This window comes from Anomaloglossus baeobatrachus, chromosome 4 (assembly GCF_048569485.1).
Source record: "Anomaloglossus baeobatrachus isolate aAnoBae1 chromosome 4, aAnoBae1.hap1, whole genome shotgun sequence".
Taxonomy (NCBI): Eukaryota; Metazoa; Chordata; class Amphibia; order Anura; family Aromobatidae; genus Anomaloglossus; species Anomaloglossus baeobatrachus.
The window spans coordinates 678,437,349-678,581,527 of record NC_134356.1 but is presented as its reverse complement, the minus strand read 5'-3'; the positions used below and the strand labels follow the sequence as shown (position 1 = coordinate 678,581,527).

General features: G+C 48.7%; 1 long non-coding RNA gene and 4 other non-coding genes across 6 annotated transcripts; all 5 read right to left on the bottom strand.

The window, feature by feature from the left end:
* Positions 1-1,021: 1,021 nt before the first annotated feature.
* On the bottom strand, positions 1,022-1,092 carry TRNAG-GCC (transfer RNA glycine (anticodon GCC)). Its single transcript has one exon. It is a non-coding gene; the product is annotated as a tRNA-Gly (tRNA).
* A 31,195-nt stretch (positions 1,093-32,287) lies between these two features.
* LOC142302117 (uncharacterized) lies at positions 32,288-108,348 on the bottom strand. Of its 2 annotated transcripts, none has more exons than XR_012752933.1 (3): positions 108,269-108,348; positions 44,374-44,505; positions 32,288-32,404 (listed from the first exon to the last, which is right to left on the bottom strand). It is a non-coding gene; the product is annotated as an uncharacterized LOC142302117 (long non-coding RNA). The 2 variants fall into 2 exon arrangements; XR_012752934.1 differs by lacking the exon at positions 108,269-108,348 and adding an exon at positions 56,432-56,507.
* TRNAG-GCC (transfer RNA glycine (anticodon GCC)) lies at positions 65,031-65,101 on the bottom strand. Its single transcript has one exon. It is a non-coding gene; the product is annotated as a tRNA-Gly (tRNA).
* On the bottom strand, positions 72,990-73,060 carry TRNAG-GCC (transfer RNA glycine (anticodon GCC)). The gene has a single exon. It is a non-coding gene; the product is annotated as a tRNA-Gly (tRNA).
* Positions 108,349-130,454: 22,106 nt separating the features above from the next.
* On the bottom strand, positions 130,455-130,525 carry TRNAG-GCC (transfer RNA glycine (anticodon GCC)). Its single transcript has one exon. It is a non-coding gene; the product is annotated as a tRNA-Gly (tRNA).
* Between the last annotated feature and the right edge of the window lie 13,654 nt (positions 130,526-144,179).

Here is a 144,179-nt window from a genome sequence, read left to right as displayed (position 1 = left end):
TTGTTGCACCTATTAGATGTGACAATCCCGGGCAGCTGCAAGCTGCTATTTCTAGGCTGGGGGTGGCCCAAAAAGCTTGGGTCTCCCCAACCTGAGAATACCAGTCCCCATCTGTTGGGCTTTATCATGGTTGGGTATCAAAATTGGGGAGGACTGCACGCTGATTTTTTAAAATTATTTATTTAAATAATTAAAATTTTACAAAAAGCTGCATGTGGTTTTTCCTATTTTGATACACAGCTAAGAAAAGTGCATGGCTGGGGGCTGCAGCCTCTAGCCGTATGCTTTACCTGTCCTGATATCAAAATATGGGGGAGACCCTATGCCAAATGTTTTATTTATTTATTTTTACACCATGATAGTGATCCGCAGACAGCCCCTGTGATTGGTTGCAGTCAGATGCGTTACCAGCCTGTGTGACTGCAACTAATTAGAGATGCCAGGACGGTCTTTGGGTGGGGAAAGTAGTGGATATGCAGTGAAGGTAATGAGCAACCCCGGAAGTGAATGAGCTGCAGCGGGAGCAGTTACAGTCACGCCGGAGTTTGAAGCACTTGCTCTATTTTTTTGTTATTTCCTGAGTCCTGGAACTGAATCCCTGAATCCCTGGCCCGGCACTCGGGTAAGCTTGAAGCCGTGTGGACCCAGACTTTTGCAGTCCGGGTATGCCCATCACTAGTTAGATGAATCTTTCCCTACTTTTACACAGTACACAACATGACAAAGTCTCCTACTGCAAAATATAAGTCCTCATGCAGCTAAGACAGAAAAATAATAAAAAATATTGATTTTGTAAAACGAGAAGGGAAAATGAAATAAAACAAAAAGGAAAAATTTGGCCATCGCTTCGTAGAGGAAAGATACCGTAAGAACAGTACACCTAGATTATGATGATACAGTAACTGATGATAGCTGAATTAATAAGGAAAGCTAAAAAAGAGATAATTAAATAATATTTGCTTTTGTCCTGATTATGTGTTAAGTTTAAAAAGTTTAAAAAGAAAAAAGGAAAAAGCCTTCTTGCATTGGCCGGGAATCGAACCCGGGCCTCCCGCGTGGCAGGCGAGAATTCTACCACTGAACCACCAATGCCTGAAGTACTGATGGGTGGTTTCTTTAAGAACTAAAAAAAAGAGCAAATAGTTCCAGAGCAGCACACACTGTAAGGTGGGCTCCACTCCTGAGCTCCTCCCCCCATCCCCCTTTCCCCGTCACCCATTGCTGAGGAGTCAGTTTTCCTATATACCAGATGATATTCTGCACTGACCTTTCCACATCTACAGCAGAGTTACAGTATAAAAGAATTGACTCGTTGTGTGATGTTACACTGGGTTCTTCAAGAAAGAAACAAGAAAACTGAAATATGTGCATTATATTAAGGATTTCAAAGCAAAAGCTGCATTTTCACCTTCATCTGTCTAATGAGGCCCGAGAACTAACTTGGTCTGTCTGATGGGTCCAGGAGAGTAAATGTGAGAAGTTTTACCATACAAAATAAAGTAGTTATATTCTTGTACATAGGAGCAGTATTATAGTAGTTATATTCTTCTACATAGGGGCAGTATTATAGTAGTTATATTCTTGTACATAGGGGCAGTATTATAGTAGTTATATTCTTGTACATAGGGGCAGTATTATAGTAGTTATATTCTTGTACATAGGGGCAGTATTATAGTAGTTATATTCTTGTATATAGCGGCAGTATTATAGTAGTTATATTCTTGTACATAGGGGCAGTATTATAGTAGTTATATTCTTGTACAAAGGGGCAGTATTATAGTAGCTATATTCTTGTACATAGGGGCAGTATTATAGTAGTTATATTCTTGTACATAGGAGCAGTATTATAGCAGTTATATTCTTGTACATAGGGGCAGTATTATAGCAGTTATATTCTTGTACATAGCGGGCAGTATTATAGCAGTTATATTCTTGTACATAGGGGCAGTATTATAGTAGTTATATTCTTGTATATAGGGGGCAGTATTATAGTAGTTATATTCTTGTACATAGGAGCAGTATTATAGTAGTTATATTCTTGTGCATAGGGACAGTATTATAGTAGTTATATCCTTGTACATAGGGGGCAGTATTATAGCAGTTATATTCTTGTACATAGGGACAGTATTATAGTAGTTATATTCTTGTACATACAGTTAGGTCCAGAAATATTTGGACAGTGACACAAGTTTTGATATTTTAGCTGTTTACAAAAACATGTTCAGAAATACAATTATATATATAATATGGGCTGAAAGTGCACACTCCCAGCTGCAATATGAGAGTTTTCACATCCAAATCAGAGAAAGGGTTTAGGAATCATAGCTCTGTAATGCATAGCCTCCTCTTTTTCAAGGGACCAAAAGTAATTGGACAAGGGACTCTAAGGGCTGCAATTAACTCTGAAGGCGTCTCCCTCGTTAACCTGTAAACAATGAAGTAGTTAAAAGGTCTGGGGTTGATTGCAGGTGTGTGGTTTTGCATTTGGAAGCTGTTGCTGTGACCAGACAACATGCGGTCTAAGGAACTCTCAATTGAGGTGAAGCAGAACATCCTGAGGCTGAAAAAAAAGAAAAAATCCATCAGAGAGATAGCAGACATGCTTGGAGTAGCAAAATCAACAGTTGGGTACATTCTGAGAAAAAAGGAATTGACTGGTGAGCTTGGGAACTCAAAAAGGCCTGGGCGTCCACGGATGACAACAGTGGTGGATGATCGCCGCATACTTTCTTTGGTGAAGAAGAACCCGTTCACAACATCAACTGAAGTCCAGAACACTCTCAGTGAAGTAGGTGTATCTGTCTCTAAGTCAACAGTAAAGAGAAGACTCCATGAAAGTAAATACAAAGGGTTCACATCTAGATGCAAACCATTCATCAATTCCAAAAATAGACAGGCCAGAGTTACATTTGCTGAAAAACACCTCATGAAGCCAGCTCAGTTCTGGAAAAGTATTCCATGGACAGATGAGACAAAGATCAACCTGTACCAGAATGATGGGAAGAAAAAAGTGTGGAGAAGAAAGGGAACGGCACATAATCCAAGGCACACCACATCCTCTGTAAAACATGGTGGAGGCAACGTGATGGCATGGGCATGCATGGCTTTCAATGGCACTGGGTCACTTGTGTTTATTGATGACATAACAGCAGACAAGAGTAGCCGGATGAATTCTGAAGTGTACCGGGATATACTTTCAGCCCAGATTCAGTCAAAGTTGATCGGACGGCGCTTCATAGTACAGATGGACAATGACCCCAAGCATACAGCCAAAGCTACCCAGGAGTTCATGAGTGCAAAAAAGTGGAACATTCTGCAATGGCCAAGTCAATCACCAGATCTTAACCCAATTGAGCATGCATTTCACTTGCTCAAATCCAGACTTAAGACGGAAAGACCCACAAACAAGCAAGACCTGAAGGCTGCGGCTGTAAAGGCCTGGCAAAGCATTAAGAAGGAGGAAACCCAGCGTTTGGTGATGTCCATGGGTTCCAGACTTAAGGCAGTGATTGCCTCCAAAGGATTCGCAACAAAATATTGAAAATAAAAATATTTTGTTTGGGTTTGGTTTATTTGTCCAATTACTTTTGACCTCCTAAAATGTGGAGTGTTTGTAAAGAAATGTGACAATTCCTACAATTTCTATCAGATATTTTTGTTCAAACCTTCAAATTAAACGTTACAATCTGCACTTGAATTCTGTTGTAGAGATTTCATTTCAAATCCAATGTGGTGGCATGCAGAGCCCAACTCGCCAAAATTGTGTCACTGTCCAAATATTTCTGGACCTAACTGTAGGAGCAGTATTATAGTAGATATATTCTTGTACATAGGGGCAGTATTATAGTAGTTATATTCTTGTACATAGGGGCAGTATTATAGTAGTTATATTCTTGTACATAGGGGGCAGTATTATAGTAGTTATATTCTTGTACATAGGAGCAGTATTATAGTAGTTATATTCTTGTACATAGGAGCAGTATTATAGTAGTTATATTATTGTACATAGGGGGCAGTATTATAGTAGTTATATTCTTGTACATAGGGGCAGTATTATAGTAGTTATATTCTTGTACATAGGAGCAGCATTATAGTAGTTATATTTTTGTGCATAGGGGGCAGTATTACAGTAGTTATATTCAAAATGGGCAGGAGGGTAGAATGCAGAGGTGGTGGGACTTGCTTGGCATTAGTGGGACACTAAGTTACTATAGCAGACACTTTGTGGATGCCACTAAGTTTCAGCACTGTTTGCTATCAAAATAGCGTGGCAAAAGTGGGCAGGTGGGTACAGTAACTTTGTATTCCAGACACTTTTAGGATGGCAGAAAAAGTGTCAGCTCTTTGGGCAAATAAAATAGCGTTCCAAAAAATGCAGGTGGGTACAGTGCCCGGGTTTTGTGGGTCAGTTGACAGGAAAGGAAAACTAAGTTACTATTCCAGACACTTTTAGGATGGCAGCAAAAGTGTCAGCTCTTTGGGCAAATAAAATTGTGTGGCAAAAGTGGGCAGGTGGGTACAGTGGCCGGGTTCTCTGGGTCAGTGGACAGGAAAGAAAGCCTCACTTTCTATCCCTCCTAATGGTGAAATGCAGTAAGGAATTCCCTGAGCTTGGGTACACAGACGCTGTTATCTGAAGCTGTATACAGCGCTTCCACGTACCTGACTTTCACCTATGGCTCTGAGCACCTGGAAATCAGCCCCAAAAAAGGGCTGAAAAAAACTGCAGTCCCTAATCTGTAGAGCGCTGTGTGTAGAGCATACACAGCAGGAGCGGCGCCAGGAGTGTGACTGTCACCCACACGCAGAAAGCAGATAATGGCGGCACGTGATGGAAAATGGCCGTATTTATAAGGCAAGGACATGTGACATTCACAGCCTATCACACATGCCCTTGCTTGTCTGGCAAAAAGTTCACTTAGCTGTGTGTGTGTCTGTGATTGGCTGACATCCTGGCCCGCCCCACTGCACGCGCGCTTAGGAAAAAATAAAAAATGGCGATCGGCATTCTCTCTGAAGCACAGATCTAAACTGCGCCCCCCCCCCCCCCCGCACACTATACGCTGAAATTTGATAATAGTGCGAATCACAGTGACTCACACTATTACAGTGAAAAGCCAGCTAGTAACTAGCTAGGCTTTTTGCTGATCGAACCGTTCTCGAACGTAACTCGAGCTATCGAGCTTTTAGCAAAAAGCTCGCGTTCGAGTTCGATCTCGAGCACCCCTCAAAATCACTTGAACATGAAATTGGCGAACCTCGGACATCGAACATCGCTCAACTCTACTAAGGACTTTAGATCCTTCACTAAGGACATTGGAATCTTCACTGAGGACATTAGAGTCTTCACTAAGGACATTAGAACCTTCACTAAGTACAATAGAACCTTCACTATGGACATTAGAACTGTCACTAAGGATATTAGAACCTTTACTAAGTACATTAGAACTTTCACTAAGGACATTACAACCTTCATTAAGGACATTAGAACCTTCATTAAGGACATTAGAACCTTCATTAAGGACATTAGAACCTTCACTAAGAACATTACTTCTCCAATGAGGACCCTCTGTGTCTGGAAGATGAAGAGTTGAGTATTTCCGATAGTCTAGTGTGAAATTAACAAGAAACCTCAAATTATGGAGATAGTTTCACCTTTTTATTGTGATGTGTAGCGTGGTCTCGGGAAAGCCTCTTCCATTATTTTGGTGTTTCCAACTCAACACTTTGATGGACACTTTGATGTCCCCATGTCCTCCTAGGGTCTAGATGAAGTCATTTAAAGTGTTCTACTGAAAGTTCAAGAATGGAGTACATGGGGATACATTGTCCTATAAGAGGCTTACCTGGGTATCCAATCTCATTAGACGCCTTTTGAACGCATTGACTTTTTACTTTATTTCAATTTATCCAGAACACAATATATGCAAAGTGCATCTATTGTCCATTTAGCTTATGGCCAAAGGAATTCTCATTCTGGGCTGTTTAGGGTAAAACAAGAACAGAACAAAACAAGTCACTGTAGACACAGTCCTCAAAGAGAAGGTTTCCATTAACTGAGCCACAGACAATGTTGACAATGAGGCATTTTATTGTAATTGTTGCTTGAGATGCTTGAACTGAAATGTTCTGTACATTGGTATCTGTACAAAAACATCCTGAAATAAGTGTGGAATCTTTTGAAGACCTCTGGGGAACTGAAAGACACCAAAGTCTCAAAACAAGTGTTGTGAGACACCAAAAAGGAGGAGAACTTGGAGCTCACAAACTTTGCCTTTTCCGAGAAAACTCTTCTTTATGGCTCGTACTGGCAACCATATTTGTCGTCTGAGTGTGATCCAAAAAAACAACAGATCATACTCAGTCCAATGTTATTCTGTGGGGCCTTATACAAGACCGATTTTTTTTCCATGGACTGAGTCTCTCCTAGGAACAAATTGCAGCATGCTTGAATCGTTTTCATAAATCAGATCGCATTCGTCCATGAGAATCAGTCAGTCTGTGAAAAAATTAAATTAGACCGTACTCGGATTTGAGTGTGGTCTGATTTTCATGGACTGACACGATGGAGAACATAAATCATTTTTTTCACATTCGGGAAAATCAGATCACACTTTGCTCACATTCGGATGAAAACAAAAGGTCGTCTGCACCTAACCTTAGTAATAGTGATGAGTGAAAGCTAAAATACTCGAGTGCTTGGTACTCAAATTGAGCACATTGGATGCTCGGACGGGCGTGACTCTAGTACTGAGTAAATGGAATTCAGTGGAGAACTTGAACATTTTTCCAGAAGAACCTAATTGGAGGACTGGGGAGGCAGGAAAATCACTGAAATATATAGAAACAGCATGGGGAAGAAACCTGGATGCATTTGACTCCCATGTCACTGCTGGGGACTAAATAAATAAATATTAAAAAAAAAAAAACAACAAAAAACAATAATTTGAGCTTTGCCCTATTTTTGATAAACAGCTAAGGTAAAGCAGATAGCAGGAGGCTGATACTATCAGGCCGTATAGGTCCATGATTATTTGGCCCCTTCCAATCTAAAAATAGCAGCTCACAGTCACCACAAAACTGGCAAATCACAATAGATAAGACAATTTTGGAGCTTTGCCCAGCTCCTCTCGATTGTCCTGGTGCGATGGCAATCAAGGTAATATTTTGGGGGATGATGTCAGCTGTGTCAGGTCAGCTGGCATCAAGCCCAGGGGTTAGAGCATAAAGACTCCCCCACATTATCCCTTATTCACCAATTTATTATCAAAAGTGTTCCCATAATTCTCCTCCATTGTAGTTCACGTTGCCCGGATGCAGCTCTGGCGACTGTGAATAGCAATAAATTGCAGCCATTCACAGGCGCCGGGTAGCAAAGACAACTCTCGTCAGTGCTGCCGGATCAATGCTGCACTCAGCGAGATCCAGCGATGCAAATAGTTTTATTAGACTCTTGAGAAAGTAAGCTGGAGAGTTGGCCAAAACACTATTAACTTTATTTTTCCTCAACTTAGTAAAACATCTTGTAGGAAAGGCATTAAATGAGTGTCAAACTGGTCCAAAAGCATGATGACCTCCAATGGGCCAAGGCTCCAACACAATATTGAGCTGTAAAGGTCTCATAGACAATACAATAACACCATTCGGAAATGTTTTTGGATCCAATGATGGTATTATACAGAATATGTGTAAGGATAACAAAGCTCACAATGGATAAAACTGGAAGTCCAAGTATTTTGAATAATAAGAGGGTGGACGGAGCTTCACAATATTTTCTCTGATGGCCGTAGACACCCTGGCAACACTCAAGAAGGTGTCTCTGTGTCTTGATAATGGAGCACTTAAACATATTCAGCCCTGATCCCTGGGGAGATTACATTGACTCACATTTTTGTCAAAGCATTGATGAGACCTGTTCTAGATTTTTTTTTGGGACCATTTGCTTAAATTATCCTTACTCCCTCTTCTGTGTACCTGCCAAATCCAATTAAAGTGCTATTACTATGTAGATGAGCTCTGTGTGTATTATCTGCAAAGCATGGGTGGAATGTCCCTAAACTTGGGTATACTCCTCACAATGAGATGTTGTTGGAAAAAAACACAAGGAAGGAGGGAAGGAAAACTGATAGGATGTCCTCAAACTAACTTAACACTAGAAGTCCAAGAAATTTCGAGCTCCATAGGTTTCCAATAGTAGAAATGTTAAATGACCCCTCTCTGGGACTTCTAGTGTTTAAGGAGATAGGAAAATGAATTGTCTTACAGAAGCTTCAACACCATCCATAATATTAGAGGACCACACAGAATTCACTTTGTTTATACACAAAAATTAAAGTAAGGATAAGTTTTGGACAAAAGAAGTTCAGATAAGATATTTCCATTGTGCCTCTTGAGAATACATACGAGAAAGTTGCGCAAAGTCAATAGAAAATATGAGCGAATCTATTGAAATTCAATTTGGCCGATCCGCTAAAATTTGATTAGAAAATTTGGTTCTCATCAAATTTAGTTACTGTGAATCAGGGATGTTTTATTATTCTAGAAGGTTTATTAAGACCTCAGAGCATAATAAACAAAGGATTAAAAGCAAAATTAAAGAGTCCTCGCCTCTCCCTGACTCTGAGATGTCTACCTGTGCAGCTCTTCCTCACTCTATTTTAGGCTTCAGGCTTCCACATCGGTTCGATATTCCTTGTCCTGGCTTCCTTGAACCCTCCACCTTTGACAATGCCTTACGTAACTTCAGTATGTTTGGGGCTTTTTCAAGCAGTCAGGGCCAAAGTTGCCAGAACGCAGTAGACCATAGAATGGCTGGACAGATTAGAGTCATAGTGAGATGAGTATACTTATATATTATTAAACTTATACATTTTCAACCCCTTACAAGCCCTTTAAAATCCAGCAAAATCGGAGCCGGATGGCTGTCATTTTGTCAAATTTGAGAAAAGTAAATCTCTCAAGATTCAGATTCACCTAAAACAAAAAATTGAGTTAAATACAGTGGAACCTTGCTTAACGAGAACAATCCGTTCTGGGACTGTGCTTGTTAATCAAGGTACTCGTTCAGCAAAGCAAGATTTCCCATAGGAAATCATTGCAATGCTGACGATCCGTTCCACAACTTCTAAAATGTCCCATCCTGGTCCCCTATTCTATCATTCCACAATTGCACAAACACCCAAGCATGCACGCCCACGCACATATTATGCTCACCTTACCTTCCGTTCCATCACCGGTCTCCTAGGACTTGCTGTTCTCTGGTACGGGGCCAGAGCGCTGACGTCAAAGGCAGAGCCACTTGCCTCTGATTGGCTAGCGCTCTGCCTTTCATTAGCGATGACAGGAAGTTCCTCCCTCGTCGCTATGGATGCAGATACACAGCGTGGACTGGAGCGGAGCGGCGCACTACAGGACCCAGGAGGCCGGCGATGAAACGAAAGGTAAACATATTATGTTATATTATATGCTCACCTTACCTTCCGTTCCATCGCAGGCCTCCTGGGTCTTGTAGTTCGCCGCGAGGACGTTGCGATGTACCCGGGAACTACAAGAACCATGAGACCGGCGGTGGAACGGAAGGTAAGGTGAGCATAATACTGTATGTGCGTGCATGCGTGTATGTTTGTGTGTGTTTGTGCGTACATGTGTGTGTTTGTGTGGACTGCAAGTGCGGGTCAGAGTGTGGTGGATGGACGAAACCGGAAGTGTGTGCGGTGAGAATTTCGCTCGCACAGCAAAGCTTTCTCGTAAACCGGGTTACAAATTTACAGAAAGCTTTGTTTGTTAAGCAAAATTCTCGTTAAGAGGGTTACTCGTTATGCGAGGTACCACTGTACTAAAAAAAATTATTAATTTTTTAGTCATGATAAACTTATTTCTTCATAGTAATATGTCTTTTAGGAAAGATCATAAGAACGCTATAGATATTATTTATAATAAATGTCATGATTCATGTTTATCTCTGCTGTTGCAGAGTTGTCATTTGGTGCCTGTTCAGGTGGTCGATGTTTTCTGGAGCGTGGCCAGTGGGAGGAGCCTATCCCTTTGTGCCTCATTTCCAGGATCACGGGACCTTATCATGGTGTCATTTCCATCACATCGGTGCCAGTTATAGTTCTACTCTGCAGTGTGTTCGCTGGTCCTCGTTCGTTTGCCTGATCCTGCCCGTCAACCTTGTCTGCCCTCCCTGACTCTCAGCCTCCTTATTTCGTCCATCCTCCCTGACTCCCGTCCTCCTGATTGTGGCCGTATTACCTGACTCCCATCTTCCCTATCTGGCCCCTTCTCTGTTGTTCCTTCTCTGTGTTCCCCCACTACTACCCACTCTCCCGACGCCCGACCTCAGCTTGTTACTTACTCCGGTATAGTTTCTATCCGGTCTCTGACGATACCTCTCAGCTTCTGACCTGACTCTCCCTTGACCCTGACTCCGCCTCCTCCCTGATACTGCGTGATCTCCTGGCTCTGACTTTGGCTTGCACAACTTTCCCCAACGGATCCACAGATGTAGCTAGTGACACCTAGTGGATTCATCACCACCTTGCGTATACCAGGAGTTCTGGCTCCCCCTGCTGGTATATTACAGTAAATCTATTTTTAATGGAGAACTTCAGTTCTGAATTTCTGTTCAGTGATTGCTCAAGTCCACTCTTTACATTGAGATGATGAAGTCTCTCTCTGGAGCTGTCATTGAAGTACATTCTTTTTTGACCAACTGACTTCTCTTGACTGTGATGCTAATGACACGCCCACGCTTACTCGTTACCAGGCCACGGTTCTTCTCCTGGGTTGCCGCAGTGCCCTTGTCCGATTCTGTGACCTCAGTGGTGTCAATAAAGCTGAGGATGGGGATGATGGGAGTAGTTTGTTATGCCACCTGTGGTGTGTGGCCAATATTAGCTGCTGCGGAACTTCTTCTCTGGGGCAGATGGTGACGCAGATCGGTGTTACAGCTCTCCACAGGTAGAGCTAGGCCCCAGGGAGGATGATGGTGGTAGTAGTCGTCTATGGCAGAAGGGGGCAAAGGTGCGAGCGCCGGCAGTTGTGGGACGACATAGAGAGTGCAGTTCAAGTTCTTTTACTCACTGTAAACACGCTGCCGTTGGAGTGCCGGGCTACGCTGTGATGGGCTTAAGCTGATCCCTGATACTTTAGAGGTCAAGGCCAGTGTATCCTTCTGTACATCATCTTTCGATGGCTTCCCTCCACCACAGCTCCTAGGCCGTGGAACGGGTCATGGGTTCCTTCTGCACTCTCCGCGAACCCTGGGATCCCTCTTCTTGCCTAAGAACCTGGGTCGAGCCTCCATCTCCACACCACGGGCCCTGAACTCTCTGTGTCCTTGCTTACTTGTTCCTGAGTCCGACCTCACTCCGATGCTGTTTGGTGCTCATTGCTTGAGTACTCACTCCTGGTCCTGGGACAAATTCCTCAAGTCGCCCGTCCCCAGGACCTCTGGAGCTCTGCTCCTTCCTTCTCTCTCCTGGGGACTGTCACTTCCTGACTAAAGGAAAAACTCCAGCATCCATGTCTTTGTAAAAATAAAACTTCGCCTTTATTTTAACAAAATTTAAAATTCCATAAAAAAGTCCAGCAATCAACAAGAAAGACGCGTTTCGAACACTGGAGCGTTCTTAATCATCTGCCTCTTCCTGTCGGTCTGTGTGAAACTGAAACTCAGTGTCAGATGTCCCCCTGTGGAAGCCCCGCCTCCCGGGTTGCTAAACTAGTGGGCAAGAGGTCCTATACCTCATGATGGCCACCCCAGCAACTACCCTAGCCCAGTCCCAGTGGAAGAGCTCCCGTGTTATGTGTTGAATGAGTGTTTTGGTGGTGGTCACCGGTGACGACCTCCTCCATATCCGAGAAGAATATTGCACCTTGGGTGAGGTGCAGTACCCTGTGCTGCCTGTAGCCGCAGGGGCGCCACACTAGTCACTACACAGACAAATCAAGAGACAGAATAGACAAATGTTCAAGGGTTAGGTAGCAAGAGAGTATGTAAAGGTTAAGGGAATAGACAGAGAAAAATGACAGGTCATGGTCCGGGGTCAGAATACGCAATAAGCACCACTGAACAGAAGGGTAAGACTGGTAGTGTTCTGAGACTGACTGCTCAGCTAGGTAGCTGGGCAATCAGACCAAACAGAGTACACCTAGAAAAGCCAGAATCTTCAAGTCTCAGACTGGATGGCTGAGCTGTCACTGAAAATATAAAAAGGCTGAGCTACACTAGATGGGACAACTGAGATGTCAATCAGCAAACTGACAGCTTGTGGGGATGGCGCAGGGCAGTAGTCACGTCCGAGGGGCACCTTGGCAGTCCTCTTTCTTTAGTCCATGTCCCAGCCACTTACAAAAAGCAAGGGGAGATGGATGGGTCATAGTGATGTTCTCTGGGTGTGTGGTCCTTGTGTGTGCAAGCCATGCCTGTGTTTTGGCACTCGTGCTGACCAGACACAAATAATGATTTTATTTGCAACAGACTTTTACTCAACATTGCGCACAATACTTCCAACACATCGTCATGGTGGGCACAATACTTCAACAAGTCTTTTACAATACATTCATTTTTAAAAACCTCTTCACGACCCATGACGTACTGGGTACATCATGGATCGTGTGAGGTTAATCACTGCGGGCTGCCGTGAGCTGTCCGTGGCGATCCACGCACATATCAGCTGATTTCAGTAGCTGACGTGTGCCTGCCAGGCGCGAGTGGAATCACATTCCACCCACGCCTATTAACTTCTTACATCTCGCTGTCAAATTCTGACAGCGAGATGTATCAGTGCACTGCCATAAGGATAACTTACCCACCCCCATAAGGATAACTTACCCACCCCCATCGTAAGTCATGTGATGTGATCACATGACTTCCGGTGTTTGCATGGTAGCACATGTGATGACTCCTGTAGCTATCATGAGACACTTTCTCCCACTGCCGGGAGACTGCCGTGTGTCAGAGTAAAGCAGCTTTTCTCCAGATCTCAGCTGTGTAGCTGTGATCTGGAGAAATGGAAGAGCGATCAGACTGCTGATCATTATAGTCCCCTAGGGGACCTACGGTAGTAAAATAAAAAAAAAAAAGTTGAAAAAGACGTTTTAAAAAATGTAAAAAAAACAAACTAAAAGTTCAAATCACTACCCATTTGTCCCATTGAAAACTAAAGGGTTAAAAAAATTAAAAATATACACATATTTAGTATTGCCGCGTTCTGAAACGCCTGATCTAGCAAAATATAAAATCAATTAATCCGATTAGTAAACAGCGTAGCGGCAAAAAAATTCTGAATGGCAAAATTACATTTTTGGTGGCGGCAAATTTTACGCAAAATGCAATAACAGGCGATAAAAACGTAGCATCTGCACAAAAATGGTACCATTAAAAATGTCAGCTCAAGATGCAAAAAATAAGTCATCAATGAAATATAGATCCCGAAAATTGAGAACAATTCGAGTTTCAGAAAATGGCGCAAAAAGTTTGCCACTTTTTTTGGACAAACGTGTGAATTTTTTTTAATCCCTTAGATAAAAGTAAACCTATACATGTTTGGTGTCTACAAACTCACACCGACCTGAGACATCACACCAACAGATCAGTTTTATCATAGAGTGACTACAGTGAATAAAATATCCCAAAAACTATTGTGCGATCACATTTTTTTGCAGTTTTTCTGCACTTGAAATTTTTTTGCTGTTTTACAATACACCCTATGGTAAAACTTATGGTTTCATTTAAAAGTACAACTCGTCCCGCAAAAAACAAGCCCTCATATGGCAAGATTGTCGGAATAGTAAAAACGTTACGATCACGGAAGAAATGGAGGAAAAAAAACAAAACGGAAAAACGGAAAATCGCCTGGGGGTGAAGGGGTTAAGGCACAGTTTTTACTGTCCATCATTCCTTGGCCATCTTTCCTGGTACTACTGTTGCTATTTGTATGTCCTCCTCCTTACTGCCTGGCACAAAGGTTTCACACAAAAAAGTCATAGAGTTCTGCATGGCCATGGTCATGGTTCTGTATAACAGTTGGAAAAAGTTTGTCTACTGCATTCGCCATGCCCAACTGTTCACCCAGGTCTATGCCAAGCTTTCACTTGAAGACTAGTACCGTTGGAGTCAGTCCAATGACTGGGGAACCACTCTAGAGTTCGGGCCTGGTACTCACGACTTTGGAACGGAGATGACTCTCAACATGTCCCCAATTAGAGTACTTCCCGCATGCTCTGTTCCCGGTTTGACTCTGAGGGTCACATTACGAATGCCACAAATACCCACTTCCTTCAGCCTGAGGTATTTGATGGGCTTGCACATTTCTTCTTGCTACACTACCCACTATTACAGCGTTCTAACTACTTCTCCTCAACTGACTAGACTCTAATTGTGTCAGGCTGTGTCCTGCAGCTGGTTCCGCCCCCTGTGGGTGACCCACAGAACTTAACTTTTCCCTGCCCAAAGGGTGCTTTACATGCTGCGACATCGTTAGTGACGCACATCCGATGCCATTAGCGACATCGCAGCATGTGACACCAATGAGCGACGATCAACGAGTGCAAAAATGTGAAAAACCGTTGCTCGTTGACACGTCGTTCATTTCATTAATATCGTTGCTACTGCAGGTACAATGTTGTTCGCCGTTCCTGCGGCACCACACATCGCTATGTGTGACACCGCAGGAATGATGAACATCTCCTTACCTGCATCCACCAGCACTGAGGAAGGAAGGAGGTGGGCGGCATGTTCCGGCCGCTCATCTCCGCCCCTCCTCTGCTATTGGACGGCTGCCGTGTGATGTCGCTGTGACACAGCAAGAACCGCCCCCTTAGAAAGGAGGTGGATCGCCGGCCAGAGCGACGTTGCAGGGAAGGTAAGTCCATGTGACGGATGTAAGCAATGTTGTGCGCCACGGGCAGCGATTTGCCCGTGTCGCACAACCAACAAGGGCGGGTACACTCGCTAGCGATATCGGTACCAATATCGCAGCGTGTAAAGCACCCTTAAGTCCTCCTGTCACTAGGCAGAACCTATTCTCTTTACCAGGGAGCAATACTTAACGCGGCCACTAGCTGGCCACACATTCTTTTTGCATAAACACATTGCATACATAAACACAGTTCACATTATTATAATTCAATGACGATCTTTGTCTTCAGGGAAGTGGCAGACAGGCCGAGCACCCTCTTACAAACGCAACACACCCGGAATACGCAGTACAGGTCACCTACTGCGTCCAAGACACACAAAAGGAATCGTGACATTGACAACTAGACCATGTATCACATGCATGCAAAAGACAAAAAGATTATGGGTCACATCCAGGATACTTGGTACTTTGATGACCATCTTATGTTCTTGGAGTCTGGGTACCACCAGAGCAGAGGTGGGCTCTATTTTAGAAGTAATTAAGATTTATAATTAACATTAAAATCAACTTCATATTTGAAGTCTTTGTTCTGAAAGTTACTTTAGGCCAGGGTTGAGAAACTTTTTTTCTGCCAAGGGCCATTTGGATATTTCTACCATCATTCAGGGGCTGCACAAAATTATCAACTTGAAAATGACTGCGATATTTGATCAATTAATTACCTCCTACTGTGGGGGATGGAGCTATTTGTCTTCGGTGCGGCTGTGAAATTAGGTGATATTGATCATGTTGCGTCTCACAACTGCTTTTCCGAGTTTGTCTCGACCTGGAGCGCAGTCAACTGTTTGTGATAATAAATTTAGTAAATCCCATACATCACAGGAGAGGCAAGCACATATACATCACATAGGAGACAATGGGACTGCTGAATATATATTGTAGGAGGGGCTGGGGGCATATACAACACAAAAAGAGCTATGGGCATATACACCACAGAAGGGGCTGCTGGCACATACATCACAGGAGGAGCTGTGGGCAAATACACCACAGGAGCGGCTCGGGCATATACTTCACAGGACAGGCTAGGGCCTATACATCACAGAAGACGCTGGGAGCATACTGGAGGGGCTTCTGGGGTATACATCACAAGAGGGGCTAGAGAATATACAAATCACAGAAGGGGGTGGAACATATACATCACAGGTGGGGCTGGGGCATATACATCACATGAAGGGCTGGGGTATATACATCACATGAAGGGCTGGGGGCATATACATCAGAGGAGGGGCTGGGGCATACATGCCACAGGAGAGGCTGGGAGCATATACATCACAGGAGATGCTAGGTCATATACATCACAGGAGGAGCTGAGGCACAGATATCACTGGGAGGCATAGAAATCACTGACAGGCACAGACATCACTCAAGGGTATAAACATCACTGGAAGGCATAAACATGGCTAGGAGACATAGATAGCACTGGGGGTATGGACAGGACTGGAAGGCATGAACAGCACTGTGGTAGGCGCACAGCACTGGGAGGGAACACAGCACCGGGAGGGTGCACAGCACTGGTGGAGGCACACACCACTGAGCGGCACACTGCACTGGAGAGGGCACTTAGATCTAGGGAGGGCACACAGCACTGGGAGGCATACAAAGCACTGCGGGGTGTGAGACTGTCACTCCTTTTCTGCATAGCACGATCACACCATACACAAAATACAACTGCACGCTGCCACTGACCATAATGAGGACCTAATGGCTCAGTGTATGGGCACTCAGTGTTCAATAATGAATGCTGCATGCACACATAGGGGTTTAAAGAGCCAGCAGCCAGCAAAGTACGGCTGCCACCCATGCACTGCGGTCCCCGAGAATCATCCCGAGGGCCGTAGAAAGGGTAAGTAGTTATATTTTTGTACATAGGAGGCAGTATTATAGTAGTTATATTCTTGTACATAGGAAGCAGTATTATAGTAGTTATATTCTTGTAAAAAAGGGGCAGTATTATACTAAATATATTCTTAGACATAGGAGCAATATTATAATAGTTATATTCTTGTACATAGGGGCAGTATTATAGTAAGTATATTCTTGCATAGGAGCAGTATTATAGTAGTTATATTTTTGTACATATGGGGCAGTATTATAGTAGTTATATTCTTGTATATAGGAGCAGTAGTGTAGTACTTATATTCTTGTACATAGGGGGCAGTATTATAATAGTTATATTCTTGTACATAGGAGCTGTATTATAGTAGTTATATTCTTGCATATAGGGCAGTATTATAGTAGTTATATTCTTGTACATAGGGGCAGTATTATGGTAGTTATATTCTTCTACATAAAGGGCAGTATTATAATAGTTATATTCTTGTACATTGGAGCAGTATTATAGTAGTTATATTCTTGTACATTGGAACAGTATTATAGTAGTTATATTCTTGTACATAGGGGCAGTATTATAGTAGTTATATTCTTGTACATAGGGGGCAGTATTATAGTAGTTATATTCTTGTACATAGGGGCAGTATTATAGTAGTTATATTCTTGTACATAGGGGCAGTATTATAGTAATTATATTCTTCTACATACAGGCAGTATTATAGTAGTTATATTATTGTACATAGGGGACAGTATTATAGTACTTATATTCTTGTACATAGGGGGCAGTATTATAGTAGTTATATTCTTGTACATAGGAGCAGTATTATGGTAGCTATATTCTTGTACATAGGAGCAGTATTATAGCAGTTATATTGTTGTACATAGGGGGCAGTATTATAGTAGTTATATTCTTGTACATAGAAGCAGTATTATAGTAGTTATATTCTTGTATATAGGGGGCAGTATTATAGTAGCTATATTCTTGTACATAGGGGGCAGTATTATAGTAGTTATATTCTTGTACATAGGGTCAGTATCATAGTAATTATATTCTTCTACATACAGGCAGTATTATAGTAGTTATATTCTTGTACATAGGGGACAGTATTATAGTAGTTATATTCTTGTACATAGGAGCAGTATTATAGTAGTTATATTCTTGTATATAGGGGGCAGTATTATAGTAGCTATATTCTTGTACATAGGGGGCAGTATTATAGTAGTTATACCCTTGTACATAGGGGCAGTATTAAAGTCATTATACTCTTATACATATGGGCAGTATTATAGTCGTTATATTCTTGTACATGGGGGGCAGTATTATAGTCGCTATACTCTTGTACATATGGGCAGTATTATAGTCGTTATACTTTTGTACATAGGGGGCAGTATTATAGTAGTTATATTCTTGTACATAGGGGGCAGTATTATAGTAGTTATATTCTTGTACATAGGGGCAGTATTATAGTAGTTATATTCTTGTACATAGGGGCAGTATTATAGTAGTTATATTCTTGTACATAGGGGGCAGTATTATAGTAGTTATATTCTTGTACATAGGGGTCAGTATTATAGTAGTTATATTCTTGTACATAGAGGGCAGTATTATAGTAGTTATATTCTTGTACATAGGGGCAGTATTATAGTAGTTATATTCTTGTACATAGGGGCAGTATTATAGTAGTTATATTCTTGTATATAGGGGGCAGTATTATAGTAGTTATATTCTTGTACATAGAGGGCAGTATTATAGTAGTTATATTCTTGTACATAGGGGGCAATATTATAGTTGTTTTATTCTTGTACATTGGGGCAGTATTATACAGTAATAGTGTCGCGGGCGGAGGGGCCGCGCTCGCTACGCTCGGGTCCGGGGCTTCTGCTGCTGCTCGGTGGCTCGAGCTGTGGGCCGGACCCGGGGACTCGGGCAGCGCTCCTCGTCCACGAGTGAAAAGGGGGTGGTTTGTTTAGGGAGATAGTTCGTGACGCCACCCACGGGTCATGGTGATTATTAGCACCACCGCTGCTGATGACGTGGATCCCGGGAAGGATGGTAGGGAGTAGCTAGGATGTTGTCCCCTCCGTGGGTAGGGGTTGGTGGTCCCGGGGCCCGGTTTTGATACGGGGAGGCTGGATGGTTGGGGGTGCAGGGTTGCAGGGACATCGCAGCGCAGTGCCGGACGGCACTGGTGTACTCACTCAGACAGTCAATGACAGAGTCTCTGGTAAACCAAATGGATGGATGGACGGGTCCCGCAGTCGGCTGCAGTGGTTTGTGCTCTCCGGCTGATGGTGGCTGTCTTTCCCTGCACCTGTTAGAATGTTCTGACTCCTGGGTAGTCCGCTCCCCGGCGTATGGGTGCCGTAGGAGCCCGTTTTGCCTGCAGGCGCTGGCTCTTGGATCTCTAGCCTATGGCGGTGGCTGTATATCCTCGCGGTGTGGACTGTTGCTTTCTGTCGGGTCTTGATTGTTGGGAAACCCCTGGGGTTCCTGTCACACTCGGATTTGACTATTGTCGGCGGCTCCAAGCCTGGTCGGGGTCCGATGGCCCTGCCTGTGTGCTTAGCTTCACTCCGCTCCCCGGTTCAGTACCGGCGGGCCAACGCCCGACCCCGGTCCTACGGCTCTGCAGAGATTCACTAACTCATGCAGACGGCCACCACCGTCTGCCAACCTTGCTGTTTGTGTCTGGGCCCCTACCCAGAAACTGACAGTTTCGTGTCCTCTCACTGTCACTGTCTACATGAATCTCTCTGTTTTCCCGCCTCCAGACCTGTGAACTCCTCGGTGGGTGGGGCCAACCACCTGGCTCCGCCCCACCTGGTGTGGAGATCAGACCCTGGAGGGAGGCAACAAGGGTTTTTGTTTGACTGTTGTTACTGTCTAGGGAAGTGGGTGTGTATGGTGTTATGTCTGTGACTACCTGGCTAGTCCAGGGCGTCACAATAGTGAGTGAGGTTGTAGGAAAATGTGACGGGGTCCTTCTCTCATATCACACAATCAACAGAGCGAGAGATGGATGAACAATCCAAAGCATATTTATTCCATCCAATCCAGAATGATCATCAAATAATCCCCCACACAGAGGGTAAAATAGTCCAGTAATGGGATCAATGTCCCAGGCATGATTCACAATCCTCCAGTAGTTCTTTTCCAGACAAATGGGGGTTTCTCAATGGCTCTCTGGGGTGCATCTGTCGCGGGCGGAGGAGGGGACGCTGCGCACTGCTGCGGCCTCTGCTGCTCGGTGGCTCGAGCGATGGGCCGGAACCCGGGAACTCGAGCGGCGCTCCTCGCCCGTGAGTGAAAAGGGGATTGGTTTTGGGGATTTATTGTCCGTGACGCCACCCACGGTTGTGGTGATTGTGTGGACACCACCGCTGCTCTGTATGGGGATCCCGGGAGCGGTGACAGGGAGCAGCTTTGTTTTTATTTCTCCCCTCCGTGGGTAGGGGGTTGGTTGTCCCGGGGCCCGGTGATGGGGTAGGGGTGGATGACAGGCCGGGTGCGGGGCCTGGTGAGGTGCAGGGTCGCGGGGGCAGCGCTGTGCCGTACGGCACGGTGGTACTCACTCAGCCTGAGACGTTCACACAGTTCTCGGTAAAACACACGGCTGGAAAGACGGTTCCCACGGACAGCTGCTGTTGCTTTTCCCCGGTAGTTAACGGTGACTGTCTCTTTCCCTGCACCTTGTGAAATGTTGGTAGCGATGGATTCCCACCGGTAACTCGCTCCCTGACTTGGATATGGGCCGGAGGAGCCCCTCTTTGCCCGCAGGCGCTGGCCCTGAGAAACTGGTGCCTTGGCGGTAGCGGTGTCTCTCTCATACGGTTGGACTGTTGCCTTCAATCGGGACTTAGTTGTTTGGAGACCCGGAGGTCCCCTTCACTGACGGATTTGGCAAATTCACAGCGACTCCTAGCCTTGCCGGGATTCGAAAGGCCCCTGCCAATGGTGCTGGCTTCTCTTTGTATACCGGTCTGGTACCGCCTGGTCACCACCCGTCCACGGTCCTTTCGGCAACCTCCGATCAGCCTCCACTGCAGACGGTCACCGCCGTCTGCTAACCTTGCTGTCTCAGTCCAGGGCACACACCCGGACTAACTTCAGGCTTTCAAACTGTCACTTTTTCTCTTTCCACTTCAATTCCTCTCACTTGCTCCTCTACCACTCTACTCTAACTTCAGCTTCAGCTCCAACTCGTCTGCCTGGTTTTCCCGCCTCCAGGACTGTGTACTCCTCGGTGGGCGGAGCCAACCGCCTGGCCCACCCCCTGGTGTGGACATCAGCCCCTGGAGGAAGGCAACAAGGATTTCAGGTTTAGCTTAGGTGTACCTAACCGGGGTGTAGGGTGTGGTGATGTCATTACCTGTGACCCCTGGCTTGCCCAGGGCGTCACACATCCTTCTCCCCCCCCAGAGGATCAATCCTTCTCCCTTGTCCTTCCCAGCCTGACTGACCAATTCTTCAGGTAAGCAGAGAGTTTAGGTGGATCGCAGGCCCCCCTCCCGCAGACCTAGGGTCAGGAACACTACAGGGGGTGATTACCTACAGACAATACAATGTATACACAAGCAATGCAGAGAATGGACAGTGAACCATGCCTAAAATACGAACCTACACAACATGATACACAACCCCCCATATTCCAACATCACATAAAGCTTTTATTTAGATCTTCTGGTTCTGCAAGTCACTAACACCCTAATGTCCTCCATCCTTTCTGTTACACAGAATATTTGTACAGATCTGATGTCATTTCAGTATCACACTGTTGGGCTTAGATATCGCAGAGCAGAGGCATTATGCAGACAGCTCTGTAGCTACAGATGTGGAATGTGAGCTGAGGACGTGGCGCTTGTATTTTACATGTTTATCCCTCTACATTTTCTTTCTCCCCCCAGTAAAGTTTGGTTTCATACTGGAGGGAGGGTGAATGGGCCGAGCTTCCTGAAATATTGCTGTTCCTTATATAAAGGCAAATAAACTGAGAAAACTGAGAAAGCTACAACTTTGTTGGATGTCGGATGAAAGTGGAGTATTCCATGCTCGAGTCATGCCCATCCAAGCATTCAACTGCTCATTATGAGTACCGAGCACCCGAGCATGATAGTGCCCGTTCATTACTAGTTACTAGCACCGAGCACCCAAGCATGGTAGTGCCCGCTCATTACTAGTTACTAGCACCGAGCACCCAAGCATGGTGGTGCCCATTCATTACTAGTTACTAGCACCGAGCACCCAAGCATGGTAGTGCTCACTCATCACTATCTATAAGTACCGAGCACCCGAGCATGGTAGTGCCCGCTCATCACTAGTTACTAGCACCAAGCACCCAAGCATGGTAGTGGCCGCTCATCACTAGTTACTAGCACCGAGCACCCGAGTATGGTAGTGCCCGCTCATCACTAGTTACTAGTACTGAGCACCCAAGCATAGTAATGCCTGCTCATCACTAGTTACAAGTACAGAGCACCTGAGCATGGTAGTGCCCGCTCATCACTAGTTACCAGTACTGAGCACCTGAGCATGGTAGTGCTCGCTCATCACTAGTTACTCGTACTGAGCACCCGAGCATGGTAGTGCCCGCTCATCACTAGTTACCAGTACAGAGCACCCGAGCATGGTAGTGCCCGCTCATCACTAGTTACCAGTACTGAGCACCCGAGCATGGTAGTGCCCGCTCATCACTAGTTACCAGTACCGAGCACCTGAGCATGGTAGTGCTCGCTCATCACTAGTTACTCGTACTGAGCACCCGAGCATGGTAGTGCCCGCTCATCACTAGTTACCAGTACTGAGCACCCGAGCATGGTAGTGCTCGCTCATCACTAGTTACTCGTACTGAGCACCCGAGCATGATAGTGCTCGCTCATCACTAGTTACAAGTATCGAGCACCCGAGCATGGTAGTGCTTGCTCAGCACTAGTTACTCGTATTGAGCACCTGTTATGTCCTGAATTGTGGATACACTGGATTGTGCACCAGACTCCCCTGGAGGAGCAACAAAGAGCTAACCCCTGTACAGGGACTGTCTGGTCACCCCACCAGAGGGCCTAAATGCACAGTAGCCGGAACACAGGAGGTCCAAAGTCCAAGTCCACTTATGGAGTGCAAGAGTCCAAAGGATCCGTAACGCAGAGGGACGACTGGGACCAGGTTCAGGTGCCACGTAGGAATAGCAGATGGGGTCCAGGTCCAGTGAGACTTGCAGGCTGAAGCACCAGGTATCGTCGGGAACCGGTGACGGTTGCAGGCAGACGAGAAATGGCAGTATCCTCAGTACAGAGTCACCGGACACTTCCTGGAAGAACCAAGTCAGGACCAGCGGACGGACTCTGTGGACGAGACAGTGTTAGTAATAAGACCAAGCACACGGGGACCTGAGCACCTAGCTTAGAGAACACGTTGATCAGGCGCCGCCCACATGAAAAGGGAAGTCTTATATACCCTGTCCCTGTAACATGTCATATCCTGTTTCAGGAGTGCTGGGCCTATAAGACTAGGTGAGTGGATGCGTCCCCGCCCTAAACACATGCATGTGCCTAAGAATAAGAGTCGGACACAAGAGACCAGGGACAGGACGCCGGAGAGCGGGAGCGGCAAGCCGGGACTGTTGGGACTGGATCAGTGGGTAAGGAGCAGTGCCGTGATGGTGAGACCGGATCAGTGGGTAAGGAGCGGTGTCATGATGGTGAGACTGGATCAGTGGGTAAGGAGCGGTGTCGTGACACCGGGAGTGTGACAGTACGCCCCCCTTTACGCCCCCCCCCCCTCCGCGCAAAGTACCCCCGGGGTACCCCGGACCGGGCCTCCGGGCCGAAAATCAGCCCATCAACAGGGAAGGACCGCCGACCCCGCACCCTCCTCTTGGCCACTACACCTCTTACCGGACACCCCTTGTCAGCAGCAACGGGGAGAGGAAGGGTACCAGCAGCAGGAGAGAGGGAACCAAGGACCACCGGCTCAATCATCGCGGTCTGGACACAAGACGGACAGGCAGAGATAAAGGAGGCAGCATCCTGACGGAGAGACGGCCACCAATGGGCCCGACCAATAACGCTCAGGGTGTCCTCCCGACTGGCGTGGTCAGTCACTTCCGAAGAATGCCCCCACTGGAGGACCTAGAGTCTGTCGAACTCCGCAACGAAGGATTTCCCAGGAGGAACCTGCGCCAGGGGGAACGTAGTCACCGGAACAACTTCATGAGGACCAGCGCCGGACTGAGTTGTCTCATCTTCTGGATCCTGGGGCATAAAAGACTCTAGTGCCAAAGACCGTGGAACAAAGCTGGGTTGCGTCGTCTCTTCTTCTTGTTCTCGCAGAAAGAATGACTCCAGTGCCAAAGACCGTGGAACGACGCTGGACTGCGTTGTCTCTTCCTGTTCTTGCGGCAAGAAAGACTCCGGTGCCAGAGACTGAGGAACGGGCCGCAGACAGTTGTCGTGGCACAACGGGCCCCAATGAGTGATCGCGCCAGAGCGCCAACTGACAACAGGATCATGGAGTCGCAACCAGGGCAGACCCAGCAGGAGCGCATGGGCCATTCTTGGGATTACATATAGAGCAATCGTCTCGGTGTGCAGAGCGCCAACACAGAGTCTCACGGGTTTGGTTATAAACAAGACAGGTTCGTGTAAAGGTCTTCTGTCCACGGAGGCGAACCTGAGGGGTTGAGCGAGTGGGATGACAGGTATCCGATGTCGGTCCACAATAGCCTGTTGGATGAAATTGCCCGCTGCCCCCGAATCATTGTAAGCTTCTGCCGTGAACCGGGTCTTCTCGGTTGTCACCTGGACAGACTGTAACTGGGACTGAGGGGGTTCCGGTACCAAGGGTGGCGGTTCCCACCAACCCTTGGACTTGGGGTCTTCCTGGTCTCTCAGGGCAAGAGCGGAGCAGGTGTGTACCATCTCCAAAGTAGAAACACAGGCCTTTAGCGAGCCGTTCTGCTCGGCGTTGCTCGGATTGTCTTAGTCGGTCTACTTGCATAGGTTCGGGAGTAGAATCTCGGGATGGCGGTGGCGGGGAAACGGTAGACCTCTGCAGAATGGAGGTGTGACGGATTGGTCGCCTCTCCCGAGATACTTCCATGGATCGTTCCAGAAAACGCAGATCAATCCGGGTAGCTAGAGATATCAGAGCATCCGAGGTACAAGGAACGTCGCGACCGGCTAATTCATCCTTGATGCGGCCAGGGAGGCCCTCCCAAAAGGCCGCCGTCAATGCCTCGTTGTTCCCTCCTAGTTCAGAAGCAAGCGTACGGAATTGAACGGAATACTGGCCCACCGTTAGGGATCCTTGGCGAAGCCGGAGTAGCGAAGAGGTAACCGCGGTGGTACGTCCTGGTTCATCGAAGGTGCTACGAAAGACCAGAAGAAATTCCGAGATGTCGGTAGTCACTGGGTCCTCATTCTCCCACAAAGGATTTATCCAGGCAAATGCTTCGCCTTCCAGGTGGGACATCACAAAAGCCACCTTTGCTCGGTCAGAGGCAAAGAGGTGTGGAAGCAACTCGAAATGTAGCGAACATTGGTTCAGAAAACCTCTACAGGTCTTGGGGTCCCCAGCATAACGAGGCCGAGCAGCAAGGCGATGTTTCGACTCTGAGGATGAACAGGAGGCGGATGCAGTGGCAATTTGCATTGCTGAAGACATGGCTGCGGTCTGTAAGGCAAACAAACGGTGGTCCACAGACATCAGGAACTTCAGTATGCGGGTTAGGGTCTCACGCTGTCGCACCAGTTCCTGGCTTAGGTCAGCCAGCTCAGACGTTTGTGCTCCGGTGGAATCCATGACCTGATCAATCTGTTATGTCCTGGATTGTGGATACACTGGACCGTGCACCGGACTCCCCTGGAGGAGCAACCAAGAGATAACCCCTGTACAGGGACTGTCTGGTCACCCCACCAGAGGGCCTAAATGCACGGTAGCCGGAACACAGGAGGTCCAAAGTCCAAGTCCACTTAAGGAGTGCAAGAGTCCAAAGGGATCCGTAAGGCAGAGGGACGACTGGGACCAGGTTCAGGTACCACGTAGGAATAGCAGACGGGGTCCAGGTCCAGTGAGACTTGCAGGCTGAAGAACCAGGTATGGTCGGGAATCAGTGACGGGTGCAGGCAGACGAGAGATGGTAGTATCCTCAGTACACAGTCACTGGACACTTCCTGGAAGAACCAAGTCAGGACCAGCGGACGGACTCTGCGGACGAGACAGTGTTAGTAACAAGACCAAGCACAAGGGGACCTGAGCACCTAGCTTAGAGAACACGTTGATCAGGCACCGCCCACATGAAAAGGGAAGTCTTAGGGTAAGTTCACACAGTGCGTTTTTCGCTGCGTTTTTGCGCAGTTTTCGGGTGCGTTTTTGCTCAGAAAACTGCATGACTTTGCTTCCCCAGCAAAGTCTATGAGCTTTTATTTTTGCTGTCTGCACACAGCGTTTTTTTTCAGCTGCGTTTTTGTGGTGCCACAAAAACGCAGCATGTCAATTATTACCGCGTTTTTCACTGCGCTTTTCATCCATTGAGTGCAATGGGATGTTGAAAGACGCAATGAGAAACGCAAATAGCTGCGTTTTGGTGCGTTTTGGTACGTTTCTAAGACCAAAAACGCAGCTATAAACGCAGGAGGTGGGTAGTAAAGTGACATGTACAGGAAGAGGATTCCTTCTGTCAGTAAACACAGAAGCGTGAATACTCCCGGTACCGTCACCGCCGCTTCCACCTCCCGTCCTCTGTATGTATGCTGCCGTGCGGCGCCATGTCTGGGCGGGAGGTGGAAGCGGCTGCGAAAACAAAAGTGAACAGTAGAAAAAAAAAAAAAGTTATACTCACCTGTCTGCAGCCTCCCGGTGCCATGCCCGCTCCCAGATCCTCCTACCGGTATCGCCGCTCCGGGTGTGTGCAGTCTCCCCGGGTACGTATGCCTGCAGGATGCAGGACCTGGCGATGGATCACCTGATGCAGTCACCTGACGCATCAGCTGATCGTAAGTCTCGGGCTGACGCCGGCGCCCAGCCGGTTACCAGCGGATGCGTCAGGAGACTTCATCCCTGATTACCGGCAGCTGCTGCAGCGATCGGACAGGATCGGACAGGATCAGAGTCTCATCCCATCGCTCCAGGAGCTGCCGGTAATCAGCACATAGGTGAGTAATTTTTTTTTTTTTTTTTTTTGCACCGATGCATCTGCTGATTGTATAATCGGCTTTTATACAATCAGCTGATGTGTGATGTGCTTCAGCCCCTAGAACCTGACACATCATCTGATCGGTATGCCTTCCTGCAAACCGATCAGATGATATTGGATCCGGATTGGACGGCGCAGGACCCTTGACCCAGGATTACTGCGGAGGGGGGTTCTTTATTTCAATAAAGATGGAGTCACTAATTGTGTTGTGTTTTATTTCTAATAAAAATATTTTTCTGTGTTGTGTTTTTTTTTTATCTTTACTAGAAATTCATGGTGGCCATGTCTAATATTGGCGTGATACCATGAATTTCGGGCTTAGGGCCAGCTATACAGCTAGCCCTAACCCCATTATTACCCAGCGAGCCACCTGGCATCAGGGCAGCTGGAAGAGTTGGATACAGCGCCAGAAGATGGCGCTTCTATGAAAGCGCCATTTTCTGGGGTGGCTGCGGGACTGCAATTCACAGCGGGGGTGCCCAGAAAGCATGGGCACCCTGCACTGTGGATTCCAATCCCCAGCTGCCTAGTTGTACCCGGCTGGACTCAAAAATTTGGCGAAGCTCACGTCATTTTTTTTTTTTTAATTATTTCATGAAATTCATGAAATAATTAAAAAAAAAAGGGCTTCCCTATATTTTTGGTTCCCAGCCGGGTACAAATAGGCAGCTGGGGGTTGGGGGCAGCCCGTACCTGCCTGCTGTACCCGGCTAGCATACAAAAATATGGCCGTCATTTTTTTTGTTTGGGGGGGCAAAGAAATCCTGCATACAGTCCTGGAAGGAGGATGCTGAGCCTTGTAGTTCGACAGCTGCTGTCTGCTCTCCTGCATACACTATTGGATGGAGGATGCTGAGCCTTGTAGTTCGACAGCTGTTGTCTGCTCTCCTGCATACACTATTGGATGGAGGATGCTGAGCCTTGTAGTTCTGCAGCTGCTGTCTGCTCTCCTGCATACACTATTGGATGGAGTATGCTGAGCCTTGTAGTTCTGCAGCTGTCTGCTCTTCTGCATACACTAGTGGAGAATGAAGAACACATTGAAGAAGGAAATGACATCAGACCTTTTTTTTTGTTCACTGATAAAAAACGCATAAAGACGCAGTGAGCCAAAACGCAGCAAAACGCAGCAAAAAACCGCACCAAATCGCGGCAAAACGCGTGAGTTTTTTGCCGCGTTTTTTTGACACGGGTGCGTTTTTGTGTGGTTTTTGCTGCAAAAAACGCACAAAAACGCAGCGTCAAAAAAACGCAGTGTGTGAACCTAGCCTTATATACCCTGTCCCTGTAACATGTCATATCCTGCTTCAGGAGTGCTGGGCCTATAAGACTAGGTGAGTGGACGCGGCCCCGCCCTATACACATGCATGTGCCTAAGAATCAGAGTCGGACACAAGAGACCAGGGACAGGACGCCGGAGAGCACGAGCGGGAGCGGCAGCCGTGACCAGTGGGCACGTGGACTGGAGTGAGTAAGGAGCGGTGCCGTGATGGTGAGACCGGATCAGTGGGTAAGGAGCGGTGCCGTGACACCGGGAGCGTTACAGCACCCGAGCATGGTAGTGCTCGCTCATCACTAGTTACGAGTATCGGGCATGGTAGTGCTCACTCATCACTAGTTACGAGTACTGAGCATGGTAGTGCCCGCTCATCGCTAGTTACGAGTACTGAGCACCTGAGCATGGTAGTGCTCACTCATCACTGGTTACGAGTACTGAGCACCTGAGCATGGTAGTGCCCGCTCATGACTAGTTATGAGTACTGAGCACCTGAGCATAGTAGTGCTCACTCATCACTAGTTATGAGTATCGAGCACCCGAACATGGTAGTGCTCGCTCATCACTAGTTACGATTATCGAGCACCCGAGCATGGTAGTGCTCGTGTGAAGCCCCACAGGTGTTGTGTCGGTGCATTATCTTCAGGGACTCCACGTAGATGGAACAGTCTGGTCACAGGTAGGGAACCTTCTTTTAGGATTGTCGTGACGCCACTCTCGGTATTGCGGTCAGGGTGACCGCTACTGCAGATTAAGGGGTGCCTGGGGCTGATGGCGGATGCAGTCAGTTGTAGTGGCCTCCCGAGCAAGCACCAGGACCCTGTGTAGGTGTGTGGAACCACAGGTCGCAGAATGACTCAGGCACAGTCCAGACAGTCTTTCATGGTTTTTACTCACTGTAGATGGCAGGGTGAGTAACCCGGGCATAGCTGGGATGAACCAGGCTGGAACCAGGTATCCTTCCGGCTGGCTGATGAGAGTGACTACCAACTCGCCTTCCTTAGCCCTGTGTTTTTGTGGTGACCCCGACTTGAAGTCCCTACGGGGGTCACCCAGGGAAGTTGCTGCTGCCTATTCTCCCCTCGTTTCGGCCCGCTTGCTTGTAGCCTGGACCATGTCACTCCGGCTGCTTGCCTCCTGTGAACTATGGACCCTCTCTTTGCTACGTGGCTGCGGACTCTGTGGTGGTATGGTGTGGGTTTGGAGTGCCCCCACTGGCAGGTTTGGCAGAAGAAAGGTGAATCTATCTCTGCACTGGGACCTGTTATCCCTGCGGGCCTGGTACCTCCCTGGCAGTCTCCTTACTCTGCCACCCCTTTGCTCTCTCTAGCCTTGGGTGGATTTCGGGGGGCACTACCAGGTGACCGATCTCCCCCGTCGGTAGTCACTGCGCGGACGCTGTTAGACTGCAACAGCTCCAGGGTCTGCTCCTCACGTCTGCTCTCCCTGAGCTGCACACTAAACTGGCTCACTACTTCCTCCTCTCTTGTTCTTGCCTACACAACCTAGCAACCAGGCTCTCTACCACACCCCTTGAGTGGACATGGAGGCCACGTCGCCCCTCCTGGAATCTCTCAGGGGTCCTCCCAAAGGTAGATGTGTGAGACCTGATTACTATGCGCCTGTGTAGTCACACCTCGGTCAGCCTTCTGGATCACCTGTATTGTACTGCCCCCAGCATGGGCGCAGTACTCAGTGGTGCCTGACCAGGTCAGGGGCGCCACACTCGCTCATCACTAGTTACAACTACAGAGCACCTGAGCATGGTAGTGCCCGCTCATCACTAGTTACAAGTACCGAGCACCCGAGCATGGTAGTGCCTGCTCATCACTAGTTACCAGTACCAAGCACCCGTGCATGGCAGTGCCCGCTCATCACTAGAGACTTTGCTTTTATAATTTTTTTCTTTGTACATTTACACTAAGGGTGGCTTTGCACGTTGCAACATCGAACGTGCGATGTCGGTGGGGTCAAATCGAAAGTGACGCATATCCGGCGTCACTTTCGACAACATTGTGTGTAAATCCTAGATGATACGATTAACGAGTGCAAAAGTGTTGTTATCGTATTGTGACGCCCTGGGCAAGCCAGGGGTCACAGGTCATCACACCACCACACCCTACACCCCAGTTAGGAACATCACAGCTAACCAAAATCCTTGTTGCCTTCCTCCAGGGGCTGATGTTCACACCAGGGGGTGGGCCAGGCGGTTGGCTCCGCCCACCGAGGAGTACGCAGCCCTGGAGGCGGGAAGAACCTAGCAGTCAGCTCAGGGGGAGCTTGAGTGAGGAAGGAGTAAACAGTGAAGTGAAAGTGGAGTATTAGTGAAGCAAAGAAGAAAAGAGTAAAAGTGAGAGTAGAAGAGCCTGAAGTTGGTCCAGCTGTGTGCAGGACAAAGTCAGCAAGGTCAGCAACGGCGGTGATTGTCCGGAGGGGTGACCGTTTGGAAGTTCCTGGAAGGACCGCGGACGGGTGGTGGCCCGGCGGTCTGGAGCAGTGTACAAAGGACAGTCAGCACCAGGGCAGGGGCCTCTCGGACCCCGGCAAGGCTAGGAGTCGCCAAAATTTGCCAAATCCGTCAGTGAAGGGGACGTCTGTCTCCCAACAACCAAGTCCTGATTGAAGGCAACAGCCCAACCATTACAGTAGAGACACCGCCACCGCCAGGGCACCAGTTTCTAAGGGCCAGCGCCTGCGGGCAAAGAGTAGAGCTCCTCCGGTCCAGCTTGAAGCCGGGGAGCGGGTTACCGGTGGGAACCCATCGAGACCATCAACAACATTAGGTGCAGGAAAAGGGACATCACCGTCACCTACTGGGGAAAGCAAGTGCAGCCGTCCGTGGGAACCGTCTTTCCAGCCGTGTGTTTTACCGAGAACTGTGTCAACGTCTCAGGCTGAGTGAGTACCACAGTGTCGCAAGGCACAGCGCTGCCCCCGCGTCCCTGCACCCACCAAGCCCTGCATCACCCACCTAATCACTGGGCCCCGGGATCACCAACCCCTACCCACGGAGGGGCAACACAACAACTGGCTGCTCCATACCATCCTTCCCATACAATAGACAATAGACTATATCCCAAAACCCAATCCCCTTTCACTCACGGGCGAGGAGCGCCGCTCGAGAACCCCCGGGATCCGGCCCACCGCTCGAGCCACCACTGAGCGGCAGCAGCCGGACCCGAGCAGAGGGTTGAGCGCAGTGCTGACACCCTCCTCCTCGCCCGCGACAGTATCATCGGTGCAGGCTCCGACTTTTTCATAATTACGCTGCCGTGGCAGGTACGATGCTGTTCCTCGTTCCTGCGGCAGCACACATCACTGTGTATGAAGCCGCAGGAGCGAGAAACATCACCTTACCTGCCGGCGGCGGCTATACGGAAGGAAGGAGGTGGGCGGGATGTTTACATCCTGCTTATCTCCACCCCTCCGCCGCTATTGGCCACCTGCCGTGTGACGTCGCTATGACGCTGCACGACCTGCGCCCTTAGGAAGGAGGCGGGTCGCCAGCCAGAGCGACGGTCGCAGGACAGGTGAGCGCATGTGAAGCTGGCGTAGCGATAATTTTCGCTACGCCAGCTATCACAAGATATCGTACCTGCGACAGGGGCGGGGACTATCGCGTGCGACATCGCAGCATCGGCTTGCGATGTCGCAACGTGCAAAGCCCGCCTAACTCTTTGAAGAAACTCAGCAGGAGGTTGTTCCAAACATTTTGGAGAACTGACTCCAGATATGTGAATAAAACTTGTGCGTATAGTTCTGTATCTTGATTCCAGACAGACGGGATGATGGGAGATCAAGTCTCTGCAGGGGCCGGATCATCACCTCCAAGACTGCTCATTTTTAATGACATTGGTTGGATGTTTGGGGTCTTTGTGTGGCTACAGAATAAAATTGCAGCCAAACAGACACCTCCCTGATGGTCTTGTATGATGGATATGTTCCTCGCTGCATTTTTCAGATTGAAGACACCAAGAAATGGGCAATGTTGAGGACCGTAGACACAATTGTTGTCAAAGGAAATTTAATGTAGCAGATGAAAGACACATTTTGTTATTTCCCTTCTAAATTGGAAGATTTCCAGCAGTGCCGTCAACTCAGAAATGCAAGCAACCAATTCGACCAGCTGCGCCCATCTACTATTCGGAGACGTCTAGCCAGAAGTGGTCTTCATGATAGAACTGCGGGCAAAAGAAACAGAGAAGATCAAGCAATTCAACTATGCACTAAAACATAGAACTGGGTGCAAAACAATGGCAGCAGGTGCTTTGGACTGAGGAGTCAAAATGTGAAATATTTGGCTACGACAGAAGGTAGATTGATTGCTGTAGGGCTGGAGAGTAGCCGGCTGAGGCTTAATTTCAGCAAATGGAGATGATTTTAAGTTAAGATTAATGGATTAAAGGTGTTATCAATGCTCAATGCTAAGGGGTACTTTGCACACTACGACATCGCAGGTGCGATGTCGGTGGGGTCAAATTGAAAGTGACGCACATCCGGCGTCGCTGTCGACATCGGAGTGTGTAAATCGTTTTTGATACGATTAACGAGCGCAAAAGCGTCGAAATCGTATCATTGGTGTAGCGTCGGTCATTTCCATAATTTCGGAAGGACCGATGTTACGATGTTGTTCCTCGTTCCTGCAGCAGCACACATCGCTGTGTGAGAAGCCGCAGGAGCGAGGAACATCTCCTTCTTGCGTCCCGGCTGCAATGAGAAAGGAAGGAGGTGGGCGGGATGTTTACGTCCCGCTCATCTCCGCCCCTCCGCTTCTATTGGCCGCCTGCCGTGTGATGTCGCTGTGATGCCGCACGACACGCCCCCTTAGAAAGGAGGTGGGTCGCCGGCCAGAGCGACGTCGCAGGGCAGGTAAGTGCATGTGAAGCTGCCGTAGCGATAATGTTCACTACGGCAGCTATCACAATGATATCGCAGCTGCGACGGGGGCAGGGACTATCGCACTCGGCATCGCTATCATCGGCTTGCGATGTCATAGTGTGCAAAGTACCCCTAAAAAATACCGGCAGACACTGATTCATCATGCAAGACCATCAGATAAGTGAATAAGCAGCATCAATTTATTCTGTAGCCGGAAACCACCCCAAACATCCAGCCAATGTCATCAAGAATTATACTGGTCAACACATAAAAATCATCAGCAAAGGTAATATGTCTGTTGTATGACTTTGATGTGCTGATTCCAAAAATCTGCTTAGTTTTGCTTTACCACATAAAGTTTCTGAGATGGGAGCATTTTTGTTATTACGTTATTTTTGCATTTTCAATGTATGTGGTTTTTCTTTTGTTATTCCCATTTCTTTGCTTGTCTAACTTAATTGTGAATTTTCTTACAAGGACAACATCAGTAAAGTATTTAGGCTATTTGCGCACTCTGCGTTTTTTGTGACCACAAAGATGCAGCGTTTTTGGTTCCAAAAATACGCACAAAAATGCAACCGCGGTAAAAACGCATAAAAAATCCCATGCGTTTTTGTGTGTTTGATGCGTTTTTCTTGCTGCGTTTATTTCCATTCAATTCAATGGGTGAAAAGCGTGTGACGCCCTGGGCAAGCCAGGGGTCACAGGTCATCACACCACCACACCCTACACCCCAGTTAGGAACACTCAAGGCTACCAAAATCCTTGTTGCCTTCCTCCAGGGGCTGATGTTCACACCAGGGGGTGGGCCAGGCAGTTGGCTCCGCCCACCGAGGAGTACACAGCCCTGGAGGCGGGAAGAACCAGGCAGAACAGAGTTTAGCTCAGGCAGAGCTGGAGTGAGGAACAGAGTCCAGCTAGGGAAGTGAAAGTAGAAGGAAGTGGTAGAGGAGCTAAAGAGAGAAGCTGAAGAAAAGGGAAAGTAACAGTTAAGACAGCCTGAAGCTGGTCCGGGTGTGTGCCCCGGACTGAGAGACAGCAAGGTCAGCAGACGGCGGTGACTGTCTGCAGGGGTGACTGCTTGGAGGTTGCTGGAAGGACCGCGGACGGGTGGTGACCCGGCGGTACCGGAGCGGTATACGAAGAGCAGTCAGCACCAGTGGCAGGGGCCTTTCGGATCCCGGCAAGGCTAGGAGTCGCCGTGAATTTGCCAAATCCGTTAGTGAAGGGGACCTCTGGGTCTCCCAACAAGCAAGTCCCGATTGAAGGCAACAGTCCAACCGTTACAGAGAGACACCGCCACCGCCAGGGCACCAGTTTCTCAGGGCCAGCGCCTGCGGGCAAAGTAGGGCTCCTCCGGCCCATATCCAAGCCGGGGAGCGGGTTACCGATGGGAACCCATCGAAACCATCATCATCTTAGGTGCAGGAAAAAGGGACCGTCACCGTCAACTACTGGGGAAAGCAAGTGCAGCCGTCCGTGGGAACCGTCTTTCCAGCCGTGTGTTTTACCGAGAACTGTGTCATCGTCTCAGGCTGAGTGAGTACCACAGTGTCGCAAGGCACAGCGCTACCCCCGCGTCCCTGCGCCCACCAAGCCCTGCATCACCCACCTAATCACTGGGCCCCGGGATCACCAACCCCTACCCACGGAGGGGCAACACAACAACTGGCTGCTCCATACCATCCTTCCCGGGATCCCCATACAGAGCAGCGGTGGTGTCAACAAATCACCACAACCGTGGGTGGCGTCACGGACAATAACCAATCCCCACACCCAAAATCCCCTTTCACTCACGGGCGAGGAGCACCGCTAGAGTCCCCGGGATCCGGCCCATCGCTCGAGCCACCGAGCAGCAGCAGGCCACAGCAGCCGCGCCAGCCGGACCCGAGCAGCAGTGGGAGAGCGCGGCGTCCCCTCCTCCGCCCGCGACAACTTGGCGTCACGAACAGGATCTTACCGCTCTGCCGTTGGGTAGAGGTGCGCCTTGTGACCGCCGGAGGTATCCGGCTGAAAAATTTAAGAAGTCGCCATCTTTGGCGCGAAAAGTTCCCGCTCGAGCGTCTTCTCGAGTAGCAGAGGCGCGAAGGCCAAAACCCCGCCCCGATAGAGGAGGGGCCGGAAAGAAGCTAAGGGGGACGCGATGGCGGCTGGCTGCATGTGAGAGCAGCTATAAAAGCAGGGACGCCAGAACTCTGCAGACATCTTGTTCCTGGGAAAAGCCGCCAGCAGCATGTGGATGCCGTCCCGCGACACCGTAGCCCCCGCGCCTGGAACCGCGGCGTGGGTGGAGATCCGGACCGGGCAGCTCTACCAACGGCTGCAGGTCAGGATGCAGCTCCTCATGGAGGAGTGGGAGACCGACATGGCGGACGTTATAGCAACCGTGCGGAGACGCGAGGAGGAAGCGGAGGAAGGGAGGGTGAGTGACCCATGCCCCGATGCCCTTGAAGGGCCGGTCATCGCGGCTGCGGGACCTGGTCCAAGCCCTCTTCCCCCGCTGCCTCCCTCGCCACCCGTCTCGAAAGCCGTGACCCCGCCACTAGGCCCGCTACCACCGCAACCGGTAGCAATACCCAGCATCCCCGCCCAGGCGGGCCGACCTGTAGCCGGAGCCCGTAGTCGACCGGAGGTGTTGCCCTGGAAGGCTCCGAAAACCGTACCGGAGGCGTCTCCAAAAAAAGTCCCGGAGCTGATGAACCGTTCCGAGCCGGAGGCCCAGCTGCGGAAAGCCCCTGTGCCCATCCCCCACACCTCGGCTGAGGTAGCGCCGGGTTGTCGCTGCAAGGCGGCGCCCAAGGCCAAGACGCCACGGGACTTGCCGCCCAGATCCCTGACAGTGGGCAACGTCCAGAATGTCCCGCGGGGCCCGACCCGTGTGCCGGAGCTCGCAGCAGCGCCGTATTGGGACAGGGAGCCGGTACCGCTGGGCCTGGAGATCGGTGAGAGAGAGAGGAAGAAGGCGGAACTGGTGGCCCGAGCAATTAGAGAGAAGGAGAGCCTCCGTCAAGCAACGTTCCGTGTCCGGGGCCCGCTGTACGAAGGGCAGGTGAGGCGGTTTGATGTCCGCCGGGGCTATGGGTTTATATATGAACCGGGCCTGGAGGCCGAAGTGTTTGTAGCCCGGCGGGATGTGAATGCCCACCTGCTTGAGGAGCATCCCGGCCGTAACCTAATGCCGGGCGACATTGTGCAGTACACCCGGCACTGTGGGGAGAGGGGGTGGTTTGCGCTGGACGCTAAGCTAAGGGGCAGCCAGGATTCCCGAGTGAGCACCGCGCCCCCTCCCTCCAGTGATGTTGAGGACCCGGAGTAAGGGCAGCGGATGCCCGCTGCAGCCGTCCCCGTTGGGACCACCAGTCAGCATGTTTACAAGTTTGTTTGAAAGTTGGAAAATGATAAAAGAAAATGATTACCGGAGCTTTACCTGATTTACCGTGATTGAGGAAACCGGACGTTGCCGGCACCGTTGTCCCCGTGGGGACCGTTTAAAAAGTATGCATGGAGGACTTTCCATGGACAAGCCCGTGAACTTGCAGGGCAACAACAGACGTTAGTGGCTTGTAAATAAGTTGTTTTACCGTTACTGTTTCCACATTACCGCCTCCGGAGAGGCAGATTGGAGGGAGGGCCCTCAGCAGAGCAGGCTGGGGCCCAGCCACCACAGGAACCGGTGGCTACCCTCTGGAGGGGAAGGACAGATCCCGCTCGGGTGACTTGGTGCTGGACTGGCGTAAAGGGGTGCTGCTTGGGCTTTAGGGGCAGCATCAGGGCCAGGTTACTTGGGTGGGAGAGAACGGAGACCGTAACCGTAAACCGTTTTGCAACGTTTAAGAAATGTGCCTCCTGTTGTGGGATGATGTTATAATTTATATTATGTTACCGTTTACCTTTTTACATATTTTTCAGAAAATAAAACCGGTGTTGGACGGGCAGCCCGCGGACGGTCTGCATTTTGCTAAGGGGGAATGTGACGCCCTGGGCAAGCCAGGGGTCACAGGTCATCACACCACCACACCCTACACCCCAGTTATGAACACTCAAGGCTACCAAAATCCTTGTTGCCTTCCTCCAGGGGCTGATGTTCACACCAGGGGGTGGGCCAGGTGGTTGGCTCCGCCCACCGAGGAGTACACAGCCCTGGAGGCGGGAAGAACCAGGCAGAACAGAGTTTAGCTCAGGCAGAGCTGGAGTGAGGAACAGAGTCCAGCTAGGGAAGTGAAAGTAGAAGGAAGTGGTAGAGGAGCTAAAGAGAGAAGCTGAAGAAAAGGGAAAGTAACAGTTAAGACAGCCTGAAGCTGGTCCGGGTGTGTGCCCCGGACTGAGAGACAGCAAGGTCAGCAGACGGCGGTGGCTGTCTGCAGGGGTGACTGCTTGGAGGTTGCTGGAAGGACCGCGGACGGGTGGTGACCCGGCGGTACCGGAGCGGTATACGAAGAGCAGTCAGCACCAGTGGCAGGGGCCTTTCGGATCCCGGCAAGGCTAGGAGTCGCCGTGAATTTGCCAAATCCGTTAGTGAAGGGGACCTCTGGGTCTCCCAACAAGCAAGTCCCGATTGAAGGCAACAGTCCAACCGTTACAGAGAGACACCGCCACCGCCAGGGCACCAGTTTCTCAGGGCCAGCGCCTGCGGGCAAAGTAGGGCTCCTCTGGCCCATATCCAAGCCGGGGAGCGGGTTACCGGTGGGAACCCATCGAAACCATCATCATCTTAGGTGCAGGAAAAAGGGACCGTCACCGTCAACTACTGGGGAAAGCAAGTGCAGCCGTCCGTGGGAACTGTCTTTCCAGCCGTGTGTTTTACCAAGAACTGTGTCATCGTCTCAGGCTGAGTGAGTACCACAGTGTCGCAAGGCACAGCGCTGCCCCCGCGTCCCTGCGCCCACCAAGCCCTGCATCACCCACCTAATCACTGGGCCCCGGGATCACCATCCCCTACCCACGGAGGGGCAACACAACAACTGGCTGCTCCATACCATCCTTCCCGGGATCCCCATACAGAGCAGCGGTGGTGTCAACAAATCACCACAACCGTGGGTGGCGTCACGGACAATAACCAATCCCCACACCAAAAATCCCCTTTCACTCACGGGCGAGCAGTGCCGCTAGAGTCCCCGGGATCCGGCCCATCGCTTGAGCCACCAAGCAGCAGCAGGCCGCAGCAGCCGCGGCAGCCGGACCCGAGCAGCAGTGGGAGAGCGCGGCGTCCCCTCCTCCGCCCGCGACAAGCGCAGGGAAAAACACAAAAAGAATTGACATGTTGCATCTTTGTGGTCACCACAAAAACGCAGCAAAAAAAACTGCACTGTTCGGACAGCAAAAATGAAATCTCATAGACTTTGCCGGGGAAGGAGATTCATGCAGTTTTTAGAGCAAAAACGCACCCGAAAAACGTGGCAAAAAACGCAGCGTGCGCACATAGCCTTAGGGAGTTTTATGGGAAGGAGAATTGACAGTGCAGTCAGCCAATGACTGATTCTCGGAAAGTCACATGTTATGGGGAGGAGTTAACTGTTATGAGGCGTTAAGATTTGAGTCAGTCAGAAAAGGATGATGATGGCAGCAAGGACTGGTATGTGTGACTCTGACAGGAGACAGGTCTCTACAGGTATCTGAGCCCTACTGTAGGGAGATAGAAGGGAAGGCAACGGACAGCCGCCATTGTGAGAGGATTTTCACTGCATTTCTGTGAGGGAAAGCCACCTCAGAGGGAAGAAAACAGCTCAGCCACTGAAGTGTAACTGAGTGAGGGTCACCACAGATAGAGAACCTGAAAGCAGCCAATATCACACTGAGAAACTGCCTGTCTGCAAGTGCTCATCTGTAAGGCCTAAGCCACACGAGTGGAGTGCGATAAAACATCGTATTCCACTCGGACCAATTCTAGCTTGTGTGTCAGCACACATGAGCGATTATTTTCTCAGTCCTAATCGGACCGAGAAAACAATCGCAGCATGCTGCGATTGTAATGCGAGACTCTTTTCTCTCCCACCCATACAAGTGATTGGGGCAAGAGAAAAATCGCACTGCACTCGCAGTACACCGGTGTACCGTGCGTGCAGAGCGAGAATCGCAATAGCCGGCTACGGAGGAGAGAGGGAGAGAAATCCCTCCCGTCCACAGCGCCGGCCCGCCCCTCAGCAGCTCTGACCCACCCCTCCTGAGAGTCGGCCCACCCCCTGCAGATACTAGCATGACACTTGGCTCCTGCTGTGCTGCCAGCGCGAGCTGAGTGTCATGCGAGCATCGCAGTAGTGCCCCTTGTGGCCCCAGCCTAAGGAATAGGCTAATCCGTTTACCTCACACCTGTATCTACCAGATTACCTCCAGTAAAATCACTTTTATATACTAGCTGCTTCTGTCATCTCCGAGGAAATATCTACATAGAGTCGGTCGGCTCATCGCATTTTGTTTTTAGTTTCTCAAGACCATTGAACTGAACTTACTCTACTGTATGATCTGATTTAAAGGAGAAAAATTCCCGAACATGTATCAATCATCCAAACAGATTCTGCTATGTTTGTGGTGCTTTTACACCAAAAGACCAAAATATGTTCAATCAATCATGATATTAAAAAGATGTAGCAGATGTACTTTAAGGGGCACTTTGCACACTACGACACATGTGCAGCACACATCACTGTGTGTGAAGCCGCAGGAGCGAGGAACATCTCCTACCTGCGTCCTGCGGCTCACGCTGGCTATGCGGAAGGAAGGAGGTGAGCGGGATGTTTACATCTCCGCCCCTCCGCATCTATTGGCCGCCTGCCATGTGACGTCACTATGACGCCGCATGACCCGCCCCCTTAATAAGGAGGCGTTTTGCCGACCAGAGCGACGTCGCAGGGCAGGTAAGTGCATGTGAAGCTGGCGTAGCGATAATGTTCGCTACGCCAGCTATCACCATGATATCGCAGCTGCGGCAGGGTCGGGGACTATCGCGCTCGGCATCGCAAGCATCGGCTTGCGATGTCGTAGTGTGCAAAGTGCCCCTAAGTGTCCACTTGGGGATCAAAACAAAAGCTGGGTCCCTCATGTGATATGCTCAATTTGTTCAAATGGTCTTCGTGACTGGTTGAATATGAGGGGAGTGGCTAGGCCATTTGCTGTTGCCATGATTTGGAGAGAACCCAAAAATCATAGTGATGACTGCTACTTTTGTTTTGTCAAACTGAAGGGCTTTTCTACAAAGAACAAAAATACGATTAATTACTCTGAACTTGAATCTGCATTTAGGCCAGTTCCACATGATGGTACCTTGCCAGTTCCTGTACCACCATTGTCTGGATTGGATGAAAATGAATTAGAATATGAAGACTATGGAGCTGAAGCTACTGGCGAAGACATGGCAACCTCAAGTCAAGATGAGTATGTACCTGATGAAGCAGCCGAGCAGCCAAAATGCTTTACTCAATATGAATTTAATGATCTCATCAGAGACCTTTCATTGTCAAAAGATAAAGCTGAACTTCTTGCATCTAGGTTGAAACAGAAGCATCTTCTTAATGATGATGTCAAAGTGTGTTATTACCGAAAAAGAAGTAACACTTCAACACAATGTTTCACAGTTGATGGACCAATGGTCTACTGTAACAATGTAAATGGCCTCTTTGAAGAACTGAATCAAGAATATCTTGTTGTAGATTGGTGATTGTTTATTGACTCATCCCAGAGAAGTTTGAAAGCAGTGTTGCTTCACAATGGAAATATTAAACCATCAATCCCTATTCCTCACTCATGTCATCCAAAGGAAAGTTATGAAAATCTGTCAGTTGTTTTGGATGCTATACAATATAAGCATCCTCAATTAATATCTGTGGAGATTTGAAGGTGATTTGTCGGCTAATGGGAATGCAAGGAGGTTTCACAAAATCTTGCTTCTTTTTGTGTTTATGGGACAGTAAAAATACAGTAGAGCATTATGTTCGTCATGATTGGGAACAGAGAAATATCTATGCTCCAGGTAGAGACAATGCTCAGCATAATCCTTTAGTTTCTCCAACAAAAATCTTTCTTTCTCCACTACATATAAAGTTGGGATTGATTAAAAATTTGTGAAAGCCAAAGACAAATTCACAGGTGTTCCAGTACATTTCACAGAAATTCTCCAGCATTTCACCAGCAAAACTGAACGAAGGGGGATTTTTTTGGTCCTCAGATCAGAGAGCTTATGAGTGATGATGTGTTTGAAGGAACTTGAAATGACACGGAATTGAGATCTTGGAAAAGCTTCAAGTGGATCTGTGAAAAAGTCTTAAGCCTGCTTTACACCATACGATCCAGCATACGATATCGTAAGCGATCATACCCGCCCCCATCATATGTGCGGCATGTTCAATTTGTTTAACGTGTCGCACAAACGAATAACCCCCCCGTCACACGTACTTACCCGTCCATACGACCTCGATGTGGGCGGCGAACAGCCACTTCATGGAGTGGGAGGGCCGTTTGGCGTCACATCGACGTCACGCGGCAGCCGGCCAATAGAAGCGGAGGGGCGGAGATGAGCGGGACGTAAACTTCCCGTCTAACCCCTTCCTTCCGCATTGCCGGCGGGAGCCGCAGGACGTAGGTAAGATCTGTTCATCATTCCCGGGGTGTTACACACTGCGATGTGTGCTACCCCGGGTACGATGAACAACCTGACGTTCAATTTTTAGGAAATGAACTACGTGCATGCGATGAACGTTTTAACGTTCAATCGCAATCGCACGTAGCTGTTACATGCTACAATGTAACTTACGATGCCGGATGTGCGTCACTTACGACGTGACCCCGCCGACACATCGTAAGATATATTGTAGCGTGTAAAGTGCCGTTTAGGAAAAAATAAATCTGCAGAATATGTTGAAGGTGTTGAGTAACTGATAAATGCATCCAGTGTCTTGGATGTCGCATGTCTCTGAAAATGCACTTTTTGCGTCACATTTAAATTTCTTCCCTCAAAATCTTGGGGATGTAAACGATGAACAAGGCGAGCGGTTTCACCAGGACATTAAAGTCATGGAACAATGACTCAATGATGGCAGATACTGCTGGATGTTATATATAGGGACATCCCTGAAAAATCGCATCATCGACAGTCTAATGTCAATACTTTTGATTTCTGCTCATATTTTGGTTTCTATTTTGCATATGAAATTATTTTGGTTCAATTAAACTGTTTTCTAAGGTGAAGCATTTTTTTGTGATATGTAGATTACTGTTTTCTTAATGTCACCAGTATATTTCCTATACCTTATAATAATGACGCTGCTTCATGGAAACGTCCTACAGAAAAACTATATACATGAAATCAGGACAAAACGATGATTCCGAAAAGTACAAAGTCACCTGCGATGATTGCTGCCCCCACATCAGCAGCTGGTCTGCTCGGATCCGGACTTGCGGTGGCTGGAGGGGCGTCCGTACCCAGGCGTCATGCAGCCACTCAAATAAAGATTGTCTTTACAAGGGTTTGTGTAGTTAAAGTTCGTGACGCCACCCGTGGTGTGTGGTAAGGTGGAGTACCACCGTTGCCATTTCGGGAGTATCCAGGGTGATGACGGGGGCAGCCAGGTGTTGCGACCCTCCACAGGTAGGGGGGATGCCCCAGGACGCGGTGATGGAGGTGGGAAGTGCCGTTGGGGGTGAAAGGATCAATTGCATACTCACTCAGTCCATAAAGCTGACACCGACAACTTAATAAACCAAAGTTCTGGACACTGATGCCGCCGAGGGAAGCTAGTTTGGGTCCCGTTCTCACTGGTGTTGCCTGTTGATCTGTGACCTTTCCCTTGGCACTGAGTTCTCTGCTGGTTGGTTTCTGTAGTGTAAAACTAGTCGGGTCCTGCTCCCCAGTGTGGCTAACTGTGGAAGCTTGCTCTCAAGGTTCACGCTGGGGATTTCCTGGACTGTTTTAGTGGAAAGTCCTATCCCCCTCGTTGCACTAGTACCCCGATTTTGGAGCAGGTGGAGAGCCGATCTTGAAGGCTCCATTCTCGTCAGGTGCATTGTCAGGTTGCCTGAAACTACTCCCTGACCTTGGGTCCACGTACCCCGCCATGACCTGGTCCCAGACCGGTGATGGTACAAGGCCGCCGGATGTCCTCCTCGACAGTTCCATGCCCCTTATCACGATCCCCTGGACCGGGGGTCGAGCTCCTACTAGGCCCAGACCACCGTCTGCCATCTAGTACTTTCAAGGAGCCCAGCTCTTGACCTCCTCTCTCCTTCACTTCCAACACTTCACTGACTTGCTCCTGACACTCCTGACCTCCCCTTACCAACCCCCCAAGTGGGCGACCCTATTCCACTCAGGCCGTCCACTGGTGTGTCTGGTGGGTGTGGTGCAGAGTGTTCCTAGGATTTTGATTGGCTGGTTTTGGCAACACCATATATTGGGGACCCGTAACCAAGGAGGAGGTGGATATTGCACAGAAGGAAAGATTGCGCAATACCCTGTGACGACCTGATTGGTCAGAGCGTCACATTTACAAAAAATATTTTTTTGTAGACCTGTGAAAATTATCTTTTTATCTTTCTTACCATGAAGTACGGTAACTCTCCAGATTCCCCATAATTGTACACAATTATTTTAAAATAGAAAACTTTATTGATAACATTTAATTTCTAATAATCAATTAAAAACAGGGGAAAATGGGGGTTAATCTGATTTTTTCAAAAATTGCCTTATGGAATAATCTTGCACTATAATATTTCTCTATGAGTATTTCTGATTGAGAATTAATCGTATTGGATGTTACCTTGGGATCATGTGTTCTTCTCGGTGGCTTTTTCCCTGTTTTTAATTGATTATTGGAAATTAAATGTTATCAATAAAGTTTTCTATTTTAAAATAATTGTATACGCTTTCAATTTATATCTAACCAGATTAAGTGGTTGGGTTTGTTGGTATCTGCATAGCTTGAAGTGTGTGTCGTTTAACAAGGACAATTGATATATAAATCCCCCATAATTGTGGCTAGTAGTGTCAATGGAGAGAGCAGAATTTGGAAATTGTAATCCAACATGACCGATCCTTTTCTCAACTGACATTGGCCTTGTCAAAAAAGTCATAAGGACTCCAAATGCATTAGAAGGCTTTCTGGTTCTGCTGAAAATAGCTCAAAGAAAAAGGACATCAATTCCGAAAAAAATTACAAAAAAAGAAACGGCCATTATCAATACTAGGTTATATTACCAATATACTAGGATGATGCAGGAGCCGCCATAATAAAGGTGGGGGCAGCAAAGGGGCAAAATACTGATGAAACAACCACTCATAACCTACCAAATCCACGGAGCGGGCGGCTGTGTATTATTTGTGACCAGTTTTGCATTTCCTTCGTACGATTTTATAATAATTCCATATGATCATGGTAGTTCACGACCAAATTTACCAGTCTGGTCTCCAGTAAGGAACCTGTGGTCAAAAGGAAGATTAAAATTTTAGCATTTTTTTAATTATTATTTTTTCAGTATAAATAATAGAAGTGAAGTTGTTGGAGTTTTTTAATTGTAGCCTATATAAATATTATTCATTCCCACATAAATGCACATTATTATTCTATACGCCTTCAATAATGATGGTGCTCGCCACTGCTTGGTACTTAGTCGAGCATCGGGGTGCTCGGTTATTTGTGGTGCTCAGCCAAGTATCACTGGATCTTGGATGTGTCCATCATGAAACATCAAACACTGAATGTTGGGAGCCGGCACCTCAGTGTGAGCCGCTCGCAGTCTCTGAATTACTCTCAATGGGGTTAAAAAGAATGTTTTCGGAAGTGGTGTGTAAAAAAATATAACCTACCTTCCTTCCCCTGGAAATGCTCTGGTTATAGCTGACTGTATGTGGACAGAGAGCTGAACTGCCCAATCACTGACTTCCATTATACTAATTTCTCGAGTTGAGCCCTTTCAGAGCGCCTGATCTGCTCAACTCGAGCAAAAAGCACTCAAGCATCGTTACGATCACTGCACTGCTCCCCCATCACTAGTCTCCACTTTTGTGAAGAAGATTAGACAAGGAGGTGTGCTCGAAAGTGTGGAAGTGTGTAGAGGCGACGATAGAATCATAAAGCAGCGCCACACTTCTGTTCCTCACCCGCATAGGTGGTGGTGTGAAAACACAGAAACAAGGCTTTAGGTGACCGGTTCAACCAGTGGCGTAGCTTGAGGCTCCTGGGCCCCTATGTAGTGGCAGACATGTGGCAGCAGGGGTAGCGATACTCGCTCTGTCATGGAGCTACCGCTGCTGCCACATGTCTGCCATTGGATTGAATAGGGCAGTATAAAGCGATGATTTCCACCGCTACTGTCATATGCATGATATTTGAATTGAGTCCAGAGATGTGTATCATCTATTAAGAATGCCACATAGGTAACTTCCCTGAGGAATCTCATGATGAAACGCGTCGGAAGAAATATACGGCAATTTTTAGGTACCGAGAAATGATTTATTGGACCCTAATACGTTACTAAAGGCCGCTTTACACACTACAAAATATCTTACGATGTGTCGGCGGGGTCACGTCGTAAGTGCCGCACATCCGGCATTGTAAGGTACATTGTAGAGTGTAACAGGTATGTGCGATTGCGATTGAACGTTAAAACGTTCATTGCATGCACGTCGTTCATTTCTCATGAATTGAACGTCAGATTGTTCATCGTACCCGGGGTAGCACACATCGCAGTGTGTGACACCCCAGGAACGATGAACAGATCTTACCTGCGTCCTGCTGCTCCCGGCAGGCAATGCGGAAGGAAGGAGGTGGGCGGGATGTTTACGTCCCGCTCATCTCCGCCCCTCCGCTTCTATTGGCCAGCTGCCATTTGACGTCGATGTGACGCCGAATGTCCCTCCCACTCCAGGAAGTGGACGTTCGCCGCCCACATCGAGGTCGTATTGACGGGTAAGTACGTGTGACAGGGGTTACTCGTTTGTGCGGCACATTCAACAAATGTGCCGCACATACGATGGGGGCGTTTACGATCGCATACGATATCGTATGCGAAATCGTAACGTGTAAAGCAGGCTTTAGAGAGTGACTTCTGGAAATCGGGTGAGACTGTTCCAATTTTTTCATAAGAGAATTAATTGTAATCCGTGAATGAACTGATTGGAGTCTTGATACTGTCCCTTAATATAAAATTGTTTTGAGGTAAAAGGACTAAGGTTGATAATTTACATGCAGATATTTGGTTTTAAATCACAGAGGTCAGGTTGCTACCTTTTAATCTAATATTAAAAGTTATGTTTTAAGAAATTTGTTATTCTCTAGAATTCACAATTTTGCTATTTTGGGGTAAAGAGAATACCGTACATTTTTATTTTTTTCCCCCTTCTGTTAGACTATGTAGTAAAACTGATGTCTTTGCAGAGGCGCAAGGAGCGCTCACACTTCCAATCATTTGCCTTTGCATCTTTAAGACAAGAATACAAATTATCCATTGAGACACGTATTTGGTTGTTAGCGGAGCAACAGGAGCCACATCTGATCTCTAAACAAGACCGTATAATCTTAGGCCTGTTTAAAGAAATCAGGAAGGTTTATGGGGGAGATGTGAATTCTCTGCAATTTTCAGGGTACTGAGAGAGTAAATGGACCTAATAGAGAAGGAGATTCGTAGAAACCTATTTAAAGGAAAGCATATTGGATCCCTAAGCTGGAGGTGTGCCGCTCCCGTGCCAGCAGCCGGGATGCTCGGATCCGAATCCGTAGTGTGGCTCGAGGAATTCTACCAGATCCGGGGGTCGCGCAGACACTCCGAATAAAAGGGAACGTATTTGTATGGGATTTGCCGTAAACTGTCTGTGACGCCACCCACGGTGTGTGGTGAAATGTGTCACCACTGCTGCTAATGTGGGTTGCCCGGGGGCGATGGGGTGGCAGCTGGATGTGTCACGGGTTGCGGGGCGCTGCGCTCGCTAACGCTCGGGTTGGCGCTGCTGCTGCTCTGTGGTACGAACGGTGGGCCGGATCCGGGGACCCAAGCGGCGCTCCTCGCCCGTGAGTGAAGAGGGGGTGGTTTGTTTGGGGATTTAGTCCATGACGCCACCCGCGGGTTGTGGTGAAGATGGGCACCACCGCTGCTGGTGACGGGGATCACGGGAGCGATGGTAGGGAGCAGCTGGGATGTTGTTATACCCCTCCGTGGGTAGGGGTTGGTGGTCCCGGGGCCCGGTGGTGTGACGGGGAGGCAGGGTTGGTGAGGTGCAAGGTTGCAGGGACAGCACGGCGCGGTGCCGGATGGCACTGGTGTACTCACTCAGCAACAGATGCACAAAGTCTCCAGTAAACCAAACGGCTGGATGGACGGGTCCCACAGCCGGCTGCAGTGTCTCTCCCTGGACAGGTGATGGTGGCTGTCTTTCCCTGCACCTTTGTGTACTGAGTTGACTACGATGGGTTCCCAACGGTAGTCCGCTCCCCGGTGTATAGATGCCGGAGGAGCCCGTTTTGCCCATAGGCGCTGGCCCTTGGGTCTCTAGCCTGTGGCGGTGGCTGTATACCCACACGGTGCGGACGGTTGCCTTCTCATGGGACTTGGGTAGTTAGGAAACCCCTGGGGTTCCTGTCACACTCGGATTTGACCGTTGTAGGCGGCTCCAAGCCTAGTCGGGGTACGATGGCCCTGCCTGTGTGCTTAACTTCACTCAGCTCCCCGGTTCGGTACCGGTGGGCCACTGCCCAACCCCGGTCGTACGGTTCCGCAGAGATCCGTCACTCCTGCAGAAGGCCACCACCATCTGCCAACCTTGCTGTCAGTGCCTGGGCTCCAACCCAGACACTCGCGGTTCGTGACCTCTCTCTTTCACCTCTCAAACTGATCTCTCTCCACTCCTAAACTGATCCGACTGCTTTTCCCGCCTCCAGGCCTGTGAACTCCTCGGTGGGTGGGGCCAACTGCCTGGCTCCACCCCACCTGGTGTGGACATCAGACCCTGGAGGGAGGCAACAAGGGTTTTGTGTCTGACTAATGTAACTGTCTGGGGGGTGGGGGTGTGTGTGTGTTTTGTCTGTGGCTACCTGGCTAGTCCAGGGCGCCACAGATGTTAACCCCTCTGTGGGTAGGGATGGATGCCCCGGGGCCCAGTGTCTCTATGCTGAGGATGGTCCACACTATCCTCTCCTATAAAATATTACCACCGCACTGTTCCCCCTTGTATACTATAACCACTACACTGTCTGCCCTATTGTGTACTGTGACCGTCACACTATCCCCTTATGAACTAAAAAGCCACACTGTCCTCCCTTATGTATTATACTCCACACACTTTTCTGTCTCAATTATTATGTATGACACACATTGTCCCTACACCATGCTTTCCCCCATTCTCTCCCCACTGAACACCTCATACTGGCTCTCTTCATTCGGAGTGCCAAATGCTGCCTCTTTTCCATACTGAGCCCCACACACTGCTCTTGTTCCATACTGAGCCCCCTACAATACCCCTCTCCATTATAAGCCCTTTGCATTGAGTCTTTCCATACTGTGCCCCCCATGCTGAATCTTTTCCTTGCTGAGCACCACATGCTGGCCTTTTTCCATTCTGAGCACCACACACTGTCCTCGTTCCATACTGAGCCCCCCTTATTACTGATCTCCATACTGAGCCTCACATACTGCCCCTTTTCATACTGAGCTCTACATACTAGTGTGACGCCCTGGCAAAGCCCGGTTGTCACAGAAAGAGTTAATCCTCCTTGGTAATCTGATCTCACACCGGTGCAGCAGGACTAACCACAGCCCCCAGTGTAAGAGAAAAGCAGAGCAGAGGGGAGGGGCTGGAGCAGAGTGTTTGGAGAGACAGAGAGAAGAGAAGTCTGGAGTTGTAGCTCCCAGGCTGAAAGTGAAGCGTGCTCCGAGAGGGCCGGGACAGGCCGTAGTGAGGAAGGGGCCAGAGGTAGCCGGAGCAGGGTAGTGGCCCCTCGGTACCTAGGGTGACCCGGATCACTACAGGGGAGTGGATTCCCCGTTCCCGGCTGAGGAGAAAGAGGAAGAGAGTGGAGAGAAAGGCACCTGCTGCAGGGAAAGAACAACAGGAGCTGCTGCACCGTGTGTGGGACACTAACACCCCCGTACCGAAGGCTGCGGACACCGGCAATTCCTAGTTACCAGTGACTCTGTGTGAACTACTTGTGAGTACGCCCGTGCCCTCAGGCACCGCACCGCAGCACTGCGCCCTGCTCCCTGCTTACCCCATCACCGGGCCCCGGGACAGCCAACCCCCTGCCCACGGAGGGGAGAAATAACATCTAGCTGCTCCATACCATCGCTCCCGGGATCCCCGTCCAGAGCAGCGGTGGTGTTCCAACCTCACCACAACCATGGGTGGCGTCACGAACAATCTCCCTTACCAAATCCCCTTTTACTGTGGAGCCTGGGATCACAGACCGGGTCACGCCACCGTGATACTCACAGAAGTGACTCTGTGGCCCGGATCTGAGTACTCCCTGGTCCCCGGGCGACACAGTAGTCTAGAGTAATAGTCCTCCTAACTCCCAGTCTATAGTAGTAGCCACATAAAGAGGAGGAGGGGAGGAGAGAAGATCCAGCACCGACGTAATAAAAAAATTCTTTATTCAAAATTCATAAAAAAGGTAGTTCCAACCAAGTGCAGAATATATTTACGCTTGACGTTTTTCGGAGAAAGTAGACTCCTTATTCATAAGCAACATAATCAAAATGAGTAGCCAAGGGGATATATATACCTATACACACCTCATCTGAGCCGGATCTACATACAGAACCATCAAAATAGTGCTCACTTTATATATCAAAGAGATAAAACATTCAAAAATATTAGAAATACAAACATACAGAAATCAATATTAGATAAACCACATTTTCATTTTAATATATATACAATGAATTAAAGAGGTGATTTAGTTCTCCTAAATAGCGTGCATTTGTGACGCCCTGGTAAAACCAGGCAGTCACACAGTATAGGCCGCTGCATAACACCATCCCACACAGGGTTACATCTAGCCAACCAAACCCTAGTCACTCCCCCCAGGGTAGGAAAGGCACACCAGTGGACGGGACCAGGCGGATGGTGAACGCCCACCAAGGGGTCTGGAGAACCCGGGGCGGGAAAAGCAGTAGTTGGAAGTTGTAGTTCGGGGGGAAAGGTGTCAGTCCAGTGGAGTGGAGGAGTTGAGAGGAGGAAGTTCAGTGAAAGCCAGAGAGGAAAGGCGTCGGGGTTGGAGCCCCGGCGTGCTGGCTACTTGGCAAACGGTGGTCCGTTTTTGTCAGGAGACGGGAAGACAGCTGCCGGAGATCCGAGGTGGACTGGGACAGGGTAGGAGCCCGCCGGAACCGTCACCAGAGAACCGACCCAGAAACCGTGCACAGAGGGGGTACCTGGACCCTGAAGCAATGCCCTGAACCAACGGCTTTGTTAATTTACCAGTTGAGGACAGGATTATAGGTCCTGTCTCACCCAAAGTCCCAAAAGAGCAGACCAGCAGCCCACCTCGGGGGATAGGGCATCCGCCAGGGTCCCTTTAGATCCCACGGGTCAGCGTCTGCAGGCAAGGCTCCCACCCGTAGTTCTGGGAGCGGACTTCCGTGTTCCACACCGGGAAGTCCAAAGAGAACTAAAACCGTGCAGAGGAAAGTGACACAGACCATCACCCCGGGTGAGGGACCAGAATACGCCCGGCCGCGGCGGCCGGCCACTGGCACCTTGGTTTACCGCTAGACTTGTGTGATTTCTTTGACTGTGAGTACACTAACATCCCCCAGTCCGACTGGGCACGCCGGCCCCTGCAGCCACCATCCTCAGCACGACAACACTGGGCCCCGGGGCATCCATCCCTACCCACGGAGGGTTAAAACAACTAGCTGCCATCCCAACACCCTGGGTGCTCCCTAACAGCAGCGGTGGTACCCCATCTTACCACACGCCATGGGTGGCATCACGGACAATATAGAAAATTCCATATACAACCAATTTCCCTTTTTATTTGAAGTGTCCGCAAGACCTCCGGGTCCGGAGATCCCTCGAGCCACACCGCGGATCCCGATCCGAGCAGCCCGGCTGCCGGCATGGGGGCGGCACATATTTTTAACATTTCACTACATTATCTGGCATGTGATGTGTGTGACATGGCCAGACATATCCTGTGTCATTTATAAAGGAGGGACTCTGAACCTCAAAAAGCAGACAATGCAAGAACTGGCAGAATTGAGAAGGAAGAGGAATTCTGACACACCCTGTATTACATAAACATAGACATAAAGGAGGGACTCATACATTCTTTTAAAATTCTGTATTGTGACTGCTACACTCATAAAGGCTCCTATCCCTTACTATGACCATTTTACGGACATTTTTCAGCACAGAAGTTCTGGTTTTTATTAACTTGTATGGGGTTCAGCATGCGGGGTCAAATCCAGTTTCCAAACCAAACTTTTTTCTAATGTCCAAAATCGAACATCTACGGGTCTGGTGATCTCTAGTAGTGGACCAATTCTCGAAAATGGCCTACTTTACTTGACTCATCTACCATCTGCAAGCCAGGTCACTGAGAAGTTCGTCTAGCACATCTTCCATCTTCACATTGTTTCCAACAGAGGCAACGTATTCACAAGCAAGTGCTGGAGAGCTACTTGCAAACTTTTGAATGTTTCTATGGACTTCTTGTATGCTTACTATACCCAGTCCTTTGGTCAGGTGGAGCAGGTCAACAAGATGCTGTCTAATTTTCTGCCGCACTTTACGAACATACACCATGACAACTAGGTAAAACTATAGGCGCCATGGGCAAAGTTTTCATATATTAACCATGTAAGCGAAGATTCAGCAAATTGTCCATTTTACATCGATTATGGACAACAGTATAATGTGACTATTACAGTGTCAACCTCATCGAGCACCCCTGTGGCTGATGGTACAGATCCTCTGCGTCGTCATGGGGTGGCTTGGACCTGTTCCATTGCCCCGAGGCATACAGGAAGGAGCATAGGAGGGTGGCAGGGAGGACGGAGGTTTAGGAAAGTTTTTAAGGCAATCATGATGCCACCTGTGGTATGCGGTCAGGGATGGGGGTCGCCGCTGCAGTGTCTCTCACCGGGGCAGATATTAGGTGCAGCCGGGATGGTGTCGCTCCCCACAGGCAGAGCGGGATTACCACGGGGAGGATGACGGGGATAGTGGTAGTCCCCAATGGCGCCGCAGCGCTGGGCGATGACGCCGATTTAAAGGAGAGGCAGAAACAGGGGCTGCGGTTTCAGGTCTTTTTACTCGCAAGTCTTTTATGCACTGGCCAGGGTACCGTTCTCTGCCAGCCGATCCCAGATCCGTGAAAGGTCAAGTCCAGTGTATGTGTCAGCCTGTGAGCCCTTTACTCCTTTGATGCGCTAAATATCAGACCCCCATGGGGTGAAGCACTGGAGGTTCCCGGTGTCAGTAAAGTGTCCCGTTCTGTATGCTGATAGTGCGGTTCCGTTATGGGGCCGGTTCTCAACCCCGGATCCTATATTCTATTTGCTGCAGACTCGTGGGACAGGTCCAGTGACTATTCTAGTCGTTCCCCGCGACCCTTGCAGAGTTGGTAGACAACTTGAAGTATGCCTGCCCTAGGATTCTGTATCCCGACAGTTCCAGTCCTGTGGAAGCAGCTGCCCTGCTTCACCCCAGAGACTGTGTTGAACACCCTGGCCACAGAGCTGCGCGCGGCATGTCCGCTCTGCTCTGTGTCTGAAGCTGAACTCACTGTTGTCATGGTGTTGTGTGTTCTGAGCTGTTGCTCTCAGCCGCTGCCACCGGCTGGTTCACTACTCTCACTAGGTCAACCTGCTCTTCCCACTGTGCTCCACACTCCCCCTGGTGGTTGCTTCTCCCTGACTCTAAGTCCCCAGTCTAGTGGATCTGGGGAGCCCTTGGTGCAGTTGCGTCCTGTAAACCCACCGCTGTAGTGACCCCCTACTGTGATCCGACCCTGGCCCGGTCCCCATTAGGGAGGGCAACTCACTGTTTCTGTATGGTGGTGGAAACCGGCATCAACCTTCACTGAACCTGGAATAAGTACTACACCCTAATGGGGGTGCAGTACCCTGTGGTGCCAGAAGCCTCAGGGGCGCCACACATACTGTATATATAAAGTCTATGTGGGGACTCACCCTGTATACAGTGTGTCCACTCATATCCTGTCCACCGCCATTACCTTGAGAACGGCTATAGGAATAGAAGTTGTGTCTAGGTAGAGTAAAGTATCCATGTGCTATGCAATGAAACCACCTATAGCACCACCTGGTGGAAAACACCGGAGTTAGCATTTTTATCTCGAAAACGGAACGAGATAGAGAAAACAAGTGAATTACAATTTGTAAGGCATCATCAATTCAATACGAATCGATACCTTGCATACAGAAATCACCATGTATCTTAGCAACATCCAGGTGTGAGGTCGTTATGATCCACAGAGAAGCCTCGATGGTAAAGAATTAGATGATGCAGTCATGGAAACGATGGTCCCAAACGGTGATTGTGCAGTAACTGTGGCCTGACAAGGTTACTATGCATACCTAAACTATCTTCAGGCCCTACCTCAGTCTCAAATATTCTGGCGCCAAACTGATGTGAGGTGCGTGCACGGTTACCCACTGCAATGGCGCCGTGGGCCTTACTTATCTTACCGACGCGGGTCTGCTCTGGACAATATGTCTGAAGTACACAATCAGATGAGAGATCTCTCCAACAGATGAGCAATACTGTTTGTAACTATGGCTTGTCTCCTTGACAAGGTCCTATCAAATTCACGACAGCGTCCTTTTAGCAATCTTCTCCCATCTGGTAAGGATTCGGATACAGTCACGGTCTGCTCTGCTCTGTCACAGCTCTGGTCAAGATGAAAGATTTCTTCTTGCAAATATTATCTCTTCGCTCTTCTGCACATCCTCTGTCTCTGAGTTCATTCACTGCCAACTGCCAACCACTTTCAAGATGGCCACCGCTCTACTTCCTGTGATGTACTTTTTTATTAGCCTGTAGCTCCGCCCCCATCTGAGCTCCCTATTGCAGTCTTTCATCTGTGCTGAGAAACAGCGGCCTCTTGTGGTTGAATAATGACACTTTTGTCCCTAATAAAGTATTATCACATCATTATCATTATCACATCACAGACACATACCCCAAGCGACTTGCAGCTGTAATCCCAGCAAAAGGTGGCACTACAAAGTATTAACTTAAGGGGGATGAATAATATTGCACGTCCCAATTTTCAGTTATTTATTTTTTTAAAAAGTTTAAAATAAGCAACACATTTCGTTCAACTTCACAATAATTGTGTCCCACTTGTTGTTGATTCTTCACCAGAACATTAACATTTTTATCTTTATGTTTGAAGTCTGAAAAGTGGGAAAAGGTTGAAAAATTCAAAGGGTCCAAATACTTTCGCAAGGCACTGTATATATATATTCACAGTAAACATTTTACTCACCATCCCCGGCTCCCACATCACACGTCGTCCTCTCTGAGCAGCGATGCAATTCAGCTGAATGTGCACCTTCCGACACACATCCAGCTGAAGCAAAGCAGGGACTGGGGCGAGCCCTACCACCCCCCACCGATTGTCCTGCTCCTGTCTGCAGCTTAATGAGCACTTACCGGCTTTCCCTGTCAGCTTCTGCGTCCTTGCCACCTCCGCGGCTCTGCCTTGCTTGCCTGCAGCAGTGCGATGGAGTCTCTGATTGATGACCTCATCATACTGCTGCACACTGGGCCACGGGATGACGCGCTGGCACCCTGCTCTGCCGCACTGATTCTGCCTCCAGGACATGGTTAATTTGCATGTAATGCCCTTGAAGCACTTCGCCTGCAACTTAGCGATGTGTTCTAGCCAAAGTGACACCGCTGGACCCCCTCATATATGGTTATGACAGGGGCCCAGTCAAGAGGGGGTCCCAGGGCTCAATAAAGCTAAGTAATTACCCCAAGCTCTGGCATGGACCCCTTCTTCACCGGACCCCATACACCAATCATGGTTGTCATGCCCTGATGGCGGCCCTGTGCACAGAAGCTATGAAATGATGAGGTGAGTATCATTTTTTCTAGAGCAGTACATTTTGTTATGCTTTGTTATGCTTTTGGTTCTGGAGGGATAACAAAGTATAACAGGAAATATTCTATTTTAATGTAATAGTTTCGATGTACATTGAATTTCCTGGCCAAATTTATGTGGACTGCACAATTGAATTTTGGTCAGATTTGCACATCACTGGGCATGAGAGAAGAAATTTACCCATCAGGTATGATGTGTAAAACAGGTAACAAGTAAATATCATCTCCGATAAGGACTCCCTGTGTCCGGGAGATGAGGAGTTGAGTTTTTCCCATGGTGATGTGTGAAATTAACAAGGAACCTCAAATTATGGAGATAGTGTCACCTCTTTATTGTGATGTGAAGTGTGTTCCTGGGAAAGACACACTTCTCCAGCTCTCGAGAGTCTACAATACTTTTATTGCCTCTAACACTTTCAATGAGACTTCGATGTCCCCGTGTCCTCCTGAGGTTACTCTACCAGAAGACAATAGTTGTGTTCCCCTGAAATATTACAAAGTTATAAGAGGGAATTCCCTCTCATTCGATGTCTTCGAAATGCACTGACATGTAATTCTGGTTTTCTGTTTCAAAAACAAATTTTAATAACAGGTGTTGTGTTTGTTTTGCTCGTGGCCAAGCAAGGTAACAATTTACCCAAGAGATGAATTTGGCAATCAAAGTCTTTAGATCTGGGGAAAATATAGGACAGCTCTCAGATGCCGTCCAAGTGTTCTCCGTTTTTCATGGACTGATAGAGAGTAGAAGCTTGGGAAACATTTTTTTTCTCTGAATAATCTCTGATGAAACTCTAATCAAAACACTGAAGAAACTCGGACTGATTTTCTCGTAAGAAAAAATCACTGACGTACATGGGAAAAAGTACAAGGTACGAAGAAAAGCACAAAACCGAGACTTAACTAGGAAGAAAGGTGAAAAGAATTACATTTGATGAGAGGTTTATAAAGGGACATGATTAACTTGAGCAAAAAAGTGTATGTAGGCCATCGACCATCCATATTGAAACCTTCCTTCAGAAGGTTAACACTTGATGTCATAAGCTACAGAATCAAAGATGTCTGTCCTCTTTCTGATGCCTCCTATTGGGAAAATGCCAAAATTCAGAGTCAATGGAAACTCCAACTAGAAGGCCTTCTTCACCAGACAGAAGACTGGGGGAGAATAGGCCTCACATTCTTAGGATAAGTCAGATAGGATGGAGAAATGAAAAAGATTAGTAATTAGATAGCATTTTATTAACCCTGTCTTGTAGGAGTGGAAATATAAAGCAAAACTTACCTTGCATTGGCTGGTAATCAGACCCGGGCCTCCCGCGTGGCAGTTGAGAATTCTACCACCGAACCACCAATTTATGTCTTGACCGATATTAGGCCTCTAAAACATACATCTAAAGGGGTTGCTTTAGCCCTAGACCTGTCCTGCAGACATGGCTCTTTGCTTTCTATTTTCAGATGTAATCATGTAATCACATCTTTCAGACATGAATACATTTAATGTGAGCACATTTGAGCACTGTGCCGCTGAAACTGACGCAGAGCAGCAAATTAGCTTCCACCATCCCCGGCCTCTGTGTGCAGCAGCATGATGACATCAATACTCTGTGACCTCATCACACTGATGCTGGCACAGACGCACAAAGGCAGCTGAGACTGCGAGGGTGAAAGTAAGCGTTACATCAAAGAACAAAAGATCAAATTCCTTATTGTGGATAAAGGAGGTTACTTTGAGGGCACATAATGGATGGATGTTTGTGAAAGGGGTCACAGTTTTGCCTGTGCAGGTTACTGTGTGTGTGTATTTTGGAGAGGAGAGTGTGTGTGTGTGTGTGTGTGTGGGGTGGATATTTTACAGAGGTGCAGTGTGGAGGGGATATTATGGAGAGGGACATTGTGGAGGGAATATTACGGAGAGGTGGACTGTGTGTGGAGAATATTTTGTGCAGGAAGCACAGCAATTATTTATACAGGGGCACAGTATGGGAGATACTTTTATTTCTGGAGCGGTGTAATGATACTCCTAATGTTTAAGGGCACCATTTCAAGAAATGCTGCTGAAGATGGAGAGGAGGGAAGATGGAGATAACCTGTAGCCATGAATTTCATAGTGGCATGGAGGGAAAAGGGATGAGAATGACTCCAATCAGAGAAGATATCATCTATAAGGTACATGGATGTTAATTTTTATTTCTGAACTTTTCTGCTTGGTGATTTAGTCATGTACTGACAGTGGTTCTGGTGCTGCATTCATATACTGATAATGTTTTTGTGACTGCATTCATGCACTTATGGTGGGTCTGGCACTGTATTCATGTACTGACTAGGTTCTGATGCTGCATTCATGTACTGACAGTGGTTCTGGCCTGGTGTTCATGCACTGATGGTTGTTCTGACATTGCATTCCTGTGCTGATGGTGGTTCTGATGCTGTATTCCTGTATTGATGGTGTTTCTGACACTGCATTCTAGTACTGATGGAGATTCTGACACTGCATTCTTGTACTGACGGTGGTTCTGATGCTTCATTCATAACGTATGGTGTATCTAACACTATATTAATGTACTGACAGTGGTTCTGGCTGTGTATTCATCTACTAACGTTGGTTCTGGTGCTGCATCCGTGTACTAATGTTTGTTCTGATGCTGCATTCACCAAACATTCCCTGTGAAAAGTGGTGATGTCACTCAGTTCACTGGAGTTCACAGCCTTGAGCGCCCACAGTACCAACTGTGATTGCCGCTGAACTTACTGCTGGATTTCTGGACTGTCAGATTGCGTGACATGGCAGCAGAGTAGTCTGGCAATCCGGCAGCCAGTCACAGCTGGTAATTCCCATGGTACCATCGTAACCACCGTTGTACTCACTACCAGATTTCCATGTCAATCAGTGAATATTCATGTAGTTCAATGAGCAGGCCCTGAAAAAAGTCTGACTGCTGTATTATCTGTGGGGAAACACAGTATGTATATAACTGTCCTGTTCTTACCCCCATTGTCCATCCATTTGCTGCTTCCTAGCCCTTGCCACGACCATTTTACAGCGATTCTTTAGTACTGAAATTTGGGTCCCTATTGACTTTTATGGGGTCAAGTTCAGGTGAAGTCTGATCCCCAAACTGAATTTTTTTTTTCCAAGTATGGCCGAACCCAGCAAACTCGAAGATCCACAGCTGATCAATAGTCTTGTGTTCTTTTAGCTCATAGCCAAGGAAGGTAACAATTTATCCAAAAGATTTCTGTCTCTTTACAGGGCATTAGTGCGGCCTTGGGGCTCATTCACGTCATGCACGAGTGCTATAAGCATTAATAACACTGATCTCCATGATAATCTATGGGGGTTGTTCACGCGTCTGTGATTGCTTGTAGACTGAGCAGATTGCACAAAATCACAGAGACGCGTCCAATGTAGGTGCCAATAAAATTTGGCAGTGAAAGTCTATAGATCTGGGGAAAAAATAGGATTCAGATGCCGTCCAAGTGTTGTCCGTTTTTGCCAGAATTCAGAGTCAATGAAAATTCCAACTAGACAGCCGTCTTCACCCAGGGCAGTGGATTTCAGTCAGAGGAAAGTGTTGTAGAAGAAGACAGAAGACTGGGGGGAGAAGGCGCCTCATGTTCTCACGATAAACCTTAAAGGATGGAAACATGAAAAATGTTCTGGTGTTCACGGGAGGAACTTGCTTAACACCTTCTCCCCGGGCCTTAAAACACTCTTCTGACCAGACGATTTTTTACAATTCTGATTAGTGTCAATTTATAAAGTTATAACTCTGGAACACTTCAATGGATCCCGGTGATTCTGACATTGTTTTTTTGACATATTGTAATTCATGATGGTTGTAAATTTAGGCAGATATTTTTTGTGTTTATGTGTAAAAAAACCTGTAAATTTGTCAAAAAATTTGCAATTTTCAAACTTTGACATTTTATGCCTATAAATCTGAAAGTTATATCACAAAAACTAGTTAATAAATAACATTTCCCACATGTCCACTTTACATCAGCGCAATATTTGAAACATAATTTTTTTGTTAGGAAGTTAGAAGTGTTCAAAGTTCATCAGCAATTTCTCATTTTTCCAACAAAATTTACAAAATCATTTTTATTAGGGACTAGAGCTGATCGAACTCCCCAAAAACCAGGACCGACAGATCACTGCCAGATTTTAAAAAGACTCCGATCCGCTCCAGAATCCGGTGCCCATATAAGTAAATGGAGACTGGAATCTGAAGATTAAAAACGTTTGTCGAGGGGCTGGGAAGTAGGAGCAAGCGCGGTGTACTCATCGAGGTTGTGTCATGGTGGCAAAACTCCTTCCAGGTCACGCTTTGCCCTTCCGGAGCTGACATTGTAATATTCACTACTTTGCCCGCCCACCGGTGCGTGTAATTGGTTGCAGTTAGACATGCCCCCAGCCTGAGTGTCAGCGTGTCAGCTGACTGCACCCAATCACAGGCGGCAGTATGGCCGGTGGGCGGGGAAAGCAGTGTATCCCTCGCAAGTGTGACTCTATTTTTTTTTATTCAAACAAATAGTCAAAAAAAAAACCAACATGCAGTTCTCCCCAATTTTCATCCCCAGCCATGATAACGCCGGCTGGGGGCTGGTATTCTCAGCCCCCTGCCGCCCAGTTTTGACGCATCTATTAGATGTGACAATACTGGTGCGATAAAGGCCCTTCCCGTTGGCCTGATGCATTGCCAATTGGGGTAATAAGGGGTTAGTAGCAGCGCTCAGCTGCTACAAAGCCCTAGGTTTGTGATGGGACAGGCATCATAAGCCTGTAAGTGAATATAATTAATCACACACACAGAGAAAAATCCTTTATTTGGAATAAAGTACAAAACACACACCCTCCTTAACCACTTTATTAACCCCCAACACCCTGCAGTTCTGGTGTAATCCACATGAGGTCCCACGACAACACATCTAGCTCTGCTACATCTCACAGCAGGGCTCGGAAGGGAAGGAGCACCATTTGAATTTTTGAAAGCAAAATTAGCTGGCATAATTAGTGGACTCCATGTCACATTTGGAGACCCCCTGAGGTGTCTAAACAGTATAGTTCCCCACAAATAAACCCATTTTGGAAACTAGACCTTTGAAGCAATTTATTTAGATGTTTGGTGAGCACCTTGAACCTTTGGGGGCTTCACAAAATTTTATAACGTTGAGATGTGAAAATAAAAAAATACATTTTTACCACAAAATTGTTACTTCAACCAGGTACCTTTTTTCACAAGAGTATCAGGAAAAAATGCACCATAAAATTTACTGTGCAGTTTCTCCTGAGTACGCCGATATCTCATATGTAGTGGAAATCAACTGTTTGGGTGCACGGCAGGGCTCGGAAGGGAAGAAGAGTCATTTGACTGCAAATTGGCTCGAATCATTAACAGACGCCATGTTGTGTTTGTAAAGCCTCTGGTGTACCTAAACAGATGAGCTCCACCATATGTGACCCCATTTTGGAAACCCCTCAAGGAATTTTTCTAGCTGTTTGGTGAGCACCTGGAACCCTCGGGAGCTTCACAGAATTTTAGAACGTTGAGCTGTAAAAATGAAAAACTACATTTTTAACCTCAAAAATGTTGTTTTAAAGCCAGATTTTTCAAATTCACTAGGGTAATGGGAGATACTAAACCATACAATTTGTTGTAAACTTTCTCCTGAGTATGCCAGTACCCCATATGTGGTCAAAAACTACTTTTGATGTGTAGTACAAAGAGATGAAGGGAAGGAGTGCCATATTAAAGTGCAGATTTAGTTGGAATAGTGTCCAGGTGCCATGTCACATTGGCAGAGCCCCTGAAGTGCCAGAACAGCAGAAAGCCCCCACAAGTGACCCCATTCTATAAACAGCACACCTCAATGAATTCAGCCAGTGGTGCAGTGAGCATATTGACACTACAAGTGTTTCACAAAATGTTATACTATTGGGCGGTGAACAAAAAATAATTACATTTTTACCACTAAAATGTTGTTTTAACCCCAGATTTCTAATTTTCACAAGGGAAATAGGTACAAAAGGTCTCATAATGTGTTGCACAATTTCTCCTGAATGTGGCAATACCCTAGATGTGACTGTACAGTACTGTTTGGCTGCACTGCAGGGCTCAAGAGAGAAGGAGCGCCATTTGATTTTTCATTACAGTGAATTTTTTGTTGGGAATTTTGTTTGAATCAAGTTTTTCAGAGATTTCGGGTCCGTGCCCATGATCCATGGATTCAATGTGTCTTCCCACGTGGAGACGCAAGTGTTCTCCACAGGAGACCGCAGCTGTCTATGCCCAATATCAGGGTTTGTGGTGCTGTTGACTTTCTCTGTTTTCTCAGCTAAGGACACTTGCATCTCGGCAGCATAAATTGACATGCTGCATCTATGGAATTTGCACCGCATGTTAGTTTATGCTATGGAGAAGAGAAGCACAGTGGGCATGGGATTTCTGTAGATTCATCCACTGTGCTTGTACTGCACAATGCAGTGGTTTGGATGCAGCGAAAACACGATGTGTCCAAAACGCTGCTCTTTCTGATTGTGGACACACAGTCTTAGGCCCCATTCACACGTCCGTGAAACACGTGCGTGTTTTTTCCGTTTCCGTATATACCGGAGACATGGACAAACATGCACCAATGTTAATCTATCTTTGAGGTCACACGTGCGTTATTTCATCATGTCCGTGTGTGCGTGTCCGTGATCCGTATGTGTTTCCGTGTTGAACGGAAGCATGTCCGTTTTCTGCACGGAGCACGCACACATGGACCCAATGAAAGTCTATGGGTATGTGCGCACACGTTAGTAAACACGTATGCATCTCCCTATGGTCCGTGTCCGTTTGGTGTTTTTTTCTAGCGATGTCGGTCATTCTTTCTATTTCTGTGTATGTCGGTCGGTCTCTCTATGTCTCTGTCTCTCTCTCTGTCTTGTCTGTCCCTCTCTCTGTCCATGTCGGTCAGTTTCCCCCCTCTCTCATACTCACCGATCCCCGATCACCGGAGCGGCGCTGCACAGCTGTAAAATAAACTCAGGCGGCTTTTACCATTTTGAAAAAGCCGGCCGCTCATTAATCAATCTCGTATTCCCTGCTTTCCCCGCCCACCGGCGCCTATGATTGGTTGCAGTGAGACATGCCCCCACGCTGAGTGACAGCTGTCTCACTGCAACCAATCACAGCAGCTGGTGGGCGGGTCTATACTGTGCAGACAAAAAAATAAATAAATAATTTTAAAAAAATGACGTGCGGTCCCCCCCATTTTGATAACAGCCAGGGTAAAGCCACACGGCTGAAGGCTGGTATTCTCAGGATGGGGAGCACCACGTTATCGGGAGCCCCCCAGCCTAACAATATCAGCCAGCAGCCACCCAGAATTGCCGCATCCATTAGATGCGATAGTTTTGGGACTCTACCCGGCTCTTCCCAATGTGCCCTGGTGCACTGGCAATCGGGGTAATAAGGAGTTATTGGCAGCCCATAGCTGCCAATAAGTCCTAGATTAAGCATTGCAGGCGTCTATGAGACACCCCCAATGATAAATCTGTAAGTTACAGTAAATAAACACACACAGTGAAAAAATCCTTTATTTGAAATAATAAACACTACAAAAAACCCGTGTTCACCAATTTATTAAGCCCCAAAAACCCCTCCAGATCTGGCGTAATCCACAGAGGTCCCTCGTCGCTTCCAGCTCTGCTACATGAAGGTGACAGAACCTGCAGAAGACACCGCCGCTCCTGACAGCTCCACGCAGAAACTGAGGTGAGTAGCGCGATCAGCTGAGCTGTCATTGAGGTTACTCGCGGCCACCGCAGGATCCTCCAACTGTGACAGCTAGTCGCCCGAGTGACAGCGATGAAGTCACAGGTGAGTTGCGGTCACGAGTGGAGGATCCAGGTAGCCACAGGTAACCTGAGTGACAGCAGCACTAATCGCGCTGCTCAATTTAGTCACTCAGGAGATTAGCGGTCACCGGTGAATCCTTCACGGGTGACCGCTAATCAGTACGCGACACAGACAGAGCCGCGGTATGACAATGAAGTCGGGTGAAGTTCACCCGAGTTCATTCTCAGCGCGCGACTTTGCTGTCAGCGGGTATGTATCAACGACATGTTACATCACACATGGACATTTCACACGGACACACGGCTTGCATACGCAGTTCAAACAGATGCCACACAGACCTTAAAAACGGACACAAAAACGGGACACGGACCCGAAGAACGGCCCGTAACACACGTGCGTGTATTTTGATGGACGTGTGAAGGGGGCCTTACACATAATCCTGGTGTAAATGCTCAGCGTAGAGCACAGGATAAATAGGAGCCACGCTGTACCCCGATCTTTGAGAGCCAGAATTAATTTAATTGCACTTGAAAAATTGGCTTTATTTCTTTAATAAGTTAATTGCGCTTGAAAAATTGGCTTTATTTATTTATTTTTTACACCATTCACCTTGCGGTATAGTTGATTATGCTGCTTTATTCCTCATGTCAGTACGATTACATTGATACCAGATTTATATCGTTTTTGGTTTGGCGACTATCACACTAAAAACACTTTTTACAAAATAAAGATTTTTCGCATCATGGAATTTTGAATGCTATAGAGTTTTTATTTTTTTGCCAACCAAATCATGTGAGGTCTAATTTTCTCAGGGATGAGTTGGACTTTTTATTGGTTCCATTTTTTGCCACATAATAATTTTTGATCACTCTCTATTCCACTTTTTGTTAGATGGAAACAAAATGAAACGGCAACTCATGAATTTTTGTTTGTTTCTTTTTTACACCGTTCACCGAGCTGTAAAAGTGATGAAGCTTTATTCTGCAGGTCGGTATGATTACAGTGAACCACATTTATATAACTTATGTTTTGCTTCTTTTACACCATAAAAACTTTTGTGTTCTGCGAGCTTTAACTTTTTTAATTTTATGATGATGGAGTTGTTTGGAAGTTTGTTTCTGTGGGACAAGATGATGTTTTCAGAGGTACCATTTTTATTTATACTATATATGACTTTTTGATCGCGTTTTATTACACTTTTTTGGTCAGCCACTTTAAGACAGTTTTTGCTACTTTTTTATTTTTATTTTTTACTGTGTTCATTAAAGGGATTAACTTGCAAAACATTTTTATAGTGCGAGTTGTTACGGCCGCGGTAATACCAAATATGTCTATTTTTTTTGCTTCATTTTTTTACATGGATACACATATTTATTGGAATCATTTTTTGTTGCTTATTTTCCTTAAAAAGTTTTTAATACTTTTAACCTTTGTTTTTTAATTTTATTTTTTACTTAGTCCTTTTATACGATACTTTCAGTGATCTGATCACTGATATAATTCACTGCGGTGGATTATAAGTGTAGTAGCTGCAGCAGCAATAGCTCAGCCACTTTGCCTCACACACAATGCACACAGCATGGTCTGTGAGGCGATTTCTAGCTGAGTGACCCAGGGCCGTCATGGTGACGAGCCAGGGTTGCCATGGCAGTGATAGGGTCCCTGTAATCGCATTACAGGAATCCGAGTACCAGGGAGAGGAAAGTGACTCCTCTCCCTGCCATCTGATCACATTGATCGCAGCATTTGAGGGGTTAATCTGCCAGGAGCGGAACGGGGACCACTCCTGGCAGTGAGTGCCGGGTCCAGGCTGTAAGATCAGCCAGTGACCAGGCAGTGATCGTGGAGGTACAGTGCAGGAACATTAGTTGTTAAGTGACCTAAAAATATGACGTACCAGTATGTCATAGGTCATGAAGGGGTTAAAATAGCCTCTGTTATAGTAGCAAAAAGTGATTACTAATTAAAAGGGATTTTATTAAACCTGTCCTATAAATGAAAATTATTTTCCTTAAAACTGTGGGGAAAAACAGATCTTGCATTGGCCGGGAATCGAACCCGGGCCTCCCGCGTGGCAGGCAAGAATTCTACCACTGAACCACCAATGCTTGATGATGCTATTGTTATCAGGCCTGGAAAACATACATCCTGCAGGCCACCAAAGGGTTTGCTGTAACCTCTAAACATGTCTTGCAGACTCCGTACCCTGTTTTCTATGTTCAAATGTATTTGGTTTCAGATGTGAATACACTGAGCACTGTGCCACTGGGACTGGAGCAGAGGAGCTCACACTATCCCCTGTGTGCAGCAGCGTGATGAGGTCAGTACTCTGTGACCTCATCACACTGCTGCTGGCACAGACGCAAAGAGGCGGCAGAGATGGCGTGGGCAAAAGTAAGTGGTTCCTCAAGGAGCCGAAGATTAAATGCCTTACCATGGATGAGGGGATGAGGGGGGATACTGAGGGTCAATTGTTAAAGGGGGCACAGTTTTGCCTGTGGTGGTTACTGTGTATGCATGCAGCTTGTGGGGTACTGTGTGTGTGTACTTTTTAAAGGGGGACCCTGTGTGTGGGGGGGATAGTATTTTACAGATTGTCAGTGTGGGGGGAATATTATGGAGAGGGGTAGTATACTGTCAGGTCCTCACCAGAGTCTGCTGATGCGACTTCTGTTTTGGTCACCAGGCGCTGCCGTATTCCCACCATGGACTGTACTGGTGATATGAGAGGAGTCGGTGCCAGTGACTCTGATGGGCGCAGGCTGCGCTCATCCACTAAGCTGGGTTTCCCTGGGACCTGCAGTACCACTGGCTGACTGTAGGTGGTGTGTGTCTTCCAGCTGAAGTTACCACCATTCAGCTACAGCCAAAAGGAAGACACCTCACCCTGCTAATCCCCCCTCCTGTCTGCTGGTCGCTGCCAGAGTTTTGTATTCCTGCTTGTGTCTGGTTCCAGCTCTGTTCTGACTATTGATCCTTGTCTTTTGACCCCTGCCTGCTCTCTGACTACTCTCCTGCCTGCCGTTTTTGTATCTCGCTGCCATTCTGGTTTTGACCTCTGCCTGATTTCCTGACTACATTCTTGTCTCCCAATTTTGTCCCTTTTCTGTATCTCCTGGTTTAACCCTGCTTGACTACTACTCTTCTTGGGATTGCAGCCTTCCACAGGTAACGATCTCCAGGGCCCTCTAATAATTCCAAATCCTTGTATAGGGGTTAAACGATTTCAGGGTTCTCGGGATCCTGCTTAGTGAGCGGCTTTCCTCTAGCCTGTCCGTGGCAACCATCCTGAGACTGTAGTTCCAGGCAGGCGTCACATATGTGTTGTGCTAGAAGCACATCTCTTATTTGTTCAGGGGTACAGTATGGCAGATATTTTATTTCTGGGGCAGTATAATGATACTTTTATTTTTAAAGGCAGCAACCATGTCGGTAAATACTGCTAAAGATGGAGAAGACGGAGACAAGTTGTGCAAATGAATTTCATAATGGCATCTGTGCTAAATGGAAACAAAAGGATGAGAATGACTCCAATCAGAGAAGATGTCATCTATAATGTACCTGGATGTAAATGTTTATCATTTTTCCAGTGTCTCATCAGTACTATGGTTCCTTTATGGTCCACAGTCTGATGATGACTAATAGCCCCCAGCATCTCCTTACCATTGTTAAAGGCATACTAGGAGCTGTCATACAAAACAATTATACATGGGGCTGACCTGACATTACAATTGATTGCTGTACTAAGCTTAGTGATTTGGTCATGTACTGACAGTAGTTCTGGCGCTGCACTCTTGTATGGATGGTGGTTCTGGAACTTCATTCATGTACTGATGGTGGTTCTGCAGTTGCATTCTTGTACTGGTGGTGGTTCTGACGCTGTGTTCATGTGCTGATGGTGGTTCTGATGTTGCATTCATGTACTAGTGTAGTTTTGGTACTGTATTCATGTACTGACAGTGCTTCTGGTGTTGCATTCTTGCACTAACGGTGGTTCTGACGCTGTATTTATGTACTGACTGTGGTTCTGGCACTGCATTCATGTACTAACGGTGGTTGTTGCTCTGCAGTCATGTACTAACAGTAGTTCTGATGCTGCTTTCATGTACAACAGTGGTTTTGGCGCTGCGTTCATGTGCGGATCATGGTTCTGACTTTGTAGACATGTAGCATTCCAAAACATACTTCATAGCTATGTTAATACTTAAAAGTTAGAATTTTGAGAATATGAGGATGATTTGGTTAGACCCTGTTCCAAAAACTCAGTGTAAGGGCGGCTTTGCACGTTGCAACATCGCACTTGCGATGTCGGTGGGGTCAAATCGAAAGTGACGCACATCCGGCGTCACTTTCGACATCGTTGTGTGTAAATCCTAGATGATACGATTAACGAGCGCAAAAGCGTCGTTATCGTATCATCGTCGCAGGCTCCGACTTTTTCATAATTACCCTGCCGCGACAGGTACGATGTTGTTCCTCGTTCCTGCGCCAGCACACATCGCTGTGTGTAAAGCCGCAGGAGCGAGGAACATCTCCTTACCTGCCGCCGGCGGCTATACAGAAGGAAGGAGGTGGGCAGGATGTTTACATCCTGCTCATCTCCGCCCCTCCGCCGCTATTGGCCGCCTGCCGTGTGACGTCGCTATGACGCTGCACGACCCGCCCCTTTAGGAAGGAGGCGGGTCGCCGGCCAGAGCGACTGTCGCAGGGCAGGTGAGTGCATGTGAAGCTGGCGTAGTGATAATTTTCGCTACGCCAGCTATCACAAGATATCGTACCTGCGACGGGGGCAGGGACAATCACGTGCGACATCGCAGCATCGGCTTGCGATGTCGCAACGTGCAAAGCCCGCCTAAGTTAGTGTTTTGTCACACTTTTTTTTTGAGCAGAAACTGAGCATATTCTCTCCAAATTCTCCTCAAATACTCAAAACGTGGTTCAGGTGCTGTATTATTGTACTGATGGTGATTCTGGTGATGTATTAATAGAAGTATCCCTTTAAAATTTTGCGGCTCTTGGGATTGATTCAGTTTGGAAATGCAAACCTTATAACCAAGAAATGCTGTGCACCCCTAACTTAAATAAATTAGCGACGAATGTTGAAAAGTCATGTTATGAATGTCATGAAAGAACTAAGTGACATGGAGAATGTGTTGAAAGAACTGAGTAGAACCTAAAGGGCTAGAAAATAAGAAAATAGAAAGGACATGTAGATTTCCCAGGGGCTTCCACCACCTTTGAGACCTAATGGGACTCCACAGCAGACCCTCACTGGTGACCTTTCTTTAAAAGAACAATGCATTCTCAGTTTAACCAAATATACATTTTGTATGGCCACCATAATAGAATTTTTGGCTCAAAGTCCCATAGACTTGAGTGGACCCTATGCTCTAATAAAGGGTCAGTCATTAGTGTGATATCAGGGGCTGCCAGAATTTTTGCCCAAGGATCTCCATTAATTCCAGCTTCATGGCTTATCGATAGAAGCCCAGACTCTTGGTCTTTTGCCCTGGTAACAATGCAACATTCACACTCAGCAAATCACAACCCTTCAATGGGGCCAAGTTGGATGATGAATGACTAGAACACGCATCACGTAATATTTTTTTTTGTTTTATATGTGCATCCTTCATTTATTTATTTTTTATTAACTGTTGTTCTTGGCTGCCAAAGTCAAAGTCGAATGTTGAGCAGTCGGAGTCTTATTTTTCTTTTTTAACCTTTTTTTTTATTCATTTTTTGTTTTATTTTTCCTTTAAGTAAATTCACTGTTTTCCATAGATTTCAGATCGGTTTTCACTTTACAGTGGAGGATGTGAAATAAATTAAAATTGGAAAGTGGAGGGTTATTGTAGACTCCTGTGTGCTGTGGAAATCAATGAAAAATGATGATGTGACAGAACTGTGAGTCGCTTCATGTACTTTGCACATCCAGGAATGTGAAATTACTGACTGAAAACAAAAGGGAACCTGTCACCAGATTTGGGGCCTATAAGCTGCGGCCACCACCACTGGGCTCTTATATACAGCATTCTAACATGCTGTATATAAGAGCCCATGTTGCTGTGAAGAACATAAAAAAACACTTTATAATACTCACCTAGGAGGTCATTCTGGTGGAGACTGGTCAGATGGGTGGTGCCATTCTCCGGGACCGACGACTCCTCTTTTGGCCGAAAGAGGAGGCGCCGGTCCTGGAGAACAGTGCCACCCAGTTGATCAGTCTGCACCGGAATGACCTCCTAGGTTAGTATTATAAAGTGTTTTTTATGTTCTACACAGCGGCCTGGGCTCTTATATGCAGCATGTTAGAAGACTCTGTGTGCAGCACTATGATGAAGTCAGTACTCTGTGACCTCATCACACTGTTGCTGGCACAGACAGCAGAGACAGCGCATGCAAAAGTAAGTGCTCCATCAAGGAACCGAAGATCAAAAGCCCTTTTGTGGCTGAAAGGGGTGTCTGTGAGGGCACATAATGAAGGGACAATTGTGAAAGGGAGCTCAGTTTTACCTGTGTGGGGTACTGTGCATGCGTGCTGCCTGTGGGGGGTACTGTGTATGTGTACTTTGGAAGGGAAGACTGTGTGTGTGGATATTTTACAGAGTGTCAGTGTGGATGGGATATTATGGAGAGGGGCAGTGTGTGGAGGATATTTTGTGCAGGACGCACAGCAATTATATATTCAGGGGTACAGTATGGGAGATATTTTATTTCTGTGGCAGCATAATGATACTTTAATATTTAAAGGCACCATGTCAGGAAATGCTGCTGAAGATGGAGAAGAGGGAAGATGGAAAGGGGCTGTGACCATGAATTTCATAATGGAATCTGTACTACCTGGAGGCAAAAGGGATGAGACTCAAATCAGAGAATGTCATCTATAAGGTACCTGAATGTAAATGTTTATTTGCCATTTTTCCTGTGTCTCATCAATACTATGGTTCTTGCATGCTCTGCAGTCTGATGATGACTGATAACTCCCAGCATATGCTTACCATTATTAACCCCTTAACGACCGCGGGCCGTAAAATTACGTCCTAAATGACATAATCTTACTGCCCGCGGTCCTCCGGCGGCAGCATGCCGCGATCGGCACACATCTCAGCTGATTTTCACAGCTGAGATGTGTGCCTGCTAGGCACGAGCAGAATCGTTATCTGCTCGTGCCGATTAACCCCTTATAATGGCGCTGTCAATACATGACAGCGCCATTATAAGCGCAATCGCGGTAAAGTTTTACTTACCGCCGAAACCGGAAGTCACGTGACGCGATCACGTGACTCCCGATAGTTGTCATGGTAGTACAGGGTCATGTGATGACTCCTGTACTACACATGAATTGGTTTCACTTTCGCTGTGCCCGGGGCACAGCAAAAGAGAAAGACAGCGTATCTGCTGTTTACAGCCTTCCAGCTGTGATCAGCAGATACTGCAGAGCGATCGGAATGCTGATCGCAATAGCCCCCTAGGGGGACTAGTAAAATAAAAAAAAAAAGTAAAAAAATAAGTTTTAAAAAATTAAAAAAAAACAAAAAAACCTAAAAGTTCAAATCACCCCCCATTCGCCCCATTGAAAATTAAACGGTTAAAAAAATAAAAAATATACACACATTTGGTATCGCCGCGTTCAGAAACGCCCGATCTATCAAAATATAAAATCAATTAATCTGATCAGTAAACGGCGTAGCGGCAAAAAAATTCCAAACGCCAAAACGACGTTTTTTTGTCGCCACAACTTTTGCGCAAAATGCAATAAGAGGCGATCAAAACGTAGCATCTGCGCAAAAATGGTACCGTTAAAAACGTCAGCTCGAGACGCAAAAAATAAGCCGTCATTGAGCCTAAGATCCCGAAAAATGAGAACGCTACGGGTCACGGAATATGGCGTAAAACGTGCGCCACTTTTTTCGGACAAACTTCCGATTTTTTTTTAACCCCTTATATAAAAGTAAACCTATACATGTTTGGTGTCTACGAACTCGCACTGACCTGAGGCATCACACCCACACATCAGTTTTACCATATAGTGAACACAGTGAATAAAATATCTCAAAAATCATAGTGCTATCGCACTTTTTTTGCAATTTTTCAGCATTTGGAATTTTTTTGCCATTTTCTAGTACACAATATGGTAAAACTGATGGTTTCATTTAAAAGTACAGCTCGTTCCGCAAAAAATGAGCCCTCACATGACCATATTGACTGAAAAATAAAAAAGTTACGTCTCTCAGAAAAAGAATGGCGAAAAAAAAAAACGGAAAGCGAAAAATCGGCCGGTCGTGAAAGGGTTAAAGGCATACAATTATACATGGGGCTGACCTGACATTACAATTGATCGCTGTACTAAGCTTAGTCATTTCATCATGTACTGATGGTGGTTCTGGTGCTGCATTCTTGTACTGACGGTGGTTCTAGTACTGCATTCATGTACTGACTGTGGTTCTGGAGTTGAATTCATGTACTGATGGTGGTCCTAGAGATGCAGTCTTGTACTGGAGGTTGTTCTGACACTGCATTCATGTTCTGACGCTGCATTCATGTACTGACAGTGGTTCTTGCTCTGCATTCATGTGCTAATAGTAGTTCTGATGCTGCTTTCATGTACAAACAGTTGTTTTGGCACTGCATTCATGTACGGACAGTGGTTCTGATCTTGTAGTCATGTGGCATTGCAAAACGTACTTCAAGGCTATGATAAAACCTAAAAGTCCATAAACTTTAGAGTTTTGAGATTATGAGGATGATTTGGTTAGACTCTGCTCTAAGAACACAGTTTAAGTTAGTGTATGGTCACACTTATTTTTTTGGAGCAGAAACAGCATAATCTCTTCAAATCCTCCTCAAATACTCAAAATGTGGTTCTAGCGATGTATTAATGTGCTGATGGTGGTTCTGGTGATGTATTTATATAAGCATCCCTTTATATTTTTGTGGCACTTGGGATTGGTTCAGTTTGTCAATACAAACCTTGGACCAAAAAGATGTTGTGCACCCCTGACAAACAAATAAGTGATGGATGTTGAAAAGTCATGCTATGGATGTCATGAAATAACTAAGAGACATAAAGAATGGGTTAAAAGGACTGAGTAGAACCTAAAGGGCCAGAAAATAGAAAAGAAATGTAGATTTCTCAGGGTCTTCCACCACCTTTGAGACCTAATGGGTTTCCACAGCAGATCCTCAGTGGTGACCTTTCTGTAAAAGCACAATGCACTCTCAGTTTAACCAAATATACATTTTGAATGGCCACCATAAGGGAATTTTTGGCTCATAGTCCCATAAACTTGAGTGGACACAGCCCTATGCTCTAATAAAAGGTCAGTCATTAGGGTGATATCAGGGGCAGACAGAATTTTTGCCCAAGGATCTCCATTAACCCCAGCTTCATGGCTTATCGATAGAAGCCCAGACTCTTGGTCTTATGTCCTTTCACACTCAACAAATCATAACCCTTCAATGGAGCCAAATTGGATGATATATGATTAGTACGCGAATCTCACCCCTTTAAAAATTTGAAATGTAATCATTTCTTTCTTTGATAGGTACATTCTTCATTTATTTATTTTTTTACTAAATGTTGTTCTTGGCTGCCAAAGTCAAAGTTGAATATTGACGAGTCAAAGTCTGATTTATGGGGTTTTTTAATCTTTTTTTATTCATTTTTTTTATTTTATTATTCAATTTTAGTTCCTTTGCATAAATTCAGTGTTTTCCATAGATTTCAGATCGATTTTCACTTTACAGTGAAATTACTTAAAATTGTAAAGTGAAGGGTTACTGCAGACCCCTGTGTGTCATGGAAAGCAATGGAAAATGATGATGTAGCAGAACTGTGAGCCGCTTCATGTACTTTGTGCATCCAGGAATGTGAATTTACTGACTTAACCGTTATTACATATTATGGAAACTATGGCTAGGAAATAAAAATAATAGTTTATGGTAACAGTCAATTATATTACGATAAGTAATATCTTTTATAAAAAAAAAAAGTGTTGCATTGGCCGGGAATCGAACCCGGGCCTCCCGCGTGGCAGGCGAGAATTCTACCACTGAACCACCAATGCTTGACTTTTCACTCTCTTGCTATTATTCTAAATAAACGCAGACTGTTCAAAAAAACATGTTCTTGATATAACATCATAAAAAGAGTCAAATAAAATAATGCCAGATACTACTGTAAATTAAGTACTAATTTTCCAATAATTTCCTCTATAAGAAGCCGGATTATAGCAGGAAATTCTTCTATTATAGTAGTTATATTCTTGTTCATAGGGGCAGTATTAGAGTAGTAATATTCTTGTTTATAGGGGCAGTATTGTGGTAGTTATATTCTTGTACATAGGGGCAGTATGATATAGTTATATTCTTGTATATAGGGGGCAGTATTATAGTAGTTCTATTCTTGTACATAGGGGCAGTATTATAGTAGATATATTCTTGTACATAGGGGCAGTATTATAGTAGTTATATTCCTGTACATAGGGGCAGAATTATAGTAGTTATATTCTTGTACATAGGGGCAGTATTATATAGTTATATTCTTGTACATAGGGGCAGTATTATAGTAGTTATATTCTTGTACATAGGGGCAGAATTATAGTAGTTATATTCTTGTACATAGGGGCAGTATTATAGTAGTTATATTCTTGCACTCCGGGGCAGTATTATAGTAGTTATATTCTTGGACATAGGGGGCAGTATTATAGTAATTATTTTCTTGTACATAGGGGGCAGTATTGAGGCGCCCCTGGGCTTCAGTCGCCACAGGGTATTGCATCTCAATTAGGGTACGTTGCTCATTCCGGGTAAGAAGAGGTTAATCACTGGTGTTTTTCACTTACACAACATCCAGTGAGTCAGACAGTTACACAATTCAGGAAGCCAGACAGAGAGGGAAATTCCCAGTTGCTGGAACAAACACTGGTGAGTCACCAGAAAGGTGGGGGCTGCACTGAGGGAGTAGGAACACACAAACAGTTTCATTTTAGAATAGTCTGAGACTCTGAAGAACACGGTCGTAGGAGAGAGTACTTCAGAGATTCTCCTGCTAGAACCGGGCAGACTGGAAAAGGGCGAGAGGCAACCGGTGGAGCTAGTGAGACATAGGAGAACATGGTAGCTGGAGGTCGAGCCAAACCGTTCCCACAGTGCTGGTGCTAGACAGGGTGCAGAGCCCTAGGGTGGGACATATTCCACATTGGACCACCAGAATCTGCAGCAGATGGGGATTCCAAGTCCCATCGCCCACTACCCATTTTCCCGGAGCACAGTGACACATAGGGTATGGGGTCAAGATCACGGTCAGGTCCCATGACGAATCTGCGCCACCTGAATACGAGATGGGACACTTTACAAGAACACCGGGGTCCCCAAGTTGCTTCAAGCCACATAGAACCACAAGTAAGCACAGAGGAGGAGGGTATCACACTCCATAGACACCGGTGATTGCTTCTGATTTACCCGGGACTGGCTGGAGCTCATCACAGCGGAGTGCGGCACCACTGGGGCATCTTACGAACTGTGAGTAAAAAGAACTTTGAACCACAGCCCCGTTGTCGTCCTTGTCATTGCCGGTGCCGGTGCCCCGCGCTTCGGCGCCACCAGCCCTCATTTCTCTGGGGCTCGCTCCACCTGTGGGGAGCGATACCATGTGTGCTGTAATTACAGTCTGCCATGGAGGACAGCAACAGCAGCGGCAGCTAATCCTTGGCTGCATACCGCAGGTGGCGTCACGACAAACATCAAACATCCACCTCATCATTCCCCTTTTATTATGGACACCTTAATAAATAAAATAAATAAATCTTTATTTTATATAGCGCTAACCTATTTCTCAGCACTTTTGTGGCGCCCTGGACAAGCCAGGATGTCACAGGTACTACAACAACACACCCCACACCCCGGTTAGGGACACCGAAGTCAAACAAAAATCCTTGTTGCCTCCCTCCAGGGGCTGATGTCCACACCAGGGGGTGGAACCAGGCTGTTGGCCCCACCCACCGAGGAGTTCACAGTCCTGGAGGCAGGAAAAGGAAGTGAGGGGAGAGGAGTTTTTGAGTTTGAGGAGGAGAGTGAAGTGGTAGTAGAGGAGACTGACCGTGTCCGGGTGCGTGGCCCGTGCACATACAGCAAGGTTGGCAGACGGTGGTGACCGTCTGCAGGAGAGGCTGATTGAGGTGAACCGTAAGGACCGGGGACGGGCGGTGGCCCGCCGGTACTGGATCGGGGCAGCGAAGAGAAGCCAGCACCATTCGGCAGGGCTACGGACCCCGACCAGGCTAGGAGTCACCGTAAAACCGGTCAAATCCGTTAGCGAAGGGAACCTCCAGGGTTTCCCAGCAGTCAAGACCCGATTGAAGGCAACAGCTCAAACCGTGAGGGGAAATACAGTCACCGCCAAGGCTACAGTTCCCAGGGCCAGAGCCTGCGGGCAAAAGGGGCTCCCTCAGCATCCATCCAAGCTGGGGAGCGGGTTACCGGTGGGAAGCCATTGGAACCGTGAACATAACACAGGTGCAGGGAAAGGCAGTCACCACCAACCTGCCGGGAGAACAACCGCAGTCGTCTGTGAGACCCATCCATCCAGCTGTTTGTTTTACCGGAGACTTTGCATTCATCATTGGCTGAGTGAGTACCACTGTGCCGTGCGGCACCGCGCTGTCCCCGCACCTCACCAGGCCCCCTAACCCGCCTGCCATCCCTCCCTCACCGGGTCCCAGGACAACCAACCCCCCTACCCACGGAGGGGAGAAAACAACATCCAAGCTGCTCCCGGGATCCCTGTCCAGAGCAGCGGTGGTGCCACAACCTCACCACAACTGTGGGTGGCGTCACGGACAATATCCCTAAACCAAACCACCCCCTTTCACTCACGGGCGAGGAGTGTCGCTCGAGTCCCCGGGATCCGGCCCACCGCTCGAGCCACCGAGCAGCAGCAGCCGGACCCGAGCGGTGGGTGAGCGCAGCGTTCCCTCCCCGCGACACTTTACATACATGAGGAACACTGTCCCCATTGGGGCTCACAATCTAAATTCCCTATCTGTATGTCTTTGGAGTGTGGAAGGAAACTGGAGAACTCAGAGGAAACCCACGCAAACACGGGGAGAACATACAAACTCCTTGCAGATGGTGTCCTTGGTGGGATTTGAACCCAGGACCCCAGTGCTGTAAGACTGCAGTGCTAGCCACTGAGCCACAGTGCCGCCCAAACCTCGGGGTATGAAGCCGGGCAGGGCCATCCGTGACATCCCCGGAACCGACATCACTGGCCTGGCTGCTAGTAAGGTTAACCCCCTGCCCCCTAGGTGCCACAGTATTATAGTAGTGTATTCTTGTACATAGGAGCAGTATTATAGTAGTTATATTCTTGTACATAGGGGACAGTATTATAGTAGTTATATTCTTGTATATAGGGGCAGTATTATAGTAGCTATATTCTTGTACATAGGTAGGAATTATAGTAGTGATATTCACGTCCATAGGGGGCAGTATTATAATAGCTTTATAGCAGTTCTAATTTTGTACATAGGAAACATGATGTTACCTCTGACAGCGACACCTTCAGTTTCAATCAGTGCTCTGTACAGATTAGTGCTGTTGCTGCGTTACCATTTTTGCTATTGCATGTATCCTACCCAACATTTCTAGCTGATCCTATATATTTACAGTGTTTTTAATCATTTTGAAAAAATGCATCATAATACACAAAAAAATAGCACTGACACTGGTCATGGAATTCCAAGAGAAGGAAAAAAAAACATATCAAGGCTAAAAATTCATATTTGATGGCAGCATCACATGCAATGTTAGCACCAGCCGTGCTGTCAATACTACCATGTGCATGTCATAATTGCCCTCCTTTTCTCCTTGAATGCATATTAGTTTGTGCCGCGGGCGGAGGAGGGGACGCTGCGCTCACCCACTGCTCGGGTCCGGCTGCTGCTGCGGCTGCTGCTCGGTGGTGGCTCGAGCGGTAGGCCGGATCCCGGGGACTCGAGCGAACGTTCCTCGCCCGTGAGTGAAAGGGGGTGGTTTGGGTATTTAGGGATATTGTCCGTGACGCCACCCACGGTTGTGGTGAGGTTGTGACACCACCGCTGCTCTGGACGGGTATCCCGGGAGCGATGACAGGGAGCAGCTTGGATGTTGGTTCTTTCCTCCTTGGGTAGGGGGTTGGTTGTCCTGGGGCCCGATGAGGGGTAGGGATGGATGGCAGGGGGGCTACGGGGCCTGGTGAGGTGCAGGGTCGCGGGGGCAGTGCTGTGCCACACAGCACGGTGGTACTCACTCAGCCAATGACGAATGCAAAGTCTCCGGTAAAACAAACGGCTGGATGGACGGGTCCCACAGACGGCTGCGGTGTTTCTCCTCCCGGCAGGTTGATGGTGACTGCCTTTCCCTGCACCTGTGTTTTGTGTACGGTTCCAATGGGTTCCCACCGGTAACCCGCTCCCCAGCTTTGATGGGTGCTGAAGGAGCCCCTTTTGCCCGCAGGCTCTGGCCCTGGGAACTGTAGCCTTGGCGGTGACTGTGTTTCCCTCTACGGTTTGAGCTGTTGCCTTCAATCGGGTCTTGGCTGCTGGGAAACCCCGGAGGTTCCCTTCGCTAACGGATTTGACCAGTTTTACGGCGACTCCTAGCCTGGTTGGGGTCCGTAAGCCCTGCCAGATGGTGCTGGCTTCTCTTTGGTCACCGGTCCGGTACCGCCGGGCCACCGCCCATCCACGGTCCTTACGGCTCACTCTAATCGGCCTCTCCTGCAGACGGTCACCACCGTCTGCCAACCTTGCTGTTCCGTCCGGGCCACATACCCGGACGCTGTCAGTCTGCTCCTTTACCACTTCACTCTTCACTTCCCTAACTGAACTGCCACTGTTTTCCCGCCTCCAGGACTGTGAACTCCTCAGTGGGCGGGACCAACCGCCTGGCCCACCCCCTGGTGTGGACATCAACCTCTGGAGGAAGGGAACAAGGATCTGTGTTTGGCCTCGGTGTGCCTAACCGGGGCATGGGGTGCGTTGGCGCAGCACCTGTGATGCCCTGGCTTGTCCAGGGCGCCACATTCCCCCTTAGTAAAATGCAGACCGTCCGCGGGCTGCCCGTCCATCACCGGTTTTATTTTCACAAACTGAAAAAGATAAAACGGTAAACATACATAACAAGCATTTTTTCAATCTTCCCACATCGGGAGGTACATTACTTAAACGTTGCTAACGGTAACTGCTTCTGCTCTCTCCCACCCAAGCAACTTGGCCGTGATGCTGCCCCTAAGCAAATGGGCAGCACCCCTTGACCCCAGTCCAGCACCAAGTTGCCCGAGCCGGTTCTGTCTCTTTTAGGGGACCCACGTCCATGGGAAACCCCTGAACCCCCGGAGGATCGCCACCGGTTGCGGTAGTGGCGGCCTGGGCCATCTCTTTCCTCCAGGCCCATCCTCCAAATCAGCCTCTCCGGAGGCGGTAACGGTATAAGCCAACAAAACATTTTTATTTACAGACCACAAGTTCGTGGTTGCCCTGCAAGTTCTCGGGCTTGTCCGTAGCAGTTTCTACGCACGGTTTGCAAACAGTCCCCATGGGGACAACAGTTGCCGGCAACAACCGGTTCAAATCAAGTTAGTCAATCAGGTAACATCTTCGGCTTATTCTTTCTTATCATTTTCAACTTTCAAACGGTACTTTGGTGGTCCCAACGGGGACAACTTGCAGCGGGGCTCCGCTGCCATCACTCTGACTCCTCGGTGTCAGCTGGGGGAGGGGGCTCGGTAGATACTCGGGCCTTTTGACTGCCCCTCAGCTTCGCATCCAACGCAAACCACCCCCTCTCCCCGCAGTGCCGGGTGTACTGCACCAAGTCTCCCGGCATCAGGTTGTGGCCCGGGTGATCCTCTGGCAAATGGGCATTGACGTCCCGTCGGGCCACAAAAACTTCGGCCTCCAGGCCCGGCTCATAGATAAAACCATAGCCCCGACGGACGTCAAACCTCCTCACTTGTCCTTCATAGAGCGGGCCCCGGACACGGAAGGTCGCTTGGCGGAGGCTTTCTTTTTCCCGAATCGTGCGGGCCACCAGCTTCGCCTTCTTTCTCTCCCTCTCGGCAATCTCCGGGCCCAGCGGTGTCGGCTCCCTGTCCCAATACGGGGCTGCTGCGAGCCCCGGCACATGGGTCGGGCCCCGCGAGACCTTCTGGACACTGCCCACCACTGGCAATCTGGATAAAAAAGGTCACGCGGTGACTTGGCCTGGGGTGCTGCCTTGCAGCGGCAACCCGGCGCAACCTCAGCCGAGGTGTGGGGGATGGGCGCAGGGGTCCTCTTCCCCTGGGCCTCCTGCACGGAGCGGCCTGTCGGCACCGGCTCAGGGGAAGTCTCCGGAGGTACCTCCGGTTCAGGCTTCGGCACCTTCCACGGGAGCAGTTCCGATCGGTCACGGCCTCCGGCTGCAGGCTGGTCCGCCTGGGCGGATGGGCTGGGTACCGCTAACGGTGATGGTGGTAGCGGGCCTAGTGGCGGGGTAGTAGCAGCCAACATGGGTAGTGGGGGAGGTAGCAGGGCGAGCGGGCATGGACCGGGTCCCTCGGCCGCGATGACCGACCCACTAGGGGTACAGGGGCATGGGTCACCTACCCTCCCTTCCAAAACTCCCTCCTCCTCGCGTCTCCGTCCGGTCGCCACCACCTCCGCCATGTCGGCCTCCCACTCCTCCAAGAGGAGTTGCATCTTGACCTGCAGCCGCTGCTGGAGCTGGGTGGTCCGGACCTCCACCCACGCCGCGGTTCCAGGCCCGGGGGCTACGGTGCTGCGGGACGGCATGTACATCGCTCCGGCGGCCTCTTCCAGGAACCAACAACAAGATGGCCGCAGGGTCCTGGCGTCCCTGCTTTTATAGCCGCGGGCTACATGCGGCCAGACGCCATCAGTCCCCCTTAGTCTTTTTCCGGCTCCTCCTCTACAGGGGCGGGGTTTTGTCTTTCGCGCCTCCACTGCTCGAGGAGACGCTCGAGCGGGGATTTTTCGGCCCAAAATGGCGGCTTCTCAAATTTTTCGGCCGGACACCTCCGGCGGTCACAAGGCGCACCTCTACCAGACGGCAGAGCGGTAAGATTCTGTTCGTGACGCCAAGTTGTCGCGGGCGGAGGAGGGGACGCTGCGCTCACCCACTGCTCGGGTCCGGCCGCTGCTGCTGCTCGGTGGTGGCTCGAGCGGTGGGCCGGATCCCGGGGACTCGAGCGGCGTTCCTCGCCCGTGAGTGAAAGAGGGTGGTTTGGGTATTTAGGAATATTGTCCGTGACGCCACCCACGGTTGTGGTGAGGTTTTGACACCACCGCTGCTCTGGACGGGGATCCCGGGAGCGATGACAGGGAGCAGCTTGGATGTTGGTTCTTTCCTCCGTGGGTAGGGGGTTGGTTGTCCCGGGGCCCGATGAGGGGTAGGGATGGATGGCAGGCGGGCTACGGGGCCTGGTGAGGTGCAGGGTCGCGGGGGCAGCGCTGTGCCGCACGGCACGGTGGTACTCACTCAGCCAATGACGAATGCAAAGTCTCCGGTAAAACAAACGGCTGGATGGACGGGTCCCACAGACGGCTGCGGTGTTTCTCCTCCCGGCAGGTTGATGGTGACTGCCTTTCCCTGCACCTGTGTTTTGTGTACGGTTCCAATGGGTTCCCACCGGTAACCCACTCCCTAGCTTGGATGGGTGCTGAAGGAGCCCCTTTTGCCCGCAGGCTCTGGCCCTGGGAACTGTAGCCTTGGCGGTGACTGTGTTTCCCTCTACGGTTTGAGCTGTTGCCTTCAATCAGGTCTTGGCTGCTGGGAAACCCCGGAGGTTCCCTTCGCCAACGGATTTGACCAGTTTTACGGCGACTCCTAGCCTGGTCGGGGTCCGTAAGCCCTGCCGGATGGTGCTGGCTTCTCTTTGCTCACCGGTCCGGTACCGCTGGGCCACCGCCCGTCCACGGTCCTTACAGCTCACTCTAATCGGCCTCTCCTGCAGACGGTCACCACCGTCTGCCAACCTTACTGTTCTGTCCGGGCCACACACCCGGACGCTGTCAGTCTGCTCCTTTACCACTTCACTCTTCACTTCCTTAACTGAACTGCCACTGTTTTCCCACCTCCAGGACTGTGAACTCCTCGGTGGGCGGGACCAACCGCCTGGCCCACCCCCTGGTGTAGACATCAGCCCCTGGAGGAAGGCAACAAGGATCTGTGTTTGGCCTCGGTGTGCCTAACCGGGGCGTGGGGTGCGTTGGCGCAGCACCTGTGATGCCCTGGCTTGTCCAGGGCGCCACATTTGCACAAAGCTTCTGCTCATTTCCAGAAGAGTGTGTGGACATTTTACCCATTCTTACCTGGTTAAGATGAAGAATAGCCACCACAATTTGTAGAGACAGAGCGGTATGATTGAGACACCGGCTGATTTGCAAAATTTAAGCATGAAGGAGTTTACCACTGCATAGGTTTCAGCATCTGTATGTGCAACAGGCGGTGAGATTACAAGGAGATGGACTTGGTGCTGCGTTCTCCCCTGAAGATACCAATCACGTTATTGTTATGTGAAGTGTGTTGTATAACAATGTAGTTTGTGGTTGTGATGACAATAGGGTAAGAAATGGTTAAAGGGAACCTGTCATCAGAAATTTTGCTTTAAACCTAAAAGTTTCCCCCTCTGCAGCTCCTGGGCTGCATTCTAGCAATGTTCCTGTACTTTTTGTGGCCCCTTTTAAACCAAATTAAATACTTGTGAGACTGTGACCGGGGTTATCTATGACGGCCGGTATGTCTCGCCCCGGTTGTGCTCACTCCATGATAGAAAGTAACTCCACTCAGGGGTTAATGCTGTTTCCCTACAAGCTGAAAGAAGGGTTAAAAGGAAACAGGAACAAGGGCGGGGGTTGCCGAGTGTGAGGGAGTGAACACAACTCCCTGAGTTCTCTGCCGGAGAGGCACATGTGTACTGTTGTGGACTTTTGTTTGGATATTAAACCGTGTGCTGTGACCCTTGGTGCCTGGATCCCGTGTCTTCTGCTGCGCAGCCGACCACGCTACCTCACATATGGTGGAGAATCGGCGGGCATGCCAGCCCGGTGAGGTGTAGCTTCCATTTCTGGTGACCCGGTAGCACATGTCCTGGATTCAAGCAGCTATACTACAGCCCAAACCCGGCGACACCATGGAGGAAATACTAAAGCAGCAGCAACAGATCAATGCACACCTGCTCCGGTCGTTGGATCATCAGCAGCAATCTTTGAAATTGCAGGAACAAAGGCACCAAGAACAGATGGTTCTCCTGGCCAATTCGATCCGTGCCGGACCGGCAGCAACAACCCCGGGACCGGGTGACGACGGCAGCGTCCGGAAAGCGGTGAGACAAGCGTTGCAAAAGATGACCCCGGGGGATGATGTGGAAGCGTTCCTGGCGGTGTTTGAGCGGGTGGCCGAGCGGGAAAAGCTGCCGACCCCCCAGTGGGCTGAGGTATTGTCGCCCTATCTGACGGGGGAGCCCCAAAAAGCGTACCTGGACCTCTGTACCGAGGACGCCATAGAATATGCGACTTTGAAAGCCGAAATACTGGCTCGGTTGGGGGTGAATACCTATGTACGGGCTCAGCGGGTAAATCAGTGGTTCTATGAGGAAGCCAAACCCGTACGCTCCCAGGCCTATGACTTGTTGCATCTCGTAAAAAAGTGGTTGCAGCCTGACACTCTGAGCCCGGCGCAAATGGTGGAAAGGGTAATAGTTGATCGTTTTGTGCGCACTTTACCCGTCACCATTCAACGGTGGGTAGGACAGGGCGACCCGAGTACCCTGGACCAATTAGTGTCCCTGGTAGAACGGCATGTGGCTACGCAGGACTTGATACGGGACACTGAGACTTTGCGTACCGCCCGTCGGTCCGGCCCCTCCAAGCCTAGGGCCAAGGACCCACCGCCGACACCGGTGCAGGAGTCCGCTACCGTCCCGTCTGAGGCCGCGCCCGCCGTCCCTGAGGTCCGGAAGGTTCTGTACCCCAAACGACAACTCGTCAAGGGGGTTTCCTTCCCTATTAGATGTTGGCGGTGCCAGCGGGTGGGACATATGGAAGCCCAGTGTCCACTCACCACGGAGCCCATGGATTGTGGGGTTACCCGGCGGGGTTCAATGTATGCTCAGGTGGTGTGTACCGCTGACCTGGTCTCCCCAGAGACTGAGCCCCACTTGTGCCAAATACAGGTGAATGGATGTCCGGTTACAGGCTTGTTGGATTCCGGAAGCTTAGGGACCCTTGTGCGATCAACCCTAAGGGCTAAAGTAAAGGCCACAGGACGTACCGTGGGGGTGGTTTGCATACATGGGGACCGCCGAGACTATCCTACGGGGATTGTCACCATCACAGCACCTTGCGGTCAGGTGCAACATGAGGTGGGACTTATTAACACTCTTCCCTATGATGTGATCCTAGGAAGGGATCTACCCTATTTTTGGACTTTATGGAAGGGACCTCCTAAGTCCCCTCAGATATTGGTCAGTCCGGGACCTGAGCCCTACAATCCTGAATCCGGGACGCCTGCCGTAGGGGTTCCCATGATAGGGACAGAATGTGAACCTGATAGGTCGCCCCTAGAGGTATTGGCAGGAGAGGCTGAGACGGTCGAGCCCATCCCGGAGTTGGAGGCGTCCCCGGATACGTTTGGGACAGCCCAACTCCAGGACCCTACATTAATACATGCCCGGAGTCGGCTGACAGTAGTTGACGGGGTGGCACAGCTGCCCGGTGCCCAGGTAAGGTACCCCCATTTCGCTCTTAAGCAGGATTTACTCTACCGGGTAGATGAAATACGGAGCGTGGGGGTAGAGCAGTTGGTGGTGCCCCAGCCGTATCGCCAGTTGTTCCTCGACTTGGCTCATAAACACCTGATGAGTGGCCACCTAGGGGTCAAGAAAACGCAGGAGCGAATATTGCAAAGGTTCTATTGGCCCGGGGTCTTTGGGGAGGTAAAACGGTTCTGCGAAACCTGCCCGGAGTCTCAGCTTACCGCACCCCTGACCCACTTTCGCAGTCCGTTGGTACCGTTACCCATTATAGAAGTCCCTTTTGAACGGATAGGGATGGATCTGGTGGGGCCCCTCGTAAAGTCTGCTCGAGGGCACCAACACATCCTAGTGATTGTTCACTATGCCACCCGGTATCCAGAGGCGATACCTCTCAGACATACTGCGGCGAAGCTTATAGCTCGGGAGTTGTTTGCTGTGTTCTGCCGGGTGGGGTTGCCCAAGGAGATCCTTACGGATCAGGGGACCCCATTCATGTCTAAAGTGACCAAAGAGCTATGCCGGCTACTCCAGATCAAGCAGTTGCGTACGTCTGTGTATCATCCTCAGACGGATGGGTTAGTAGAACGATTCAATAAAACCCTGAAAACCATGCTCAAAAGGGTGATCTCCAAAGACGGGAAAGACTGGGATATGATGCTTCCCTATTTGATGTTTGCCATACGAGAGGTGCCACAGGCATCCACGGGGTTTTCGCCTTTTGAGTTGTTATACGGGCGACATCCCCGGGGATTGTTGGACCTGGCAAAGGAAACATGGGAGCAAGAGCCCACCCCCCATAAAAGTGTGATTGAACACATTTTAGGAATGCAGAACCGCATAAGCGCGGTCATGCCAATTGTGAAGGAGCATTTATAGGAGGCTCAGGCCGCGCAAAGCGGCCGCTACAATAGACAAGCCACCGTGCGGACCTTTAAACCCGGGGATCGGGTGTTGGTTTTAATCCCCACGGCGGAGAGTAAATTCCTGGCTCAGTGGCAAGGCCCCTACGAGATAAAGGAAAGAGTCGGGGTGGTCAACTATAAGGTATTGCAGCCCGGTAGGCGGAAACCTGAACAAATATACCATGTCAACCTATTAAAACCTTGGCAGGAACGGGAAAGCCTGATGGTTGTTTTTTCCCCATCTCCCTCCTCTTCGGGTCGTTCACATCTGGCTCCAGCGACCTCCGGAGAGGACGAACCAGAAGTAAGGATTGGAGAAGCCCTCACCAAGACACAGAGGCGAGAGGCCAGACGGCTGGTTCAGCGGAACCCCGATGTTTTCTCCGAGCTGCCTGGTAGGACCAGTCTGATACGACATGATATTGTCACCGAGCCCCACCTGAAGGTACGCCTGAAGTCATACCGCGTGCCGGAGGCTCGAAGACAAGCTATATCAGAGGAAGTGAAGACAATGCTACGCCTGGGGGTCATCGAAAAATCCCGGAGTGAATGGGCTAGTCCCATTGTACTAATACCAAAACCCGATGGCTCCTTAAGGTTCTGCAATGACTTTAGGAGATTGAACGAAATATCCAAGTTCGATCTCTACCCCATGCCCCGGGTGGATGAGCTGATTGATAGGCTGGGACAGGCGCGATATTTCACCACGCTCGACCTGACCAAGGGGTACTGGCAGGTGCCACTGACGGAGTCCGCCAAGGAGAAAACCGCTTTTGTTACGCCGGAGGGTCTCTTCCACTATGTTGTCTTGCCTTTTGGGTTACATGGCGCTCCGGCCACGTTCCAGAGGTTGATGGATTTGGTGCTGGAACCCCACCAGGCGTATGCATCAGCGTACCTTGATGACATCATTATTTACAGCTCCGAGTGGCAGACCCACTTGGAACAGGTACAAGCGGTGGTGAACGCGCTTCGAACAGCCGGATTGACAGCCAATCCCAAGAAATGTGCGTTGGGACTCACGGAAGCCCGCTACTTGGGCTACGTGATAGGCCAAGGAGTGATTAAGCCCCAAATTAACAAGGTTGAGGCGATCCAGAAGTGGCCTAGACCCCTGACCACGAAGCAGGTTAGGGCCTTCCTGGGTATCGTGGGGTACTACAGGAGGTTTGTAAAAGATTTTGCGGGACTATCAGCCCCCTTGATGGACCTTCTCAAAGGCAAGAAGTCCGTCATGGTGCGCTGGACTCCGCAGGCCGAGGACTCCTTCCGGGCCCTGAAGGGGGTTCTGTGCGGACAGCCCGTTCTTGTCAACCCTGATTTCCGGAAGGAGTTCATAGTACAGACTGACGTCTCTGAAGTCGGCCTGGGGGCAGTGCTGTCTCAGGTGGTTCAGGGGGAGGAACACCCCGTCACCTTCTTAAGCAGGAAGCTCACCCCTCCCGAGCGGAATTACAGCGTAGTGGAGAAGGAGTGCCTGGCGATCAAGTGGGCCTTGGAGTCCCTACGCTATTACCTGCTGGGACGGCAGTTTCACTTGGTGACTGATCACTCTCCGCTGGTCTGGATGAGGTCCGCCAAGGAACGGAATGCCCGGGTTATCCGGTGGTTCCTTTCTCTGCAGAACTTCCGGTTTACGGTTGAACACCGGGCCGGTAGGTTGCAGGGCAACGCCGATGCCTTGTCCCGCGGCCCGTGTTTGATGGCAGGAGTTCAACCCCGCACGCTTGAACTGAGGAGGGGGTATGTGAGACTGTGACCGGGGTTATCTATGACGGCCGGTATGTCTCGCCCCGGTTGTGCTCACTCCATGATAGAAAGTAATTCCACTCAGGGGTTAATGCTGTTTCCCTACAAGCTGAAAGAAGGGTTAAAAGGAAACAGGAACAAGGGCGGGTGTGCCGAGTGTGAGGGAGTGAACACAACTCCCTGAGTTCTCTGCCGGAGAGGCACATGTGTACTGATGTGGACTTTTGTTTGGATATTAAACCATGTGCTGTGACCCTTGGTGCCTGGATCCCGTGTCTTCTGCTGCGCAGCCGACCACGCTACCTCACATACTTTATAAACTTGTACCTTTTGCTATGTAAATTTTGTAAATCGTCCATGGGGGCGGGCTCTCTGCTGACCGTTGCTGTTCCTCCAGCAGACTTACGCCGCCCCCCCAACGCTGAATTTCATATCTCAGGACGCCGCCCCTGGGCGCCCGTGGTCCCGTGCATGCGCTGTGCGACTGTAGCGGGACTGTGCACTGTGTGCACGTGTGACGTTTAGCAAGAAGGGGTAGGGCTGCACAGCTAGAATCAAGCAAAATCAAGAGGTGATTGTGCAAGCCTACCAAAGCCAAACATGTATAGAGAAACAAGAAGTAGGCAAGGAGCACTCAACTCACCAAATAAGAACAATAATAACAAAGATTTTTAATTCAAAAATTTATTTATAATCATATGAGTGCAAAACACCATAAAACCAATTAAAAACAAGGACATCTGTCCCATAGACTCAGTGCATAAATGTAAACGCTAAAGATATAATATTATAAATATAGCAGTACAATAGCAATATATGAAACAAGGATGTTACCCCATGAGCCCAATCTTATAGTGCCAAGACAATCAAACGGCAAAATACAATCATACCAGTACAGAAACAGGGAACAAGGGTATATGAATGAAGATCACAATAGCCCTGAAAGACCAATATTCCCTAATAGCAATACTGCACCCAGAAAAATATCAAAGAGGTTCAGAGGGGATAACACCTATCTTTAGAATAAAGCGTAAGTCATGGAAAGTGTCAAAAAGAGGTACCAGCCCGACGCGTGTCGCTCAACAGAGCTTCATCAGGGGAGGTAGTGAATCTAGAAAGAGAGCACACATATAAATACAGAGTATAATTAACATAATGAAGTACCGGTGTGGCAGCAAGTCAGGCTGTGTGATCGATATCAGCATGAAGGGCGAGCAGGAAGTAGGTCAGAGTGCAGCCACCAGAGGCTCCCTCCAGCCATCCGAAATAAGACAGAAATACAGCGCATGCGCAAAAAACGCCAGAACGCCAGTGATTGCGCAACCATAAACAGCTTCCCCCAGCAGCGCAATGGATGTAAATACGCATGCGCCATACATAATACACAGTGAGCAAAGTGTCCTATTATGCAGGCGCTGATGATCACAGCATCGTGCGTACATAGATGTTAGGTAGCGGCAACACATGGAGTTGCAGAGCAAAGGTAATTGTTACTATGGCACATGGATCCCTGATCAATTGAAATCGATAACAATTTGTCCAAGGCTATAATAGCCATGCATTTATCAATGAGACAGGTAAAGACACAACTCATCAATAAAAGGGTAAATGGACAATAACAATATGAGACATTAGTCAGAGTGATTTCAAAAAGCCCCAGAACTCCGTTTTTGGAGGAGAAAAAAAAAAAATTATATATAAACAGATATCTATGTATGCATGAACAATATTAGAATATCAATAATATGAGCCATCACAAATAGAGAACACTTGTCAATGGGACAGATGTCAAACAAAAAATATATATAAACAGATATCTATATATACATGAACGATATTAGAATATCAATAATATGAGCCATCACAAACAAAAAAAAAAACAAAAAAAAAAAAAAGTTTTTTCCTTTTTTTTTTTTTCCCTTTTTCTCTTTCCTTTTTCTTTTCTTCTCTTCTTTTCCTTACATAACAATAATATATATAGGCCTTTATACAGCACACATTCACATACTGTGGTAGATGGAACATAACTTTCACTTTGAAAAAGAAGAGAAGCAAAATAGCTTCCAAACAAAGTGGACCAGAATGTCTGCCCAAAGCATCCAGCTGTAATTGGAGATGTCCTACGGCCACTGTGTTGTTTCATAAGGGCTATAGGAAGAGAATGTCCAAGAAAAAGTCCCACTAAATAGACGGCATTCAGTGCTGAAGGAGCCAAGCCACATCCATAGTCAGTTCATCCAGCTATTCAGAGGAGATAAGAGGGTCCAAGGGATCCAAGGCTTCATTGCAGAGCTAGTTGAAAGGAAAGACCCTCCAGAGAAGGGAGGGAACATAATAATGCCTAAACTAGAGGGTCTTTCCTGGATGTGTGCTGTATAAATGCCTATATATATTATTGTTATGTAAGGAAAAGAAGAGAAGAAAAGAAAAAGGAAAGAGAAAAAGGGAAAAAACTTTTTTTTTTTTGTTTGTGATGGCTCATATTATTGATATTCTAATATCGTTCATGTATATATAGATATCTGTTTATATATATTTTTTGTTTGACATCTGTCCCATTGACAAGTGTTCTCTATTTGTGATGGCTCATATTATTGATATTCTAATATTGTTCATGCATACATAGATATCTGTTTATATATAATTTTTTCTTTTTTTTTTTTTCTCCTCCAAAAACGGAGTTCTGGGGCTTTTTGAAATCACTCTGACTAATGTCTCATATTGTTATTGTCCATTTACCCTTTTATTGATGAGTTGTGTCTTTACCTGTCTCATTGATAAATGCATGGCTATTATAGCCTTGGACAAATTGCTGTTATCGATTTCAATTGATCAGGGATCCATGTGCCATAGTAGCAATTACCTTTGCTCTGCAACTCCATGTGTTGACGCTACCTAACATCTATGTACGCACGATGCTGTGATCATCAGCGCCTGCATAATAGGACACTTTGCGCACTGTGTATTATCTATCGCGCATGCGTATTTACATCCATTGCGCTCCTGGGGGAAGCTGTTTATGGTTGCACAATCACTGGCGTTCTGGCATTTTTCGCGCATGTGTGGCGCCCCAGGACCTGGTCGCCACAACAGCATTGCCCTTCCAAAGGGTTAATGCTGAGCCTGGAGGTAATTGGGAGGTCCATTGGCCAGCAAGATTAACATCTAACGCAGTTCTCCCTCCGGCCAGCAGGGGAGCTCTGAACCTGGAATTCCAGGGAGCATTCCTCAAGTCTGACCTGAGGGAGGAAGTAGTAGTCAGTCTGTAGAGAGAAGTGATAGCGAGCAGACGCAGAGTGTGCTGTCCTGTGGATCTGGGGCCTAGAGCTGGAGCAGCTTGGCCCAGGGAAGCAGGAGTAGCAGAGAGGCAGAGAAGAGACTCGGACATCGGAGTCTGTGGCCACCAGGGCTTAAAATATTCCCTGGTAGCCGAATCCGAAGGGCAGGATAGCTGCAAGCACCTGGCCCATAAACAGCCCGAAGGTACAGCTGCAGCATCAGGGCCCGGTGAGGACTCCAGCAGAGAAGCACCAGAGAGGGCCTGCGCAGCCTACCACAGAGGGAAAGGGACGTACCACCGGTCCCAGCAGCGAGAGGGCCATTGCTAGATCCAGAGAGCAGGGTCCTATCATAGTAAAGAAAAGAACAGGACTAGGCCTCATACTCAGCTGGCCAGAAAGATCACCCCAAGTACTTCCAGGCCGACCGGATCCCCTTCACCACCTGTGACGGTCTCCCAGGACTGGACTGTCCTTAAAGTAAAAGAGGAGAAGGTAAAGAAACTGTTGTTTGTGACTGGTTCTTTCATTGCCTGTCGGCCCTGCACCGTGTTATTCACACAACACCATAGACTTTCACGAGCACTAACAGTGTCCCCGGGGCACCGCTCCACCTGTGGGGAGCAGTACCACCATTGCTGCCGTACCATCACCCCGGAGGCCTCACACAGCAGTGGCGGCTTAATAGCCGCAAACCACAGGTGACGTCACGAAACAAATACTTTAATTGCTCCCAAGTCACCAGCCATATTTAAACTGACACCCACCAGGGCCACGGAGTCGGGCCCCGCCACCACTGACGATCCCCGGACTAGTCCGGCCCGGCACCGGGTGTCCCATAGCCCTGGGGTGGGCGAGTCAACTTTGGCGTCACGAACAGGATTTCGTGCCCGGTCCCCCCGGGTACTGTGCGCCTGCAGAAACTGTGCTTAAAAGACTGTGTTACTGTTTGCAACCTGCCGCCGCCATTAGCCTCGCTGAGCGCAGGAAGAAGGGGGGCGTGCCTGACAAAGAGCGCGAAGGGAGCGCGCCATCAGAGCAGAGCGCCGTTAACCCCGTGCTACCCGGAAGAGATTGTAAAAAGAAAGCGGAGCCTGGTAAGGTTCACTAAGGGGGAGGAAGATGTCCGACACCGAGGGAGAGCCGGTGGCTGTAGTAGTTCAAGACGCAGCAGCACCAGCCGATGTAATCCCAGTCGCCGTCGCCCCGGCCCACGCTGTAGCGCCGGTAATGCCGATCACAATGCCGTACATCCCGGGAGCAGAATGGCTGCCGCAGTACTCCGGGGAGTCCCATACCCTGAGCGACTTCAGAGAAAGGCTGCACAGCTTGTTCATAGTGTATCCGCAGACTGAGAGCCAGAAGGTGGGCATATTAATGGGGCAGCTAGCCGGCGCGGCCCAGCGTGAAGTGAAGTCCTGGCCTGACACAGATAAAGGGACAGCAACCCAGATACTGGCCAAGTTAAAGAGTACTTTTGACACCCGCACCGCAGCAGAAATAAAGATGAGATTCTTTGGGTGCAAACAACGGGCCACAGACAGCATAAGGGACTATGCCTTAAACTTGCAGGAGGCCCTGAAAGCAATTAAACAGGTGGACCCAGAGAGTGTACGTGAAGAAGACAAACTCCTAACTGAGCACTTCATAGAGGGGCTCCTGTAAGATGCCCACAGGACACAGCTGCGTATCATGGTCCTGCAGAACCCTGCTCTGGACTTTGCAAAGTTTAAGGACCAGGCCATCCGGGTACTGAGAGAATCTACACCGAATGACCCAGTACCCCTCCGGCCTCTTGCTATCACGTACCCAGGGGTGGTGCCTGCAACACGAGCCGCTGCAGGGGCTGAGGCGCAGTCCCTGGATAAGGATCCCGCTGCAGAGCTCAGACAGCAGGTCCAGGAGCTGACCAAGACTGTAGCTGCCCTTGCCAGGACCGTGCAGTCTCTACAAGTGACCCCATCGCCTGCAAGAATCGAGTTGGCCTCCAGCCCCGATGACATCCCATGGATGCGACAGAGGAGGATTCCGCCGACCCGAGGAAAAGATACAGACTGGTATGATTCAACGGGACAACCGATCTGCCGCCGCTGCAGTCAGGTGGGCCATATTGCAAGACACTGTCCTTTAAATGGGCCGAACCTGGGGCCAGGAGCCAACCCCCAGGTGTAAGGAAGCCCGGCTCAATCCCCAGCCGCAGCAAGTATGTGGGAGGACGACCGGTCCTTCCTATTGTGCTGGATGGGATCCCGTTGAATGCCCTCCTGGATACGGGGTCCCAGGTAACAACCATCCCTTATAAACTGTACAAAAGATATTGGGCTGATTCAGACATTGACCATGGCCCAGATGATGATTTAACAATTGTGGCCAGTAATGGTCAGCCCTTACCTCAAATTGGGTATAAAGAAGTAACCATTAAAGTGGGGCGGGTAGAATTGCCATGTCAGGGGATGATAATTGTAGATATTTATCGCAAAGAATTTGACCCACTGCTAACCATTGGTACAAATGTGATAGAAAATTGTATTGCCGAAGTGATAATTTTGTTGCAACAGGCGTCTGAAACTGCCAGCTCCAGGCAGCAGCATGCCCTACAGAGGGAGATCAGAGCCCTGATGAGGAGGCAGCAGGTAGAGCTGGCCGGAGGAGAAATTGGCAGTGTGAGGGTAAGTGACCCCCTCCCCATTGCAATACCCCCAAGAAGTGAAATGTTGATATGGTGTCGGGCAGCAATAGGCCTCAAGGGTCAGGATTACCATGCCTTGGTAGAACCGGTGTATTCAGACAGTAGGCCTGGAGTCCTGATAGCCAGAGGGGTAGCAGACGTCCGTAAGGGGAGAGTGCCCGTCCGTGTCCTGAATTGTGGGGAGGAGGAAGCCAAATTGCCCCGGTACACCACTGTAGCAAAACTGTACACTGTCAGTAACAATACCATCAAAGCAGTGGAACCCTTGATCCCGTCCGACCAGGCGGAAGACAATGGCTCCAAGGGGCAGCTGGAAGAATGGTGCCAAAAATTACATGTGGGCACCGACTCCACCCCCTCACACCAAAAGCATGGGGTTTACCGGGTGGTACAGGAGTACGAGCGGGTCTTCAGCAAACACCCCCTAGATTTTGGGCAGGTAAAAGGGGTTAAACATCAAATCCCCACGGGTGATCATCATCCCATTAAAGAGAGATACCGCCCTGTACCCCCAGCACAGTATCAGCGTGCCAAAGAAATGTTACGGGAAATGAAGGAGGCTGGGGTTATCAGAGATAGTTGTAGCCCCTGGGCAGCTCCACTAGTGCTCGTAAAGAAAAAAGATGGTACAATGAGAATGTGCGTAGATTACAGACAAATTAACCGCATTACACATAAAGATGCTTATCCACTACCCAGAATAGAGGAGTCACTAACAGCCTTAAAGTCAGCTAACTATTTCTCCACCTTGGATCTCACCAGTGGGTATTGGCAGGTTCCTGTGGCAGAGGTGGACAAGGAGAAGACTGCATTCACGACACCAATGGGCCTCTGCGAGTTCAACTGTATGGCATTCGGGCTCTGCAACGCCCCAGGGACATTCCAAAGGTTGATGGAGTGCTGCTTGGGCCACCACAACTTTGAAACCGTGCTGTTGTACCTGGATGACGTCATAGTCTACTCCAAGATTTATGAAGACTACCTGAGGCACTTAGCAGAAGTGTTTGAGTCCTTGTCGGAGTATGGCCTGAAGATAAAGCCGTCCAAATGTCACCTCTTGAAGCCAAAGGTACAGTACCTGGGTCATGTGGTCAGCGCAGAAGGTGTGGCACCTGATCCGGAGAAAGTCACCGTAATCAAGGACTGGCCAAGACCCACCACGGTAAAGGAGGTGCGGCAGTTCCTTGGGCTGGTGGGCTACTACCGAAGGTTCATTGATGGTTTCACCAAGATAGCAGCGCCTCTTCAAGATCTCCTGGTGGGCCAGCCCAAGAAGGCTAAGAAGCAAAGCCCTCCATTTGAATGGAACAGCCAAATAGAAACATCTTTTGTCTGGCTAAAAGGGGCTCTCACGGGAGAAGAAATTCTGGCCTACCCTGACTATGGCCAGCCGTTTGTACTGTACATAGACGCCAGCAACGTGGGCCTGGGAGCAGTTCTGTCCCAGGTGCAGGGAGGCAGAGAGAAGGTGATAGCTTACGCCAGCAGGAAGCTTCGTCCCACAGAAAGGAATCCAGAAAACTACAGTTCCTTCAAGCTGGAGTTCCTCGCTGTTGTTTGGGCAGTGACTGAACGCTTCAAGCACTATCTGGCGTCGGCCAAGTTCACCATCTTCACGGACAACAATCCGTTGACACATCTGGCAACAGCCAAGCTAGGTGCGTTGGAGCAGCGATGGATGGCCCGGCTGTCTAACTTTGACTTTACCATCAAGTACCGGGCTGGCAAGAAGAATAACAATGCTGATGCGTTGTCCAGAATGCCTCACTTACCCGAGTCTGGAGAAGACCTGGATGAACTCAAAGAGATAGAGTTACCGGGTTTCCATCACCAAGGTGTTTCCCAGTGTGAGCATGCTGTAGGAGAGAATCGCTCGAGCCAGCACGAGATCTCGGTCACCCCATTACTCCACCATAATTGGGAAGAGACACAGAACTGTGACCCGGCCGTGCGATTGGTCAAAGAAAAGCTAGCACAAGCTGAGACCCATCTTGGCCCAGATGCTCCAGAAGAAGCCCAGCAGCTGTGGAAGGAGAGGGGACGACTGTTCACATACCAAGGCAAGCTCTGCAAGAGATATGTCAACTGGCGAACAAATGAACTCGTCTGGCAGATAGTGGTCCCACAGAGGGATGCTCCAATGGTCCTAGCAGCTTACCATGATAACGCAGGACACTTCGGGTGGAAGAAGTTGGAGACCCTACTCCGCGATCGGTTCTACTGGGTGCACATGAGAAAGACAGTCGAGAAGTGGTGCCGAGACTGTGGTCCGTGTAACCTGAGGCGGAAAGATGATGCCAGCCAGAGGTCTCCCCTACAGCCAATTGTCACGAAGCAGCCCCTGGAGTTGGTGGCCCTGGACCACGTGAAGTTAACACCAAGCCGGTCAGGCTATGTTTACGCCCTCACCATTGGGGACCATTACTCTCGTTTCCTGGTAGTAGTGCCTGTGAAGGACCAGACAGCCAGAACAGCAGCTAGAGCATTTCAGGCATACTTTTGTCGACCTCACGGTTACCCTGAAAGGGTACTGACTGATCAAGGTCCTGCATTCGAGGCAGAAGTGTTCCAAGAGTTCTGTAACATGTACGGTTGTAAGAAAATCAGAACAACACCGTACCACCCCCAAACCAATGGATTGTGCGAGAAGATGAACCATGTGGTTATTGATATGCTCAAGACTCTACCGCTGGAAGAAAGAAACCAATGGCCAGAGAAGTTACCAGATCTGGTAGACCTGTATAACCATATCCCAGTAAATTCGACCAACTGCAGCCCTGCTTACCTGATGCGAGCAAGACCTGGCAAGTTACCTGTAGACTTGGAGATGGGAACTGTGTCACCTGAAGCAGTTCAAGAGATAGAAGATTGGGATGCAGAACGACAACAGCAGTACCGCAGAGTTCAAGAATGCGTAGAAAAGAGCCTGTCCCAAGCAAGAACGAGACAAGAACGGAACTACAATCAAACGGCCCCAGCAACTCCCTTAGCACCTGGAGAACAGGTCCTCAAGAAAAAGCGGAGGGCGCATAAATTAGATGATCAGTGGGAGAATGAACCCTACACCATTATTCCCTCCAACTTTGACAATAGTAAGGTATGCCTCATAAGCAAAGATGAAGGCAAGACCTATCAAGCAGTTTCTCGAGACCGCCTGAAAGCGTGCCCTGAACGGTGCAGAACCCAAAAAGAAGTAGAAGAAGTACAAGAAAGTCCCCAAAGTCAAGAAAAAGAGGAAGAGATGATCCAAACAATCCTTGGAAAATTCCCCAAAACTTGGACCCGAATAAACAATGCCATTGTGGTACCAGTCTTGACGTTCCCGCAGTTGGTCGAGCCAGAAACAGAAGAGGTTCCAGATCCACCTAAAGAACCGTCCGCTCCAACACGAGATGACACGCCAGCAGTGGAACAGGAGAATCAACCCCCTGCCAGTGGTGAACCTGCCGTACCCTTGGCGAATCTGAGACCCCGTAGGCAACCAACACGCATACCTGTCAGGGTTAGGCCTACCAGTGACACGGAGGGGGCAGACACTCCAAGTAGTCAGGGACAAACCCCAGAGCTACGCCGGTCCCAACGTAGCACTCGGGGACAGCCCCCTCCAAGGTATAGAACATAGAAAGTAAAATACCTAACAGAGTGTAAATAGTTCTGTGAAAATGTCTGTATGTAATGTTTTGTTTTAGGTGATTAAGTAAATGGACAATTGGGCCACTGGACTATGGGTGGCCAACACCTAGCTGTACATAGTTAGCACCAGTGTGCTCAGCACCCCTGAAGAAAAACCCGTCCGGCGTGCATAGAGTGGGGTCATCAATGCTCTGACGCACGCCCAGAGCCACGTTGGAGGTTTGATCGCGGCGGGTCCCCCATGGAGCAGTGTAATGGACACCCGGCAGGGAGCCACACTGGACTCTAATAGTAGTGTTTAAGTTTGTAACGTTTAAGTAATGCGCCTCCCATAATGGGATGAAATGTTCTAACATATTATATTTTGTTCTACAGTCCGGGAGTACTGAATTTAACTAAGGGGGAGTGTGGCGCCCCAGGACCTGGTCGCCACAACAGCATTGCCCTTCCAAAGGGTTAATGCTGAGCCTGGAGGTAATTGGGAGGTCCATTGGCCAGCAAGATTAACATCTAACGCAGTTCTCCCTCCGGCCAGCAGGGGGAGCTCTGAACCTGGAATTCCAGGGAGCATTCCTCAAGTCTGACCTGAGGGAGGAAGTAGTAGTCAGTCTGTAGAGAGAAGTGATAGCGAGCAGACGCAGAGTGTGCTGTCCTGTGGATCTGGGGCCTAGAGCTGGAGCAGCTTGGCCCAGGGAAGCAGGAGTAGCAGAGAGGCAGAGAAGAGACTCGGACATCGGAGTCTGTGGCCACCAGGGCTTAAAATATTCCCTGGTAGCCGAATCCGAAGGGCAGGATAGCTGCAAGCACCTGGCCCATAAACAGCCCGAAGGTACAGCTGCAGCATCAGGGCCCGGTGAGGACTCCAGCAGAGAAGCACCAGAGAGGGCCTGCGCAGCCTACCACAGAGGGAAAGGGACGTACCACCGGTCCCAGCAGCGAGAGGGCCATTGCTAGATCCAGAGAGCAGGGTCCTATCATAGTAAAGAAAAGAACAGGAGTAGGCCTCATACTCAGCTGGCCAGAAAGATCACCCCAAGTACTTCCAGGCCCACCGGATCCCCTTCACCACCTGTGACGGTCTCCCAGGACTGACTGGACTGTTCTTAAAGTAAAAGAGGAGAAGGTAAAGAAACTGTTGTTTGTGACTGGTTCTTTCATTGCCTGTCGGCCCTGCACCGTGTTATTCACACAACACCATAGACTTTTACGAGCACTAACAGTGTCCCCGGGGCACCGCTCCACCTGTGGGGAGCAGTACCACCATTGCTGCCGTACCATCACCCCGGAGGCCTCACACAGCAGCGGCGGCTTAATAGCCGCAAACCACAGGTGGCGTCACGAAACAAATACTTTAATTGCTCCCAAGTCACCAGCCATATTTAAACTGACACCCACCAGGGCCACGGAGTCGGGCCCCGCCACCACTGACGATCCCCGGAATAGTCCGGCCCGGCACCGGGTGTCCCATAGACCTGGGGTGGGCGAGTCACATGCGCTGTATTTCTGTCTTATTTCGGATGGCTGGAGGGAGCCTCTGGTGGCTGCACTCTGACCTACTTCCTGCTCGCCCTTCATGCTGATATCGATCACACAGCCTGACTTGCTGCCACACCGGTACTTCATTATGTTAATTATACTCTGTATTTATATGTGTGCTCTCTTTCTAGATTCACTACCTCCCCTGATGAAGCTCTGTTGAGCGACACGCGTCGGGCTGGTACCTCTTTTTGACACTTTCCATGACTTACGCATTATTCTAAAGATAGGTGTTATCCCCTCTGAACCTCTTTGATATTTTTCTGGGTGCAGTATTGCTATTAGGGAATATTGGTCTTTCAGGGCTATTGTGATCCTCATTCATATACCCTTGTTCCCTGTTTCTGTACTGGTATGATTGTATTTTGCCGTTTGATTGTCTTGGCACTATAAGATTGGGCTCATGGGGTAACATCCTTGTTTTATATATTGCTATTGTACTGCTATATTTATAATATTATATCTTTAGCATTTACATTTATGCACTGAGTCTATGGGACAGATGTCCTTGTTTTTAATTGGTTTTATGGTGTTTTGCACTCATATGATTATAAATAAATTTTTGAATTAAAAATCTTTGTTATTATTGTTCTTATTTGGTGAGTTGAGTGCTCCTTGCCTACTTCTTGTTTCTCTATACATGCTGGTGACGTTTTGCGCAGGCACGATGTTATGGGTGGCGCTGTGAGTGTCATCAGCAAGTGCCGCCCATAACCTCGTGACCGCACTTTCCCCTCTTCCTCCAGCGTTCTGCGCAAGTGCTTGCTGGCCAGACGACCCAACGTCACCTCTTTCCCATCTTGCCCTGCTGCAGGGTAAGATGGGAAGGAGGTGACGTCGGGTCATTTGGCCGGCGAGCGCTTGCGCAGAACGCTGGAGGCAGTGGGGGAAAGCGCGTCTACGAGATTATGGGCGGGCACTTGCAATGCAATCACAGCGCCGCCCATAATCTCGTCCTTGTGACACACGTCACCAGCGATCCTGGCGTGGGCGGCACCTCGGGCGCAGTGGGCGGCGTCCTGATGGATGAAATGGAGCGTGGGGGGACGGCGTCAATGTGCTGGAGGAACAGCAACGGTCAGCAGAGAGCCCGCCCCCATGGACGATTTACAAACTTTACATAGGAAAAGGTACAAGTTTATAAAGTATTTAATTTGGTTTAAAAGGGGCCACAAAAAGTACAGGAACCTGCTAGAATGCAGCCCAGGAGCTGCAGAAGGAGAAACTTTTAGGTTTCAAGCTAAATTTCTGATGACGGGTTCCCTTTAAAGTTGGGATTAGCCCACAATTAGAATGCTTTAGGCTATGTGCGCACTGGGAAATGAAATTTCCTTGCGTAAATTCCGCAGGCTCTCAAAGATTTCCTCACCTGCGGAAAAAAAACGCATCAAATCTGCACCCAAATCCGCATGCGGATTGTCGCGTTTTGTTGCGGATTTGTTGCGGAATTGGTGCGGTTTTTCCGAAGGCTGTTCCCTTCGGGATTTTTACATTAGAATAGTGAAAACCCGCAGCTACCTGCGGAAAAGAAGTGACATGCAATTGTTTTTGCTGCGGGAATCCCGCAGCAAAACATGCAGCTGTCAAAATCTGCCTAGTGCGCACATGATTTTTTTTTGCCATAGGATTTGCTGGTGATTCACTGCAGAGATGTTATGAACATTTTCTGCAGCAAATCCGCAGAAAATCCGCGGCAAATTCCGGTAAGTGCGCACATAGCCTTAGCATGTAGGGAAAGACACAGTTTCCTTCGAGTCAGCAGGAGCAAAGCGTGCGACTACAGCAGACATATGGTCTGTGTATGGTCATCAAGACTTCATGAAGTGGGTGACCTGTGGAAGACAGACATAGGAAGACAGGAACCAGGATAGTGTGATCTGAATGAATCGACCAAGATACATTGTAAGGGACTGCACCAGGTCCAGGGTCCAGCCTTAGAATCGGTGTGACCTAATTCCCAGAGCGCAATGGATCGCAGATGTGATCTGAAGAAAGAGAAAGAAAAGTGGGTGTGGGCCAAGCGGGACAACTCTAGTTGGGAAAACCTCGTGCAGCTGAAGACCATGTATGGGTCTTTGGCTTCGTGCTGGAGGTGAGAATCCTAGATAAGGTTTATGTGAATGTAAGCTCCCTCCTTAAAGGTCCATGTCTACAGCCTGATGAGAGAACCCAGTTTCTGAAGAAAGACGGTCCTCATGGATTGTTTGCAGGAATTGTGCCCAGAGTCTAGACCAGCCCAGAGACTGAAGGACAGCCTGCAGCAACACAGCTTCGGGCAGAAGGATTCACCGCTCTGAAGACACCAATCGCGCTATTGTGAAGTGTAATGGGTAACAATTTAGTATGTAGTTGTACTGACAATAGGGCAAGAAATAATTATGTCGCGGGCGGGGAGGAGCGTGGCAACGCTGTGCTCTCCCACTGCTCGGGTCCGGCCGCCGCTGCTCTGCGGCTGCTGCTGCTCGGTGGCTCGAGCGATGGGCCGGATTCCGGGGACTCGAGCGGCGCTCCTCGCCCGTGAGTGAAAGGGGGGTTGTTTTGGTGGTGGGGATTTGGTTATTGTCTGTGACGCCACCCACGGTTGTGGTGATTTTAGTGACACCACCGCTGCTCTGAACGGGGATCCCGGGAGCGGTGACTGGAGCAGCTAAGTTGTTAGTCCTCCCCTCCGTGGGTAGGGGGTTGGTGGTCCCGGGGCCCGGTGATGGGGTAGGACGGGATGGCAGGCGGGTGATGGGGCCTGGTGAGGTGCAGGGACGCGGGGGCAGCGCTGTGCCATACGGCACTGTGGTACTCACTCAGCCTGAGACATTGACACAGTTCATGGTAAAACACACGGCTGGAAAGACGGTTCCCACGGACGGCTGCTGTTGCTTTTCCCCGGTAGTTAACGGTGACTGTCTCTATCCCTGCACCTAGTAGTTCTGTTGGTTCCGATGGGTTCCCACCGGTAACCCGCTCCCCGGCTTGGATATGGGCCGGAGGAGCCCCTCTTGTGGTGGCGGTGTCTCTCTCATACGGTTGGACTTTTGCCTTCAATCGGGACTTAGTTGTTTGGAAACCTGGAGGTCCCCTTCACTGACGGATTTGGCAAATTACGGCGACTCCAAGCCTTGCCGGGATCCGAAAGGCCCCTGCCAATGGTGCTGGCCTCTCTTTGTGTACCGGTCCGGTACCGCCGGGCCACCACCCGTCCACGGTACTTTCGGCAACTCCGATCAGCCACTCCTGCAGACGGTCACTGCCGTCTGCTAACCTTGCTGTCTCTGTCCGGGGCACACACCCGGACTCAGTCTCACAGTTCCTCTACTCCCACTTTGCTTTGCTCCTTCCACTTTCCTGTCCAAAACTACTCTCCGTTGCTTTTCCCGCCTCCAGGACTGTGAACTCCTCGGTGGGCGGGACCAACCGCCTGACCTACCCCCTGGTGTGAACATCATCCCCTGGAGGAAGGCAACAAGGATTTTTGGTTTTAGCTTTGATGTTCCTAACCGGGGTGTAGGGTGTGGTGATGTAGTTACCTGTGACCCCTGGCTTGCCCAGGGCGTCACAATTAAAGTTGGGACTAACAGTGGGAGAGATAGCATGTAAGGAAAGACAGTTCTTTCAAGAGAGTCAGTTGGAGCCCAGCGTGTGACTACAGCAGACCTATGGTCTGAATGGTTGTCCCCCAACAGTCAAGGCCCCTTTCAGTGGGTGATGGGCCAAAAGAAATTAGCACATGTCGCGGGCGGGGAGGGCGCTGTGCTCACCACGCTCGGGTCCGGCGCTGCTGCTGCTCGGTGGCTCGAGCGGTGGGCCGGATCCGGGGACTCGAGCGGCGCTCCTCGCCCGTGAGTGAAAGGGGATAATGTTTGGGTTTGGGAAGTCAGTCCGTGACGCCATCCACGGTTTGTGGTGAGGTTGGGACACCACCGCTGCTCTGGACGGGGGATCCCGGGAGCGATGACAGGGAGCAGCCGAGATGTTTCTCTCCCCTTGGTGGGTAGGGGGATTTGGTGGTCCCGGGGCCCAGTGATGGTGACTGGACAGTGGATGGCAGGGTTTGGTGAGGTGCAGGGTCGCGGGGGCAGACGCCACGGTGGTACTCACTCAGCCAATAACGTATACGGAGTCTCTGGTAAAACAAACAGCTGGATGGACAGGTCCCGCAGCCGGCGGATGTAGTTTCTCCCCTGACTCCAGGCTAATAGTGTGCGTCCTTCCCTGCACTTTCTTTATATGCTCCTCCTGTGCTCCGGTTTCCAGCTGGCTACCCGGTTCGGTACCGGACGGGCCTCACCCTGTCCCGGCTACCTACGGTTCCACCAGGACTGTCTTCCCGGCCCCTGCAGATGGCCACTACCATCTGCCTGACTGACTACAAGAGGGTCCTAGGCTCCAACGTAGGCCCCTGTCTGCTTCTGCCACTCTGCACACCTCCTCTCCCTTCCTCTGCCTGGACTTGTCTCCGTTATTTCCTGCCTCAGACCAGCTAGACTCCTCGGTGGGCGTGTCCATCAGCCTGACTCCGCCCACCTGGTGTGTCTGTCTGAACCCGAGGGAGGAAATCAGGTCTCACTGGAGATGACTGCTGTGACCTGCTGGGGGTGGGGGTGTGTGTGTGTTGTTACCTGTGGCCCCTGGCTAGTCCAGGGTGCCACACACATAAGACAAAGGACTGTCCCAGGTGTGAGTTCCCCAAGCATGTGAAAGCTTCAAGCTTGAATCCCGCCATATTGGCAAACCCTCCTCCTCTACGAGGAGGATTAGATGCGGAAGCCCAGGAAGATAGAATGGTTTTCATAGACTGCACTGTGGAGTTAAGCTGGGTGATGCTGGAGCTAGCCAGACCTGTGAGAACAGGAACATCCCAGATATGTCAGAAGAAGGTGTGCTTTCGGATCCTTGTGACGCCCCTGGACTATTCAGGTCGTCACAGGGTACTGCACGCTCTTTACCTCTTAGTGCAGGACTCAACCCCCCATGGTTCTGGGTTCCAAACTTGTAGTACTGCCTCCATCAGCATCCAAAATCCCAGCCACACCTCACACCACACCCTGTCAGACACACCAGTTGGCTGCAGAGCGAAATAGGGCCGCCCACATAGGGGTCAGGCAGACTGGTGGGAGAAAGGAAGTGGAGAGCAGAGTTTAGAGTCAGTTGAGTAGTAGCCCTCGAGTAGTGAGGAGCTGGGAGTTTGTGGCTCCCTTGGTGTTAGAGGTTGGGCTGCAGACGGTGGTCTGGGCCCGGAGGAGTCGGAGACCCGGTCACAGGGTATTGGGACTGGGTGCCTGGACCTAGTTTTGGAGAACGGTCAGCAGCTCGAGTTCAATAACCGGTCTGGGACCGAAAGCACGGCAGGGTAGTGGACCCTAAGTCGGGGACCAGGATGGGGACATTACTACAAGATGAGGACCAGGATGGGGACATTACTGCAAGATGAGGACCACTACAAGATGAGGACCAGGATGGGCACATTATTACAAGATGAGGACCAGCATGGGCACATTACTACAAGATGAGGACATTACTACAAAATGAGGACCAGGATGGGGACATTACTACAGAGACTAGGATGGGCACTTTACAACAGGATGGGGCACATAACTACAGGATGAGGCACTTTTCTACAAGAAGGGGAACAGGATTGGGTACATAACTAGAGGATGGTGACCAGGATGGCCACATTACTACAGGATGGGGCCCTTTTCTACAAGAAGGGGAACAGGATGTGGTACATTACTAAAAGATGAAGGACAAGGATGGAAAAATTACTACAAGATTTGGCCAAAATTACTACATGGTGCTAAATGTAATGTTACTTACAAGAATGGGACAAAATTTAAAAAAATAAAAATAAAGCATGATTTATTTTTTTTACCATTAAAAATGCTTTTTTATATTAAAACAAAAGAAGTGCAAAATCTGTTCAAAAACAGTGATCCAGAGTTGTAAAGAGAAATAAATGGTACCACTAAAAACGCCACTTAGCGAAGAATGCGGCCCCCCAAATTATTTTTGTTATATGCATCCCATATACCCAGCTGAGTTTGAGACCCCTGCTCTAGAGTGAGGCTTCCAGCAGCAAACAAGACCCGGATTTCACTCTACATGCAGTCCCGACAACCTAGAGTGAAATTCTGACCAGAGTTTCTGACTCCAGGCTTTGGCGGTCACTGTGTACCGCCCCGTGGGCTCGGCTGCGACCGCCAAGCCGCTCGGATCCGTGCTCATACTGCGGGTGGTGGCTCGAGCCTCTCACGGACCCGGGGGTCATGTCGCTGTGCAAGGGAGTTGGCGCTACACGCGGGGATTTGGGTGAGGAGTTCCACGGTCGGGGCCGCGGTGGTTTGGTTTGGGATGTAAGTTCGTCACGCCACCCACGGGTTGTGGTGATTGTAGGCACCACCGCTGCAGTAAAGGTATGGGGGCTCCCGGGAGCGGTGTAATGGCGCAGCTAGGTGTTGACCCCTCCGTGGGTAGGGGTTGTTGGTCCCGGGGCCCGGTTGGCGAGGGCCGGGGTGCAGGGTGAAGTGTTGCGGTGCAGTGTGGTGCCTGAAGGCACTGGTGTACTCACTCTGAAACAAGACACTTGAGTCTCTGGTAAACCAAACGGAGTGATGAATGGGGCCCGCAGCCGGCTGCAGCTTCTCCCGGTATAGGTTGGTGGTTTCCGCCTTTCTCCTGCACCTCTGTGTGTAAATGTTTGACTCCTATGCCTAGACACCGGTAGTCCGCTCCCCGACTTGTATATGCCGTAGGAGCCCGTTTGCCCGCAGACGCTAGCCCTTTGGGTCTCTATGCCTTGGTGGTGGCTTTACCCTACATGGTTGGGGTGTTGTCTTCTAGCGAGGCTTGTGTGGGATAGGTCCTTAAGTCCAGTCCGCAATCAGTTGATTTGACTCGACCCTGTCGGTTCAGGGCTTTGTACTGGGTCCGAGTACCCCTCCTGGTGCTCCGGTTTCCAATCGGTTCCCCGGTTCGGTACCGGCGGGCCACCGCCTGACCCCGGTCCCTACGGTTCCACCGGCTGTAATCCCAGCTCCTGCAGGCGGCCACCACCGTCTGCCTCCTTGCCAATGGCGACTGGGCTCTGTCCCAGCCACCTGGTAGTCTCTTGGCAGGCCTGGACACAGGACTGCCTGTGAACTTGACTGCTCTCCACCTCCTCTAGACTACTCTCTTCTACAACTTGAACCTCACTGTGTGTTTTCCCGCCTCCAGGCCTGTGAACTCCTCGGTGGGCGGAGCCAACCACCTGGCTCTACCCCCCTGGTGTGGACATCAAACCTGGAGGGTGGTGACAAGGTTTTTAGTTTGACTGATGTCACCTACTCGGGAGGGGGGTGTGGTGTTGTGTGTGACTACCTGGGACAACCTGACTAGTCCAGGGCATCACAACTGCACATGCACTCTAGGCCAAAAGCCTTGGCCTAGAGTGATCACAGGGCTGAAGATGTGGTATGTAGGGCACCAAACAGCAGACAGGCAGCATAAGTTGCAGCAGGAGAGGTAACCTGCCAGCAAAAGGTTACAAATAAACACACACTCTCATTGCTGCTCACATTTCTGACTACTGTGTCCTGGATACGTCTGTGTGTAGTGGCTTTTGAAGCTCTGACTCCAGCAGCGTCCACTCCTTGTGAATCACCCACACATTCTTGAATGGCCTTTTCGCAACAATCCTATCAAGGCTGCAGTTATCCCGGTTGCTTGTGCACCTTTTTCTACCACAGTTTTTCCCTCCACTCAACTTTCTATTAATATATTTGGATACAGCACTCTGTGAACAGCCAACTTCTTTACTAATGACCTTTTGTCGCTTACCCTCCTTGTGGAGTGTGTCAATGGCTGCCTTCTGGACATCTGTCAAGTCAGCAGTCTTCCCCATAATTGTGTAGCCTACTGAACTAGATTAAGGGACGATTTTAAATGCTTAAGCAGCCTTTGCAGGTGTTGTGTGGTAGTTATTCTAATTTTCTGAGATAATGACTTTTGGGTTTTCATTGGCTGTAAGCCATAATCATCAACATGAACAGAAATAAACACGTGACCTAGATCCCTCTGTGTGTAATGACTCTATATAATATATAGGAATACATCTCTCTGTGTGTAATGACTCTAATATAATATATAGGAATAGATCCCTCTGTGTGTAATGACTCTATATAATACAGTGCTGGCCAAAAGTATTGGCGCCCCTGCAATTCTGTTAGATAATACACAGTTTCTTCCTGAAAATGATTGCAATCATAAATTCTTTGGTATTATTATCTTCATTTATTTTGGTTCTTTATCCACCATCCGCACAATCTTGCGTTGAAATCTCTCATCAATTTTTCTTTCCCTTCCACATCTAGGGAGGTTAGGCACAGTGCCATGGGCTTTACACTTCTTGATGACACTGCGCACCGTAGACACAGGAACTTTCAGGTCTTTGGAGATGGACTTTGGCCTTGAGATTGCTCATGCTTCCTCACAATTTGGATTCTCAAGTCCTCAGACAGTTCTTTGGTCTTCTTTCTTTTCTCCATGCTCAATGTGGTGCACACAAGGACACAGGACAGAGGTTGGGTCAACTTTAATCCATGTCACCTGCTGCAAGTGTGATTTAGTTATTGCCAACACCTGTTAGGTGCCACAGGTAAGTTACAGGGGCTGTTATTACACAAATTACAGAAGCATCACATGATTTTTTCAAACAGTGCTAATACTTTTGTCCACCCCCTTTTTATGTTTGGTGTGGAATTATATCCAATTTGGCTTTATGACTTTTTTTTTTTTTTCATTAAAGACAAATTAAATGAAGATAATAATACCAAAGAATTTGTGATTGCAATCATTTTCAGGAAGAAACTGAGTATTCTCTGACAGAATTGCAGGGGTGCCAATACTTTTGGCCAGCACTGTATATAGGAATAGATCCCTCTGTGTGTAATGACTCTATATAATATACAGGAATAGATCCCTCTGTGTGTAATGACTCTATATAATATACAGGAATAGATCCCTCTGTGTGTAATGACTATATAATATACAGGAATAGATCCCTCTGTGTGTAGTGACTCTATATAATATACAGGAATAGATCCCTCTGTGTGTAATGACTCTATATAATATATAGAAATAGATCCCTCTTTGTGTAATGACTATATAATATATAGGAATAGATCCCTCTGTGTGTAATGACTCTAAATAATATATAGGAATAGATCCCTCTGTGTGTAATGACTCTAAATAATATATAGGAATAGATCCCTCTGTGTGTAATGACTCTAAATAATATATAGGAATAGATCCCTCTGTGTGTAATGACTCTAAATAATATATAGGAATAGATCCCTCTTTGTGTAATGACTCTATATAATATATAGGAATAGATCCCTCTGTGTGTAATGACTCTATAATATATAGGAATAGATCACTCTGTGTGTAATGACTCTAAATAATATATAGGAATAGATCCCTCTGTGTGTAGTGACTCTAAATAATATATAGGAATAGATCCCTCTGTGTGTAATGACTCTATATAATATATAGGAATAGATCCCTCTGTGTGTAATGACTCTATATAATATATAGGAATAGATCCCTGTGTGTATAATGACTCTATATAATATATAGGAATAGATCCCTCTGTGTGTAATGACTCTATATAATATGTCTTTCCCTTTTTGTACTGAATTACTGAAATAAGTTAACTTTTTGATGATATTCTAATTTATTGAGATGCACCTGTAGTTCCCTGGTCAGTCATCCAATCTGCTCCTGAAGAAACACTGTCTTCCTTTCTTGAAGTGGGGAAACAGACATCCTCATACGGATCTTTAGTCTTAGTTGGCTTTTTCGTTGGAGGTCTGGGTAATACACTTTTTGGTTTTGTGAGGGCCCTAGGTCAGAACATCTCAACCCTTGTCACCGAGGCCTAGTCAGCTGGTAACTGGTGAGGAGAGTGTAATGTTTTTTGAGAACCCCATAGCATAATGACATTCGGTTCAAATTAAATAAATTTGATGCAAATCGAATTTCCTGTCCAGATTCTTGTCACCTGCTCAATTGTAATTCAAGCAAATTTACCCAACTCTGGACATGAAATAAGAAATGCAAATAGCTGTTAATCTATTGTCATATCAGGTAGAGGGTATAAAACAGTTAACAAGGACATGTCATCTCCAATGAGGTCTCCGTGTGGCCGGGAGATGGAGAGTTGAGTATTTCCCACGGTGAAGTGTGAAATTAACAAGGAACCTCAAATTATGGAGATCGTGTCACCTTTTTATTGTGATGTGAAGTGTGTGAAGACACACTTCTCCATCTCCGAGAGTCGTCCTGAGACTTTGATGTGTCCATGGAGCTCTATCGCAATATTCTGTATTGAGAGCCACCAAAATTAAATTAAAAGAAGGGCATACCTCCCAACACTGTGAGTGAAATTAATTGTGACATATAAACAGGAATAGTGCCACCGATGAAGCTCCTCATTGTTTTCACTGACTATGATATCCATTTCATGGCCCACATGCTGTGTTATAAATGCCCTCATACAAAAGGCTGTAGCCCACAGTTAATTACTCCTACACAATTTATCCCCCGCAAGCACAGTATAACTGTCACGCTCCTGGTCTGACCGCACTGCTCACCACCCGTCGCTCCAACCCCTGGGGTCAACGCTGCCCGCCAAGCCCGCTCTCCTGCTACCCTGTCCATACCTTTTCCCCGTCGGTCCTGGCCCCGCGCAGCTCACTCACTGCAGCCACCTGCGCCCCAGTGTCCTTCCTCTCCTCCTGGGGTCTCGGCTCTAACTCACACATGCACACTAGGGGGCGCGCACGTGCACTCTCCTTGACTTAAAGGGCCAGCACAGCTGTCCGGAATATCACTAATACGTAACCTTGGGTATTAAGACTTGCTACTCCCCATGGCCAGTGCTTGTTCAATGCATCCCTGTAGCTTGTCTCTTGTACTAGTTGTTCAGGTCCTTCTATGCCTGTGTACCACCCCGCGGGCTCGGCTGCGTGCTCGTACTGAGGGTGGTGGCTCGAGCCTCTCATGGACCCAGGGGTCACATCGCTCTGCAAGGGAGTTGGCGCTACAGGTGTTTGGTTTGGAATGATAGTTCGTGACGCCACCCACGGGTTGTGGTGATTGTAGATACCACCGCTGCGGTGAAGGTATGGGGGGATCCTGGGAGCGGTGTAATAGCGCAGCTAGTTGTTGACCCCTCCGTGGGTAGGGGATGTTGGTACCGGGGCCCGGTAGGCGAGGGCCGGGGGGTGCAGGGTGGAGTGTTGCGATGCAGCGCGGTGCGGTGCCTGATGGCACTGGTGTACTCACTCTGACACAAGACACTGGAGTCGCTGGTAAACCTAACGGAGTGATGAACTGGGCCCATAGCCGGCTGCAGCTTCTTCCAGACTAGGTTGGTGATTTCCGCCTTTCTCCTGCACCTCTGTGTGTGAATCTTGACTCCTGTGCCTAGACACCGGTAGTCCGCTCCCCGACTGGTATATGCCGGAGGAGCACGTTTGCCCGCAGACGCTGGCCCTTTGGGTCTCTATGCCTTGGCGGTGGCTTTACCCGATATGGTTGGGCTGTTGTCTTCTAAAGGGACTTGTGTGGGGTAGGTCCTTAAGTCCAGCCCGCAATCAGTTGATTCGACTCTGCCCTGTTGGTTCAGGGCTTCGTGTTGGGTCTGAGTACCCTGCCTGGTGCTCCGGTATCAAGTTGGCTCCCCGGTTCGGTTCCGACGGGCCACTACCCTGTCCCGGTCCCTTACGGTTCCGCCGGTCATATTCCAGGCCTCCTGCAGGTGGCCACCACCGTCTGCCTCCTTGCCAAGGGTGACTGGGCTCCAACCCAGCCACCGGAGTCGTCTTTGGCAGGTCTGAGCGCAGGTCTACCTGTGAACTTGTCTGCTCTACACTCCTACTCGAACTTGACTCCTCCAGAGCCTGAACTTGACTCCTTCTTGTGTTTTTCCCGCCTCCAGGCCTGTGAACTCCTCAGTGGACGGAGCCAACCGCCTGGCTCCGCCCCCCTGGTGTGGACATCAAACCTGGGGGGTGGTGACAAGGGTTTTGGGTTTGGCTGGTGTTACCTAACCGGGAGGGGGTGTGGTGTTGTGTGTGTGACTACCTGGGACGACCTGGATAGTCCAAGGCATCACATTCCCGCTTGGTTTAATGCAGACCGTCCGCGGGCTGCCCGTCCTTCACTGGTTTATTTTTGCTTTTCTGAAAGATAGAAAACTGGACAAACAATACAAGAATAGTAACATTTTAACATTTTTATCTTTTTGAATCTTCCCATACGGGAGGCACATACTTGAACGTTACGGTAACATTTTTAATAATACGGAAACCGGGTCCTCAGTCACCCACCCAAACAACCTAGACCTTGATGCTGCCCCTAAGAAGTGGGCAGCACCCTTTTTCCCCAGTCCAGGAACGGGCCCAGGCGTTTTAATGGGATGGGTGCGGGTTTCACAGTCCTTTCAGAGGCCCCCTGTCCAGGGGATGCCTGACTTGGAGGATGGCCACCGGTTGTAGTGGTGGCGGGCCTCGGCCATCAGCTTCCCGCAGGCCCATCCTCCAGTCTGCCTCTCCGGAGGCGGTGAAACCGGACGGCCGGTTAAGGGGAGGGATTATTTACATGCCCAAAAGTTTTTGGGTTGGCCTGCAAGTTCTCGGCCTTGTCTTTGTAACAGGGACAACAAAAGTCCCAACAGGTACGGGCAGTCAGGGTCCCAACAGGGACTTTAACATGGTAGCTGGGAACCGCTACCTCACTTTAATTTTCTAGTAAATCAGGTGAAAGCCTCGGGCGATAAGTGCTCATTCATTCATTCAGCTATTTACACAATCAACATATTGCACCCCTAAATGGCAGTCTCCCTGTACCTAATCGGGGGCCTACCTAGGTTAGGGCGTGTGGACCTTCTGGGCCCAATGTTGTCAGTGGGAGACAATGAGACAGAGGGGACAACCAGCCCCTCTTCCCGTGTGTCGGCTATGGCAGGTGGAGACCTACGGGGGCGCAGTATAGGTGCATCCCTGGGCGCTTGGTCGGGTGGCTCGCTGGCAGGCGTTTCCGTCTCTCTCTTCCACGGGTTGTGGGAACATTATCACGGGAACGATTACCGCGCCATTCTGCATAGGCCAGTCCACTGGGAAGTCGCCCATTACGGTATGAATCACCTGTTTCTTCTTTTCCCCGCTCGGTATGGGGACCGGAACCTCATCCACCAACCTCAAGGGATCTGGGCATCTCTTCAGGTGGTCCCTGGAAACGGTAGCCGTGGTCTTCCCCTGGTCCCGACTGATCAGACAGGTCTTCTCGTTCTCCCATCCAGTGGGCTGTATGACATGCGGGGTCCTTTCCCATTGATCGTCGAGCTTATGCGTCCTCCTCTTACGCTTCAGTACCACGTCCCCGGGTTCAAAGGGGGCAGCCGGAGCCCGCTTGTTGAAGTGCTGCTCTTGCTTTTCTCGGCTCTGGCGCAGATTTCTTTCCACATACTCCTGGATCTGTCGGTACTGCATCTGCCGCTTGGTTTCCCAGTTGTTAGTGGAGGGAAGGGCTTCTGGTGCTTCTACATCCATTTCTAGGTCCACGGGCAGCCGCCCTGGTCGAGCTCTCATCAGATATGCGGGCGTCCACTTGGTGGAACTGCAGGGGATGTTATTGAACATGTCCACCAGGTCAGGCAACTTCTCCAGCCACAGGTTCCTTTCCTCCAACGGTAGTGTCTTGAGGAGGTTCAGGACCAGGTGATTCATTTTCTCACAAATCCCGTTAGTCTGAGCATGATGTGGCGTAGTCCGAATCTTCTTACACCCGTACAATCGACAGAACTCTTGGAACACCTCTGCTTCAAAGGCCGGGCCCTGGTCTGTGAGTACCCTTTCCGGGTAACCGTGTGGTCGGCAGAAGTAGGCCTGGAAGGCTCTAGCTGCAGTACGGCCTGTCAGCTCTTTAACAGGGACAACCCCCATGAACCTGGAGTAGTGGTCTACAATGGTCAGGGCATATGTATACCCGCTTCGGCTGGGCGTGAGCTTGACATGGTCCAGGGCAACCAACTCCAGGGGCTGGTGAGTGACGATCGGCTTTAGGGGGGCCATCTGGTTGGCTTCGTCCCGCCTTCTCAGTGTGCAGGAACCACATTCTCGACACCAGGCCTCCACAGACTCCCGCATCCCACTCCAATAGAACTGCTCTCTCAGCAACATCTCCAGATTTTTCCAACCAAAGTGTCCAGCGCCATCATGGTAGGCCTGCAGGACCCTGGGCACACTGGCTTGGGGAACCACTACCTGGCGGACCTTCTCATGGGTCTTCGGATTGATCATTTCTCTATACAGCTTTCCCTGATGTAAGTACAGCCGGTTTCTCTCTTTCCACAGCCGCTGAGCTTCTGAAGGGGCTGTGGGATCCATCCTGGAGGAGCCCTGCGCAATCATGGCTTTGACCAGCTGGACCACAGGTTCCTGATCCTGGGCTTCCTGCCACCCCTGGCCAGGCAGCGGATCAATGTTCACCTGTTTTTGGTTAACACAGGGCCTCTCATTTCGTGGCTGATGGAATGCAGGTAGCTCGATTTCTTCAAGATCGTCGTCTTCCACCCCTTCATCGGACAGGTGCGGCATTCGGGACAGCGCATCCGCATTGGTGTTCTTGCGGCCAGCCCTGTACTTGATAGTGAAATCGTAATTGGACAGTCGAGCCATCCACCGCTGCTCCAGGGAGCCCAGCTTGGCTGTATCTAGGTGTGTCACCGGATTGTTGTCCGTGTAGGCAGTAAACTTCGCCGCTGCGATGTAATGCTTGAACCTCTCAGTGATTGCCCACACAAGGGCTAAGAACTCAAGCTTGAAGGAGCTGTAATTTTCGGGGTTCCTTTCCGTCGGCTGGAGTTTTCTGCTAGCGTAGGCGATCACTTTTTCCTTCCCATCCTGTACCTGGGACAGGACCGCACCCAGGCACACATTGCTGGCGTCGGTGTAGAGGACAAACAGGAGGCCGTAGTCCGGGTAAGCCAAGATTTCCTCCCCCGTCAGGGCCGACTTCAACTGATGGAAAGACTCCTCATGTTTCTCGCCCCAAAGAAACGGGGGACCGGAGGCCCTTCCATTCTTGGTCTGTCCCACGAGGAGATCTTGCATGGGCGCGGCCGTCTTTGTGTACCCCTTGATGAAACGGCTGTAGAAGCCTACCAGGCCCAGAAACTGCCTCACCTCCCTCACGGTGGCTGGTCGTGGCCAGCTTTGGATGGCAACGATCTTCTCTGGATCCGGGGCCACACTTTCTGCGCTCACCACATGTCCGAGGTATTGCACTTTAGGTTTCAGCAGATGGCACTTAGAGGGCTTCAGTTTCATCCCGTACTTGGAGAGGGCTGCGAACACTTCTGCCAGGTGCTCCAGGTGGGCCTCATACGTCTTGGAATACACGAGCACATCATCCAAATACAATAGCATAGTCTCGAAGTTGAGATGCCCCAAGCAGCACTCCATGAGCCGTTGGAAGGTCCCCGAGGCGTTGCACAGCCCGAACGGCATACTGTTGAACTCGCAGAGTCCCATGGGGGTAGCAAATGCGGTCTTCTCACGGTCTTCCGGTGCAACCGCCACCTGCCAGTATCCACTGGTAAGGTCAAGGGTAGAGAAATAATTAGCAGTTTTTAGTGCAGCCAGCGACTCTTCAATGCGGGGGAGAGGGTAGGCATCTTTGTGCGTTATCTGATTGATCTTCCGGTAATCCACACACATTCTCATGGTACCATCCTTCTTCTTTACCAGCACAAATGGGGCTGCCCAGGGACTACAACTATCCTGGATGACCCCTGCCTCCTTCATGTTCCTCAACATGTCTTTGGCACATTGATAATGTGCTGGTGGTATTGGCCTATACCTTTCTTTAATGGGTGGGTATATGCCTGTGGGGATATGATGTTGAACCCCCTTAATTCTCCCAAAGTCTAGTGGGTGCTTGCTGAAAACCTGCTCATACTCCTGTACTACCCTGTATACCACGTTTTTGTAGTGTACCGGGGAAGACTCAATGCCGACATGTAACTCCTGACACCACTCCTCTAGTGGCATAGATGGTGTGTCACTACCCAGGTTGTGTGTAGGGGTAGTGTGGGTAGTCTCATGGATGGTGTGAGGGTTCATGGTAAACAGCTTGGCTATGGTGGTGTAGCGAGGGAGCCTAACCTCTTCCTCCCCGTAGTTCAGCACTCTCACAGGCACTCTCCCTTTCTTGACGTCAATCACCCCCCTGGCTGCCATTACTGTGGCCAGTGCTCTGAAGGCGAGGGTTCCACCAACGCCGGGTAATCTTGTCCCTGGGAGCCTACAGCGGCTCTACACCAAATCATCATCTTGCTCCTTGGCGGGACCACTAAAGGGGCTGCGTCCATCACCCGCACTCCACCAATCTCTCCACCCGTCAAGTTTACTTGCTGTCGGTGCAGGAGGGCCCGGATCTCACGCTGCAGGGCCCTCTGCCTTCCTCCTCCTGTAGTGGAAGACAATTGCTGCAGCAAGCTCAACACCTCTCCCATACAATGCTCAATCACATTGGTCCCTAGGACCACTTTTGGGTTACGGTCACTGGACTCATTCAGCACCACAATCATCCCTTGGCGTTTCAGCTGGGTCCGTCCCACAGTCAGGGTCACCTCCCTGAGTCCCACTTGGGTCATAGGGAGCCCATTGGCCGCAATAACGGTCATGCTATCATCGGGAGGGGCAAGTTCACTATCGGCCCAATATCGCTGGTACAATGAATAAGACATAGTGGTTACCTGCGATCCAGTGTCCAACAGGGCCATGGTCGAGACGCCGTCCACTGCCAGGGAGATGATGGGGCGGCCTCCTACAAACCGGTCTCTCCAATCAGCTGGGCCATGGGGGTCTACTTCTGAGGATTGGCCCTTGGCCTCAGGGGTTGCTCGTTTAACGGACATCGCCTAGAGTAATGGCAAGGCTTGTTGCACCTGTAGCACACAGGTGGTCCATACCACAGGACGGTGTTCCTCCTCCGCTGCATCCAAGGGACGTCCTCTGGACTGTCGGCGAGCTGGATCATTGCCGGAGGCTTGACCCTTGGCGGAAGCTTGAGTGCGGCGATCACCCGGGCAAGGTCTTCGCTCACGTGCTGTACTTTTTCGGCCAGCTCATCTCTCCCCCCGGCGGGTGCTGCAGGGGCCGGCAGGGCCAGGAGCGGGGGCGCCACCGAGAATGGAGCTGATTTGGCCAGCCAAGGGGCCACGTCAGGAACACCAACATCAAGGGGTTGCAGGGCCTTTATGGCCTGTTCTTTCAGTATCGCAAAGTCCAGCTCAGGGTGCTCCAGGGCCCACAGCCACAGCTGTTTGCGGTCTTCAGCGGACCCCAGTCCCCGCAGAAACTGTTCCACCAACATCTTATTGCTGTCGACCTCGATGATGGTATCCACCCGCTTCAGGGTTTGGAGGGCCGTCTGCAGACGCAGGACATAGTCTCTGATACTGTGTGTGGGTCGCTGCCGACAGTGGTAGATCTGCATTCGTAGCTCGACTTCGGTGCGGGTCTCAAAGGCGGTCTGGAGCTTTTCAAAGATGGTGGTTGTGAAGACACGGGGCTCAGTGGGTGCTCTCGTCCACTAAAACCCGCCGCCTTTAGAAAGACAGCGTGGCTCAGGGCTCATCCCAACTGAACGCCGGCCTCCTTAACCGTGGGCATAACACTACTCAGACAACACAGGGTGAGGGAACCACAATAATTAGACTTTATTGGATCCCCAAACAATTAACGGCACATACCCCATAACCAGCAAAACACACAAATGTAATAGGCAACAGAGTCTCACCCTTCCGCTGGCTCACCAGGGATTTAGAATGTCCATGCCTCAGAGGTTCCAGGGCTATTCACTCCAATCCAGCAGCACCCCGCTTTTGGCGGGCACCCACCGAGAAAGGAATAATGCCAGATTTAGGAAGCTGGCTGAGGTCTGCAAAGTCTGTAACAGGTGACTGAACTGTCCCAACCTGAGTGTCCTCCTTAGGTAGTCCTGGTTTGATGTTACAATCCTGGCAGCCGGAATCGAAATCCCTAGGCTGTGGATATGGTCTCCAACCGGCACCAGAGTCCCTAGATTGAAGCCATAAGATATCCTGATCCTCTAGTCAGCTCCAAAGAGCTTAGACTGGATCCATCAGCATCCATCAACCTTCATCAACCTGGTGGCTTAAAGAAGTCCTCTCTTATAGCCACAGCCTTCCACTTGGATACACTGCGTCCTCATCGATTGGTTGGACAAGATCGCTTCTCCCATTGGATGAATTTCAAGCTGCATGGATAATGTTCATTTAAATGATGTGCATAGAAAGACTCAGTATATCTACATGGAGTCGGCTAGTCACCGACTAGACAATGGCTACTAAGGTAATTACATTATCAATACACAACTACAATACAATGAATGCTCCGCAGGGTCTGGTCCCAAACAATAGTTAAGCAAACATGAGTTAGCACACATAAGAACAATAGTCTGGCTGAATGTTAAGAAACTTTAACCCATGAGAGGCATTGGGTGTCCATGTCGTCACATTCCTCCCCCTTCTTAATATTAGCCAGACATGATAGGCTTCCGATCATCCTTCTCCTCTTGACGGCATTGTCCTTTTTAATGGTGAGGTCAGCAACAGAGGCTTGCATCTATACACCTCCCCCTGATTACCTCCCCCAAGTTGAGCAGCCATATTGCGGACAAGCACTAAGGTGGGGTCCATGAGTTGGGCCTGCATACATTTCTTACTATCAATCTTCCCCCAGTCAATAGCCACAGTGTGGTTCTTGGCTCAGAAGTGGATGCTGGAGACTGGGAATGTGAATTGTCCTTGGAAAAGATGTTAGAAAGATCCACATCAGGGTCCTGCTTGGCTTGGAAGTGGGTGATGGCTGCTTCAAACTGACTGGATAGTCCTTGTCCTAGGTCATTCTCCAAAATGACTGGTGTGAGCAGGTAATTCACAAGCCCCACTTTCACTTCCCTTTGAGTGGTATCCGAAACAACAGGCTTGGTGGGGCCATCTATGAACCCCACTTCAACTTCCTCCTGGCTAGTCCCCGAAACAACAGGTGTGGGGAGGCTGTCCATAATCTCCATATGGACCTCTTCCTGGTCAGACCCCAAAGTAACTGGTGTGGGGACGGTGTCCATAAGCTCCACATCAGCCTTGCTCTGATTAGTCTCCACAATGACAGGTGTGGGGAGGCTGTCCATAAACTCCATATGGACCTCTTCCTGGTCAGACCCCAAAGTAACTGGTGTGGGGACGGTGTCCATAAGCTCCACATCAGCCTTGCTCTGATTAGTCTCCACAATGACAGGTGTGGGGAGGCTGTTCACAAGTCTCACATCAACTTCTCCCTGGTCCTTTCCCGAAATAACTGGTGTGGGGACGGTGTCCATAAGCTCCACATCAGCCTTGCTCTGATTAGTCTCCACAATGACAGGTGTGGGGAGGCTGTCCATAAACTCCATATGGACCTCTTCCTGGTCAGACCCCAAAGTAACTGGTGTGGGGACGGTGTCCATAAGCTCCACATCAGCCTTGCTCTGATTAGTCTCCACAATGACAGGTGTGGGGAGGCTGTTCACAAGTCTCACATCAACTTCTCCCTGGTCCTTTCCCGAAATAACTGGTGTGGGGACGGTGTCCATAAGCTCCACATCAGCCTTGCTCTGATTAGTCTCCACAATGACAGGTGTGGGGAGGCTGTCCATAAACTCCATATGGACCTCTTCCTGGTCAGACCCCAAAGTAACTGGTGTGGGGACGGTGTCCATAAGCTCCACATCAGCCTTGCTCTGATTAGTCTCCACAATGACAGGTGTGGGGAGGCTGTTCACAAGTCTCACATCAACTTCTCCCTGGTCCTTTCCCGAAATAACTGGTGTGGGGACGGTGTCCATAAGCTCCACATCAGCCTTGCTCTGGTTAGTCTCCAGAATAACCGGTATGGGGAGGCTGTTCACAATCCCCACATCGATCACTTCCTGGTTGGTCCCCAAAATACCAGGTGTGGGGAGGCTGTCCACAAGCTCCACCTCGACCTCTCCCTGGTCGGTCCTTAGGTCCAACTGCACACATGCCAGAGGAATGTCTGAGCGCTGGCCCTCAGCCAGGGAGATGGATAATTGGGAATCTGGTACAGGGTCTTCTGGGGAAACAATAACTGGGCTTACCAGAGTAAGGGGTGCTTCACACACAGCGAGCTCGCTGCCGAGATCGCTGCTGAGTCACGCTTTTTGTGACGCAGTAGTGACCTCATTAGCGATCTCGCTGTGTGTGACACTGAGCAGCGATCTGGCCCGTGCTGCGAGATCGCTGCTCGTTACACACAGCCCTGGTTCGTTTTCTTCAAAGGTGCTCTCCCGCTGTGACACACAGATCGCTGTGTGTGACAGCGAGAGAGCGACAAATGAAGCGAGCAGGGGAGCAGGAGCCGGCGTCTGGCAGCTGCAGTAAGCTGTATCAAAGATAAACATCGGGTAACCAAGGTGGTTACCCAATATTTACCTTAGTTACCAGCCTCTGCAGCTCTCACGCTGCCTGTGCTGCCGGCTCCGGCTCTCTGCACATGTAGCTGCATTACACATCGGGTTAATTAACCCGATGTGTACTGTAGCTAGGAGAGCAAGGAGCCAGCGCTAAACAGTGTGCGCGGCTCCCTGCTCTCTGCACATGTAGCTGCATTACACATCGGGTTAATTAACCCGATGTGTACTGTAGCTAGGAGAGCAAAGCTAAGCGGTGTGCGCTGGTAACTAATGTAAACATCGGGTAACCATACCCGATGTTTACCTTAGTTACCAGTGTCCGCAGCTTCCAGACGCCGGCTCCGTGCAAGCGCAGCGTCGCTTGCACGTCGCTGCTGGCTGGGGGCTGGTCACTGGTCGCTGGTGAGATCTGCCTGTTTGACAGCTCACCAGCGACCATGTAGCGATGCAGCAGCGATCCTGACCAGGTCAGATCACTGGTCGGATCGCTGCTGCATCGCTAAAGTGTGAAGGCACCCTAAAGGAGGAAACAGTGTCTCGTAGTCCCTGAGCATGTATATCACCGACCTTGACCGTCTGGATGTGGGGATGGAGGTTGGCTGGTGTACGGTGTCCGACCTGCCGTAGGGTGTGGACTGGATAAACCACTTCCTCAGCTATTGGTGTTTCTTGGGAGTAGCATTCCTCAGGTCTCGTTGGTTCATCTCGGCATATGTTGACTGGTTGGACTGGCAGATGGGCTCCAAGCATGCGGCCTCTTTGTTTTGGTGCAGCTTCTGCTGGGTAGCGGGACCATCCTTCTCGACCGGCTGGTGCTAGCAGTACGGCAGCTGGAATCCCATAAACATATTCCATAACCCAAGCCCTCTCTTCTCTTGAGGATCTAGGCCCCAATGCATCCAACAACGCTGTGGCTTGGGCCATTTTGGACAAAGTTGATTTCCGATTGTCACTAGATCCATGATGTGGCACATAGTTTAAATCCTCATCGTCCTCTGCATCATTCTGGGCATCCCAACGGACTAATTTCTGGATCAAGGCTGACCGAGTCTCAGCGTTCCAGTAGATAATCTTTCGCCTCTGGCACAGATCCTGAAGCATCCATTTACTGCAGCAGTCGTAACTCCTCTCTTGTCCTTGTCCCATTGCTGAGCTGGTGGGGTTGTGCATGGCAGCGTCCGAAACCTGAATGCCTCCCCTATGGCCTGCTGGGTATGCTTATGTGCCTCCCTGGTTGTTGAGCCCTAGACGGTGTCCGAAAACACCAGTCCGCTGCAGCTCCCCTGGGTAAACCAGGTTGAGTAGTATCCCACCGCTGCCACCAATTGTGGAGACACGGGGCTCAGTGGGTGCTCTCGTCCACTAAAACCCGCCGCCTTTAGAAAGACAGCGTGGCTCAGGGCTCATCCCAACTGAACGACGGCCTCCTTAACCGTGGGCGTAACACTACTCAGACAACACAGGGTGAGGGAACCACAATAATTAGACTTTATTGGATCCCCAAACAATTAACAGCACATACCCCATAACCAGCAAAACACACAAATGTAATAGGCAACAGAGTCTCACCCTTCCGCTGGCTCACCAGGGATTTAGAATGTCCATGCCTCAGAGGTTCCAGGGCTATTCACTCCAATCCAGCAGCACCCCGCTTTTGGCAGGCACCCACCGAGAAAGGAATAATGCCAGATTTAGGAAGCTGGCTGAGGTCTGCAAAGTCTGTAACAGGTGACTGAACTGTCCCAACCTGAGTGTCCTCCTTAGGTAGTCCTGGTTTGATGTTACAATCCTGGCAGCCGGAGTCGAAATCCCTAGGCTGTGGATATGGTCTCCAACCGGCACCAGAGTCCCTAGATTGAAGCCATAAGATATCCTGATCCTCTAGTCAGCTCCAAAGAGCTTAGACTGGATCCATCAGCATCCATCAACCTTCATCAACCTGGTGGCTTAAAGAAGTCCTCTCTTATAGCCACAGCCTTCCACTTGGATACACTGCGTCCTCATCGATTGGTTGGACAAGATCGCTTCTCCCATTGGATGAATTTCAAGCTGCATGGATAATGTTCATTTAAATGATGTGCATAGAAAGACTCAGTATATCTACATGGAGTCGGCTAGTCACCGACTAGACAATGGCTACTAAGGTAATTACATTATCAATACACAACTACAATACAATGAATGCTCCGCAGGGTCTGGTCCCAAACAATAGTTAAGCAAACATGAGTTAGCACACATAAGAACAATAGTCTGGCTGAATGTTAAGAAACTTTAACCCATGAGAGGCATTGGGTGTCCATGTCGTCACAGTGGTCACCGAGGCCCGGTCCGCGTCGGCCCAGGTCTCCGTCTCCTGCTCGGCCGCACCGGTCAGATGCCCCAGCACTACCACTGCACGCTGTCTGCCGGTCATGGCATTCAGATCGTGAACCTAGCATATCTTTTTCCGGAACGCCTGTAATGTGTCAGGCTTCCCACCGTACTGCGGTAACAAGGCAGCACCGGGCACGTAGGGCAGGGAGATCGGTATTACCTGGGCGACCGCCAGACCCGTGGCCTCCTCCGCTCATGCGACCGGAGCGGGGGCTATCGCATTTTCATCTTCGGACGCCGCCACTCCTGCGGCTGACGTCCCTTTGCCGTCTCCAGTAGGCACGGACATTTTCTTTCCGTCCCCACTTGGTGTTTTCCGAGCACTTCACTTGCTTTTTGCTCCGCTCCGCTCTCGGGGGGCGGGGCTTCGTCTTCGCGCCCTTTCTGTTCAGGGAAGACGGCTCGGGCGGGAACTTTTCGCGCCCAAGATGGCGGATTCTCCAATTTTTCAGCGGGACGCCACTGGCGATGATCTCAAGGCACACTTCCACAGGTAAGTGGACGGTTCTATCCTGTTCGCAGACGCCAGAAGAGTCGATGTGTACTACCCCGCGGGCTCGGCTCGGCTCACTCACTGCAGCCACCTGCGCCCCAGTGTCCTTCCTCTCCTCCTGGGGTCTCGGCTCTAACTCACACATGCACACTAGGGGGCGCGCACGTGCACTCTCCTTGACTTAAAGGGTCAGCACAGCTGTCCGGAATATCACTAATAAGTAACCTTGGGTATTTAGACTTGCTACTCCCCATGGCCAGTGCTTGTTCAATGCGTCCCTGTAGCTTGTCTCTTGTACTAGTTGTTCAGGTCCTTCTATGCCTGTGTACCGCCCCGCAGGCTCGGCTGCGACCGCCGAGCCACTCGGATCCGTGCTCGTAGTGCGGGTGGTGGCTCGAGCCTCTCACGGACCCGAGGGTCACGTCGCTCTGCAAGAGAGTTGGCGCTACACGCGGGGATTTGGGTGTTTGGTTTGGAATGATAGTTCATGACGCCACCCACGGGTTGTGGTGATTGTAGACACCACCACTGCGGTGAAGGTATGGGGGGCTCCCAGGAGCGGTGTAATGGCGCAGCTAGTTGTTGACCCCTCCGTGGGTAGGGGATGTTGGTCCCGGGGCCTGGTAGGCGAGGGCCGGGGGGGTGCAGGGTGGAGTGTTGCGGTGCAGCACCTGATGGCACTGGTGTACTCACTCTGACACAAGACACTGGAGTCGCTGGTAAACCAAACGGAGTGATGAACGGGGCCCGCAGCTGGCTGCAGCTTCTTCCAGACTAGGTTGGTGATTTCCGCCTTTCTCCTGCACCTCTGTGTGTAAATGTTTTGGCTCCTGTGCCTAGACACCGGTAGTCCGCTCCCCGACTGGTATATGCCGGAGGAGCCCGTTTGCCTGCAGACGCTGGCCCTTTGGATCTCTATGCCTTGGCCGTGGCTTTACCCGATATGGTTGGGCTGTTGTCTTCTAAAGGGACTTGTGTGGGGTAGGTCCTTAAGTCCAGCCCGCAATCAGTTGATTCGACTCGGCCCTGTTGGTTCAGGGCTTCGTGCTGCGTCTGAGTACCCTGCCTGGTGCTCCGGTATCCTGTTGGCTCCCCAGTTCGGGTCCAGCGGGCCACTACCCTGTCCCGGTCCCTTACGGTTCTGCCGGTCGTATTCCCAGCCTCCTGCAGGCGGTCACCACCGTCTGCCTTCTTACCAATGGTGACTGGGCTCCGACCCAGCCACCGGAGTCATCTTTGGCAGGCCTGAGCGCAGGTCTGCCTGTGAACTTGTCTGCTCTACACTCCTACTCGAACTTGACTCCTCCACAGCCTGAACTTGATGCCTTCTTGTGTTTTTCCTGCCTCCAGGCCTGTGAACTCCTCGGTGGGTGGAGCCAACTGCCTGCATGTTTAGGTTGTTGCCTTCAATCGGGACTTAGGTGGGAATGAACCCCTGAGGTCCAGACCGCAATCAGTTAATTTGACTATGGTGGTGGCTTCTAGCCTAGTTCGGGGTCTGAGTACCCTGCCTGGTGCTCCGGTATCCAGTTGGCTCCCCGGTTTGGTTCCGACGGGCCACTACCCTGTCCCAGTCCCTTACGGTTCCACCGGTCGTCTTCCCGGTCTCCTGCAGGCGGCCTGTACCGTCTGCCTCCTTGCCAATGGTGACTGGGCTCCAACCCAGCCACTGGAGTAGTCTTTGGCAGGCATGAGCACAGGTCTGCTTCTGGACACAACCTCCCTCCTTCACTGTCAAAACCACTCTTCCAACTGACTTAAACTTGACTACAAGGTTCCCGCCTCCAGGCCTGTGAACTCCTTGGTGGGTGGAGCCAACCGCCTGGCTCCACCACCCCCTGGTGTGGACATCAAACCTTGAGGGTGGTGACAAGGGTTTGGGGTTTGGCTGGTGTTAACTAACCGGGAGGGGGTGTGGTGTTGTGTGTGTGACTACCTGGGACGACCTGGATAGTCCAGGGCGTCACACCTATGCTTGGTGTAACTCTGTCTCTGCTTGCAGATCCTGAGTACCGTTCTGAGCACACACTTGAGCCTGATCCTGTTAACCTACACCAGTCTCCAGTTCTGGGCTTCAGCCTGATCCAGTTAACCTGCACCAGCCTCCGCTCCTGGACTTCAGCCTAACTCCTGTGACCTGCACCAGTCTCAGTTCTGGACTTTTGCCTGATCCCGTAACCTGTACCTGGTCCAGATCGGATCCTGCATCCAGTGACTCTTGCTGATTCCGGCTTTCGTGCATCTAGGCCTTCTGCGCTTACGCCCAGCAGTCCCTGTATAGGGGTTCGCTCGAGGCGGTGTTGCAGCGGAGTTCGGTGCACGGTCCAGTGGGTCCACTCCCAGGACTATCCTTACAATAACAGACCCACAGTATGATGCACTCATAGCGACACCCACAGTTTAATGCCGTTACAGTCCCCACACACACAATGCACCCCACAGTCTCCTCACACAGTATGATGGACTCCACAATGACCCACACACACTGTATGATGCCCCCACTGTCCCTCCAAACAAGATTAAACCCACAGTCTCCCCACATAGTATGATGGCCTCCCAATGCCCCCCCCCCACACACACACACACACACACACACACAGTATGATGACCGCACAATGACCCCCCAACACACACACACACACACACACACACATACATACATACACACACACACACACACACACAGTATGATGCCCCCACAGTCCCTCCACATAGGATGGACCCCACAGTCTCCCCACACAGTATGATGGCCCACAATGACCCACGCAGACACAAAGTATGATACCCTCCTCACAGTGCCTCCACACAGGATGTAAGCCACAGTCTCCCCACACAGTATAATGGCTTCCAAATGACCCCCCCACACACACACACAGTATGATGCCCCCAAAGTCACCCCACACAGTATGATGGGCCCTACAATGACCCCACACACACAGTATGATGGCCTTCACAATGACCCACACAGAGTGTGTGATGCCCCCACATAGGATGGACCCCACAGTCTCCCCACACAGTATGATGGTCTGCAATGATCCCTGCACACACAGTATGATACCTTCACAGTCCCCCCACACAGGATGGACCCCAGTGTCTCCCCACACAGTATGATGGCTTCCCAATTACCTACACACACACAGTATGATGCCCTCGCAGTCACCCCATACAGTATGATGGTCCCCACAATGACCCCCCTCACACACACAGTATGAAGGCCCCCACAATGACCCACACACAGAGAGTGATGCCCCCTACACAGGATGGACCTCACAGTCTCCCTACACAGTATGGTAGGCCCCACAATGACCCAAACACACACAGTATTATGCCTCTCAGTTCCCCCACACAGGCTGGACCCCACAGTCTCCCTACAAAGTATGAAGGCCCCCACAATGACCCCCTCACACACAGTGTGATGGCCCCACAGCAATCTTACTTAAAGCGTAATACCCCCTCACTGTTATCACGTAGTGCAATGGCCCACATAGTCCCACACAAAAGTTGATGGCCCACACAGTCTTTCACATAGTATGATGGCCCCACAGTCCCTCACACAGTATGATGGCCCCCACAGCTCCCCCCATACTGTATGATGTTCCCCACATTCCTCCAGATATTATGATGACTCCCTCAGTCCACCACACAGTATGATGCCCCACACAGTCCCGACACACAGCATTATGGCACCCAAAGTCTCCACGTACAATAAGGTGGTCCCCACAGTCCTCCACATAGTATGTTGACTCTGCAGTCCCCCAGACAGTATGATTGTCCATATATCCTCATATAGTATGATAGCCTCTGTTGACTTACATAGTATGATGTACCAACAGTAACCCAACACAGTATGGTGTCATACACATTTCACGCACAATATAATGACTTTTACAGTTCTCCACAAAGTATGATGACTCCAGGAGTTCTTTACCAAGTATGATGGCCCTCATAGTCCCCACACAGTATGTTCCCCACAATTTTCCCCCATAGTATGATGGCCTCCACAGACCCCTACACACTTTGATGTCTCCTCAGCCCCTCACACAATATGATGGCCCCTTTAGCCTCCTTAATTATAGGTTGTACCCACAATCTCTTTACCCAGTATGTTGGCCCCTACAGCACTCCTTACAGGATGATGGCTCCAATAATGCCCACAAAGTATCATGGCACAAAAGTCCCCCACACAATATGATTGCCCCCACATATTATGATTGCTCCCACAGTGGCCCACATGGTATGTTGGCTCCAACAGGACCCAAAACAATATGATGACTCCCCCAATTCTCTCAAAAGTATGATAGTACCACAGTCCTGCATACAATATGATGGACTCCTAGAATTCACATAGTATGATAGCCGACACGGACCCTCATACAGAATTATGACCCCCCAAAGCCCCGACATACAGTATGATGGCCTTTACTACCCCTTCCACACAGTATGGTGCCTCCACAGACCCATACACAGCATGATAGTCCCAACATGGTATAATGACCCAACAGCCTCCTAAACAGTATGATGACCACCAAGAATAATGCAATGACTGACACAATACTTTTTAAAAAATAACTCCCCTCATTTCTTAAAAGTACTGCTCCTCTCTGTGCAGCATGTAGACTGATTCTCCACACAGCAGGCTTTATTTAGTGACGCCATGTTGCTTGGCTATGCTGAGTCTCAGACACCCAGGTTGAATGATGGAAGAAGGAGTTGATGGCTCACTTGTTTCACCGTTGTGTTCAGGGATGTCAACTTCATGGAGATGGAGATACTGTTAAAATTGGAATGTTCGAGGGGGCAGAGAAGGTGTCATTTGGCATTGGACCTTCCAGCTCATCAGCTCCATGGTGGCTGAGTGGTCTACCACTGTGCGTGATACAGCCCTGCTCTGTGCCCTTCAGTGGTCCTCCTGAAGAAAATTATTGTGTTCTCCTGAAATATTACAGAGGTATAACCTATGATATAAAAGGGAATTTTATGTCATTCAACACATTAACTTGTTTTTCTGTTTCTCTGAATTCAAAATACCTCTTGTAGTCATTCAACTTCATGGAAAAGAATAAAAGAATAGATGAGTTAGAAGGGACCTCCTGGGTCATCTGGTCTAAAATCCTGCTCAAAGCATCAAAGAAAAGGAACAATAAACCCACAAAATGTTTTCTGCCTCTGTAGAACAGATTAATGTGGCCTTAGTAGAAATGACAAATAAAAGCGTAAAATCTAAATCTTAGTTACAAAGAGAAATGATAAGTATAACAATTATTTAGTCTTCTTGATAAGAAATGTCACAGGGGGAAAGCAGTATTTTGTCCAAGTACATAAATGGGCCATACAAAATGTATGGTCAAAGTGTTTGATGTTAAACCCCCTCTAGAGACACGAGGCGTTCTAACTGTCTACAGAAATAAAGGTTCCATCTCGAGGAAAGACAAGACTTCTTTGCCATGAGAACAGTGAACCTTTTAGTCACAACAGGAACCATGAATGGTTTCAAAAAATGTTTTGATATATCCAAAGATTTAGAGAAAAATGAAGGTTGCTTTTTTATGGAGCAGAGATTAATGAGGTTGGCCACATTCTGCTATTTCCATACCATCAAAAACTGGTGTCCACTCATTTCCCATCATTTCTTACCTTAGACCCGCAACACACATCCGTTTAATTTGTACGTGTGCGGTACGTATTTGCACGTACCGGAGACACGTACACACGGAGACCCATGTTATTCTATGGTAGATGGCACACACGTAAAATCGCACGGAACGTGTGACCGTGTGGTAAGTATGTGTGTGCGCTTTTCTACACGGACAACATGTCCGTTTTTGGCTGGCAGCACGCAGGCATGGACCCGCTTTAGTCTATGGGTCCGTGCCTGCACGTACCGCACACGGAGTATGTCCGTGTTCAGCACGTTTCGTGCGTGTGCGTTTTTACACTAGCGATCTTATTTTTTTTTTTTTAATTAAATTCAGTATACTTACCTTTTTTTCTGCTGTTCTCAGTCATACTTACATTGGCGCTCTGTTTTTTTCTTCCCCCGGCTCATACCGCTCCCCGATCACCAGCGCGGCGAGGAACAGCTGTGCAGAGAATACGCGGCAACAATTACTTTGAATATGCCGGCCGCTCATTAATCAATCTCGTATTCCCTGCTTTCCCCACCCACAGACGCCTGTGATTGGTTGAACAGTGTTTACTAAGTACCCTATGTTTATATGCACTATGCTTTTATTTAGTTACAGCAGGGTATGTTTTCACAATTTTTCCCTTGGTTTCGCTGAGTGACAGGTGTCTCACTGCACCCAATCACAGCAGCCGGTGGGCGTGTCTATACTGTGCATTAAAATAAATAAATAAATAATTTTAAAAAACGGCGTGCGGTCCCCCCCAATATTAATACCAGCCAGATAAAGCCATACGGCTGAAGGCTGGTATTCTCAGGATGGGGAGCCCCACGTTATGGGGAGCCCCCCAGCCTAACAATATCAGTCAGCAGCCACCCAGAATTGCCGCATACATTATATGCGACAGTTCTGGGACTGTACCTGGCTCTTCCCGATTTGCCCTGGTGCGTTGGCAAATCGGGGTAATAAGGAGTTATTGGAAGCCCATAGCTGCCAATGAGTCCTAGATTAATCATGTCAGGCGTCTCCCCGAGATACCTTCCATGATTAATCTGTAAGTGACAGTAAATAAACACACACACACCCGAAAAAATCCTTTATTAGAAATAAAAAACACAAACATATACCCTGGTTCACCACTTTAATAAGCCCGAAAAAGCCCTCCATGTCCGGCGTAATCCAGGATGCTCCAGCGTCGCTTCCAGCTCTGCTGCATGAAGGTGACCGGAGCTGCAGAAGACACCGCCGCTCCTGTCACCTCCACGCAGCTAATGAAGGCAATAGCGCGATCAGCTGTATTCAGCGTTGGCCGCGAGTAACCTCAGTGACAGCTCAGCTGATCGCGCTATTGCCTTCATTAGCTGTGTGGAGGTGACAGGAGCGGCGGTGTCTGCTGCAGCTCCGGTCACCTCCATGCAGCAGAGCTGGAAGCGACGCTGGAGCAGTGATTTATCCCCTGAAGAAGCTCCAAAGACAGGAGAAACCCGTTCCGATAGATGAGTATTTCTTTGACTCATTACAGGTTGTTTGCTGAATGTGACTAGAGATAAATAAATGCTTTTTATATAACTTTTCTATTGAAGTGGGTGACCTTGGAGCACAGTATACATCTAACACATTCACAGCTTCCTCTGGTGGACTGTTTGTTACATTTGTTACATTTTCTGCTTGGGTTGCCATACAAACATTACATCTCTTAAAAAGGGGACTGACCACTCTCTACAAATAGTTCATGCATTAACAGGATAGGGTGCAATAGGTATCTATACAAAGAGATATCTATACAAAGAGCCAACGGGGACGAGGAGTGCCATTTGTTGTCCCCTTCAATAGGGTGCCAACTTCTGTGGTTAGGAAGGGTCAGTATTGAGAAGACAATAGGGACACTTTACTAGGCTCAGTTAGTGTTGCCCTCATTTACCTTTGATATAATTTAACTATGCCCGTTTGTCAATTTTTACCCTACATTATCCGCTTTGTGTTAGTGCATTATTTATTCTTTATACACTATATTTGTGGTATTTTTTTTGGTACATTTTCATGTAGGTGAGCCACTTTGAGTAACAGGTAGAAGAGGTACTGGAAGCTGTAGGCAGATAGGAAAAATCCTGGAGACCACAGACAGATAGAAAAGGTACTGGAAGCTGTAGGATAACAGGAGATGTCCTGGAGACCACAGACAGGTAACAGAGGTCTTAGAAGACCGTCAACAGGTACCAGAGGTACTGGAAGCCACAAGAAGATAGGAGATGTCCTGGAGACTACAGACAGGTAGAAGAGTTATTGGAAGCTGCAGTCAGGCAGGAGACATCCTGGAGACCACAGACAGAAGAGGTATTAGAAGCTGCTGGCAAATAGGAGATGTCCTGGAGACTACGGACAAGTAGCAGAAGTACTGGAAGCTACTGGTAGATAGGAGATATTGTGGAGACCACAGACAGGTAGCAGAGATACTTGAAGCCGCTGGCAGACAAGAGACATCTTGGAGACTGCAGAGATGTAACAGAGGTTCTGGAAGCCACAAGTAGATAGGAGATGTCCTGCAGACCACAGACAGGTAGAAGAGGTACTGGAAGCTGCAGGCAAGCAGGAGACACCCTAGAGGCCACAGACAGTTAGAAGATGTATTAGAATCTGATAGTTGAAAGGAGACATCCTGTAGACCACAGACAAATAGTAGAGGTACGAGAAACTGTTGGCTAATAGGAGACATCCTGTAGACCACCAACAAATAGTAGAGGTACTGGAAAACACTGGCAGATAGGAGATATTCTGGAGACCACAGACAGGTAGCAGAGGTATTGGAAGCTGCAGGCAGGCAGGAGATATCCTGGAGACCACAGACAGAAGAGGTACTGGAAAACACTGGCAGATAGGATATATCCTGGAGACCACAGACAGGAAGCAGAGGTACTGGAAGCCGCTGGCAGATAGGAGACGTCCTGGAGACCACAGATAGGTAGCAAAGATCCTGGAAGCCGTTGGCAGACAAGAGATATCTCAGACACATTAGATATCTTGGAGACTGATGAAAGGTAACTGAAGTCTTGGAGAACCACAGAGAGACAGGATAAGTCTTGGAGACAATAAAGATGTAGCAGAGGTCCTGGAGACTACAGACAGACAGGACACTGGGAACAGGTAGCAGAGGTTCTGGAGGCTGCAGGTGGACAGGAATTTGGTAGTAAGTCGCAGGCAGACAGGACTCAAGAACAACAACATCTCAATACTGAGAGACAGCTCTGTATATTGGTAGGCCTTATATAGGCCCAGGCAGAAAATCACGTGGAATCATGCCCGGCCACCTGCAAAGCTAAAGTCAAAACTTTAATGGTGACTTTTAAAATCTATTTTTGCCAGAAAATTCCAAGTGAATGGATCAGATGTATCCATAAGACTCCATTCACCCAACCGAAACCAAAGATAGTGAAGATAGTGACCCAAGGGCCACAGTCAGGGTGCTATACCCGACTAGGGATATTCTGAAATAAATTAGTGTGCAACAATCTTTTATTGGTCTACAAAAGTGTGGGCGATACTCCCCACATATACCTCTGTCAGGTTTTCACCTGATGTCTTAATCTTCAAAATCTGAGGTTTCTGTCCCTATTGTAACGTTTCCTATGGAGAAGAATCCCAGAAGTCCGGGACCTATTCGACTCAGATACAAGCCAATTCCTCTGCATAATCCAATAGCGTGTGGTCTCTACAGTATGTTACAGTGCAGAGAAATAATTTCTAAATTTACAGGATTTTATGAAACTTGTAATTTGGAAAAAATGTTTCCCCTACTCAAAACTAGTAGAAAAAAAACAGACCATGAAAACTGAAAATAAAAAGCAAAAGTTGTGCTGCATTGGCCGGGAATCGAACCCGGGCCTCCCGCGTGGCAGGCGAGAATTCTACCACTGAACCACCAATGCTTAGCTGTTTTTTTGCATTATCTGGGTTCCTCATGACCCCTAAAGTGTTACAGAGTAGACAGGATACATTACTTCATATATCACTTGAGCAAATATTTGTAGCTCTTGTAATTAGAAATTTATTCATAAGAAGCAGTATTATAGTAGTTATATTCTTGTATATAGGAGCAGTATTATAGTAGTTATATTCTTGTACATAGGGGCAGTATTATAGTAGTTATATTCTTGTACATAGGAGCAGTATTATAGTAGTTATATTCTTGTACATAGGGGCAGTATTATAGTAGTCATATTCTTGTACATAGGAGCAGTATTATAGTAGTTATATTCTTGTACATAGGGGCAGTATAATAGTAGTTATATTCTTGTACATAGGAGCAGTATTATAGTAGTTATATTCTTGTACATAGGGGCAGTATTATAGTAGTTATATTCTTGTACATAGGGGCAGTATTATAGTAGATATATTCTTGTATCTATGAGCAGTATTATAGTAGATATATTCTTGTATATAGGGGCAGTATTATAGTAGTTATATTCTTGTACATAGGGGCAGTATTATAGTAGTTATATTCTTGTACATAGGCAGCAGTATTATAGTAGTTATATTCTTGTACATAGGGGCAGTATTATAGTAGTTATATTCTTGTACATAGGGGGCAGTATTATAGTAGTTATATTATTGTACCTAGGGGCAGTATTATAGTAGATATATTCTTGTACATAGGGGCAGTATTATAGTAGTTATATTCTTATACATAGGAGCAGTATTATAGTAGTTATATTATTGTACCTAGGGGCAGTATTATAGTAGTTATATTCTTGTACATAGGGGCAGTATTATAGTAGTTATATTCTTGTACATAGGGGCAGTATTATAGTAGTTATATTCTTGTACATAGGGGCAGTATTATAGTAGTTATATCCTTGTACATAGGGGCAGTATTATAGTAGTTATATTCTTGTACATAGGGGCTGTATTATAGTAGTTATATTCTTGTACATATGAGCAGTTTTATAGTAGTTATATTCTTGTACGTAGGGGCAGTATTATAGTAGATATATTCTTGTACATAGGGGCAGTATTATAGTAGTTATATTCTTGTACATAGGGGCAGTATTATAGTAGTTATATTCTTGTACATAGGGGCAGTATTATAGTAGTTATATTCTTGTACATAGGGGGCAGTATTATAGTAGTTATATTCTTGTACATAGGAGCAGTATTATAGTAGTTATATTCTTGTACATAGGGGGCAGTATTATAGTAGTTATATTCTTGCACATAGGGGGCAGTATTATAGTAAATATATTCTTGTACATAGGGGGCAGTATTATAGTAGATATATTCTTGTACATAGGAACAGTATTATAGTAGTTATATTCTTGTACATAGGGGGCAGTATTATAGTAGTTATATTCTTGTACATAGTGGCAGTATTATAGTAGTTATATTCTTGTACATAGAGACAGTATTATAGTAGTTATATTCTTGTACATAGGGGCAGTATTATAGTAGTTATATTCTTGTATATAGGGGCAGTATTATAGTAGTTATATTCTTGTATATAGGGGCAGTATTATAGTAGTTATATTCTTGTACATAGGGGCAGTATTATAGTAGTTATATTCTTGTACATAGAGACAGTATTATAGTAGTTATATTCTTGTACATAGGGGCAGTATTATTGTAGTTATATTCTTGTACATAGGGGCAGTATTATAGTAGTTATATTCTTGTACATAGGGGCAGTATTATAGTAGTTATATTCTTGTACATAGAGACAGTATTATAGTAGTTATATTCTTGTACATAGGGGCAGTATTATTGTAGTTATATTCTTGTACATATGAGCAGTTTTATAGTAGTTATATTCTTGTACGTAGGGGCAGTATTATAGTAGTTATATTCTTGTACATATGAGCAGTATTATAGTAGATATATTCTTGTACATAGGGGGCAGTATTATAGTAGTTATATTCTTGTACATAGGGGCAGTATTATAGTAGTTATATTCTTGTACATAGGGGGCAGTATTATAGTAGATACAGTATATTCTTGTACATAGGGGGCAGTATTATAGTACTTATATTCTTGTACATAGGAGCAGTATTATAGTAGTTATATTCTTGTACATAGGAACAGTATTATAGTAGTTATATTCTTGTACATAGGAGCAGTATTATAGTAGTTATATTCTTGTACATAGGGGCAGTATTATAGCAGTTAAATTCTTGTACATAGGAGCAGTAGTATAGTAGTTATATTCTTGTACATAGGGGCAGTATTATAGTAGTTATATTCTTGTACATAGGGGGCAGTATTATAGTAGATACAGTATATTCTTGTACATAGGGGGCAGTATTATAGTACTTATATTCTTGTACATAGGGGCAGTATTATAGCAGTTAAATTCTTGTACATAGGAGCAGTATTATAGTAGTTATATTCTTGTACATAGGGGCAGTATTATAGCAGTTAAATTCTTGTACATAGGAGCAGTAGTATAGTAGTTATATTCTTGTACATAGGGGCAGTATTATAGTACTTATATTCTTGTACATAGGGGCAGTATTATAGTAGTTATATTCTTGTACATAGGGGGCAGTATTATAGTAGTTATATTCTTGTACATAGGAGCAGTATTATAGTAGTTATATTCTTGTACATAGGGGCAGTATTATAGTAGATATATTCTTGTACATAGGGGCAGTATTATAGTAGTTATATTCTTGTACATAGGGGCAGTATTATAGTAGTTATATTCTTGTACATAGGGGCAGTATTATAGTAGTTATATTCTTGTACATAGGAGTAGTATTATAGTAGTTATATTCTTGTACATAGGAGCAGTATTATAGTAGTTATATTCTTGTACATAGGGGGCAGTATTATAGCAGTTAAATTCTTGTACATAGGAGCAGTAGTATAGTAGTTATATTCTTGTACATAGGGGCAGTATTATAGTAGTTATATTCTTGTACATAGGGGCAGTATTATAGTAGTTATATTCTTGTACATAGGAGCAGTATTATAGTAGTTATATTCTTGTACATAGGAGTAGTATTATAGTAGTTATACTCTTGTACATAGGAGCAGTATTATAGTAGTTATATTCTTGTACATAGGGGGCAGTATTATAGTAGTCATATACTTGTACATAGGGGCAGTATTATAGTAGTTATATTCTTGTACATAGGAGCAGTATTATAGTAGTTATATTCTTGTACATAGGGGCAGTATTATAGTAGTTATATTCTTGTACATAGGAGCAGTATTATAGTAGTTATATTCTTGTACATAGGGGGCAGTATTATAGTAGTTATATTCTTGTACATAGGGGCAGTATTATAGTAGTTATATTCTTGTACATAGGAGCAGTATTATAGTAGTTATATTCTTGTACATAGGGGGCAGTATTATAGTAGTCATATACTTGTACATAGGGGCAGTATTATAGTAGTTACATTCTACTATCTCACATGTGACACGTAGCACGGCTTCTTTCTCTGCAGACGGTATTACACAGGAATAGTGAACATCATAATGATATATAAGATTGCTGGGCAGCATTCTTTTCATTCAGCATTCAGGCTTCAATTCCGTGAGCACATGCGCTGTGCGGATACAGATGTGGAATGTGAGCCTTGTATGTGACACGTTGATCACTAGAGGTTTTCTCTCTTCACAGTAAAGTTGCTGGAGGCTGAGGGGAGGGGCGGGGGTCGTGTGTAATTCTGTCTTCACATTCAGGCTGAAAACCTGAGAATTCTAGAACTGTCACAGTATATGGGCTAAAGGTCAGAAATGTCTGGAATGAATCTAGTAATGTGTAAATTCATAACATTGGAGGTGCCAATTCTGGAAGTCAATAGCAATAAAAAGCCTTTCTCCATGACTTAGGATAAGAAGCCAAACCAGAAGCTCCATTTTCAGATACATGTTTCATCGTTTTTGCCCCTCTTCAGGGAAAAGCAGAAGTGTTTGCCATGTGAGAGACCTCTGCCGAGAAGTTTAAGGAGTAAAGTTTCTCCTTGTCATGCGCCAGTTTCATGCGCCTCTGAACATATAAATGGCAAAATATCCTCTTCAGAAAGAAAGAGGACAACAACTTTCCCTTGTATGTCATCTGATGTTACAGGGAAGATTATAAGAGTGAACTTAGATTACATTAACAGGATTTTCTTGTTCTCTATTTCTTAAAGAAAGTTTCCAATAACAAAAGGAAAAATTTCTATGGTAAAAAAAAAAATTCAGGACAATTCAAAAAAATGTATTGACATTTCAGTCAATGACTCAATAATTGAGATGTAGTCAAAAATTAGGGAAGTTGTAGGATCCCTCCGCACTTTCCCCATATAACGTAATTCCTGTCATACTTGTCATGATGTGACTGCAGGATAGTGAGGGACAGGGGGCTCCTATACTGACCCTCATGCTTGAGGACCTTTGACTATTCCTGACCTCTAGATTACCCCTGATGGTGGAGATCCTGGAGTCCCATACATTACTATTCTCCTGACCTGCGCTATTCTGTTTCCCCCCACAAGGAAGGGGGAAGGAGTGGGATATTGTCATGCTCCCGGTGTCCCAGCAGCGCTCCTTACCTTCTGAGCCGGTTTCACCATCCAGGCAGTGCTCCGTACCCTCTGACCCAGTCTCACCTGCCTTGCACCGCTCCGTGCTCACTGATCCAGTCTTGCCATCGCACCACCGCTCCTTGCTCACTGGTCCAGTCCATGCGTCCACCGGTCACGCCTGCCGCAACCCGCTCTTGGTCCCCTGAGTCCTGTTCTAGGTCTCAGGCGTCTGACTCTGATGTTCTGTATAGGATCGGGTCGTGCCCGCTCACCTGGTCTTATAGGCCCAGCACTGCTGCAACAGGAAATGACCTGAGGCTGTGCTGGGTATATAGGACTGGCCTCTCCATGTGGGCGGGGCCTGATCATCGCTTGTGTTTCTTTGCTTTGTCTTGTGAGCTAGGTGCTCAGGTCCTTTTGTTCCGGTTTCCTGTATTACTGCCTTAAAGTACGCTGTGACCCTAGTGACCTGGTCCTGTCTTTGCTTCCTGATACCTGCATCTGTTCCTGTACTGTCCTATGGTACTCCATGACCCTGGTGACCTGGTTCTTCCCATTCCTGCCACGCTAGTGCTCCAGCTACCGTGTACTCTGCCCTCCAGGTGGGGTGCTCAGTCCAGTGGATCCACCTCCTGGGCCTACCAGTCCTCCCTGGCCCTCACAGTTATCAACACAAATTAAGACAGACAGGAAAAAGCAAAACTCAGACATACTGCAAACACACAGGAATAAACAATAAGAAACTAAGGAGAAAAGCAAGAGCAGAAAGGCAGCAACACAAGAACAACAAGGGTTAACACCACAACTGCTCACAGCAATAATGCAAAACAACCAGCAGTAAGTCTGGATCACAACACCTCATCAGACCAGTATAGAGAAGCTATAGCTGGCATTAAAGGAAAAAGACAGCCACCATATATAGGGAGAGAGGAAATAAAATATCATTGGCTCTCCCACAGCATGTGATCAAAGGAGACTAACAAGCCGCTCATTAGAGATTAAAGCACACAAATCACCAGGATTTTCCTATATCACTTAAAGCCAGTGCTATTGACACGCCCACAGGGTCTGAGGTTACCCGTCACTGGGCCGTGGTTCATCTCCTGGGATGCCACGGTGGTCTTGCCCGGTTTCGTGACCCCAGCGATATCAATAAAGATGAAGGGATGGGGATGATGGGGGTAGTTGTTTGTGGTGCCACCTGTGGTGTGTGGCCAGTATTAGCCACCGCTGCGAGAAGTCTCTTCTCTGCTGGGGCGGATGGTGACGCAGCTTGGGTGTTGCAGCTCTCCATAGGTAGAACCTGGCCCCAGGGAGGATGTTGGTGGTTGTAGTCGCCTATGGCGCAGGGGCGCGGTGATGGGAGCGTTGATAGTAATGGGACGACACAGAGAGTGCAGTTCAAGTTTACTCACTGGAAGCACACCGCCGTTGGAGCACCGAGCTCCGCTGTGATGGACTTCAGCCGATCCCGGATACTTTGGAGGTCGAGGCCGGTGTTTCCTTCTGTGCGTCACCTTTCGACGATTTCCCTCCACCCCAGTTCCTGGGCCATGGAACAGGTCACGGTTGCCTTCTGCACTCCCCGCGATCCCTGGGATGCTCCTTCTTTCCTCAGAACCCGGGTCGAGCCTCTAGCCCCAGACCACGGGTCCTGAGCTGTCCGTGTTTTTGCCTGTCTCCTCCTGAGTGCCACCTGGTGCTTGCTGCTCCCGGAGCTAACTTCTCACTGACTTGTGTGTATGAGATGAATCCTCACTTCGCCTGTTGTGCACCGCCTCCCGGGTTCCTGAACTAGTGGGCAAGAGGTCCCATACCTTGTGATGGCCACCCCAGCAGCTACCCTAGCCCAGTCCCAGTGGAAGAGCTCTCGTGTTATGTGTTGTTTGTGTGTGTTGTTGGTTGTATTCCGGTGACAACCTCCTCCGTATCCGAGGTGAATACTGCATATCAGATGAGGTGCAGTACCCTATGGCGCCTGAAGCCGCAGGGACGCCACACTATCATGCTGATTCTATACACACCATTAGTTGTCATCTAGGATGTATAGGTTTTGAAACAAATACAAGTAAAGTTTATAAAATGAGCAGCTTTTTAAGTGGCAGCAGCTCCTAATCAGCTGATAGCAGGGGTGGGTATTCATAGTGATTCCACCCCCCTGCCTGTCTGTCCTCCCCGTTATTTATGCTTATTCTTTTATAGAATCAGTTTACTAAGTGACTAGAAGGACATGTGCTGATGTCATACCCATGTGACCAGAAGGGGCGGGTCCTCAGACAACATAGCTGATACCAGGAAACAACATTATTTTTCTGTTATCTTTGGCTGAAGCTTCTGGAAGGTTGATCAATAGATGGAAATTTATTACAGAGGATTAGAGATGTTACATTTCACATTGAGGAGAGATGTTCACGAACTGGCCCTTATTCCTTTATTATAGAACAGGTTAAAACCAAGGAGCATCATCTAAATGTTTCAGAGTAGTAACGTTTTGAACAGTTTTGCAAAAAAATTGTTTAGTATATCACAAAAATGAGTACACCCCTCCCATTTTGATAAATACTTTATTATAACTTTTCATGGGTCGACGCTGAAGATCTGACTCTGTTATACAATGTACAGTGTTAGTGTGCAGCTTGTATAATGGTGTAAATCACTCATCATGTACCGCCCCGCGGGCTCGGCTGTGGCTGCCGAGCCACTCGGATCTGTGCTCGCACTGCGGGTGGTGGCTCGAGCCTCTCACGGACCCAGGGGTCATGTCGCTCTGCAAGGGGGTTAGCGCTACACGCGGGGATTTTGGTGTTTGGTTTGAAGTGATAGTTCGTGACGCCACCCACGGGTTGTGATTGTAGACACCACCGCTGCGGTGAAGGTGTGGGGGCCCCCGGGAGCGGTGTAGTAGCGCAGCTAGGTGTTGACTCCTCCGTGGGTAGGGGATATTGGTCCCGGGGTCCGGCGGGCCTGGGCCCGGGTGCAGGGTGTAGTGTTGCGGTGCAGCGCCGGATGGCACTGGTGTACTCACTCTGACACAAGACACTGGAGTCACTGGTAAACCAAACGGAGTGATAAACGGGGCCCGCAGCCGCCTGCAGCTTTTCCCAGATTAGGTTGGTAATGTCCGCCTTTCTCCTGCACCTCTATGTGTGAATCTTGACTCCTGTGCCTAGGCACCGGTAGTCCGCTTCCCGACGTGTACCTGTCGTAGGAGCCCGTTTGCCCACAGACGCTGGCCCTTTGGATCTCTTGCCCATGGCAGTGGCACTTATCCGGAATGTTTGGGCTGTTGCCTTCAATCGGGACTTAGGTGGGAATGAACCCCTGAGGTCCAGACCGCAATCAGTTAATTTGACTATGGTGGTGGCTTCTAGCCTAGTTCGGGGTCTGAGTACCCTGCCTGGTGCTCCGGTATCCAGTTGGTTTGGTTCCGATGGGCCACTACCCTGTCCCATGGGGAGATAAGGTATGCACACCAGTGACTATGGAAGGGGAATACATGGAATAGCAGAAACTGCTGTGTGAATACTGACATGAAAAATTCAATAGCTATTTGTAAGAATGAAATGTGAAAAATGGAACCTGCATTACTGCCATGAATATATGAATAAAGAGAAATTTAGCTACTGAATTCAGTAGCTAAATTTCTCTTTATTCATATATTCATGGCAGTAATGCAGGTTCCATTTTTCACATTTCATTCTTACAAATAGCTATTGAATTTTTCATGTCAGTATTCACACAGCAGTTTCTGCTATTCCATGTATTCCCCTTCCATAGTCACTGGTGTGCATACCTTATCTCCCCATAGTGATGTTTTTTATGTTTTTTAGATGTTTTTTAGGTTTTTTGCACCCAGTTCAGACATAGAATGGAGTTCCAAACGTTATTCCTTAATACTACCCTGTCCCAGTCCCTTACAGTTCCACCGGTCGTCTTCCCGGTCTCCTGCAGGCGGTCACTACCGTCTGCCTCCTTGCCAATGGTGACTGGGCTCCAACCCAGCCACCGGAGTAGTCTTTGGCAGGCCTGAGCACAGGTCTGCTTCTGGACACAACCTCCCTCCTTCACTGTCAAAACCACTCTTCCAACTGACTTGAACTTGACTACTAGGTTCCCACCTCCAGGCCTGTGAACTCCTTGGTGGGTGGAGCAAACCTCCTGGCTCCACCCACCCTGGTGTGGACATCAAACCTGGAGGGTGGTGACAAGGCTTTTAAGTTTGACTGATGTTACCTAACTGGGAAGGGGGGGGTGTAGTGTTGTTGTGTCTACCTGGGACGACCTGGATAGTCCAGGGCGTCACAATCACACAGCCATTAATGTCTAAACTGCTGCCGACAAAAGTGAGTATACCCCAAGTGAAAGTGGTCAAATTGTGCACAAGGTTTCAATATTATGTATGGCCGTCTTTATTCTCCAGCACGGCCTTAACTCTCTTTGATATGGAAGTCACTAGATCTTCACAGGAGTTACTGGATCCTCTTCATCCTCCATGATAACATGACGGAGCTGGTGGATGATAGAGACCTTGCACTCCCCAACCTATATGATTGTTACTATCACTTAGGCGGGCTTTACACGTTGCGACATCGCTAGCAATTGCTAGCGATGTCCAGCGCGATAGCACCCGCCCCTGTCGCACATGCGATCTCTTGTGATAGCTGCCGTAGCGAACATTATCTCTACGACAGCTTCACATGCACTTACATGCTCTGCGACGTCGCTGTGACTGCCTAACAATCCTTCCTTTAAGGGGGAGGTGCGTTCGACGTCACAGCGACGTCATCGCGACGTCACTAATCGGCCGACCAATAGAAGCAGAGGAGCGGAGATGAGCTGGACGTAACATCCCGCCCACCATCTCCCTTCCACATTGACGGCGGGACGCAGGTAAGGAGATGTTTGTGTCGCAGGCGGAGGAGGGGACGCTGCGCTCTCCCACTGCTCGGGTCCGGCTGCCGCTGCGGCCGCTGCTGCTGCTCGGTGGTGGCTCGAGCGGTGGGCTGGATCCCGGGGACTCGAGCGGCGCTCCTCGCCCGTGAGTGAAAAGGGGGATGATTGGTTGTGGGGGTTTTGATTATGGATATTTGGATATTGTCCGTGACGCCACCCACGGTTGTGGTGATTTTGGTGACACCACCGCTGCTTTGGACGGGGATCCCGGGAGCGGTGACAGGGAGCAGCTGAGTTGTTAGTTCTCCCCTCCGTGGGTAGGGGGTTTTGTTGTCCCGGGGCCCGGTGATGAGGGTAGGGATGGATGGCAGGTGGGTTACAGGGCCTGGTGAGGTGCAGGGTCGCGGGGGCAGCACTGTGCCGCACGGCACGGTGGTACTCACTCAGCCAATGATGAGGACACAGTTCTCAGTAAAACACACGGCTGGAAAGACGGGTCCCACGGACGGCTGCTGTTGCTTTTCCCCGGCAGGTTGACGGTGACTGCCTTTCCCTGCACCTAAGTACGGTAAACGGTTCTGTTAGGTTGACCTAACGGTCACAGCTGTTGCCAGCGATGTCCGAATGCAGAGAAGGTACCGGTGACCCCCCCTCTGCTACTCCGTCTCAATGAAAACAAGCGAACGCCGTTATACACATAAGACTGGAGATGTGCGGCTCCGAATAGAAAGTGTATTGGTATTGTTTACATTACAAAGTTATACAAAGTTGATTAGGGCGTAACTATGCAACATACATATTCATTAATTTACATTCATTAAGGCGTGGATTGCATATTCCCAGCAAGAGAAATTAATATAATGACTTATACTCCCATAACAGTCTATGACGTTTCTTTTTCCATAACAAGAATGTTTTTCAGTCGTCTCTAAGTCAAAACATTCTGCGTCCTTGAAGTTGGTCTCATAGTTTATTACGCAAATAAGTCTGGTTCGGTCTTGCCAGGGAGAATGAATTTCTATTATTTTCTAAGTCAGTGAAAAAGGTTAACTCTTTCCTCACAATCCCCCCTATTGGCGTGATTGATGGACAGGGGGCCATCGAGAAGCTTTGGACTATAGAGAAAGCAGGCTAGCCTCCAGATACTTTCTGAGCCGCGGGTTTGCTCAGGGAGTGTCGTCTCACATCCGTCACCCAGGACTGCCTGCATGCCTCTCGATAGGAGTCTCATCATGATACGCCAAGGTGATTTCTAGAGGAAAGAGTAGAGAAGAGAAAAAAGGCATATTAGTGATTTCTTACGGGTGCTGAATAATCATTGTATCTACATTGCTTCAAGCAGCGGGAAAACAAAGCCATTAGCAACTTGAACACTACATAAGCAACTAGTAAACAGAGTAACACTTGGAACACTGATAGTCTGTTGTAACAGCCTCCCCATTGAAACACTTTGTTTATTGGGACTGGTATGGCTAAGTATGGCATGGAAGAGGCTGTCACAAGTGCGTGTGTACATATCCAGCAGTCTGTGATCTCAAGTTTTTCAGCTAACACTTCATGATGGGTCTCAAATTAATTCTGCCATGGTGTAGAAGGCCCCAAAAAGGGAGTACACATAGAAATACTTATCAGCAGTATTAGGCCTTCTTGCAGTGGCTGGCATGGACCCATGTCGATCTCCCCTCAAGTTTGACGGAGGTTGGAGTGGTCAGCTGAACAGTCAAAGGCCCTTCGAATCGTGGCTCAAGGGTCTTTTTCACGTGCTTCTTTAAGTAGACCCGGTCACCAGGCTTTAGGGAGTGGGTTCCTGGAACAGCATCAGGATCAGGTAGAGAAGAGTAGACCCTTTGATGGGTTTCAGTTAGTCTCTTCTGCAGGGAAACAACATAAGACGTTAGGCTATCACATTGCAGGTGTAACTCCTGCGGGAAGTAGCATCCTAATCTGGGTGCACTACCAAAGAGTATTTCAAAGGGTGAGAGCCTGTGCTTTCCCTGTGGGGTAGTCCTTATAGAGTAAAGAACTATGGGGAGACATTCTGTCCATGGTCTACCAGTCTCCTCCACTGCCTTGGCTAGTTTGAGCTTTAGAGTTCCATTTAACCTTTCCACTTTCCCTGATGACTGTGGGTGGTAAGGTGTGTAAGGCTGACTGCATGCCTAACAGGGCACAGGTGTTCTGAAAAACTTGTCCAGTGAAATGAGTACCTCGGTCTGACTCTATGACTTCAGGGAGTCCAAACTGAGGCACCAGCTCACAGGCCAATTTCTTTGCTGTAATTCGGGCTGTGGCTGAACTGACAGGGTAGGCCTCTGGCCATCCTGAGAAGAGGTCTACACAGACAAGTACAAACTCGTAGATGCCATGTTTTGGCAACTGTATATAGTCTATTTATACTCTTTGAAATGGGGCAAACGTCTTTGGCATGTGTCTTTGCAGGGATTTAGTTAGCTGGCCTGGATTGTGTTGTTGACAGATGTGACAATCCTTTATTCTCTGGGAGGCGTATTGTCTGAAGCCGGGGGCTATCCAATATGGTTGCATCTGGTTCATGATTGAGTTTGTGCTACCGTGTGTGGGATAGTGGAGTACTTGGAAAATGGCAGGGAACCAACTGCGTGGCAGGACGGGAAGTCCGTTTAGGCGCCAAATCCCCTCCACCTTTTCTGCCCCCTTGGCCCGCCATCCGGCCTTTTCTTCCTCAGAGGCGTTTTCTTGTGTCTCAAAGAGGTTCTGCATTTCTTCCTCCGTCGTTGACACTGTTTCCGTCTCCTTCAAAGGGAGTAAGGCGGCTTGTTTTGCTGTTTGATCGGCCAAGCGATTTCCCCTTGCCTCGGGTGTTTGAGCCTTGGTGTGGGCAGCAAGCTTTATGATTGCTAGCTGTTTTGGTATCAAGGCTACTTCCATTAGTTTCTTCACTGAGGCTCCATGCCTGATGGGATTTCCTGTTGCTGTCAGGAATCCTCTTGTCTGCCAGATAGTGCCAAAATCGTGCACAATGCCGTGTGCATAGGCTGAGTCCGTGTAGATGTTCGCTGTTTGTTCTTCCAGAAACTCAATTGCCCAGATGAGGGCAAGAAGTTCTGCTTCTTGAGCAGATATGCGTGGAGGTAGCGGTTGTTTGGCTAAGACTGCATATAGAGTCACTACTGCAAATCCGGTGTGGAACTTGCCTGCTTCATCAGCGTATCTGCTACCATCCACAAAAAGTTCAAAGTCTGGATTTGTAAGCGGTGTTGCCTGTATATTGTGCAGGGGCTTTGCCTCATGTTCAATGAGTTCCTGACAATCATGATCAAATGGTGCACTGGTACGTTTGTCACTCTCTTCTGTCCTCTCTTCTGTCACTCTCTTCTGTCCCCCCTTCTAAACTTGTAAAGATCAGCAGATCAGCAAGGTTTAGACTTGTAACTCGAGCAAATGAGATGTTTGGGGGTAGCAACAGCATGCACTGGAGTCTGACTTATCTTGCCATGGAGAGGTGTTTCAACTGCACTTGATTGAGAACAGCATAAATGTCATGGCTGGTAAGGATGGTAGTCGGGAAATCGAGTGAGATTTCAGATGCTTTCTGCAGTATGTTTGAAACTGCTGTAACAGCACGGACACAGGTTGGTGCTGCTTTTGTGACGTCGTCAAGTTGAGAGGAGTAGTACCCGATTATGTGATGTTTGTCCGTCTTCTGGGTGAGTACTCCTACGGCAAATCCTTGAAGCTCTGCTACGAACAGATTAAAGGTGAGATCATAGTTTGGTAGTGCCAGAGCAGGTGCATCAATCACTAGTTCCTTGAGCTTTTGAAAGTTTTGTCAAGCTTCTTCTGTAAGGGAAAAAGGAACATTCTTTGTGCAATCATACAGCGGTTGCATGAGTAGTGACGCATTGGGAATCCACCGTCTGCATTTATCTCTGCTTGCTTTGCATCCTACTTCTGCCAGAAAGGTAAGCATTTCTCTTCACTAGGGAAGCACAGTAGTAAATCATCCACGTACTGGTAGATGTACTGCGAGAGGTAGCGGGAGGGGGGATTGTCTCAGCTGCGGTGGCGTAATTCCAGGCTTGACTGAAACTTTTACTGTGGGCACGGGTAGTGTGCCGAGGTCAGTTTTTTATGTGGACCAGAGTTTTGCAGGAACTTGTAGAAGTATTGGATCCGTGTTTACTTCACGTGTAACATCAGA